The sequence below is a fragment of the Poecilia reticulata genome, chromosome 21, assembly GCF_904066995.2.
Source record: "Poecilia reticulata chromosome 21, P_reticulata-male-v2, whole genome shotgun sequence".
Taxonomy (NCBI): domain Eukaryota; kingdom Metazoa; phylum Chordata; class Actinopteri; order Cyprinodontiformes; family Poeciliidae; genus Poecilia; species Poecilia reticulata.
In genome coordinates this window covers 15,140,933-15,266,990 of record NC_088850.1, presented here as the reverse complement: position 1 = coordinate 15,266,990, position 126,058 = coordinate 15,140,933, and the positions used below count along the sequence as shown (strand labels likewise).

The 126,058-nt window shown below is 38.8% G+C and overlaps 5 protein-coding genes and 2 long non-coding RNA genes across 14 annotated transcripts; 1 reads left to right on the top strand and 6 right to left on the bottom strand.

Moving 5' to 3' along the window:
- Window positions 1-2,428: 2,428 nt before the first annotated feature.
- Window positions 2,429-18,845, bottom strand: ehd3 (EH-domain containing 3). The gene is made up of 9 exons (XM_008398115.3): window positions 18,419-18,845; window positions 17,628-17,890; window positions 13,871-14,047; window positions 13,128-13,225; window positions 8,591-8,732; window positions 7,772-7,871; window positions 6,851-7,021; window positions 5,033-5,197; window positions 2,429-4,956 (listed from the first exon to the last, which is right to left on the bottom strand). The coding sequence occupies exons 2-9, from the start codon at window positions 17,852-17,854 to the stop codon at window positions 4,429-4,431; spliced, it is 1,608 nt and encodes a 535-aa protein (XP_008396337.1). The 5' UTR covers window positions 17,855-17,890; window positions 18,419-18,845; the 3' UTR covers window positions 2,429-4,428.
- A 1,219-nt stretch (window positions 18,846-20,064) lies between these two features.
- il20ra (interleukin 20 receptor, alpha) lies at window positions 20,065-29,545 on the bottom strand. 2 transcript variants are annotated; one of them, XM_081602428.1, is made up of 8 exons: window positions 29,263-29,545; window positions 29,023-29,154; window positions 26,567-26,690; window positions 26,214-26,422; window positions 25,901-26,076; window positions 24,759-24,903; window positions 23,556-23,692; window positions 20,065-23,460 (listed from the first exon to the last, which is right to left on the bottom strand). In XM_081602428.1, exons 2-8 carry the CDS (start codon window positions 29,069-29,071, stop codon window positions 22,372-22,374), a joined length of 1,929 nt encoding a protein of 642 aa, XP_081458554.1. In that variant the 5' UTR covers window positions 29,072-29,154; window positions 29,263-29,545; the 3' UTR covers window positions 20,065-22,371. The 2 variants fall into 2 exon arrangements, with proteins under 2 accessions (XP_081458554.1, XP_008396332.1); XM_008398110.3 differs by having other exon boundaries at window positions 29,023-29,545.
- A 362-nt stretch (window positions 29,546-29,907) lies between these two features.
- Window positions 29,908-47,897, top strand: med23 (mediator complex subunit 23). Of its 3 annotated transcripts, none has more exons than XM_008398113.3 (31): window positions 29,908-30,490; window positions 30,884-30,915; window positions 31,334-31,421; window positions 31,514-31,638; window positions 31,725-31,836; window positions 32,008-32,106; window positions 32,221-32,322; window positions 32,703-32,772; window positions 34,325-34,437; window positions 34,754-34,849; window positions 35,443-35,460; window positions 38,787-38,993; window positions 40,345-40,488; window positions 40,605-40,750; window positions 40,840-41,085; window positions 41,171-41,313; window positions 41,462-41,636; window positions 42,094-42,257; window positions 42,367-42,491; window positions 42,587-42,792; window positions 42,887-43,067; window positions 43,148-43,318; window positions 43,779-43,995; window positions 44,074-44,183; window positions 44,258-44,384; window positions 44,716-44,881; window positions 45,831-45,885; window positions 45,987-46,201; window positions 46,293-46,413; window positions 46,508-46,639; window positions 47,348-47,897. In XM_008398113.3, the coding sequence occupies exons 1-31, from the start codon at window positions 30,440-30,442 to the stop codon at window positions 47,540-47,542; spliced, it is 4,152 nt and encodes a 1,383-aa protein (XP_008396335.1). In that variant the 5' UTR covers window positions 29,908-30,439; the 3' UTR covers window positions 47,543-47,897. The 3 variants fall into 3 exon arrangements, with proteins under 3 accessions (XP_008396335.1, XP_008396333.1, XP_008396334.1); XM_008398111.3 differs by having other exon boundaries at window positions 45,813-45,885; XM_008398112.3 differs by lacking the exon at window positions 35,443-35,460 and having other exon boundaries at window positions 29,909-30,490; window positions 45,813-45,885.
- Window positions 38,492-38,834, bottom strand: LOC145549729 (uncharacterized). The gene is made up of 2 exons (XR_014085573.1): window positions 38,745-38,834; window positions 38,492-38,613 (listed from the first exon to the last, which is right to left on the bottom strand). It is a non-coding gene; the product is annotated as an uncharacterized LOC145549729 (long non-coding RNA).
- LOC145549728 (uncharacterized) lies at window positions 39,294-55,516 on the bottom strand. Of its 2 annotated transcripts, none has more exons than XR_014085571.1 (3): window positions 55,197-55,516; window positions 53,731-53,846; window positions 39,294-39,386 (listed from the first exon to the last, which is right to left on the bottom strand). It is a non-coding gene; the product is annotated as an uncharacterized LOC145549728 (long non-coding RNA). The 2 variants fall into 2 exon arrangements; XR_014085572.1 differs by having other exon boundaries at window positions 55,193-55,266.
- Window positions 55,517-61,209: 5,693 nt separating this feature from the next.
- akap7 (A kinase (PRKA) anchor protein 7) lies at window positions 61,210-111,679 on the bottom strand. Of its 3 annotated transcripts, none has more exons than XM_008398105.3 (11): window positions 111,029-111,679; window positions 110,687-110,945; window positions 110,279-110,437; window positions 109,998-110,152; window positions 109,460-109,596; window positions 107,821-107,981; window positions 105,015-105,127; window positions 104,395-104,441; window positions 103,462-103,562; window positions 70,993-71,028; window positions 61,210-63,604 (listed from the first exon to the last, which is right to left on the bottom strand). In XM_008398105.3, exons 1-11 carry the CDS (start codon window positions 111,200-111,202, stop codon window positions 63,390-63,392), a joined length of 1,557 nt encoding a protein of 518 aa, XP_008396327.2. In that variant the 5' UTR covers window positions 111,203-111,679; the 3' UTR covers window positions 61,210-63,389. The 3 variants fall into 3 exon arrangements, with proteins under 3 accessions (XP_008396327.2, XP_008396328.2, XP_008396330.2); XM_008398106.3 differs by having other exon boundaries at window positions 110,279-110,431; XM_008398108.3 differs by lacking the exon at window positions 70,993-71,028 and having other exon boundaries at window positions 111,029-111,677.
- A 5,528-nt stretch (window positions 111,680-117,207) lies between these two features.
- Window positions 117,208-125,741, bottom strand: LOC103457734 (uncharacterized). 2 transcript variants are annotated; one of them, XM_081602427.1, is made up of 16 exons: window positions 125,602-125,741; window positions 125,299-125,367; window positions 124,331-124,452; window positions 124,168-124,228; window positions 123,932-124,084; window positions 123,131-123,220; window positions 122,316-122,507; window positions 120,438-121,718; window positions 120,134-120,275; window positions 119,850-119,971; window positions 119,698-119,758; window positions 119,467-119,616; window positions 118,821-118,898; window positions 118,484-118,558; window positions 118,171-118,371; window positions 117,208-117,828 (listed from the first exon to the last, which is right to left on the bottom strand). In XM_081602427.1, the coding sequence occupies exons 2-8, from the start codon at window positions 125,357-125,359 to the stop codon at window positions 121,348-121,350; spliced, it is 1,050 nt and encodes a 349-aa protein (XP_081458553.1). In that variant the 5' UTR covers window positions 125,360-125,367; window positions 125,602-125,741; the 3' UTR covers window positions 117,208-117,828; window positions 118,171-118,371; window positions 118,484-118,558; window positions 118,821-118,898; window positions 119,467-119,616; window positions 119,698-119,758; window positions 119,850-119,971; window positions 120,134-120,275; window positions 120,438-121,347. The 2 variants fall into 2 exon arrangements, with proteins under 2 accessions (XP_081458553.1, XP_008396325.2); XM_008398103.3 differs by lacking the exon at window positions 118,171-118,371.
- Window positions 125,742-126,058: the final 317 nt, after the last annotated feature.

The window sequence follows — 126,058 nt, the reverse complement described above, 5'->3', positions numbered from 1 at the left end:
ATAATGGCACCAATGAGAACATGAGGGTACCCACACCCTATATGACCCTCTGCGCTGTTTTAAAGAGGAATGTGATCACTATCAAACCAAGTTTCCCCACAAACAGATTATTTAGTGTGTACTGTTTGAGCCGATGAAGATCCACGCTGGATTGATTGGTTGACAATAAGTAATTCAGGGAGAGTCCAAGAAGTTTGCTAAATGCTGAATGAATCAGCCTCCATTTATGTTGTTTTAATTAAAGTTTAGAGATAACAGATGACAGACTGATTGTAAAACAATGGACAGCATGCTGCCTTTTCTACTTTTTTTTTTCTTTTTTCACAAAAATACATCAGTTTTTTGATGATAAAATACCCCCAAAATACAATGAAAGCTGCAGCTGCGAGGGTAGAAAATGTGGAAAATGTGTCAAAGCACAGCTCCACATATGACAACACAGCAGTGCCTGCAGCAGGAGAACATTTTTCCCATCCATCATGTATGAGGGTGAGATGTAAAGAATGAGAATCCTCTCCACCCAACTTTTTTTTTTAAATTCCTGACTCAAATTTGTTTTGATGTATGGCTTCTCCAAGTGTATTTCTTCACCAACCACTCACTCACATAACTCACACACATTTACTGCACCCACACACACACACACACACACACACACACACACACACACACACACACACACACACACACACACACACACACACACACACACACACACACATACAGACATGTTTAGACGTTTCTGTTGACTGATGTTCCTCATTTATTGCTGCTGACAAAACAGCACAAGATTTGTAGGTGTTTTTCCTTCTGAAAAGATTAAACTGATAAAATAAAAATCATTTTTCACTAAGTTGGGACACTTTGGCTCCTCGCTGTCCCTTGGTAATCTTTAAAAAAGTATCTTTATTATCTTACTGCGGAGTTCCAGGAAATATAAGCACAATCTACTGAAAAAAGTTGAAAATGTTTTTTCCTTTTTCCTTATTCCTAAATTAAATTTAGGTGCATTATCTAGAAACAGCTTTTTTATGTCGGCAGGTTAAGCAAAAAAAATAAAAAATAAAAATTTCTTGTTGATCTTATCAATCTCAAAAACAATAGTAGCACAAATATGTTGTATATGCATATTGTCTTTACTGTCTAGCACTAATGCACTAAAACTCTGTTTTGACGAAATTACTAAATGGAGGATGCATTTGTGGGAGAAGCCATGAGGGTCACAGCGGGATTGACAGGAAGTGGTGGACAAGTACAGCCCGTCCTGTGCGCGCAGTAGATTGCTGCGTTTCACTTCATGTGGCCAGTGTGCATGTGCGTGTTGATGTGTGTGTGTGTTGAAGGTTTACAGAGCCTGTAAGTCACAGTCCAATGGGATCCTCTGGCCTCCTGCCACATCAACATGCATACATTCAAAAGTCCCTGGATGATTCAGAAATGCTGGTGGTTCCAGGCTGGAATCACACGCTCTGTTTCCTGTCCTAAAAAGATGGCCGGAGCTGAAATCTCCTATTTCACCAACTCATTTCCACTGCAGCTTTGAGCAGAAGTAATGACTGACTTATCATGTGCGCCGCGTCACATACTGTAGAACGAGATCCTCCCCAAAATGACCCCAAGATATGGAGGGGGAAAAAAACAACCGGAAGGAATTTCAATTTCCATACCATACGGGATTTCACACCCTGTTCATCAAAGTCAGGGCTGAACAAGAACACAGTTAATTTAATAGATTATACCCTAAATGAGCTGAAAATGCATCTGAATCATATAGTAGCCATTTTCTTTCACTGGCTTTTCCTGGATTTACTCGAGACAAAAAAAACATACAATATTGAAATGCGGTAGGTCTACTTCCCTTTGTGCATCGTTTATTTAATTTCTTGTGAATTTTTTTTTTTTTATATCGGATGCTGATGTAAGACTGAACGCACAAGAACTCCAGAAATAACTTGTGTAAATATAACTATGTATTATTCCTTTTCCAGAAGCTTTTTTGTGTAAGGTGAACGATTTTGACTCCCCAGAGTCTAATCTCCAGAAACCTAATTTCTAATCAAGATTCTCATTCAAATCTTCTTCACTGAGGAGGTGCTGCGACTTTGCTGCTGTTGCTAAAAGAGGAGTTGCAAAGGAATGTCGAGCTTCCAACTTTACACCCAAACCTTAACTCTAAAAATTAGAGGTATACTCTTACCTTGAGTAAAATTAAAACTCAAGACTAGTAGGTACTCCATTGTAGTTTTGCCGTATGCAGGAGTACATTAAACGCAGCACAAGACTTAACCCTCCTGTTGTCCTCGGGTCAAAATGACAGAGATTTGTATGCGTTTTCCCTATACACAGAAAATGAGGACAACAGGAAGAGATAAAACCTCCTTTCAAAGCATGATTACTTTTGTATTTTATTTAAGAAAAAGCCACAGGCGAAGCAGTTGAAGATGATTTTTATTCCACGTTAAAACTTTTTCCGAAGACAGAAAAGCAGCGAGGTACACATCGAAGCAATGCATCATCATCCGACAAACAGAAAACACACTGGAAACGCCAGTGATGCCACTTATTTCATGTCGCAACCCATGAAAACCGCCGCAGGGTTTTGCAATCCACATTCAACAGACAGCTTTTCCGTATTCAAGTGAATGCGCTCATCTGACGACATACAGGGACGTAATGAGTAAAGCATGCTGCTGATGACTTTCCAGCCATCTGAAACTAGTGTAAATGGTGTGGTTAGAGTTTCTTCATAAAGCCAGTCACTAGTAGATTAATACGAGTATTTCTGTAGTTGCAGCACAAACTTCTCAGGAAGCAACATGCTGTTATGATTAAGAAACCAGGACTACAAAAAAAAAAAAAGGAAAACTGCGTAGCCAATAGGGTCCAAACCTTTCCAACAATAAACTAATGAAATGCTGCTATGCTTTGTTAAGCCGAAAATAGTTCTTAGTTCCTTTTCCTTGTAGATTAAGGGTTAGAGCCATCTTTTAATGTCAACTTGTTTCGTCTGAGCTGAAGTAATATAATAATGTTTTTACCTCAGCCAAAGTCCAGACTTGATTTGGATAAAGAAAACTGGAATGACAATAACTTTAGATTTAAAACTGCAAAGGGTATGAAGAACACTGAGAAGCAGAGAAGTGGAAATATTTACTTCGAGTTGTTATGTAACCCCTTTACTCTTCTGACAACTTTTAAGGATCTCTGGCTAAAATGGAATCGAGTCTAATGTGGTCGTTTCATTTCATTACTGACCAATTAGAAACTGAGAGGCTATAAACGTCGCCAACGCTACTGTTAGAAATACCGTAATGTGCATTTCTTTCAGCGAAACACACGATTCAGAAAGTAAAGTCTGCCGGCGTGAGATACTTTTTAAATGGTTCGAAATACACTTTGTACGAAATGATAAATACTAGCTCAATCAGGATGTTATTGGACCATTTTTGTAATAATTCACTGGAAAATTCCCAAGTCAGTAGCTTGTGAGATGTAAAATGAAAATACAAATATGTTAACACCGATACACGTTTTCAAACACACACACACACACACGCACACACACACACACCCCAACACACACACACACACACAATGGCCATGACAAATCTACGGAGAAATAACAAGCATCTGCACATTCAGTATTCAGTCTCTGTCAAAAACAAAACATATATTGTAGATTGTTATTAGTGTCACAGTATCAAAACATGTTAATGAGATTCGAAGCAGCTTACGAATCACAAAAAGAAAAGAAAAATATCTAAATTAAATTCATATTCTCCAAATTTTAATTATTCAACAACAAAAAAAAAGCTAATGCAGGCGCTACACCTAATTGTTGTGATAACCATCGTTTTGTTTTGGGCATTCTTCTGCCTTACAGGAAGCCTTGGTCATTTTTATGCCAGTCTTAAACATGGATCAGAAAATTAATTACATACCTGAAAAACTCAAATTCCCACAGTACCAGACAGAACAAGTGCTGTGAAATACTGTAATTCACTTTGATTTAATATTGCTAAGGAAAAAAGCAGTAAATGAGGCATTTTCCTCTATGTTACACTTTCTGTATCCCAATGCTTATGTTTCATTTTATTATCTATTGACTGTACTTACATATTTGACATCTACTTTTATCCTACTGTCTGTTTTAGCTGTTTTGTTAGGCTCTAATAAGAGTTTTCTGTGGCTGTTCAAATATTTGCAGGGTAAATTCAACAAAATTTTGTCAAATTGTACGAATGTTAAAAAAATCTGCCTATATTAAGTAGTTTCAATTTGATGGAAGTTGAAATGCTTTGAAGACGGAATGACAGAAACAACAGGACTGGACGACGGATATCTTGTTTGTTTTTTTTTTGTACATTTGTATGTTGAAGTCCTCCAGTTCCAGTTTTCTCTGGGCATGAATCTATTCTCCTTTTTCTTTTACTCGGGTATTTTCCTCTTGGAAGGAGGCACCAGGTGTGCGGGCAGCTCTGAGGGCAGCTCATGTCCCTCCAGTTTCACCTTGATCAGGTGATTAGCCAAAGCGAACTCCTCGTCATCCAGCATCCCATCCTTATCGATATCTGCCAGCTTCCAGATCTTCCCCAGCACAGTGTTGGGCAATTTTGACTTCACCATCTCCTTTTTTGCATTGGCTCCGGTCACCTTCCCGTTGACGGGGGAGAGGGTGTAGAAAATCTCGTCGTACACGGGTTTGTCGCGGGCGACCACCCACTCCGCCTCGTCGATGCCTTCGCCGGCTCCCTCCCCGTATCCATGCCCGAACGGACCGTCCAGAGTGCCGTCGAACGCGCCGCCCTTCACCACTGCGTTGGGCATTTGGGTTTCCTCTTGGCGAACCAGCACCATCAAGCCAGCGATGTCGTTGGCCAGCATGTCGTCGACTGCCTCCAGAAGTTTGGGTTTGAGAGGCTGAAACTTGGTGAGGTCCTGAGCTTGGAGCTGGTCCTGGAGAACAAAAGTCAACGTCAGATCATGACGTCATCTGTGACCCCCTGAAACATTCACTTCCTTCTCTGCTTACCTGCATCTTCTTCAGGTTTGGGAAATCTCCAGGCGAGATCTGATGTTCTCTCTCGATGCGCTTGTAAATGTCTCCCAGACTGGCAATCAGCTCTTTCTTCTTGTTCTCCTTCCCGAACACAGACGGCATCTCTTTCTTCAGAGAGCTGATGATGTAGGCGTGGACCTGCGAACGGAGGAGGAAGCGTCAGCATTTTCACGGGGATATTTCTCGACAGGTCAGTTTTTGCAATTGAGACACCGATTTTGAGTTCACGCAAGTTGAGATGGAAAACAAACAGAAATTATTCACAGATGGCTGGAAAGTCGATCCTGAATAATGAGGACCCAATATCACTCCCAGAACCTGAGCAGAAAGTTCTAAAAGAGGTTCAGGACCAGAACCAGAACCAGCAGATGACATGGCTCCCCAAATCATCACTGACTGACTGTAGAAACTTCACATTAAGCTTCTAGCAGCCTGGATTCACTCTTCCTCCAGACTCTGCCACATTGACTTCCAAATAGCATACAACATATAGTTTCATAAGAAAAAAAAGGATCATGATCCGAGTAACAATCCAAATTATTTCCTCCATTATCCCCGTTGCTTCATTTTTAACCACACTTTTTCCTTCTACTCAACTTTCCATTAAGTCAGTCAGCTTCTTTAGGTAGGGACTTTTTTCGCATAACCTTCATGATAGTGTGGACTATAAAAAACAACAACTTTTGGATAATTAAAGATATATATGTTTGATATAACATTCAGATTTCATGTGAATCTGAATATTTGGTCAATGTTACACACAAGAAAACGCTTTAAATAAATGTTTTTTTGACAATGTTCTAACCATCTGCAAGTTCAACGAAATAATATTTTAATCATTTTATTATTTACCTGCGATGTACTAGCATAAAAATAACCAGTTGCGACAAAAGCATTTCAGAAAGTTCAACAAGTTCAAAACATCTCATCTGTAGATATAAAGCCTCTGGCTCCACCTGACCATGAATAATAAAAATCTATGATTTTTGAACAAAAACCATCTTCATCCAACCACATTTAATCATAACAAGACATAAAAATAGACATTACCATAAAAGAATGAATAAAGTGTTTGCATGCATCTGCTTTTAATTGGTATGTTCTTACCTCCCATCTTTTACTTATGACTTCAAACCTTTGCAATGTATAATTTGTTATTTTGTTGGAAACACAGCTTGGTGTTGCACTCAACATTCCTGAAACTAGTTTAGTCATCCACTAAATCTTTCAGGTTTGTTTTAATCATTAGACAAACTATTGCATCAGAGATTTTGGAGGTTGAAATGGGGAAAAAAAAAAAAAATGTGGAAAATTAATCTAGCGAAAGAAAAATTCCGGAAAAAAATCCATAATATTTGTGGGGTTGCCGTGTTGATGCACGCGCGTTTTCCTGCGTCCGCCTCATGTCCTTGAAACACTCAAACACACCCATCAGCTGTGGAGCAGGAAAACTTCCATCAACTCTGATAAATCTGTGCGTCCGAGCGTACGCCCTTCCTCAAACTACGACGTGAGGTTCCTACCTGACTTCCTGCTCAGAGAGGAAATGGGAGATAATTCACTCAAGAGCTGAAAAACGATGTTTGTCCCACATGATCGGTTTTGCGACAGCGATAAGCGCTTTCCTGTCAAGGTTAACAGCCGTGGGAGGGGTGGGGGGGGGAACAAATAGGAAACACATGATGCTGACATTCGGCCACGTCATTAGAGGTCCTGTTAATCTGGCTCTGGGTCACAGGGTTTGGGAGAAAATGTTCCAGATCTCTGCTGTCTTTCCAGCCAGAGCCTCACCTTGGCAAGTCTTGCTCTCTTGATCAAATCATTGAGTTTTCTAAGTGCTGCATTTCGGGGTAAAGACTGGATGTCCTTAAATAAATCCTGCTCCTCCGCTTCAAAAAGCTTCCTGTTGTCAGGGATCAGCAGCGGGTGAGACCAAAACGAGCCGATGTAGACGCGGATCACCTGCAGATGAGAAAAGCGGAAGAAATCAACGGAGGTTTGTACTAAAAAAACGAAGCAAAAGCATTCACATTTTTTTCAAATATTGCCACAAACACAAACTCCAATATTTCCTGGTAGGATTTTATGTGACATATTGTCACAAATTAGCGTAAAAACATCAAGAGAAAAGAAGAGCGCTAACAATATTATAAACCACAAAACTCCAAAAACACTAAATATTACCAAGTATTTTTGATCTAGTTTCTACTGCAAATATCTTGGTATACTTAAAAAAAGATAAAACTAACTTACAAGTAACTTTTCAGCAAGATATAGAAGATTGCTTGAAGTTAGCAACACCTTAATGAAAAAGTTCTTGTTATAACTTAAATAATCTGCCAATGGAACAATACATTTTTCCTGTATTTTAAGACAGAATATCTTCCACTGGCAGATTATTTCACTTGTAACTAAGGAATTGTTGACTGAAAACAAACTCATGTATCTTGCTGAAAGGTTACTTGTAAATTAGTTTTGTTTTATTTCAAGAATATTAAGAAGCTAGACCAAATATACTTAGAATTTTGGGTTTTTGCGGTGAAGTGCAGCTGGTGTTGTCCCACACTGCTCTCCGTAATGAGGAGAATAATCTGAACCTGTGTCTTCATTTCAAATGATTTTCACTCCATACAGCATCAAACTTTATGTGTGTTTCACCACAATGCCAAAATGCCAAACAACTGCGTAGTGAATGAATGCCCATCTTTGTACCTCGGGTGTGTTGACTATTTTGCCCAGCGACCACATCAAGGCACCGTACACTCTCATCAGCTGCTGGGTCTCGATCTGGTCCGCCTTGTTCAGCACAACTCTGGAGAAAACAGAAAACAGAGCTAATGAGCTCCTTGTAAGAAGATGATAAAAAAAAAAGATGAAATAGTTTTGCACCACAACAAAAATATACATCAACTGGGTCCCAGATTCCAGACTAAACTCCGCGTTTGTTTCTTTATTTGAAACCTCCTTAAAAAGTATTTGGATCTTATGACTGGTAGATCATTGATTTTTAAAATGGAGCATCTTGATTCTGGATTAATTCACATGAGCTTTATTTCAAAATTTGTTACTTTTGGTCCTGTCAAGGAAATTAGGATCTTAGACTAAAAGCAATAGTTTGTCAATGTAGATACCATTAGAACTCCAAAAAAATAACAGTTTTAGTGCTACTTAGTCAACCTGAATTTGAAGTTTTCTAGAGACTAAACAGGTAGAAAAACTCGCTCTACTTTTTCCATTTGTATGGGTGTCATTGATTCAGTCAAAGATGGAAATGTTTGTAGGTAAAATGTTAAAATCAAGCTACGAGTTTGTAAATGAAAGACAAACCGAGGGAAGTTATTGTCAAGTACTTCATTTATTTGGCACCAGATTTGTTTAATTGAAAAAAAAAAAAAACTAAGATGAAAAAAGTCTGGAAAAAAAAACAGCCAGTTTTCTATACTTATCTGGACGTGGCTCTCTTTTCCAGAGAGCGATGGAAACTTTTATGAATTCAAAATTATGATCTGGTAGTTAGAAGCCTTACAGTACCTGATCTTGTCTTCATGGTTCTTTAAGGCCTTTATCACTTCCGAGAACTCGTCAGAAATGTCCAGTTTGTGGGCATCGAACAGCAATATGATCCTGTCCACACGCTCTGCAAACCACTCGAGGACAGCAGCAAAGTCATAGCCTAAAATGAGATGCCAAAAAAACCCAACAAAGAAACAAATTCAAACTACTGCTTGTCCTTCAAACAAGCACAGCAAGTCCAGTTCCCAACTCTGGACTTGCTGTGATATGAGGGAAAAAAAATGGAAACTTCAGGTGATGATGGATCAATACTCTCCAGAGAAACTACGGTGACTCCAGAATAAAGCAGAGCCAAAAGAAACAAGAACTTTATTAAAACACGTTGACAGAGAAGAATGTTGTTTCGTCTTTTGAAGGTCGAGCTCTCGACGTTACACACCAAAGCATCTTTTTTACATAAAAAAAAAAGTCCTGTTTTAGGTTTAAAAATTAAAATAAAAGGGAAAGATATAAATCCTCACTCGATGAAAACCACCACCACTGTCCTCTACTGTAAATTAATCAGTGTGAAAATCATCATCATTGACGTTTGGCCGTGCGTGCCACTGAAGGACAAACATGAGGCTTGTCTCAAGGAATCATACCAGAATAAAATAAAAGTACAAAGAACATTAGGATGAAATATTAGTGAGGTGAAATTTCCACTCAACACATAAGGACAATTAGTACATTACAGGTTAATGAGTTACACCATAAATTATAACAAGCCACAGCAACCAGCAAGGAGGCCAGCATATATTAACAGTTTAAAAGCTAATTTTTGAAATGCTTTCGCCAAGATAAAAACAATAACGTACGATCTATCTAGAAGTTTTATGTGCCTCTGATATTTACAAAACCAATTTTTTTCTTCTATTTTCAATTAGATTTTGGTGTAAAATCAACACTTGCCCTTTACCAAAGGGACATTTCTTTTTTAAATCTATAACAGCTTTGAATGATTAACTAACTAGTGTTGATAGAGCTAAGGTCTTCAACACATGACAACATTAAATCTGATATGGTTTTAACAGACTCGTTCTGTGGGAATTAGCAGAAGGTTAGCTGCAGTGTCACCAGGAACCTGCATGAATCGAGCTGCTGCTTGAGAAAACAAGATAGAGCAAAATAGAAGAATTTACTGTTGTTCACCCTGGAAACTTCTCACATATTGAGGGGGGAAATTGTTAAGACATTTTAAGGTCTGTTTTTAACCTCGAAAGGGTTCGACGTTCCTCAGCCTGCTAAACCACAAAAATGGAAAACGAGTTCATTTATACTGCTAACATTTTACCTGAAAAAGATGCATTTAAACTGTAAGATCAGGCTGTTAACAGGTCAGAATAGAACTGGAAAAAACTATTTGATTAATTTTTGAAATACATTGCATTGCTAAACGTAATTGCGCACCCATCAGGATCATTGAATTCAGGGGTTTCAATCAGCGTCTGGAAAAACGGTCCACATTTCAGGTAAACCTTGTAGAAAGCCTTGTAGCCGAAAAGTGTAGACCAGAACCACATTAAAACCTTTACATTAAATATAGGATATCATTAAATCTAATTTGTTCTTAAAAGTAAGTGATTTGATCATTTTGGCAACGGTGCGTCTTGTACAGAAAAACAATTACAAGATGGGGATTGTGTGGGGAGACAAAAACAAAATCTAGACAATCCGAACAGTAAAGAAATCTTACACAAATATAACTCAAAGACAATTTTTCCCCCAATATATGCGGCAAGACTGGTGAAGAACATGTATGAACTCAAACACTTTTCAAAAATCGAGCGATTTTTGCAGCTGGCCGACTCTGAGATTTATCTACTGTACCTCCGTAAGGACATCTACGCAGAGAGCTATATCCTGACAACTCCTCATCTAGACACACAAATAGATAAAGGTGAAATCTGATAACACAATGAATGAAAAGTGGAAAAAGAAAGGATGTGGACAAAAAAGAGCTTACAGTTGTATACAGATGTGAAATTACTAAACTCATACGCGATGAATAATAATTCGACTCAGATGGTGGGAAGGGACTACAAAATGGACACGAGAACAAAACACATCTGTGCTGATTCAGATGTATTTCCTGGGAAAAATGACCAAAGAAAGCCATAAAAATGAGCTGACACAGGGCTGTGTTAAATCCAACTACTGCCCCACCTAAATAAATGAATCTGTTCGTATTCAGTAATCACTCGGTCGAAGTCGTTTCCCAAGAGAAGAGCTGAAGATAATAACAGATGAAAAACTCCTTTCCACATTCATATTTTGAGAAAACTCCAAATCGAAGCATCTAACCCCACCCCAGCTATGAAGTAATCAGCCGTGACCTGCAGAACTCACTGCTTGGGAATTAACTGCGTAAGAAAATTTATGCATCTCATCTTTATGACGCGCTTCGAAAGGCAAGTGTGTGAAATGCATACATCACTAAGAAGGTTTGACGGAAACCAAAGCAGAACAAGAGCAGCTTAGGATGAATCCTGAAACTTAACAAAATTCAGCTTCTTGTAAGAGAGAAAAAAACAAAAAACAATCACCAAAGGGCAACAGTGGCAAGTTGCTGGTTGGCATGGCGAAGCCGTTACCGGGCTTAGGGAATGCCAACCATGCCTCACACAAACACACATTTCTGCCTGTAACGAAGCGCTTTGCTCCACAATATCCTCTCACTTTGCCGTCTGTTCACTTCCAAGTTCACTCGGATCAGAATGCAGAGGTTGAGTTCATTTGAAAATTTCTCAGATTTTCTTTTTGGTTTTCATTTAATAATGTTGATGTTAAAGGCAAAGGTTTTATGTTGCGCAGTTACGTACAGTAACATCGTCTGGTCTTTATAAGCCTTCCAGTTGCATCAATCTGCCAAATCCGCTCTGGCTCCACCAAGAATGCAGTGAACTGTTTTCTCTCAGTTGTGCAACTGCATCACAGATGGTATGTTCTTCTGCTTCCAGGTCTCACATGTGTTTGAAAATTATTCAGACAGACTGAATCAGCTGATTCGCCAGATCAGCTGCTGAGGCATCGATCCAGCGTTTGTCTGACTAGTCCGTCCACCATTCCGCGGATATCTTCACTTTTCCAAAAAGTTTAATACAAGTTCGACATGCTCTTACCAAGTCTTGGTGTCAAATCATGTAAAATAACCCAAAAGATTACAATTAATAATGAATATTAATTACTATTAGACAGCTTGGAGTTCAATGGTAAATTTAATTTCTTAAAAATTTGTGTCAGGCTCAACATTTCACAAACTTTTGTAATTATCTACTGCGTTGTGTTTAAGGATCGATTTTCTCTGTTCAGACAAGGAACTGTTTTTAATGTAAAATCATTCAAACTGTGAACAGTTCGATTGAAAAGCCAACATATTTTATTCACTTCTGATATAAACTGCAAAGTGTAATTTTTTTCTCTGATAATGCTGGAAAATACTGAAATAATTTTTGAGATTTTTTTTTCCATAAATAGCATCCTTCATATTTATTTATTTATTAAAAAAAATCTATCTACACATATTCATTTGTTCAATAAATACCAATAAAAAGTTTTATTTTACCTCAATATTGAGGAACTTCATTAGTAACCCAACTCTTTCAATTGCTCGGGGGAGAATATAAGCAATTGTAGTGAGAAGTGGGAGTGGGAATGTGGGAAAAAGAAAACAAGGCATTCAACTAAAGTAGAAGTGTGTCTTTATGAGCTGGGAAAAAATTATTCTCAACATAAAGTGGCATCTTGGTGTCACAAATTCCTCCTAAAAATGTAATTATTCATGGGTTTCTGTTCAAAGTTTTACCAGAAACGTGAAAGTCTTGTCATTTGAGACCTTTAATTTCCCTCCTCCTAAGCGGCACTAGAGTTCTTCTCAGCTTGTGCTTTCTGTTCACAATGACTTAAGATCTAAACCTAAACCTAAACCACATGTAACAGCTTGTTTTTATTGGTGATTAAAAGGCTCTCTGCCTGTGCTGGACAGTCAAGTGAAAAGGCGTTGACACACATGTGGCAATGAAGTTGTGTGTGATGAACAACGGGAATTATGGACGTTGCAGCTGTGGTTTACTATGTTTAAGCATCTAACCCAAGACAAACTCAGGATGTGTGATTGTGCTTTCATCTGCAGCTCTGTTTGCTATTTAGGAAGTACTTGGCGGGAAAGAAAAAGGGCATTAAATCACATCAATTTGTTACAGGCCTGCAGAGTAAAAAGTATGCATGTGCGTGTGCCAAGAGTGAATTCGAAGCTCATCTTTTTTGTCTCCGCTTCCTGCTCTTTGAAATGAATGAGGCATAATCCTCCTGAAAGCAACAGCTAAAACAAACATAGAGACAAGAGTGTCCAAAGGAAATGCTGACACTGGGTTTCAGAGATCAGTGGGACTGTGAGCCTGCAGCTGAGTGGGTCCAATGAACTAACACACACATGCCTGCACGCGCACGCGTGCGCACACAGCAACATAAACAGAGGAATATTTAAAAGAGCGAGAGTGACAAGTGTGTGTCTTACCTCGACTTATTCTCTGTTTTTCTCCAGACAGAATTCCTGGCGTGTCAATCACACTAATGCTTTCCAGCACAGGGTTGGGTAGCTGGGCGCACACAAACCTACACACGTACGCACGCACACACACACACACACACACACACACACACACACACACACACACACAGAGAGAAAGAGAGAGAGAGAGGAGAAGGCAGTGACATTAGACCAAATCAGGACAGAAGTGTAAAGTGTTCTTATAACAAACACTGTCCCACACTGGGACACCTCTACCTCTCCTTTCTCCTCTTACTCGTCTCATCTCTCTGTTTGCTCAGCTGAATAAATATGAACACGTTAGGGGTCATCCCCATGGCAACCCCCTCTAATTCTAACTCATTATGCTCTTTCTCAGCAGTAAAATAGCTGCGATAGCATATCTGCCAAAAAAAAAAAGAGTATAGAGTTTTTCAGAAGGATGGCAGTGCAGTGGCTTACACAGGCACCCATTTTAAAGAGTCTAAAAAAAAAAAAAAAAGTCTGAGCCATAAGAGGAGGGAAATTCAATCACACAGGAATGTGGAGTGCTGGTGTGGATTCTCACTTGTTCTCTCTTAACTGCTGCAGTCTTTCCCCTCTACCTTTACCTCTAAATAGCATTTTGCTTCCCCTGAACACTCCTCCTGAGACGTCCAGCGACACCTGCGCCTCGTTAATTGGCGACCTCGCCGAACGTGTGTGTGCGCTCGCTGAACCGCAGTGTCTACCTGTTCAGAAAAGCGTTTCCAAACGCGTTCAGCTTTCTGAAGGGCTTCTTGGGGTCGACCACCAAAGCGTTCCCGGGGATGACTCCTTCGGTGTCGCCGTGCATCACCGCGATGAAAGAATCCGTGGTGGGCTCCGGGCCAATCCGCATTCCGGGAAAATCCTGCTCCAGCAGGTAGCTGCAGGTGAAATTGAAGGTCACGGTGTTAAAACCAAACAAGATGAGGGACTTCTTCAAACAGTCCAGCAGTTTGTAAAACTAAACCAGCCGTATAGGAACAGGTTTTCCATTAAGTGGGACGAGGCTTCCAAGAAAATGCTACCAGAAAGAACAAAGAGCAGTTGTGTGGGACAAGGCAAGGCAAGTTTATTTCTCCTTCACGCACCACTGCATTTGGCATTTTGGTGTTTTGCCAAATGCATTTCAAATTTCACCTAGCCTATGGATATCACAAAGACTAAAGCCGAGGCCACACTGTTCCCATCTTTCTTTGTGCATCGACATATTTAAAAATGTGAGTTAAGTGTGTCCAAATGAAACATCAAATCCAATCACATCTTTGAAAAACTTCACAGTGTTCTACTGCAGCAGGACAGGGTTGATCAGTCTAGCTGTGACAACACGGTCTTGTTTTGACCTTTTATTTTGGTCCTTATTTAAAAATCAACTGGCAGTCTGCTAATGTAATTTTGTCAGATAGCTACTAGCGAAACTAACCAATAAGTAGGGCAGGCGAGGAGGTCAGCTTTCAGTTTCAGTGTCAAGCAAACCAAAGTGAACGAATCTTCGTCAATGCAGTGTGAAGAATAGAATTAAGTAATATTATGCCATTGCTATAACATGCGACTCATAGCTGCGTCGATTTTGTAGCAGTGGTGCTCATGTGTAGTCTACAGGGCACGAGAAAGCAGAGGCGCATCAACATAAAAAAAAGGACAAAAATAAAAATCAATGGAGACCGGATTATCTGGTAATCATATTTTTGCAGCATCATGTTCCCTTCCCACTGAATTAAAAGGCAATTCTAAAAGTGTTGCAGGGTACAAAAAGTTGTGACAGCCAAGGTTGAAAATTGCATAAAATACTTATTAGACATGCCATGTGTTTAAGATTGAATTCTGAATTGTATTTTTTGTTTTAAACGTCACCTTTTGAACTCATGGATAAATTTTATGGTACTTTTCACAATTATAATAGCATTAGCAGACCTTGAGGAAAGATTTTGCCAACTGGAAATTTTAGGGTCACATGTTTCAAATGTAAACTGGGATCTGTCTTCCATAAGATTATCTGACTAAACACACACCTTGCCAGAGGAGACAGTGGTGCCTGGTAGAGCCATCTCTATGTATACGCGCTTGAGTAGCGTGAACCCCGCTTTCTGTGAGAACGTTGTGCAACATACACACAGATCCGTGGCTCAGCTACAAGGATGATGCATGATATACAACCTCACTCGAGTACAGCGTGTGTGCGCAGTTATAACATTTGCGTCATTCCAGATCACCTCAGCTTGAATTCTGCACTTGGACTACAAATTTATTTGAAGACTCACAGCAGCATGTTTCATAAAATCTGCTAATAAATCATACACCGTGAGGTTTAAAGGAAAAAAAACAAAAAAGGTGCGTTTAATCACACAAACACGCAGGAGATTACTTGCTCTTTGACACCATGTGAGGTTAAATCAGTAAATTCAGCCTCACGATGAGGTTCACTGGGCTTATCTATGAGCTGCAGAACATGGAGGTGCAGCAATGCCTCGTTTTGCAAGAAATGTTGCTTTGCAAAGTATGCAATTTTTGCAGGAGCAAGAGCCAAGACCACACATTACTAAGCAGTTTGTACATTCTGCATTGTGTTGTTAAAATGCTGGTGGTGTGGGGTCAGGCAGCTGACCGGGGGAGCAGCCATCAGAGACCGAGGGGGTTAGAGAAAGAATTAGACCTTTATGAGGAAGATGAGAGAGCAGGGATGTCTCCATGTCTTGTAGCAGGAAGTCACTAACAGCATCATCTCTCTGGCTTTCAAAGCCTTAACTCGCTAATTACCCACAGCGCTCTCTGCAAGTGTGTCTCTGTGCAAGTGTGTGTGCAGACGCTCCTCGGCTTAAAAGAGGCTCAACGCCATGCTGCTAATATTGCTCAGCATTACACATTAATTCCAGGGGTAGTCCAGGTCATGTGCTTTGATAGGCCACAGAAAATGCAGTTGAAGCAAAAAACGAAAAGATATAACATGACCTAAGTTGAATTTTGGCTCTAAAATGTTCAGTCAAAATTGTTACATTTGAAAAAATACATCAAAAATATATCTCGAGTAAATCCAGAGAATGCATGTAGGTTCAAAACGAACCATTTACCATATTAAAAAATTTAAAGTTTGTTGAAATATTGCCTTAATTTCAGGGGGTTTTTTCGTCTTCAGTGGTTAAAAATTACGTATGATATTTTATTTATCTGAAAGTCTGTTACATCTTGAGCAATTTTTTGATGGTAAAATTACTCTAGAGCCTTGATCTGTCAACAATTTGACAAAGAAAAGTATATGCAAGCAAATAAAATCAGATTTTTAGGAAGCACTGGTGAAAAAAACAGTAACTAGTAGATTACTTGGTTGATTTAAAAAAGTTCTATGGTAATTGTGTAAAGTCTAATGCAGGTTTGTCAACAGGAATGTAAGAAGATTTATAAATCCCTCTAGGATTCTCAAAACTCCAACACAGTAAATAAAACACTGGTTTGGAGTGTAAGCCAGTTGCATAACCATCAATTAATCATCACTCATTAAGAATGGCATAGGATTAATAGCATAACATATTTGAAAAACCTTGATGAGGAAACTTCAACAAAAACAAGAACGGTTTAATATTTGGATTTAATATGTTAGTGTATCTCAAAAAATTATTTCTTTTTCTCAAAAGTAAAAAAAAAAAATTCTAAATCAATGGTTGAACAAGCAACACTTCCTGTTAAACAGCAGAAAAAACAATAGTTATGCACTGAAATTGTAAAAGTTGTTGGATGAAATATGTGTTGGTAATATACACTCAAATATACAAAGGAAAAAAAAAAACACAATACGGTCTGCATACATTTTCCTCCATAACACAAAGGACTGGATGAGGTGGTAAACATCACCCAACAGTTTCTGCATCTCCATGAAAACCAGGTCTACCTCTCATAGCCATGATGTCAAAGTTGTACCTTTAAAACCCAATGAGATCTCTGGATGCTGCAAGCCTCACTTTATCACTGACTGAAAACCTATCAAGCAGAGATTCTCCTTGTTGGATCTGATCTGTGATCAGCAGATCAGAAACGACAAATGAACTGAAAACCCTGATACAGCATGCGTGTCTGGCATTTTATCCCAAAACATTTGATCACAGTTGTTCTACGTAAGGAACTACATCTTTACCAGAAGCTATTTTCTGCACGGTACATTAGCATAAAGATAAGATGAAAGGAAAGAATGCTGATCCATGCAGTGATGCTTCCAGATGCAGCACATTTGTGTGTGTGTGTGTGTTAAATAAACTTTTTTATAGAGTACATATAGTCTGCAGAGGTTCACCACAGGCCCTTGGTGCCATTTTCTATGTTTCATTTGTGATTTTTACCAGTGTGGTTTGTGCATAAGAGTCTGCTTGGGCGTGTCAGCCTCTCCTTGTTTTTATCTTTCTGGTTTCTCCTGCCATGTGCATTTCATCTTTCAATCTAACAAAGTCTAACAAGAGTGCGGCTGCACAGTCTCACCGTATGAAGCTCGTCTTTCCAGTGGAGTACTGCCCCACCAGCAGGACCATCGGCTTGTTGTCAAAGTCAGCATCCTCCAGCGCCGGAGAGTGAAACTCGTGGAACTTGTAGCTCTCCTCCAGCGGCAGGAGTTTGGTCTTGTAGAGTTTTTTTAGTCCATCACTGACCGTCTGAAAGACTTCTGGCTCCTTCTTCCTCCGATCATCGGTTCCAAGCCAGCTGAACATTGCTGCAGTTTACCTACTGTTGGACTAATTCACCAACTTTTAGGGTTGGGGCGGGGGAGGAAAAAGCCAAAAATAAAAAAATAACTTGAAGATTAGCGGGACACAGGTCAGCTTGTTCGGCTTTTTCCTGACATGCAGGTTCAGAAATTAAGTGTAGGGAGATGCTTTTGCATATATGACAAAAAAAAAAGACAGATCTATTTTTTTTTGTATAGAAAAATATAAAAAATGGACAAAACCAATACTTACAAAAATTATGCAAAGTTAATTTATGTCACAAAGTGGTCAAGTAAATTAAATGTCAACGTTTAACCTGCTCTGAATAAAGTTGATGAAATAATCTGGTGGTTATTTAATTTTACCTACAACTAAAATCAACGAAACAGCATATTTATTTATTACAATTCAATCGGGCTCATCGGTCCTTCCAGCTCCAGGCCACCAATGCTACCCAGCACTGTTTTGAATGAGTTTTTTTTTGTTGTTTGTTTACTAATCTGCATCAGTAAACAAACTTCATTGAGAAAAACGTATTTATTCTGCTCAGGCACAGCGCACCGTTACCGCTATTAAGTATGATCCAATAGTTAGCAGAGGAGTCCCAGAAATGATGTGGCTGTCTGTCAGTGTGCATCCACCGTTATTGTTCAGCTTCTCCGGCTCTTCTGCTCCAAAACAACCCGAACCTCTTTCAGGGTGCGCGGGTAATTCTGCTGCTTTCGAGACAAAAAATGAAAAACTAAATGTTTCAGCTAGCGCTAGGCGTTATTTTTCCTGTCACGCAGCAAAGCTGAGTGAGGCAGCAGCTGATGTCCTGCAGCCCAATTTAAATGCCGAATGACGGAGAGAGGCGAAACCTGACCCCGGCGGAAGTGCTCAGCTGCTGGCAGGGCGAAGCTCGACCCACCGCGGTCCCGCCCAGTGATGATGATGCGGAGCAGCCGTCCCGGACGGCGCCATGTTGGATGAAGAGGAGACGGAGGGAGAGGGGAGCTGCTATGGGTAAAAGCACAGCGTCACCTAAAGGTTACATCTGAGTATGAAGATATTTTTCCTGTAAAGATAATTCAGTCAACTGCTTTCAGTGCTGCTATAAAACATAACGTCAAAAAGTGAATATATAAGTTGCTTTTTTTAATACTATCTTTTAAAAATGATTGTAGAAGTCGCCATTTTATGTCATTTTCTAATATGCAATTGCTTTACGTGTGCATAAATTGGTATTGGGTGATAATGAAAAATATGGGAGAGAAAAAAAGTGATAAAAACATATTTTACAGTTTTTTCCAACATCCCTACCAGAACCTACAATAGGTCAGAACATGAACATTTTCAAGCTTAACAATCTAACCAAAACGACTAAGCAAAAGGCACCAATTTATTGACATTCCTATCTGATGTATGGAGGCATGTACAATTTATCAGAAGTCACGATGTGGGCAGAACAACATGTTCTGTTCAAACTGTAGCTGATCCACCTGAAAGTAATTGGGATGGGTCTTGCATCCACATGAATTTCTCCAATCACACCTTAAATAGTTGTTAGATATTATGCTTTTGAAATGACTGTCAATTAGAATGATTCTTTCTGAAATGTTTTCATATTTCAAACGCCATTAATCCAAAGGCACATTAAGTCATATTTCCTTTTATTTTAAATAATGTCAGCAGGGGGCTCCCAAGAGTCCTTGAATGCACAGTATGAATCTAAGAATTTTTTTTTGTTGTTGTCTAGTTTATCAGAAAAAGGGCACGTTTTAAATTCACACAATAATCTTCAAATTTAGCTTATGTTATATGTTGTTAATTTACTAGTTAGATGCTCAATGTGGAAACAAATAGAAAGAGAAACTGTGATGCCTGGTTAGGCCAGCTTGGGGCGATCATAGGTATACAAATATTGTCTTTCATGAGATATGACAATATTTTTGATGTAACAAGTAACAGCAAGAATTTAACAATATTTTTAAAAACTAATTTGTATGTTCTTTGACATACAAATAAGCAACCAGATTGAGTCATCATATCATAAACAAACAAAACAATCATTTAAGAAAGTGAACTCTGCACAATGCTAGCAATCATACAGTTATATCAGATGTCTGTTTTAACATGCAAATAGTTATTTGACAATTTAAGTATGTTTATTAAAATATGAAGCAGGTTAGGAAAAAAAAGTCACCCTCACTTAACAGAAACTGACAAAAGTATGTAATACATTCAGTTTATTTTCTTTTTCATTCTGTCATTTCTCTCAATACAGATACAATTCATATCAATGTAAAATCATGATCACTTAATTCCCAGAGTTGGCACATAAAGCCTGTAATTTATCGTCCTTAACTCTGTAAATACAGAAAACAGAAACTATGAACCAACCGGGAATCAGAATTGACATAAGAGTTAAACATTATGGCGGAGCACTTGGATCCTCCATAATATCACATTCTCATGGTAGAACCAAGAAAAAAAAAAAAGCTCTGTATAAAGATTTTTAAAAGCTTCATTAAAAAATGCACAGAATCAGAAACAACAATAGTACAATTAAATAAAGATGTCCTTCATTTATATTTGAGTAAAAAATAACTAGTTTTAAGTTATATTCTCTATTACAGCCCAAAAAACGGAAACTGAAAGTATTTACAGGGTTGTATGTGATCATACTACTTTAGTTACGCCTACTTATGGTGATGGAACGAGGAAGTATCTGTGTCAAGTAAAGAAGTCTGGCAACTTGTAGTGACACAGGGAAAAAGAAAAACCCCTTCACACCCATATCTTACTTCTTAAAATCCAAACACGTTTTGGCCTAAACCGGAAAATCAAGATAGCAGAATGATTAAAAAGAACAAGTTGGCTTGGTAAGGAAAGGAAGTAAAAAAAAATTATATAGTGAGAAAAGAAAAGTTGACACATGGTGCCACACATTACTTCATGAGTAAACATAAGATATATTTAGTGATAAAGTGCTATATATTCCTCTAGAAATAATTAACATGCACAAAGTAACTCAAGTTTTCCTCTGATCATCAGCAATTAACTTAAAATCAAAATAAATACGTAAAGAATGAATTTCAGAGATATTCCACTAAATTTACCGACAGTAGACGAAAAAATAATGTATTCAGTAACCACATCAAGTGCTTTAACTGGAATCAAATGATTAAACTCTGCAACTAAACCAAAGTGATGTACAAGTAAATGGCATAAAGACATACACAGTCGTATAAAATGAGCTGGTACAGCTAAACAACCACAGAATTATCTGGGAAAATCCTTTAAGATGTTGCTGCACAAAAAATTATACGATAAAGTACCACATATTTGACACTACTCCTTCATAAAGTCAGCTTTCCGTAAAACGACAGAGCTTGTGAGAGATTTGATTTGTTCTGGATTGCTTGTTATTTTTGTAACTGTTGACAAAAGCAAAAGCAGCAGCAGCTGCTTTTGTTTCTTGTCTCCCACTGACAACTTATATTGTTTTATGTCTGCAAATGTGTAAGCCAATCGTCATCTGCGCTTTCTAAAATGGTTTCTCATAAATATGGCGTCATTTAAGAAATAAAAAAACAAGATCCTAAACATTAAAGTGGCACACCCTGGGCTTCATGCAACGTTGCAACAGAGTCACTCAAATACACCACAAACAGAAAAATGCACGAATCATACGCCTACAGCTTCCAGTCGCTACATCTGATGAACTTGGGGTGAAGGGTTAGGGTAGAGGTGCAGCTCTTTCCTCATTATTTTCAAATTGTTTGCTTGTTGACTATCTGCAGCTTCAGGTCAATTCACCTCTTTGCAATTGTGTACCTTAATGCTTTCATTTTATATCCAGAAATAAACCAATTTGTCACTTAGCCTATAGATTAGTTTATTTTTCTTTGTAGCTAGTCGTTTTCACGATTTATGGAGATAGTGACAAAACACTCAAACCTCACTTTATTTTCTGAATTCTTTGTGTTATATCCTATTGTCTTTTATTTTTGGCAGGGCTTTGGTTCTAAAACCAATTTAGGTTAATTCATTTTTAGGAAATACTAAGATGACACTTATCAAAACCAAAATTTATTGTGCCTGAGCCGGCAGATATGATTCATTGGACTCAATTAAAATAGTTATTTCCTTACAGTGCGCTACAGTAGAATAGAAATGAAGAAAACTACTCTACTCTAACTGTTGGTTGTAGTTGCAGGTGCAAAATTTCCCCCTGGCTACTACAAATGTAGTTCACAAGAAACATGTCAAAGTAAATGGCACCATTTTAGAGCCGCAACAGTGGAACATAAAAGAACCAAGAGTGCAAAGGTACGAAATGACGAAGAAGTGACGTCACCAGCACCTTTCATCTACACAAAAATCCAATAAATGTAAACACCTCATTGTGATTTGAGCTTCTAGTTATAAAAAAAGGATCTACATTAACTGGACTCAAAACCAAATGGAGTACATTACTGTAATATGATGACGCGAAGCTTGTAGATAAGTGTAAAACTGGCAGTCATTAATTTCTTCTAGTCATCATTTGAGATGACCAAATCCCATTTGCTAAGAATATTATCAATTTCTTCCTCCATCTGTGCGCAAGCCCCATCGTCACTTGCTTGTCTGAGAAGCACATTTTCCAACTTCAGGTGATTCCTTGTCATATACGTTCCCTCAAATGTTCCTCCTAAATTTTCCTCTTTGCCTCTGTCTGAAGGCTGCATGCCACCCAACCTTTCGCCGCAGTTGAAGGTCATCCCCGGCATGGGCAGCATTTCTTGCATGTTCTCAGGATTCCAGTTACTACACATCTCCATCTTAAAATCACCTGCCTCTGCTTTCTGTGCTGTGGCATGAATCAGAGCACCGTACTCATCTGACAAGCAGTCAGACTTTTGTGAGTGGGCAGCAGGCATGGTTGGGATGACCTGAGAGGCATACTCAGAGAGAAGAGGAACATTCTCACACTGATTTTGTTCCTGCTCACCTCCCTCTATCTCTTTCCTCTTTTTTTCCTCCTTCAATAATGGTAGGTTTAGATGGGCGTTAAGTGGATGGGTTTGAGCATTTTTGGTAAACCACAAAGCTGAGGACTCTGTATTGTTCTCTATAGTTTGCTTATCACTAAATGATCTCTGATTAGATTGCGTCGGTGCCTGAGTTTGTGATGGTAAAACAGGACCTAGGGAGCACGGCAAACTCTGCAATAAAGCACTACCCTCTGTCTGCGTAGGTGATTGCCCAAATGTTTTAGCTTGAGGCTTGTACCCACTAGAAGAATTACCATCTTTAATCTTAACGTCTTTCTTCTCGTAACAATCTGCATTTTTCTGGTGCTCATCCTTCAAGTTATTCACAGCAACTCCTTCCTCAGGCTCCCTCTGTCTTGTGTTCTCTTCACTAACTTTTTTAGGGACGACAGCGGCATAGTCATCTGACAAATTATTCATGGGTTCTTCTGGTTCTTGTGGTACACCAGCCCTCTGAGGTGCATATGGAGGGCATGGAATGAAGGGTTGGATCTCAGGAGGTGGCTTATTGGGAATGATACTGGTTAGCTGCAGGGCGGTGTTATCAGGAAGGAACACAATAGGACATGAGTGAAACGATGGTTGACTCTAGAGAGAGAAGAATAAGACATGGATTGACAAAATTGTACGAGCAAGTTAATTGTGTAAATGCCTTTGTGCACATGAATATGTATTCAAATTACCAATACAGGTGGGTTTGTCCGTCCTTTCCCACTCAGGTAGTTGTAGAGAAGGTAACTGATCAACACAATTATACAGATGCAAAGCGATGGGACAATAATCCCCACAACCACTCGCTGCAGCTGCACAATAACAGGGTCTGTGGGAAGAAATACATCAGAGTCCATAACATGTAAAGTAGACCCACAATTTTATACATTCATCCATCTTTTCTCTTCAACTAATCCAAGATTGGGTTTCAAGGGTTAACAGGTGCAGGAGGGAAACCCAGACATCCCTCTTTCCACCGAAAACCAACAAGTGATTTATAGGGATCCCAAGGCCTTCAAAGGTCAGAAGGGTATGTCATCTCTCCAAAATGATCTGGTTCTATTGGTCTCCTCCCAATAGAATGTCCCAGGAATACTCCCAAAGGGACAGATGCAGTAAGCATCCTGAACAAATGGCTGAACCACCTCAGCAGGTTACTGTCAAGAGGAGTAGTGACTTAACTTATCTAGGTGATGGAGAGCCTTATTCTGTATTTAAGGCAGAGACCCAGTGGAGTAGGCTCATTTCAAGCACTTGTGGCCAGGATTTCAATCTTTTGGTCATGAATCCTTATCTGATCACCACAGGCGCAAGTTAGACAGATTAAGCCCTACCTTTTCATTTTTATACCTTAATGGTGACTCTGAAGGTCAATAGTCATTGGCCTCCATCCTTCTGATTAGAACACATTCTCAGGATACTGTCTTCATTTCTCTGGTGCCTTTCTTTTAATGTGGCGAGGCTATGATACCAGTTCTTTTTTATTCTTTTCATTCAGTTTGTTCTTCAGAATCTGTTTGGTAGCCAATAAACTGTGTAACCTGACCCTGGTCTCCATGTTCTTGCAGGATTCCAAAGTATTAGCAGTTTCCGTAAACATAAAACTGCAAATACTTTGCAGTTTTTGCCAAAGGGCAAGAAATCTTTCTTTCTTGGTCTTGGCCTGTATTCATCCAGTCAAATGAGATTCCAGTTTTCATGCTCTATATCACCATAATGACTAAATTGATCTAGAAAGCATTTTCATTCAGCTGAATTAAACCGGATGTTCTGGCATGAAAAATAACATGAATGATTCTTCAGTTTTTATATCTAGTTCAGCAGCATTCTTCCCAATCGGCCTTTTCCAAATCAAAAGAATGTATTTCACAAACACGTTTGTCACAAGGTTGTACCTTGAGGTGTGGTTATGCAGTGCCAGACTGAGGACATGGACTGCAGTGGTATGGAGAGGAATCTTGATTTGGCAGAGAAGCAATATTCTGTATTGTAGTCCATCATGTGATATTTGAACAGGCTGTCCTCCACTGGAAAATGAAGCTGCAAAGCAAAGGATAGATAAGGATAGATAAGCTGGTGCTACAAAATATCAGTCAAAACTTCCCTGAAAATTTTGAATAAGACAAAGTAGTAACTCAGATGCTGCATCTTTGTTTCACCTACTGTACTAAAAAAAGTAATTGCTGCCATTTCTCATGTTTTACTTTGGTTGTCTGAATTTGATGTTTCAGATTACAAAAACATTGAATAAATGCAATCTGAGTAAGTACACAATGCTTTATTTAGATGATTCTTCCATTCATTCATGAGGGAAAAAAGCTATCCAATCCAGCAGAGCTCAATCAAAGTCAATAACTGGTAATATTCGCATCCTAGACAAAAACTACTGATGATCAAAAACAACAAAAAATATCTATCTTAAACCATTCCAAAAATTCCCAAGGATTTTGGGAAAATATTCAGTGCACTGAGAAGATTAGAGTGGAACTTTCTGTACAGTGTATGTCTAGTTACATCTGGTGTAAAACTAACAGTATTTCATAAAAGGAACATTATAATAACAGCTAAATATGACATGGTGATAGTGTTGTAATTTGGAGCTGCTCTGCTGCTGCTGCAGGACATGGACGACTTGTCATAGAGGAACAAAAATTGTGAGCTCTACCAGAAAATCTCAAAGGACAACATCAGGATTAGTTTCTGAACTTGAGGTCACTGGGGTAGATTCCCTAGGATATTTTATTCCCATCTTAAATGAATTAAAACACATCTGGAAGCAGGTTTTGTATTCACTATGTTTCTCCCCTGCTAAATTTAATTTGATCATCAGATACATTTAAAAGGAGTTAAAAACAAATGAAATCTATATTTATCATTTTCTCCAGTACTGTTTTGTGTATATGCTTGAGCACGAAAGAGTTTCGAATGTTGAGATAATCTTTCTATAAACTTGTAAGACATGACTGAACAGTTGTGCATAGAGCTGTGGTGCAGCCATCCTCACTTTCTTATCACCATATTTAATATTTTTACTCACCACTTGGTTGCGGTGGGTGTTGAAGATGGAGAGGTTATAGGACATGCGATGATAGATTGTTTTCATGGTGAGCGCTGGGGTGTGGTTGTTTGGCGAATACCTCACCGGCCCATTTAGAGTGACAACTGCACTGTTGTTCTCTATTTCCACAGAAATCAGTGGAGGGCCGAAAATTGCTAAACACACAGATGTTTTATTTTTTAATATAATCTAAAAATCATTAACTATTGCCTTGCAAATGTGCAAAGTTTGGTTAAAATGCCTGTTGCAAATGATACAACAAAAACTACTCAAGTCAGTATGTTTTACTCACTCTCTGACTTCGGATCAAATCTTTTGTTTGTCTCAGTCCATTTTGAAGATGATTTTCTTCCCAATGCGCGAACTCTGGCATAATATCTTTCTTCCTCATCCCACGTCTCAGCACTCAGATCGCACCAAGTCCGTACGATATTGGTGCACTGGTCCACTGCTCTCCAGTGCTCCCGTTTTCCTTTTCTGACCTCCCTGGGGTTTCCATAGCTGCGAAAGACACAGGTCCACGCAAGGGGCGAAACAAAAACTGAAACTCACATCTTTGAAACACTTGAGCAGAAAACAGGCTACTTTTCAGGGACACATTCATGCAAGGTTTATTGAGTGTACATTTACTCAGTATGAACTTACATGGCGTATTGCACAGTAAAGTGTGTGCCATCTGATGTGCCATTTCCTGGAAACCAGTGCAGAACATTCCTCAGGTTCACGGAAGAGAAGCTGACATTAATCGGTTTTGGAGGAGAGGAGGAGACTAAAAAGAAGCAGATTATAACATTCAGATTGCTAAAGACGCAGCGCACGGCTCCATATAAAGTCATGTAGCACATAATGCCTGAGGGTGTTTTTATATTATTTTACAGTGCTAATAACCTCCACACTTTTCCTGTGACACAAAGTGAAGCCTTCTGCTATAATCTGCTAAGACACTAAGGGATATTCTGTATTCAGTATTCCTACCTACCATTACAACGTTGAGACAAAAGAACACCCCAAGTAAATCAAAGAAAAGGATATTGGAAAGTATAAGTCAAGAGATGGATATTAGAAAAAAAATTCAAAGGCACTGAATATCTCCTGGAGGTCAGTTAAATCCATAATCAAGAAATGGAAGGAGCATGGCACATGTGTAAATCTGCCTGGATCAGGCCGTTCTCACAAACTGGTCTCCATGACACCTAACACTGAAATAGTCAAAAGCTTCAGCAGCTGAGGTGGGAGAGACTCTGCATACAACTGTTGTCCGGGTTCTTCACCAGTCAAAGTTTTATGGGAGAGTGGCAAAGAGAAAGCAACTGTTGGAGCAAACAGTTTGAGTAGAGTTTGCCAAAAGGCGTGTTGGAGGCTCCGCGGTCAAGTAGAAGAAAGTTCTTTGATCTGGTGAGAACAAAATGAAGCCATTTTGCTATCAGGCAAAGCATTATTTTATGACCCGAAGAATCCAACTAAAGATACAGCGAAATGGTTTGCAGCCAAGGTGGAGCAGCCAAGTCAAAACCCAGACATTAATCTGATAGATAATCTGTGACGGTACTTGAAAAGGGCTGAACATAGCCGATCCCCACGCAAACTGCCATAGCTGGAACAGTTTATCAGGAAGAATGGAGTAAAATTGCAGTGCCCAGATGTGAAAGCCTGACTGAGACCTCACGACACAGACTCAGTTGTTGCGACTGCAGGAAAAGGTGCATCTATTAGATACTGACTTGAAGGTGGTGAATAATTATGTAATAATTTATTTTATATAATTAATCTAAAGCAGGAAGAGTGATGATGTAATGAATTCTTCCATCCTCCGCAGAAAGTCATTGCATATGAATTTAATTTCTAATTTAATCTAGTAAAAAATTGAAAAGAAGTCTAATACAGTCAAAAGAAAAAAAAAGTGAGATGCCAGAGTAACACAAATAATCAAAAACAAAGCCAACCAGTGACACAAGGAGATAGCAGGGAAACCAAGGAGAAGTGACGAGACGAAACGGCTGGTAGTGACTGACGATGAAGTGCTTAAATACTGGAAGGTTGATAAAGGAACTGGGCTGATTGCAAAAGGGGTTGCAGATGTGGGTGACGGGATCAGGAGGCAGACTGAGTAGAGGGTGAGAGAAGGTGGTACAGAGGTAAAGGAGAAAACACATGGGACTTAGGAAATAAATCCAACATTAAAGAATAACTAAGGAAACATAAATAAACTATAGAGACAAAGAATAACTAGAAACAAGAAACAAGGTAGACTCGGTAAGGAAAAACTGAAGTGGAAATGGAATAAGGCAGAACTAATAGAAAAAACTAAGGAACACAAAAAAAAATCACAAAACCAATAACAAACAACCCCAAGTCCTAACACAATTCTCTTTTTGTTGTCCAATCAAAGCAGTTTGTTTCATCTGTGATGTTGAAAACCTCCAGATCTTCTGAGATATTATATAAAATGTTTGGTTGACTGACTTCAACTATTTCTCATGCCAACATTTCAAGATCTATTCATTTCATGAGAAAATCTGCTGCTCCTCCATAACATGTTTCTTGTTCTGAGTATTAAACATTTTCTTGGCATGCAAAAGCATGCAAGCCATCTGATTAGACAAATAATCAGCATTTAAAGTGCTGATTTATTACAAGTGGTAATAAAAAAAATATAAGAATAACTGTTTCTATTTAAAAAGAATACATGAGTAACTAAAACAAAGCAACTAGTAAAAGCACGATGAACTAATGAATGATCCGATCGTTTTATTTGCTCAAGTTGCATTAATAAAATCTGTTTACTTCTATTCTGATTTTTCGTTAACTGTAATAACCGTGCATATAGCATACTCTTATAAATGCCAGTTTAATTTAAGCAAGCATTAACACTATTTAAAAAAAACAACTGATACTTGGTAAATCAGTTCAACACCACGATAAGATTTATTTAGGGTTTTATTGAGTCTGCTTCTACAAACATTAGGGTGTGAAGTATGTCTAAAGTTTGTCCTTTCACTATAGTGATTGTTTATGGGAACGAAAAAGTCCAAACCAACAGACCCAACCTTATTAAAATAACAGTTCGTTAGTGTCTCCCGTTGTTATCCGTGCAGCCTTACCTGCGCAGCGCAGAAGAAAAAGGGCAACAAAAATGAGCTTAGTCCGCATCTTGGTCCGAAGAAGTCATGTTTTCCCGAGAAACCAGAGGGTCTTTCCCGGGTGGGGCACCTGTCCTTGGTCAAGTTTTTCCCCTGAGGATCGAAAGAAATCAGCAGAGACGAATAACCATTTCCAAAAAATAAAAAAATAAAGAGAGGTTTGTCCCGGAGAGATTAGCTCCCACTGTTTGTCCAGTCTACCTGTAAAAACTCAATGATTTAGGCTAACAGGTTTCCGTGTTCGGAAGAAGGAATGTGGCCTCACTCGTCTGTGCACATAACACCTGAGCAGGTGCAACCCTGAGCTATGAAACCTTTCCCTACTTAGCAATGCTGCGTTTTCTGAACTTCCGTCTTTAGAGGGTTTTACAGCCAACACATTTACTGCCCTTGTTATGAAACAGTACAGCAATAATTCACCAAGGATTATTCTTCCTTCTAAGGTCAACAAATCCGCGTGTGAACAGACACAAATAATAATCAAATATAACTAGATAAAACACTTAGAATGTCATTTTGTGTACTGTAAATCTTTCTGAATTGTAACTGGAAACTCTTATGTATTATAAATCCTAATATATGAATTTCACATTTTAATTAACTTTTAAGCTTAAACTTCTTTTCCGTTGTTATTCTATTTTATTGACTGCTAAATGACATTTGGCCGACAATTTTCAATTAATATTCCTAACTGTCCCCAGGGGTTCATATAGTCTCTGCAGAAATGAATAGATTTTAGTTAAGGCATATGTTTTCTGTCTTAAATGGAAAATGGACCGTGTGGGTGAAGGCACATTAGCCAAGACTGTTGGAATTTAAAAAAAGAAGAAAAAAGTAAAACAAACAAACAAAAAAAGTTTCTCTCATTTTCCTCGGGCCGAGCAGCTTCAAGCATGAAACAGAACTGGTGAGTGCAGACAAAAACTTCAGAGTTCAAACAACTTGAGCTACAAATTACATATGAATTGCTATGAAACAACACAACTTCGATCATAATAAAAAGCGAGCTAATGGCCTCTACTACAACATCTGTGGTCAATATTTTTAATTGCAACCTCCTTATTCGGCAAAAACAAAACAAAACAAAAAAAAAACCATTAAATAGTAAGGCCTGGAGTATTGCTTTTTATATTATAATTTTTTTGTAAATTATGTACTAAAGTCGTTATGTATTACTTAAGCGCATATTTTAGAAGTTTGAAGTTCATAAAAGGTAGCGGAACGTTTTGTCTTGTGCCTTAATAGCGTCTGGATTGTTTTAGTCGCGGCACCGCGGTTAGCATTTAGCTTGTTGATATCTGTGCGCTCCCTTGATGGAGTGACCAGCTTGGTTTTTGTGATGTTTTAATGAAAATAACCAACATTTAAAGCGGCAAACATGGCGCTTTCGATGGAGACGCAGCTTCAGAGCATCTTTGAAGATGTTGTGGTAACATGCATGTTTATAACTTGATTTATTAGTGAGCTAAGATTAGTTAGCATTTCACTTGTTAGCTTTTTTTCATTGAAATGCACACAGTGATCTCACTTTAGATTTCATCATATAAACATAAATACAGTTCAGATGGTTAATATTTGATGCATGATTACACATAAATATATTTGTGACTCAGTGGTTTTCACCCCACAAGCTACAGGATATATTTGTTTCGGAACATGCCAAGCATTTTGTTGTGTTTATTTTTATGCAAGTCAGAATTGCACTGGAAATACTGTTTTTGAAGACCATGTTAGAGCTAAAACCAAAACGTATAAGTTGTGATTTTACCATTATTTCTATCATTTCAAATAATTTTAAATCTTTTTTTTGTGTGTTTCTCAGAAAACCGAGATGATAGAAGAGGCATTTGCAGGGTAAGACTTTAATCTTTACACTTGCAGCACATTGCTTAATTTTTTATTCACCTTGAATTTTTTTTTTTAGATCTTACAAATCTAACTTTAGATCTCAGAAAATTTTGGGGGGATTTAGGGAGGAAAAAATCTTCAAAATGGAAGTTTGGGATTATAGAAAGAAAGTTGTAAGAGGTCCTCTTAGCATTTTTTTTTTCAAGCTGTGTATTGAAGGTAGATACGATCAGTGGTTTTATATGAAAGTATCAGTCAGTCTTCCAAAATTAAAAAAACTCGCGACTGATTTATCAATGCTCCCCTACTGTACAAGATTGAGTTACTCATTGTTTTACATCTGGAAAGACCAGCTACAAGTGATAAGTTAACTAAAAGGGTGTATTCACAAAGTCCTGAGCTTTTTTTCCCTTCTTTTTCTTAGGATGTTCATGGACACTCCTGAGAATGAGAGGACTAAACTGATAAGCTGTCTCGGGGCCTTCAGGCAGTACTGGGGAACTCTGCAACAGGTTTCTACACATGCAAATTCAGACACACACCAGCACTAAAAAAGATAACCTATATTAACTTCATTCCATCAACTGTCTCTGTGTTTCATCAGGACTCTCATGAGCAGTGTGTGCAGTGGATAGTGCGCTTCATCCACAGTCAGCACAGTCCCAAGAGGATCTCATTCCTGTACGACTGTCTGGCGATGGCTGTGGAGACCAGTTTGTTACCGCCCAGGTCAAGACACACTCCCTCCTTAAAGCCTGATTACAGAAATCCTCCATAATTCTTAAACATCTAATTAATCTGAAATGTATTTTCAGGATGGTGTGTGTTGCCCTGATCAGCTCCGAGAGCTTGGAGTGGGAAAGGACTCGACTGTGGGCCTTAACTTTCAAACTTATTCGCAAGATAATCGGAGGAGTGGACTACAAGGTCTCTCTGACACACAAAACAATGCATGATGAGGAACTGCTGCTGTATTCTTTAGTGTGACATGTTTGTTATCAAAGCTCTAAGTTGTTTCGTTCTCCATTTTAAGGCTTGTAGAGTAATGTTTACTTAAACTCAGATGGTTTAAAAACTATGTTTTGAATTTTAATCCAGGGCGTTCGCGATCTGCTGAAAGCTGTTCTGGATAAAATCCAGACCATCCCCATCACTGTCAGCTCGGCTATTGTGCAGCAACTGCTGGCGGCAAGAGAGGTACTCAGACACATTGAAAAATGTTTTTGCATTTTTCAGGCTTTTTTTGTTTTGTAAATCTCTGTCACATTTTCATTTTATTTATTTATTTATTTTTATCTGCTTCCATTGCAGGTAGTAGAATATATCCTGGACAGAAACGCCTGTCTGCTGCCTGCCTACTTTGCCGTCACAGAAATCAGAAAACTCTACCCAGAAGGACACCTTTCACATTGGGTAAAAGTGTTTCTAATACATAGGGCTGCACAATGTTAGAAAATAATTTGATGGCAACATTATTGGTAATTATTATTATAGTGATTGCAACTAATCCAAATTTATCTCACCACCTATTCTCATCTGTTACTCAAACACTTTTGAAGACCTTCAGCATCTTTGACGATGTCATTTATGCTAAGTGTCTGCATCCACTGCAACCAACAGGCTAAATATTGAATTTATGAGACTTGGAATACATTAATCACTCCTTTCCAAGCAGTCCTTTGTCATTAATGTTTTAAACACTCATATTGTGACAACTAATTTGTAAAACTGGTACTTTGTTTATTTTCTTTCCTTGTAATAATATGTTCATATGACTTTTTCCTCATCTGTAGCTTTTGGGCAGTTTGATATCAGACTTTGTGGACAGTTTCAGACCCACAGCCAGAATCAACTCGATATGTGGTAAGGCACTAATTATGTCAAAAAATATACAAGATTTCAGTTAAAAAACTTTTTTTTTCTTCATTCTTAAAAACATTTCCTTTCAGTTTGTGCTATTACAACGTGAGATCGCAGTCCTTTTTAATCACCTTCATATTGATTTTGTTTTTGTTCAGACATTGCATATTTTTATTTCCTATAACTTACTGAGAGTCTACTATAGTGAAATTATTAAGTTATTTTAGTTTGATCAAAAGGAGTTCGGTATCATGTAACATGAGCTCTTTAGAAATTTTACGACTCTGACAGTTAATACCTGCATTTGTTCCTGACCGGATATAAACTGTTTATTCCTTATTATCTTGTTGGCATGGTTTCCTCATCCAAAGTGTACATACACTATTTCATGGTATGTCATCATACTTGACAGTGTAAATATTAGGTTATGACAAAAGGGGAAAAAAAAGAACCTCTGTTTACCAACATTGTGAAGATATCTACCGATAAAGTACGAAATGTTTTAAAATATTGTAACAAAAATAAAATAAGGGTTCCTGTTCACCCAGTTGTATAAACACGTTTTTCTTCGACATTATTGTTCACTGCTACTGTGTTCCCAGCATATAAATCAAGATGCTTTCAGCACCTGTTTGAATTTTACCACAAAAATAATCTATTTGCTCTCGCTGTTTGCTTAGAAACAGCATCTGCTGCTTGTTTGAGAACGAGGCGGACAATCAGCAACTTACAAACTCTTAAGATAAAGCTATAAATCAGATAAGTAAGGTTTGTTTCATAATGCTTTCAACGTAAAGCTCAATGCCAGGAAGGAAAGTGCCATGCTGAGTAATTGTTTTGTCTTTGCGTTGGAGCCTGTCTGTAACCAGATCCAGAGCAGTGGGAAAACGTAACTATTTTGATCCAAGTATAAACAAGGTGTCCTTGAACATCCTTAGATTTTGTGCATCTAAAATTAACATCGCACAATGCCTGAAATTCATAAAAAAAAAAGTAAATAGGCCTTCCATATGTCAATCACGGGCCTTTAATTTTGTCATGTCAACACTATTTAATCTTGTATAGGGAGGTTGTTGTTTTTTTGGTCAGGCAATTGTTTGAGTCACTCTCAAAATTATCCATTACGTTCTGTGACTCCAAGCGGTTGTGGCTACCGCTAACGAGCTAAAACTAGCTAAAGTGTAAATTTATGACTTGTTGCCTGGACGACATTTGTCTTCGCCATTATCTCATTTTGTTGACAACACTTTTGTGGTGATACAAGTGTTTAAATTTGATTGCTAGTTATCTTAAGTCTTCAATTTGTTTGTGAAAACCTGATAACATTTTCAGCAGCTTATAATCTCTTTCCGAATGCTGCTGTATCACATTATACACTACATCTTTTCCTTTGCACCACTTACTAAATCTTCCAATCAGATGACATCAGAAAAATCTCCATGTGATTAAAAGGACACAACTGCTACTCGTTTCCTTAAATTGATTTTCGTTCAGTTTTTTTTTATTTTTATTTTTATTTGGTCTATCTAATCCATGTGCATTTATGTGTCTGCAGGACGGTGTAGTCTGCTGCCGGTGGTGAACAACAGCGGAGCCATCTGCAACTCCTGGAAATTAGACCCAACAACGCTTCGCTTCCCTCTGAGGGGCATGCTGCCTTATGACAAAGTAACATACCTGTACACAGCTAACACTTTGAATCGCAAAAGTATTCACAACCCTTTGAATGTGTTCACATTTTGTCACCTTACAGCCACAATCCCCAATGTATAACTGGTATTTTAAGATGTAGTACGTCATAAAATAATATGACTGTAATCTGAAAGTAAAAATCTGTGTAATGTTGCATTTTTTAATTCAACTTCCTCTTGCTCTGATGCAGTAAATTACCTTCCAAAGTGGTATTAATGCTGTCTATTTGGATCCACAGTTCGCGCTCATTTGCTCGTTCTGAAGTGGGATACATGTGTTTTACATTGTGTAGGACCTATTCGAGCCTCAGACCGGCTTGCTCCGCTATGTGCTCGAGCAGCCATATTCCAGAGAGATGGTGTGCAACATGTTAGGACTCAACAAACAGGTAAAACGGTCTCTCTGCTGTTTTCTTTGCCTAAACGCCATGCCATTTTTTTTGTTTTTATATACATCTGCCCATTTATTTCTACTTATTCCATTGGTTTGGACTTTTTAAAAAAATGTTCCCCATCATTTTTCTTAATCCCTCTCAGTCCTTTTTCACTGACCCTCCTCCCATTCTTCTTTTTGTCATACTTTCCATACAGCTGTACAGATCCATGTAATGCAATGCTGTGAGCTTGTCCCATAATGCACTTATGTCAGTATTCCCTGTTGGGTTCATCCAGTTTCAGCTCAAGTTCACCACTCAGAGTGTCGTAATGACAGCAAACCATAACTAAAGCAACACACGGGTCTCTGTTGACATTCAGCGAACCAGAGCCTGTTTTGTACACTTTAGACGGCTGAGTTGATGCTAAACTGTGGTGAACAAACAGTGAACATCCTACTTGTAGCTCCTTGGTCACCACTTTCTCTCTGTCTCCCCCTCCCACCCCCTTCCTGTCCTCTTTGTTTACTTTTTCTTTCCTGTTTCTCTCTCTTTTGTCCTCTGGTTGTCTCTGGTGTTTGTCCGTCTCTCTGCCATGCGCTCTCTAGACTCTGAACATTGCCCAGGTATGTCGTTGTTCCTCTTCTGGTTACACGACCTGCCAACTAACCAGCTCTCCGCTCGCTTAGACTTTGTTTGTAATACAAAAAAACCCCAAAGTGGACAAAGACAGAAAGTCGAATGGAAGCAAATCAGAATCGCAACTGTGCTTGAAATGGATGCAGAAGGGGTTCATAAGGATATATTTGTGTTTTGAAATGAGTGCTGTATCACTTTTGTGCTCACAGGAAGCAGCAGGTAGATGGTTTGACTTCTATGTAACAACGTAGAACATAAATGATGCAGTGTCTTGCCAAATTATTTACATGCCCTAAAATGTTTTAAATTAATTTTTTTTTTTTTTTATGCAACAACCAAAAACTTCAATTTATTTTCAGGGCTGGGGGAAGTAGGGCAAAATAATAAAATGCCAATGGGCAAAGGTATTCAACTCTCTAATTTATTAGTTTTTTCAGAACTATTACTCACCATAATTACAGCTGCAAGTCTTTTAGGAAAAAGTCCACGCCAGTTTTCCACATTGAGAGATTACAATTTTTGTCTATTCTTAAATTTTTAAGGTTAAAATGTGTTTTTTATTAAAGTTGCATTGTGCCATTTAGAAGCAGTAAATCTGCTCTGCTGATTCCACTTTATTCTAAGTCAGACTTTTTTTTTTTTTTTTCCCCCAAGCTAACAAGCTCGACATGAAATATTTTCAAGTTGAAACCCTGCTGTTGACATTTCAGGTGCTGTTGCACTGCATGTGTGGATGTAGTCTGGTGCTTGCCTGTTGTCAGCAAGGTGCTTGTTGTCATGCCAACCTGGGCAAAACTGTTTCCAGAAACTAACTCGCATTACTGAGGACACATCTTCTTCCCTATGCATTTGTTTGTCGACACATAACGGCTTACCATAACCTTGCAGGAACAGGGACTGCTATTTGTAGTTTGTGATCTTCAGACACCTGATTAAATAAGCAGTCAGAGAGAAAGCAGAGCTGGTTTTAAAACAACATCAGGTTGGCAGGAGGAGCAGGAAGTTGGTTCTCTGTTACAAATGTATAGAAAGGAAATGGATTCCCAGAGATTAATTTAATGTTGCATAATGGGTCATTTTTAGTTGTGACTGAGGAATTCAAACTAAACTGGATTTTAGATCTACAGAAACGATGTGATCTGAATGATTTGAGCCATTTGTGAATCTGGTAAGGGCTTTAAAGAGGTCTCAAGAACTTTAAATCAGCCATTCATTCCACTGAATGGAAAGTACTCTACAGGTGGGGGGATTTCAAAATAAAAGCGGTCTACGTTCACCCTGAGAGCAGATGGTAAGATTCTGAAAAAAGTCTCCATAAACACTTGTATGTCAAAGAATCACGGAGAAATGGCAAAATACCTTAACCGCTGCCCGACTGAAAAGCCACGGAATAGAGAAGTAGATGCAGAAGCCAAAGGAAAGCTTCATGTACAAACCCTGCTGTGATTGATTGTTTGACAGAGCATTGACCTGTGGCACAACAATTAAATGATGTGCTGTAAACGAAGGGCGTAGGTTGTTGGATTTCTTTTATTGAGCTGTAAGACCCAAAAGTTGGATGTAAGGGAGGCTTGAAGTCTTACTGTATGTGGAACAGGGAATCTTAACTTGAACTCAATTAGTTTTTCCACAATTGTCCGTGATGTATAATTGCAAAGCATTGACTAGCAGATTTATTCTCCTGAATCAATCCAAATTGAAGGACTTTTTGTTCTGATGTTTAGTGATTTCTAGTTCTCCAGTGATTGGGGTGATTTTGTTTTGGTTTCTTTGGAGTGATGTAGATAAACCATGTGGGTGATTTTCAGAAATTTCACAGAAGCTACGCCTCTCTTTTTCTCTGTCCCTTTGTTGCTTTCTATTCCCCTGTGTGAGCAGGGAAAAGAGGTTGTGCCAGTAGCTGGATTTAAAAAAAAAAACAAGAAAAAAATAACAAAATTAATAAATACAATTGAGTGAGAAAGTGAAGGACAGCCTCCTCTTCTTCCTCCTAATCTCCCCTTTTCCCCCTCTGACTGCCTCTCCAAACCTTGCAGTTCTGCATGCAGGAATGTGTTGCACCTTTTGTTTTGATTGGTTGCTGTGCCGTGCTGTGTTGCGTCGTGCTGTGTTGTTCAACCCAATCTGTGTCTGAGTTGCATAAGTCATGTGAAACCTCTCCAGAGGTTTCACATGACTTCCTAGTGAATGAGATCTCTACTTGCTTCGCTCTGACAAGAAGATGTGAATTTAATTATCTTATAAATAAAATATTTTGTGCTCTGAAACTAGACCTACACCACATCACTTGTGGTGTAGGTCAATGTTACAGTTGTATAGATTTTTAACAGCTCCTGTACTGCACCATTAATGTACCGTAATAAAGCCATAAGCTTTACACAGAGAAATAAAACCAGAAAACTCGGATAGAGTGAGGTCAACAAAGGACAGCAGGTCACCTGACGCTGACAGAGCTGCAGCAGCCATTACGATCTCTCTTTTACTGTGAGCATGATGTTGTTTGAAAACCGACAGATTCAGTAGATCAATAAATTAATACGATGAATTTGTGTTGCATTTTTGCGAGACGCACACACACACAAATGCCAGCAGCAGGGACTGAGTCTAAACAGAAACTCTGTTTTTTTGTGTGTTTTTTTTAATTGACTCGATTTAGCAACCCGATGCATACAATCAATCACAGTTTGGGGCTTTAATATCCCTTTATTCATCTTTCCTCCTGCCTGCCTCTCCCTCTTATTCTCTTGGTAATCCTCCTTCTTCCCTGTTTTTGTTTATTTCATTTTCCCCACTTTTTTACGCCCCACCCCCCTTTTTTTTTTTTTAAAGTCTCTTTCTACCCTAACAAATGTTATACTGATGTATTTCAGTTCTAATTCTAACTACCAAATATGATATTATGCTGTTTAAAAATTAAAACTGTGTGTTTTCATGTAGGTGAATTTCAGTTTTACTTGCATCAAGGTTCTTGTTTTATCACTAGGGATTTAAATAATTATGCAGTGTGTACAAAAATCATGCTGTGGTAACTGTACGTTATTTATTTTTTTTGTCGACTTTTGAATCTCGGTGAAATGAAAGGACGAGGGGAAGCTGTACGCCAGAATAGAGCTACAGTTGAACCTCGATAAGATGCCGTCCTGCATGAGAGAGACTGAAATATATTTTCCAAGTCTGTGTGTTTTAATAATGGCTGTGGCATGTGAAACTTTAGCGTAGTTGTAATAATATTTTTGTCTTTCTGTGCTAACCCTCTTGTCGTCACGCTTACTTTGTCCTTCGCCCTTTTAACGCTCCACTCCTCGCCTTGCAGCAAAAGCAGCGATGCCCGGTGCTGGAGGAGCAGCTGGTGGACCTGGTGGTGTACGCCATGGAGCGGTCGGAGACGGAGGAACATTTCGACGCCGACATCGGAGGAACGAGCCAGTTACTGTGGCAACACCTCTCCTCCCAGCTCATCTTCTTTGTGTTGTTTCAGTTCGCGAGCTTCCCTCACATGGTGCTCTCCTTACATCAGAAGGTAAGACGGCTTCCATGAGCAGAGCTGGTGCGTCTTTCTCTCAGAATTTAAGGACACAGGATTGCTACAGTTGAATAGGAGAGTCAGAAAAAGAAGGAAAAAGGGTAGTTCTGTGCTTTTTCTTATTTTTAAGCCTCATGGATCAGTGTGATTAATCTGAACCTGGGGTTTCTAAACTGTCTGGTGTAGATGCCAAATAAAACATTTGTCTGCAAGTCATTTAGCACCACGTTCTCCACGAACATGCTGTGCGCGATAGGAGAGGGGTGACCATCGTCCGGCCACGCCCCAGCCCAGTCTGTCTTTAGTGCTAGATGATCCAGTCTGACAAGTAAAAGAATTTGCAAAATGTTGAAATGGAGCGGCTCTCAGGTGGTCCAGTGGCCAAAAGTGCTGAAAGATAAACAAACTTAAAATTTTATTCTACATGATACAGTATAATCTGTTGGTTATGTCTTTATTCTAAAGTCTTATGAGCTCTCACCAAATGAACCTGTCTGGGCTGCACACCCCAGGTTAGATGTTGAGTCAGACTCTTTCCAGCGTTTAGGATTTTTATTTTTTTTTTTGTCTTCTGTCTAAAACCGTTATGTTGAATGCCTGTTGCCATCTCAGAGTCCACTTAAAATAATGCTCTATTTTATATTTGTTTAATATATATATTTTATTCCATATTATTTTGATTTGTAAAATTTCAGGGAAATAATTTTCTTCCAAAATCTGTAACATGTTGCTAAAAGAAAGCAGTACATTTAAAAAAACAACATGGTTTTGAATGGTAAAGTAGTTAGAAATGCTATAATAGAAATTGTATTGCATTCGATACAATAATTTTTCCCAGAAATTATGTGATGTCATTTTGAGATAGTCTTCAACTAAAAATAATTGCATATTAATACACACACACATACACACACACAAAGATTTAAAAAAAACTTCTAAGGGATTTTTAACACTGGAAACGGAGGACGTTTTAGATATCTGAAATTAGCAAAGCAAGTAAAGCAACAATAGTTCAAATGGATTATGAAGTCTCTGTAACCAAAATTGCATAAAAAAAAAAAAAGTCATTCAACTTGGACGGGAAAAACGGGCAAAAGTGGCAGATGGTGCAAACTAACTACTTAATACTGGATGTCAAATGTTTGCAGACTTTTTCAAAGTGCCGACGTAAATGGGAGCATCTCTTTAACGACGCACTCATTTTAATTTATGGGATTAATTGATTTATTGCTTATAGTGACAGGCTTAGTTGATGCACAACCAGCTTTCTGTTGCTAAATGACATGAATTGGGTGAAAAATCATATGCTTTATCATCCATCTTTTTCTCAACTTTTCTGTCTTTTTAGCTTGCAGGCAGAGGTCTTATAAAAGGCAGAGATCACCTGATGTGGGTCCTGCTGCAGTTCATATCAGGCAGCATTCAGAAAAATGCCCTGGGTGACTTCTTGCCAGTCATGAAGCTCTTTGACCTGCTTTACCCAGAAAAAGAGGTAAACTGAAGTGAACTGGTGCATTCAGTTTGGGCTTTTTTGCTGTGCATGTTACTTTATGCATTTGATCATAATAACTAAATGTAGCTTCTTTTTTTTTCTCTCCACATTTTCAGTGTATACCAGTTCCTGACATCAGCAAACCTCAGTCGACTCACTCCTTTGCCATGACCTGCATCTGGATCCACCTGAACCGCAAAGCTCACAACGACAACTCCAAACTACAGATTCTCATACCGCACTCCCTGAAACTCCACCATGAGTACGTACATTTAACTCATCTGGTCCCACAGTGGAAATGCCGCTCTTAGTTCATCAGTAGTTTACTCATTTTCATCGTCTTGGTCTCAGGTTTCTCCAGCAGTCGCTGCGTAACAAAAGCCTGGGCATGTCCGACTATAAGATCGCCTTGCTGTGCAACGCCTACAGCACCAACTCCGACTGCTTCTCTCTGCCGATGGGCATCCTGGTGGAGACCATCTACGGAAACGGATCCATGAGGATCAACCTGCCCGGCACCAGCTGCATGGCGTCAGGATCCGTCACGCCGCTGCCCATGAACCTGCTGGATTCTCTCACTGTGCACGCGAAAATGAGGTAGTAGAGAAAAGAAGGAGAGAGCAGTTCATTTGAACCGAAGCGGTTTATCTTTAACGCATGCGTCCGCCGGGTTTGTTTTCAGCCTGATCCACAGCATCGCCACGCGTGTGATCAAACTGGCTCACGCCAAGTCCAGCATCGCCCTGGCTCCGGCGCTAGTGGAAACGTACAGCAGGCTTTTGGTCTATATGGAGATCGAGTCACTGGGCATCAAGGGATTCATCAGTAAGTGTTCGCTTATGTTTTGACGAACCAGTACGCAAAACCTTGCGAACGTATCCATGCCGCTTACATTTCTGAACGTTTTTCACCTGTATTTTTGCGCTGAAATAAACGTCAGTATGCAGAAACATTGCAAAACTTCCCTGTTCAGGTCAGTTGCTGCCCAACGTGTTCAAGTCTCACGCGTGGGGGATCCTTCACACGCTGCTGGAGATGTTCAGCTACAGGATGCATCACATCCAGCCGCACTACAGAGTTCAGCTCCTCAGCCATCTACACAGCCTGGCTGCCGTGCCCCAGACCAACCAGAATCAGCTGCATCTCTGGTAACCTCAGTACTTTTAACACATGCATATATGTAAGTTATTTGATACAAGAAAGAAATAGTTGTTCTACGCCCTTGCAGGTTCAAATTCTTAAGTAAAAAGCTGGAACAATTAAGCAGGAAGACGGTGTTGTGAAAGAGCATGTAATAAAAACGAAAACAGCAAGAGGAGATGCAGTTAATTAGGTTCTAGGATAAAGAAAAAATATATTCAAATTAAAAATTAACATACAACGTTTCCCGATGTTTAATGCTAAGGATCCCTGGTTTTGTTTTGTTGTTTCTCTTTGTATAGTAATGATATTCGTAAAGTCTCCATATTACTGCCATTTGTTCTGTTTGGAAACGACACAACTGATATGGTGTGAAAAGGATTTGCTTCGTCCTTTATTTTCTTATTATGTATGGTGTAGTAGTAATAGTGAGAATGTGTATCTGATTTGTGTCTCTTTCCTCAGCGTTGAGAGCACCGCCCTGCGGCTCATCACGGCGTTGGGGAGTTCAGAGGTCCAACCTCAGTTCACCCGCTTCCTCAACGACCCGAAGACCGTCCTCTCTGCCGAGTCAGAGGAGCTGAACCGAGCTTTGATACTCACGCTGGCCAGGGCCACGCATGTGACTGGTACTTTCCAGTTGACTTCGTTTATAGATCCGTTTTGTTTTGGTTTCAGCGTCATTTATTCCGCCATGCTTTCTCAGCTGAAAAGCCGCCTGCTCTGTACCTTCTGCAGATTTTTTCACCGGCTCCGACTCCATTCATGGCACCTGGTGTAAAGACATCCTCCAGACCATCATGAGTTTTACGCCTCACAACTGGGCGTCGCACACTCTGTCCTGCTTCCCAGCTCCTCTGCAGGTGCCACGCGTTTACCTCTACAGGCACGACATGGTTTAAAAACGACAGATTTATTATTTTTTTTATATTAAACGATTTCTCTGTTTGCGACGCAGGCGTTCTTCAAGCAGAACAATGTTCCTCAGGAGTCTCGCTTCAACCTGAAGAAGAACGTGGAGGAGGAGTACAGGAAGTGGAAGTCGATGGCCAATGAGAATGACATCATCACCCACTTCTCAATGCAGGGCTCTCCTCCCTTGTTCCTGTGTCTGCTGTGGAAGATGCTTCTAGAGACGGATCGCATAAACCAGATAGGATTCAGGTCTGGAGACGCTGCTTTGTACTATGAGAGAGGATGATGTTATGAATTAAAACATTGTGATTTATTTATTAAATGTTTTTTAAACCTTCGCCAGGGTTTTGGAGCGAATCGGAGCTCGTGCGCTGGTGGCTCACGTCCGAACATTCGCCGACTTTCTTGTCTACGAGTTCTCGACTTCGGCTGGCGGACAGCAGCTCAACAAGTGCATCGAAATCCTGAACGACATGGTCTGGAAATACAACATCGTCACTCTGGACAGACTCATCCTGTGTCTGGTGAGAACATCTAGAGAAACTCTGCATCGCTGATGCTCCTCTTTGGTTCAGTGTTCTTCATTAGCGGTGTTTTCTTCCAGGCGATGCGAAGCCACGAGGGGAACGAGGCTCAAGTCTGTTACTTCATCATCCAGCTCCTTCTGTTGAAGCCGAGCGACTTCAGGAACCGAGTCAACGACTTTGTGAAGGAGAACGCTCCCGAGCACTGGCTGCAGAGCGACTGGCACAACAAACACATGAACTACCACAAGGTGTCTGTTTTTTATTTACTTTTTTCTTCTTCTTAAAAAGATTTTATGTCAAAAATATTGAGTGTTTTCTGGTTTTGATGGGTCTGGAAAAGGAAAAAGGACTGTGGAAAATGATTGATTCTATCATTTTTCTCAACCAATTCTCTAAATGGTGTCCTAAATGTTTGTGGCTTCATTTGTTTGTCCCTTTGTCTGTCCATCTCGTCCAATCTGTAAAGATCCTTTTTTGTTTAATCCAATTAAGCGATAATCAATTGAATCAATTTCTAAAATGATTGTTAGTTGCAGTCCTAGACATGGGGTTTGAAAAACATTTCCAAAAGTCTAAAATGTAACACACTAAAACCTGCAGATATCTTCCACTTTGCCACAGTTTGTTTCCTGTTAGGTCCTGACTGTCGACCAAAACCGAGTTTGAGAAAGTAATGCTGACATGGAAAAACCTTAATTTCATTTCCAGAAATACCCTGAGAAGCTGTACTTTGAGGGTCTTGCAGAACAAGTGAGCCCTCCCCTGCAGCTGCAGGCTCAGTACCTGCCGATCTACTTCGGCAACGTCTGCCTGCGCTTCCTGCCCGTCTTTGACATCGTCATCCACCGCTTCCTGGAGCTCCTCCCCGTCTCCAAGTCTCTGGAGACGCTGCTGGATCACCTGGGGGGACTGTACAAGTTCCACGGTGAGGAAGACCACCAGTCGGGGCAAATGATCAATAAGCACCAAAGTTTTTTAATCCGTGAATGTCTTCTGTTCGCAGACCGGCCCGTGACGTACCTGTACAACACCCTTCACTACTACGAACGGCATCTCAGAGACCGAACCAACCTGAAGAGGAAGCTGGTTCACGCCATCATGTCTTCACTGAAGGCAGGCAGAGAGAACGAGCAGAGCTGCCGTTGGATATGAGCAGCGGCGTTGACCCTGAAGCTTTTGTTCTGCAGGACAACCGAACCCCAGGATGGTGTCTGAGTGAGACCTATTTGAAGTTTGGCATGAACCCCAGGGAGGACAACGTCTGGATCCCCGACGACACCTACTACTGCAAGCTGATTGGCCGCCTTGTGGACAATATCCTTTTAATAATCTGAACAGATCCATCACCGTAACAAGATCAGACTCGTGCATGATAATGGAGGAAAGCACAGCCCTCTGAGGCGCCCGGCTAATACACTTGTTACTCCTAATGGCATGTCTCCCTCGATGGCTTTGCAAAGCAATTAAAAGTCAATTTTTTACTATTGTGCCCCAACGTGTTATTAGAATTATCTGTAAGCAAGATAAAAATCTGCCTCAGGGCTTTTCGTGGCTGCTGCTCATTTAAAACAAGGTCACCTTCGCTTTCATTGGAGTTATTTTTCCACCTACTCTCATCTCAGCCCGCCTTAACTCTCGCTCCCACCCATGGCGGGAAAGTCGCCCGGCCCCTTCCCGAACTGTGACTGGAGGTTCAACGAGTTCCCCAACCCCGCGGCTCACGCCCTGCATGTCACCTGCGTGGAGCTCATGGCTCTGGCCGTGCCGGGGAAGGACGTGGGCAATGCTTTGCTCAACGTGGTGTTAAAGAGGTGCAACAAACACATTAATGATTGTGAATTGCATGCAAATCTGTGGTTTATACTAAGTATTGGCATTTTCCTGTTTACTCTTTTTTTTATTTATTTTTTTTAAATTAATCAACCAACTCTGTCTCATTGAGATTCCAGATCTCGGTGGAGCAAACAAACTTTCAGAATTTTGACAAGGACTTCATAGCAAAAACACAATCTTGCCAAGTATTTTGGTCTAATTTCTCTTGGTTTTGTTTCATTTCTAGTGTGTTAACTTACAAGTAACTTTTCAGAAAGATAAAGGAGTTTGTTTTAAGTAAATACCTTAATATTGATGAAAAAGTACTAGTTTGGCAGATTATTTCACTTGAACCAAAACTTTCCCCCTCTTATTGTGAGGGAAATAATTTGCCAGTGGAACTAGTACTTTTTTTAATCAATATGAAGGTATTATTGACATAAAACAATCTCCCATATCATTGCTGAGAAGTTACTTGTAAGTTAGTGCACTTTAATTAAGACAAAACTAAGATATTTGCATTAGAAACTAGACCAAAAATACTTGGTAAGATTTTCTTTTTTTTATTGAGTTGTGTTCATTGAGGGATAAATGGTTTGGCAGTTGAAGTTCTCGGCATCAGGTGTCAAGCTAACGGCTTTCTTCCTGGTTTTAGTTCTTTCTCCTTTAACCCCAATTTTTGAGACGCGAAGCAAAGATTGTGATTTTCTTATTTCCAAATCAAAAGGCCTGATAAGTTGGAAGGAAAGTTGCTGAATGACTTTTTTTTAAATGCATAAACCGGCAGCCGAGGCAGTAAGCCCAGAGGAACGTCCACTGCTCATCAAAAGCTTCAGTTATTGATTGCTGACCTTCAAATCGTAGTGTGATGTGACTATAGGTCGCCTGCTGATTTGCGTGGTTGAGATTGAAATCTTTTTCACCTTTTAGTCAACCTCTGGTTCCCAGGGAGAACATCACAGCTTGGATGAACGCCATTGGACTGGTGATCACCGCCCTTCCTGTAAGAAAACTCGCAGAAAACGTGGCATCTTTTGAGCGTTTTCTAAAAAAGAAATTCTAAAAAAAACCTCAATTTCAAACATCTCTCCTCTCCTGTCGCAGGAACCCTACTGGATCGTCCTCCACGACCGCATCATCTCTGTGCTCAGCTCTCCGGCGCTGACGTCGGAGACCGAGTGGGCGGGGGATCCCTTCGCCTTGCTGGACTTCACCGCCTGCCACCAGAGCTACAGCGAGATGAACTGCAGCTACGTGCTGGCGTTGACGCACGCCGTGTGGCACCACTCCTCCATCGGACAGCTCTCCCTGATTCCCAAGTCAGCCGTCCCACCTTCTCTTTTACCGCCTGCCATTCTGTGCTTTTAAGGGTCCGGTGTGATGTAGCACTTTATCTTTTTTTGTGTGTAGATTCCTGTCCGAGACGCTGAAGCCCATCGTCCAGACAGAGTTGCAGTTGCTGTATGTTTATCACCTAGTGGGGCCGTTCCTGCAGCGCTTCCAGCAAGAAAGGACGCGATGCATGCTGGAGGTACAATCACAGCTCTAGTGTTGGGTGATGAATTTGTTTTTGTTTTTTTGTTTTTTTTTGTTTTTTAAAGCACTTGTTGATGTTTGTGTTAAAGATCGGGGTGGCCTTCTACGAGATGCTGCAGGCCGTTGACCAGCACTGCCAACATCTGAGCTACATGGACCCCATCTGTGATTTTCTCTATCACATCAAGTACATGTACACCGGAGACAGCGTGAAGGAGCAGGTGAGAACAAACGAGAACGATGACGGTTGTTCACCGATGAAGGAGGGAGTGAAAAAAGAGACTGAGACGATGTCATTTCATAGAATCAAAACACCTGACAGTGACGACGTAACTCTGCTGTTTACCAGAGTTCATCTAACCAGACAGCTGAGAATACAATTATCACTGGACTGTCGAAATGCTTTTCTATGTTTCCATCAGATTCATCCGATGACGAGAGGTCAGAGTGAGGATAGTTTTTTTTTTGTTTTTTGTGTCATTTTTCAATTTTGTGTGTCGGCTTCTTACGCAAAACTATTCAATCTGCACAAAATGGATCACATGACAATCTGCATAACAGAAAACAATGTCGAAGGATTCAGCGAAACCGATCTGCAGAGTTGTCGCACCAAAAAAAGTGTAGCTGGTTCTGAATCTGGCAAATTATTTACCCATTTGCATTATTTTGTTTCCGTGGAAACACACAAAATTTTGGTAATGTTCGCTTGGTCCTTAATATATCAATTCAAATGTTGCCCAACTCTTATTGTGACGTATATTCAGTACATTTTAACTGAAAACTGCACAATGTGTTTAGGGGGAAAAAATATTTTAAAATGATAATCACCAGCTGCCTAACCTGGGATCACCAGTTTCTTAAATACCCAGACAGACCAACCAGTCTACCACCAACTATGTTGAAATATCCCTAAATTCATCTCTGACCAGGTGGAGAAAATCATCATGACGCTTCGCCCTGCGATGAAGCTGCGTCTGCGCTTCATCACTCACAGCAGCATCATCGAGACCTCTTCATCAGCCGCCACAGCGTCGTCTGCCTCCGCCTCTTCCTCCTCCGCCGGCACTCCCCAGCCGCCTCCTTCCTCGACCAACGCCGCAGCCTCTCCCTCCTCTTCCTCATAGCACGCACACACGCCCATGTAAAGACGGAAGGTTAATACGACGCTGGTGAACTGAAACGCGAAATAATAGCCAGGTGTTTTGGCTGGGAGTTTTTGAAGCGTAAAGATGAATTTCAAAGTCGCCGTTCTGTTTTTTTTTATTTACGTCATCAGAGGAAAGAACACTTGCAAAGCGAATTGTGTTATTTGCATGATTGTAGTGAATAATCAGAACAGGCAAAGTGCAAAGATTTACTGTTGCAGAAGGATCACGTAACTATTTCTTACCACTGTGTTTTATTTTTGTAGTCTTTTTCTACGTTGAATATTACTTTTACTTCATTGAAAACTGCAATAAAAATGTTTTTTATACTAAATGTGCTGTGAACTTTTTACACCAGATTCTTTTGATGGTATCTTCTTGACTTCACTTAATATTTTTCCTTGGCTGTTGGTATTAATTTTTTGTTGTTGTTGCTCTACTTCTTAGCCTCCTGTTGGCCCAGATTTGAACTTGTCAGGTCATTTTATCCTCATTCTTCTCTCTGGAGAAACACCTTTTCTTTGACCGTCACTCTCAAGCAGGTCATCAAAGTGTCAAGCATGCAAGAGCAAACTGATGTGCTGTCATACACAATATATTGACTGTGTTGTGACTGTATGCCAGTAGGGGGAGTCCCAACATTTATTTTTACAAACCGTATTCTTTTCTTGTACATCATCAGCCATATTTTTGGCCCAAGAAGACAAAACACTTTTCTTTTACACCTGTGTATTTTTGCCAGAATAAAGTGCTAAAATATTTAGGTGAACACTATACAAAGCTTAGAGTTTGACTGCAATAAGTAGGCTAAAGAAATGAGTAGGATTTGATACGCAAACTCTAACGTTTTTGGTTAATAAAACCTTGCAGATGGCCAGCAGAGGTTTAAAATTTGATCCAACGTTTGACTTTGGATGTCTGGGTCAGGATATTAATCCATTGAGGCCCAGCACTAGCTTTTGTGAAAATCGGGGCCTTGAATACAGAACCCAATAGCTTTAAATAGCAGTAAAATAACCCTCTATAGTCCTCTAGTAGTAGATGATCTACTGTAGTAGTGCTACGTCTCTCCTAACTGACTCACCAATGCCGCTCGGCATGTTGCAGCATTCGTTTTATTTGGCGATGGCAAATGTTTCCCTAGCTAGCGGGAAATCTACTGGACAGCCTTGAATTAATGTTGCTGTTCAGTTCAGAAGGCTACTATAATATTCACCTGAAATGTGAAGGCCTGACCTCACACATACTGCTCCAGTCTTCAACAAACTCCGTTCTTGTTCCTGCTGACGGTGTTTTTTGTTTAGAGCAGTTTTGCTGCAGTGCTAGGCTAATGCTAGCATGTGCACTTCCTGTTGAACGTGACATATTGGTAATCTGGTTTGTGTCATATTTTAGAGCAGTCAGTCCAGAGCAGTTGTGGAGAGAAAGTTCTGATCCAAAACGTGTGTGGGTAAACCGTACACATCAGCAAAGGTCTGCCACTCCGTCCCTCTTCATTCTGGTCACCAGCGTGTGACCTAGTGACCTTTGTCACCAGGTCACACCAGGTGTGACAAAGGTCACCAGGTCTTTGCACTTTGCCTGTTCTGTTTCCTTCCCACCCTGCAGTGGGATAGAAATCTGATCCTACAGTGTTCGCTGTAGCCAGAGTCAGGACTGTAAGTAGGCCGTCCGGTTCTCTCCAACCTACCTCGATGTCTTTTGGCATGAAGATTGCAATCAACGGTGATGAGCGTTTGTTTTTCCCCAGTGAGTGAGACGCCTCCCCACACCATCACACTGCCTCCACAAAATCTGTTTGGCATTGGGAAAGCGAGTTTGGCAAAAAATTTTCATGAGCATAACCTGCACACCTAATTCAGCTGCTCAGTCATCAATCCTTGTCGCTTACAAATGTCCACAATTTCAGGGAAAATAAAGAGTCTGTGAAAGAATAGATTATTTTTGCCCTGGGCATTGTTGCTAACAAAAATGTAAATTTTTTTTCTTGATATATTTTGGTTTTCGCAGCTTTATCCAAACAGATGGCCTTCAGAGATTTTTTTTTCTCTCCCTGCTGTTTTCCAGTTTTTCTTTAGTTAAGGTTTTTGTTTTCTAGAATAAAAAGAGGCAAAAATAAACATTGACGACCACATTTTAATAATCCAAGCAATTCTTCAATTAAAAAGTGGTGCAGTGATTAAGACAAGTCTGTTAATATTTGCACAATTTTAATGTAACATCTCCTTGCTCAGATAGCACCTAAATTTGGAATAGTTTTCTTTAGCTTCGGTGTGATGATAAGAATGCTGCTAATCTGTGACCCTCTCCACCCACGTCCTCAATTCCATGCCCAGAATACACGGTAAAAAAAAAGAAGAATGCAAAGTAGCAAACCACCAGCTGAATTAAAGAGCAAATTTGTGGAATAATAAAAACATATTTGTAAGGCCAGAAAGAGGCACACTGTTTAACGACTTTTCACTGTATAACTTTTTAACCAACTACATTTAATACAGTAATTTAATCCATAATTATCACAAATATTCTCAATTTGACTACTAAAGCACTTGGATTGTGCACTTGGATTGTGGATTTCCTAACATTTAACATTGTGTAAGAGTTTCTTTACATTAATAATGTTCAGCTGGTGCTTATGTATCAGAATGAATTCTGGTGCTCTATGTAACATTTATTAATTCCGTCACTGTAATCTCCCGTGCTTTTAAACTAGATTGCCCTAATTTGGGCATAAAAACAGGCGTTACCTCTTTTGGAATGAAAATTGCACCCTGCTGTTCGTCCTTCCCAAATCCCAGAGTTGGTGATTGTAGTTTTTCGGGGTCAATATTGGTCACCAAAATAGTGATCGAAGCAGCACGTTGTCTTTTCTGATGATTACCCCATCTAAAGAGAGTCATTTTCTGCATATCTGTTTATTTTCTATATATAAGAGGGCAATGAAGACAAAACAAAATTCAGAGGCAAGTTTGAAAAGTTCATGTTAGATATACAAGACCTCAGGTATTAATCCTGGAGTTAAAAAAAAAAAAAAAAAAAACCCTGAAGATTCCTTATGGTGTCTAGTTACTTTTTACTATTGATTGTGAAGATGGAGGCTGCAGTAAAGAGCCCAGTGTGTCTCTGTTGCTCTGTTCCTGGCTTCTCTTCTGCCTTTGCTTGGACTGTAGCGTCACTCCACTCCTTCCATCCTGTCGATTCCTGCTGCACGGGCTTATAAAAACCTCATAAAAACCCTGGTGTTTATGTAGCAGGCCAACAATAAGGTCAGGAAAATATCAATTGTTCTCCCATTTCCACTCTAGATCACATTAGAGAGTCAGCTGTAAGTGAATTACACGAATGTTATGCAAGGTCTCTTCAAATTACATCAGAGACTCGAGGGTCTCTTGTGATGTTCATCGCGAGGACAGCGCCAATGCAATTCTTGTCCGCCCTCACTTGCAGCTTCACGTTGAGTGTCGGTAGGCTTGCATCCAGGCAGCTTCAGCATCGCAAAGTTTCACGCAGGCGTCGCTCTCGCCCGGTCCTAATCAGATCTCCACCGCTTCTCTTGCGCTTTAATCCCATTCTTTGCGCTGTGCGTGCGAGCTTGAGTCATCGCATTCTCTCCCCGTAAGGCAGAGATGTAGGTCAGAGAGTGCAGCACCCTTATGGCCTGTGGGCTCATCCATTTAACTCAAACCCCCTCCCAAATGTAACGTGGCAACGCGACGGCCGGCGGGACGTGGCGGCGCAAGCAGCCAAGTATCGCAGCGTTGGTTGGGCGAAGCTGTTGTTGGATTTGTGCGTCTTTGTTTTAGCGCTGCGACCGTCGTGTGGAAAGGCTGGGTTTAAATTTAGCCTGGCGATCCGTAGGGATTATGAGCTGAAAACGAACCGGCAGACAGGATTTACGTGTCCTTCCATATTGATTCTGGATCTATGAATTACTTTTACCGCAGCTTTCCACCCATTCTGGTACTAACTGACTTCCTCTTTACTCTTTGGAAACATTTTCACCTTTTTAACAATACATATTTTCAGGTCCTCTACTTGTGACATTCTCAAACCATGATATAAGAAGCACTGGAGGTACTTGAGTGGCCTGGTCTCATTATTTACGAGGTAAATACAAAATTAGGACTCGAGGTTCTAAAACTTATTGGCTGTGGAATCGCTTACGTTTGCATCCTCCCCCCCCTGTGGAGTCAATTCATGGGGGTTTCAAGGTCATGAGTTTCTCTCATCCCGTTCAGCTGTTCAAATATATTTCTGCTTTTGTGAAAAAAATATTATTTACTAAAATTTTCTGCTTTTGTGCCAGAGATGGTATGGTGCTTGTGCGCCCCATCGTCTCGTGTTGCCCTGGGAAACTTCCCTTGTGGTCCGCATCAAAAGCTGGCACTGATGGAAGAAATGATTTCTATCAAGGAGAGCTGAACATTTAGCTGTGCTAATTCTTCAAAGTAGCAACAAGCTAACCACTAAACATTACAAGACGATAACAGCGTATTTAGATCGATCTACTATCACTAAGTAAAAAAAAAAAACAAAAACAAAAGCCTTCAGGTGAAGGTTTTTGTTTATTTTTCCAACATGGGGCTTAGAAATATCAGCTAAAAAAAAATGCATAAAAATGTGTTAGAGTAGCAAGTTTTCCTCTTGTTGTATGAGGACAGTTCCACCAGAATCTTCCAGGTCCCGATTTTAAACAGTCTGTTGGTATAAATTTTGCTGATGAAAAGCGTTAGAATTTTTTAAACTTTGGCAGCAGATATTTTTATCTGTCTAATGTAGAATTTTTAGTTATTTTGATCTAATTTTGGGATATGTCCCAATAAGACTACATCCAAACAAACATGCCAGATGTGGCGCAAACAACATGGTCGGAAAAGTGAGCAAGGATTTTAATGTTGGTGCATCAGTTGCTTCAGCACTGCTGTCCCTGTGGAAATAACTTAATGCGTTGTGGATCATAACGGGGTCACTAAAGGATGAAACCAAATAGCTTTGTCAGACCACTTACCTTCCTTTTAACCTTTGACATTTCCATTATGTCTAAACTATCTTGGCATATATTCAATGGACCGTCATAGAAATGGCACAAATATGACTGTTTTCTTATATTAAAGCTCATGTTGAAGAAGTCTATATAGAGTGAAAGGCTCACAGTCTTTTAGCAATAATGCTTTGAGGTGAAACACACTTTGCAAAACTGAATATGTGAAGCCAAAGCTGACTAGAGTAAAAAAAAATTAAAATTAAAAATCTGAAGGAAATGTATGAGACTGAGAGAATCAGTAATAAGTGAAACTGCCACACAACTGTGTTTTCTGGAACTGATCTGTCTTTTACAGTTTACTCGAGCCAGAAGCAGAAAGTTTTTATACAATTGTGATTTGAGTTGTTTGAAGATGGCTGGAATTTGCTTGGGAGCTAGCCAAGTTAGCCCAAGCATGGTGTTTGGGTCTTACTGTCGGGTGTTGAGAGAGGTGCTCTGACTAGCTGTACGCTTGGCGATCTGGGGAGAACTAATGTTTTTTTTCCTAAATTAAACTGAGGTCGTTTACATTGACTCCTGTTGCAGGTAGGATACTGAATGCTCACGGTTTCTCCAGTGAACTTCAAATAAATCCACTTAGCCTTTCCAGTGAACATGTTAGCATGCACCTTATCATCATAGTCATGCACATACATGGATGTAAACTTGCAGAACCTGAGAATTAGGAAGCACCAAAACGCTTTAGATGCTGTGAACAATCAGAACACACTCAGTCGATTACAAAGAGCAGAATATAGTGAGAAATGTTTGGGTATTTTCGCTTGCCCACACTTTCTGATTATTTTAGACGTTTAACAATTTTCTTTATGGGAATTAGACGATGCAACCTGATCTAAGTGTTTGAAAACTCCCCCTGAGCTCTCCATTTGTCTCACGTTAAAGATTTCTATCTGCAAAGCGTTTGCATCGCTGGCTTTTTTGTTTACTCGCTGCTTTCCCCACACAGCAGTCATGAGTAATCCAACCCTTTCATTAATTTAGTCTCAAATGAGAAGCTCTGAGCTAAACACACCTGCACCATTCCAGTTCTCCTCAACTGAGGTTGCCTCAGTAACTGAATTTATTGGGGTCGATGTGTATGTGTGTGTGTGTGTGTGTGTATTGTGTCTTTCTGGCTCACTACCTTGAAGTATTTTTGCTGTGCTTGTAATTAACTCTTCACCTTTACGTTGGGTTCCTTCTCCAGCGATCGTATGTCTTCAACCAGCAGCAGATAGTCGAGGATAAAGAAGCGGGAGACTGATTGGGGAGGAACAGAGGAGAGAAGAGAGGAGATTAATGGATGGACCAAAGTGACCGCAGGCAGTGTTGACCTCTGAGATGTTTGTCGATCGATTTTTTTTTTCTTCTTCCTGGAACTTAATTGGAAATCACACCTGTGTTCCTGTCAGATCTGCGTAGAAAGGGTAAAAAGTAAATGCTATTTATCTCCTATTCAGTGACTGAAATGTATTATTTTTTTTATGAAAATATACTTTCAAACTGCGTGGATTTTAAAAAGAAAAGTTTCATTTTGCTGATTACTCTCAGTCTGTCACTGGTGATCAGAGCAGCTGTTTCAAACTATATTAACAAGCAGGACAGTGGATTTTAGTCATACATTGCAAGGAATTACTGCAGCCATCAGTGCAAAAATAACCCATTTTAAATTGGGATCCCAAATTTAAAAAAATAAGATGTTTGTGATTAAATCAGTGATTGTAGAAAACTTTAAATGGGTTTTTTGAGGCATGACTGCTTCTCAGTGTACACATGTGACCAAGATAATCCATCTAATGATTTTAAAAAACCACAACACAGTAATATTAACCTCATCCAATAAAAAAAATATAATTGCTCTCCATCTTCTGTTTGCAGGTCAGTGAGGACAACATAAATAAGTTGGAACCCTGAGGTATCGATTAAAAAAAAAGTTGAAGTTTGTCTCGTCTTTGCTGCTGAGCATCTGTCAGACCAAAACAACGCTTGAACATATTCAGCAGCCGGAGCTGTTTGTTTGTTCAGAAGAGGTTGGCGTGTGTTGGAGCCTATGAGTGCAGCTGGTGTGTGTGTGTGTGTGCGTGTGTGTGTGTGTGTGTGTCGAACAGACCGGATTCTGGTAAACACTTCATCATGAGGACACACTGCCCGTTTGCGTCTTTTCTCTGACCTTCTCAGCAGTTAGACGGTAGTTTGCCTGGATAATTTGTTTGGACGTTTGAGAGAGAGACCATTTATGTTTGGAGGCTTGGAAAAAGGCTTCGCATCCCTTTTAAACTTTTCACCGTTTTTTTTTTTCCTGTTCCAGTAGTTGGAGTCCACTTCTGTTTAATTTGATTTCTGCATTAATCCAACTGTTCTGTGAACAGGGCAAAGTTTGAGCATGAGATGTTTGAGACGACGAGCCTAAACGCACAGCCAGAGCTACAGTGGACTGGTAGAAAGAAAGAAAGAAAGAAAGAAAGAAAGAAAGAAAGAAAGAAAGAAAGAAAGAAAGAAAGAAAGAAAGAAAGAAAGAAAGAAAGAAAGAAAGAAAGAAAGAAAGAAAGAAAGAAAGAAAGAAAGAAAGAAAGAAAGAAAGCAAGCTGAAGAGTGTGAATACTTACGCACCGAGTTGTTTTTAGCTCAGTTGTTTTGCACTTGTAGGAGGGCTAAAGGATGGCAACAACAAAGCCCCCGGGGGTCTCGGTTGCCAAGCAGCCATCAGCAACAGTGGACGTGACATTGATTAGGTCCGACGCAGCTTGAAAAGGAGAATGTGGGGTGGCGGTGGGTTGAAGATATTAAAAGCTGTATTAAAATAGTCGATATGGACGTGGAGACTCGGACCAAACAAACACTCCGAGGCGACCGCAGGTAATTCGCTTATCGACGTGAATCAGAGATGCTTTCGCCGGAGAGTTTGAAGCAAAGATGTGGCTGGAAGTGAAACGTCAACAAATCCACAGTTTCTTATTGTCCGTTTGTCATCCGAGCGCGGCTCTTGAAGCCGCGTTGGCCACAAATACCGCACACGTCTTAAGAGGAATCTTTCACAGAGTGTAAACACTCATCTTTAACTGGCTGCGGACAACCACAACCAAACTAATGAAAAATTCATTACGTTTTACTACCGTCTTTCAGCACCCAGGGCAGCTTTCGGATAGATGATCTGCCTTACAGACAGCATCATCAAGAAGACCTTGCAAGCACTTCATACAACTGAACACGCTTCCTTATTTATGGGGATACTGAAGAAGAAATATTTTTCTGTTTCGTCTTCATTTTTGTCTGGAGGAGTCTGAAAAGTAAATGAATTTTAATGTTTGTAGTTGATGGGCAGAAGCAGTATGTTTATTATCGCGTGCTTGTATTTTTGTAGAACAAAAAGTCTGACCGAATAAATGTTACCAGTTCACACACAATGTATCTCTAACCATTTCATACTCAAACTTTTATGAAATTATGTCAATAAAAGGCACCGGCGTATTTGATCCATTCTGCTTTGTTGAATGGATCAAACATGAGGTTCACATTTGTCACCTCATGTTTTGCTGATTCACAAATAATCCTCTTAACGCAGCAAAAATGCATGGTGCAAAACTTGCTTTGATTCATTCATAGATTTTTAAAAAATTTGTTTTGGTGAGAAAGACAAATGCCCCAAATATAGGGAGAAACTGCAGCCACAATCGAGGTCATGCTGAGAGCACCGGGAGGCTGATGATGTTTTAATAAAATCCTAACTATGTTTGAGCAACATCTACTGAAAAAACAGAAATATCACTTCCATAAACTCATTTCAAGTTCCCCCCCCCCCCAGTAATAATCACCCTTATTCGGTTTAAAATTCACAAAAAAAAAAAAAAAAAATACTCACGAAAACAAGCTCTTTTAACGTTATTACCATCCAAAGGAAAGTAAACACGGCTAAGCGTGGATAGACGGTCTGATTCTGGAAGTGTTTCCATGAAGGAAGCCAAGATGAGGTCACAGAAACATGTGAAGAGTTTATTTGGCCTCCAGAATAAAAATCCGAGTTGCCCAGAGGAGAAACTGCAGCCTGCGCTCACACCAGGCTGAGATTTGGCTCGGCCATGATAAAAACCGGTCCAAAAATAGACCACAAAAAGCGCATTACATACTCCACTCTAAGCTCTTTTTTTCCTGAGCGGTTTATTCGTAATTAATAGGGGACGGTGAAAAAATAAAAAATAAAAAAAATGTTCTCATTACCCCGACTCCTCTTACCGTGTGCAGAAAAAAGCTGTAAAATGTGTCCATACCCACAGCAGAGTGTAAATTTAATTAACTAAAACGATTTCTGGATTTTAGTGCCCCACAGATATGCATTCTATAACCACTTTAGACTTTTTTATTTTCAGTTTTAAATCTCTTGTGAACTAACCAGCAAACACTGTGGGGCAAGATGACGTGGTTTTCTGAAAGAATGAACTCAGGATTCTTGACATTTAAAAAACAATAAGCTAAAAGTCACAGGTGGATAACAGTCTACATCTCATTTTAAGATAATTCAACAATATATATATCTTTATTTTGCTATAAAAAGTCATTTAAAGAAAGTACTAAAGCTTGTTTCTGTAATAATATTCACAGAATTTTTTTGACTAATGTAATCAGACATAGATTATCTTTGATACTTTAAAAAGTTTAAATCTCAACTTAAAGACAAACGCATCACAAAGTACATTAACCCATCTGACATCTCTTTAAACATTTCAATTGTTAAAGACACATGTCAAGAATGAAATATTTTTGTAAGAAGCTAAAAAAGGGCTAAAAACTCTTGCTAATTTATGTTTCATAAGGGAAAAATACCCATTTTAGTACTTAAAGGCATTAAGTAAAGGAGACAAAGGAATGAGTAACATCTTAACACGCTGATGTTGAGCAGCATTCTCCAAATCACTATCTGAAAAATTGGCAAATTGTTTTGTAGAGAACAAGATTACATGTTTCTCTGCTTAAAGACCAAAGGTCCTAGTCCATGAATCACTGTCCGAGTTTACCTGGGCTTCAAGAAGAGATCCTCAGGTGTCTGGTTTGTTTTTTACAGGAAGCAGGAATAAGCTAAGGACCGGGACTTCAGACTGAACCTATTGTCTTTGATGATCTGCTCTTGGCTCAGACACGTCTTTAGGTGATTTGCCTCGACTGCTGAAGGGATTTCTGTAATTTGTGCTTCCCTGGGTGTGTGCCACAGAGATGGCGTCATTATTTTGAGCAGGTTTTCTCTCCCTCTCTTTCTCTCTTTCTTGGTGACGGAAGCTTGTTCGTATTCTGATCATGTTTGTGTCGCCTCACAGCTGAGCTCTCCGCTGCCAAATAATTGCTCTTCTTTTCACTCTCCCTCACACCCTCCCGCTCCCCCTCATTTTCTTAAAATTAATATTGCAATAATTGCTCGTTTTCAGCTCTCAGCTTCGGCCGACACCGCTTCTGTTGTCATTTATCTTTTACAGTAGTGCGGATTTGCCACGTGCAGCTAACGACGGAGCTGCATACATATGAGAGATGCCAGAGAGATGGCCAGATGCATGAGCACTTAGTTGTTTTTTTTGTTGTTTTTTTTTACCCACACTCTCCCAGAGATACATTTGTTCTCTGAGGCAGAGATGGCGCACTAAAATAGAAATGAATAAAAGGAGATATTTTGTCAACCAGAGTAAAAAGCAGAGAACAAACCCTGTGGGCATCAGAGAGTGCACACACACACACAACATGCACAACATCATGTATACACACCGTACCGAACAAGCAAAAGAGATGCTTTACACTCACTCCATGGACAGGGGCCAGGTTTTGCAACTTTTTTTTTTTTTTTAGATTGCTCTGTAAGAATTAAAATGTCACAAGAAATAGCTGGAAAACACTTGTACAGATCTGGCAGTGATTAGGCCTGATTGTGGCTCGTAAAGCCTAATTAAAAGAAAGCAAAAAGTTGTAAATCATAGATTCATAGTTCAGAATGAGGTACAGTTTTACAGAAAGATGGCTGGTTTTCAGCCTTTTTTCCTTCAGTTAAATGAAAAAAAATATAGCTTGATACAAAAACTTGCTCGGGTTATCTTTGATGAAAAAAAAGCTGAACAATATGAAACACGAAGGTGTGACAAACAAGCAAACATAGAAGAAATCTGAAAGCATATATTTTGGAAATTAAACAGATTAGCAGTATTTTGATGGATGAATAGTTGATACACAGTGACAAGAGGAACAAAAGAGTGATGAAATGCTAAAGTTGAACAAGAACAGCTCATATTTTCAGCTTAATGTGCACTAAAGTATTCAAAGTCACAGTTGCGTCTGGGGAAGTAGCCCAGGTGGTCCTTAAACAGGCTTCATGAATATTCACCTTCAATAATTTAGGACAAAGGACAGTCAGCAGCGTGACATTCGGGTATTTTTTGAGTACGTATTTTACAACAACCACATTTCGGACATTCAAATGTATTTTGAGTGCCAGTAATACGTTTAAATGAACCCAGCTGCTTTGGGCTCCGCTTAACGGCGCATATGATTTCACGACACATTCCTATTCCTGAAACCTCATTTGAACATGAGGCTGCTACATTTACACCCAATTAGGGCTCGAAGGGGTCATTTTTAAGATCGTCTTTTACGACACCATCTGTCCTCAGACAAACTCGGTCACGTTGCCAAGGCAGCTCGCTAACCGCCCTCAGCCACATCGCCGCGATGGATCATGACGCCGCTGACAGGCCCATTTGGCAAGCTGCTGGTTTTCCCTCCGACCGCGGACAAGTCGCGCTGAGTGTGAAGCCTCCCGCCCGCCACCCCGAAATCACGGACTGATAGGTCAGCCAGCTAATAAATCACACCCCCACCAAGCCTGCTTTACTCAGCGTGATTCAACAGATACTCACATTATGAGGGAAGCTGTGAAATGTAGGAGCTTCTGAGTTTTTCGACGTCGGTCGGCGGCACCCGCCGTGACCCATTTCACAGACTTGGCACTTAGTTTTCATTTATTAAAATGTGTCCTTGATAATGCCGAGGAAAGCCACGGAACAGACACTGCTTTTTATTTATTTATTTTTCAAATGTCAGGAAAGAGAAGCCTGTAAAATGTCAGTATTATTACTTTATCTGCTCCAATGTTGCAAGACTCAGAAGCTAATGCTATCTTTGTTGTACGATGTTAAATGTATTGAATCTTAAATTGTTAACATCTTATGTTCTCACTCTCCTACATTGTTAAAAAAAAATTAGCATTTAGCTGCCAGTCTTTTCCAGGACAAAAGCTGATATCTAAAGCAAATTAATGGTAGTACAACGTCTTATTTCAAACCCAGATTTCACTGAGGTTTGAAGTAAAGATGGCTGAATCCGTGTGAAAATATTCTCTGTTTCCATTGCTGTCCTCCCTCCCCTTTGGTCTGCACGCGCAGGCCAAGCAGCGCTCGCGTGGGTGTATTCAAAGTGTAAACACTAGCTTAAAATTAGAATGCTTTAAAATGCAAAATGTGGCACTGGCCTTTTGGTTGTGATTCTTGAGAATTGGAAATATTTTTTTTCAAAATTTTCCAATTAAGATGCCAATGTTCTCTTATAAGAGTGAGAAAACCTAAACATGTTGATGGCATGAAACAGGAAAAAAAATCAGATGCGTCACTGAGGAAAAAGGAGTACAAGTGTCTTAAAAAAAAGATAATTTTTAAAAAAAACAATTTGTTCATAAATAGAAAATAGAGTGAGCACTCTTACATTTTCCCCACATAATTCTGAACTGGATATAACTCCCTTGAGTTAATCTCACAATCCTCAATTAAAATCTTTGAAAACAACATTTACTTTAATCTTCTGCTGCTGTCTTGTCAGCTGGTCTTGCTCCTACATTGTAAAGTAGAATTATTAAAATCAAAACCATCATTTTTGCTTTTAGGATACTCCAAATAAAACCCCTCAGCCTATAGTCATACAAAATATTATTTATTGACAGTACTCTACTGTGCTCCACATGAATCACATACATTTTTTATGAACGTATTTTCTGTTTTCACCGCAGTACCCTCTCGTTTTCGGTATACTGAGGCAACTCAATCAGCACTTGTGTGGGTGCACTCAAAGTGAAAATGCTGGCTTATAATTAGCATACTTTATCAAAAAAAAAAAAAAAGAGGCTTAAAACTGTAAATGAACCCATTAAATGTGCCAGGAGTGTTGAATTTTTACAGTTTGTAAAAGCCCCGATTAATAAACAGTGGATGTGCAAATTGCAAATTTTCACCTCTAAATTGCTTTGTTCCCAAAACCGATCGCCAACGATGGTTTGGGAGTACTTGAGGTCCCATCCAAAACATTTTGTGACAGCTTGAAAACGCTGAATATGTTTGCAGCTCTCAAAAAACAAAAAACAAATAAAAAAACATATCCAGGATAAAATTATTATTTTTGAGATTAAAAAAAATTGAACATCAATCCAAATCCAGATTTCAAATAAAAGTCGACTGCCCTGGTAAAAGGTGCGTGTACTCCTTTAAGAACTATGCTATTCATGAGAGTCGCTCCTCTAAAATGGTTTTACCTTCAGCATACAGAGGGTACAGACAATTACAGTGATGTTTTATGTATATCTACACCAAGGAGACAGAGATACATGTTGGTTTTAAATCGTATATCCCGTTTTATTGTTCAGACATGGCAGAACAAGATGTACAATACACGGTACAAAGAACACACACTCGTACACACACACACACATCGCCCAACATACACGTGGATACATGGAAAGACAAACAGAAAAGGCCCATTTGTCGTTGGCGCAGGACAAAATGGTGTCTTGATTGATACAGACAGGAGTTTCTAAGGGGATCCACTGATCAAACAACTCTTGTACACGATGTGAATGAGAACACACACACATACACACACGCAGGCTTTCAGAGACAGATGAACAGTCACAGAGGCCAACAGGAGAACTTTTGCATTTAAAGGGGATTTTTCATGGAGATTTAAGGATCTGGTGACAGCAAAAGATCAAAGCAAACAAACAAAAAGCCTCCAACGTCCACCAGAACGAGCTGCTGCCCACAGTGACCGTGGTTCACTGGATTTCACAGGGACTGAACTGTAATTTCAAGCTCCAAGCTGTTTGGCTTCTAAGAAACAAAACTGCGAATAGCTTGGATTCAACACAAAGGCTGTTTCCACGTTTGTTTGGTAGTTGTTTTTTTTAATTTCACTACAAAATTTTAAACCAAAGGTTGACATCTAGGAGATATTTTCACCCCATTTAGAAATGTTACCTACTTATTACGCCAAGTTACAACAAACTTATAATCACAAAAACTTGTTGTAATGCCACCACCAAAGCTGAAATAATAAAAAAAAGCAGTTAAAAAGAAAAATTTAAAATTCTGTGCTTTTAAGTTTTTCAAAAATTTTATTTTGCTTGTAGATGGCAGAAAAAAATAATTTCTTAAAAAACATGAAATTATATTTCACTTCCAGAAAACAGATTCCGCTTCTGCATGAAAGCAAATGAAACTTTAAAAGTCATGAAATGACTCTGTTCATCTTTGTTTTATACTTCACTGTCAAATATCTCCGGGAGCTTTCGCCGTGAATTCATTTAAAAATCTGCAGAGCCGCACGCGACGCAAAGACAATCAAATCAAAAACGAGAAACAAATGGAAGTTAGTAAACTTAAGAGCTTAAGAGTTTCCATCGGAATCGCTGCCCGCACCTTTTTCACCAAACGAAAGCTTCTCGGATTACGACTAAAAATGTCCAGAAGGAAAAAAAAACGCTGCTTGGGGTCGAGCCTCAAGCAGCCCCGACCCCAGCAAGTCTTCGACAATTCGGCGCAAAGAGTTTGCCTCAGATTTTAAAACGGCAGACGTAAAATAAATACTCCCGTTTCAACATCTCCACTCTTTCAGACAGAATAGACAGCAGATAGGAAAGCAATACAATGGTGTCAGTTTTGGCATTGATCAAGTACAGATGTGTTCTTGGCAACGAGTCGTCGTGTTGTTTTCTGGCGTTCGCTGCCTCCAGGCCTCCTGAACTGTGCGACGTTAGTGTTATTAATCTGTTATTTTAATGCACTGCGTGGAAGAAGCTGGACGCTGGAGTCCAGATCGGCTTCAAAACCCGCCATCAGCAGCCGCCGAGCTAAATGATTGTCACTTGGGTAATGCAGGACTCTCACACGACACATGAAGCTTGTGTTTCTGTGACCTGGTGGAGGCAGACGTCTGAACGGTTAAAATGCTGGAAGGTTCAAGAAAATCCATGTCCTGAAGACGGCAGCCAGACAAACAAAGGCGTGTGAGGACCAAAGTCGGAAAACTTTGGACCACGATTCAAGTTGGAAGAATCCGGCCTTGGTGAGTCAGTCCAGCTCGTGGCCACACAGTGATGAGCGATGAAACTGACCGTTAGGACGTCCTCCGAGCTCATTCGGAGCGCAGGTGAAGTCGAACCAACGTTTCCTAGAAAATTGAACTCTCTCTTCTCTGAATGGGCAGTTTGTTGTGGCAGCTCACAGGGAAGCCTGTGTTTAGAGGAGTGCTTCACATACGTCCATGTCTGGACAGCGGCAAATTAATTAACAAGGTGTCCTGCTAGGACAGTCGCCGCTGCTAGGACGTGAAGCTATATTATCTAATTATTGAGCACTTTTTGCCCAGCTAGCTCAGGTGGGAGGCGTGCTGTGATTGGTTCTGGCTTTGAGGGCGGGTCTTAGTGCCCCGCTCCCCCCTGCTTAGCCAGGCCTGGCTGATCTTTTCTGGGCCACTGGACGTTCAGAGTCTGTGCGCCTCCGCGCAAAGATGTCACTTCCTGTTGTCCGTGGAGGAGTTAGCTGTAGTGTCCGTCTTCGTCTCCTCTGTGCTCCCAGGCATCTGGAGCGCCGCGGCATTGGGCCCGCCCCCGTTTTGAAGCGTTTCCTGCTTGTACTGTTGCAAGGCGCGGCTGACGGCATCCTCCACCAACCTCCTGCTGACCCTAAGCAGCTCGGCCTCGTCGGGCTCTGAGCGGCGGCGTCCACCTGAGGGGAAGAAGTGGAGAAGAAAAAAAAGTTGATATAACAGCAGCATTCAGCTTCTATGCACCGCAAATCTTGAACAAACTTCCAGAAAACAGCAAAACTGCGTCGCCTTTGGAGCATAATCGATTAAGAATGTGACGATTGGCACTTGACTAATTGTAATGTTTCGATAGCTGACTCTCTGTTGCATGACTTTGTGTTTTTATGATGTAAAGCACTTTGAAATGCCTCGTTGCTGAAATGTGCTATACAAATACGATTTGATTGATTGATCGAACTGTGGGGTTTTTGATGCTGATGCAAACACTCCCAAATGTAGGAACAGGTTTTCAACATGTGCTGCCATCTCGTCACTTCAAACAAACCGCTTCAGACTCGTATTTAAATTGAAACCTCGATCCTTTAGAGCAGTGGTTCTTAACCTTTTTTGAGGTACCGAACTCATCAGATTCATATGCGCATTCACTGAACCCTTCTTTCGTCATAAATAAAATGATTTTTGTCCCCAAATTCAAGACATTTGACCCAACTAGAGTCTAGTTGGGTAACCCCATGATCACTAAGTCTTCTTAAAAGGGAGAGTCTCTGAGAACAATTCTTCAAAATATAGTCAGTGTTTTGAGCAAAGTTGAGCTGACTGTCCAGGAACGACCAAAGGTATTTAAAATTTTCCACAGTTTCAACAGGTTGGCCATCGAGAGAAACTGGAATCACTTTAAGGTCTTGTTTAGATTATTTAATTAGCTCTACATTCTTAAGATAATTAAAAATTAACAATAAATAATAAAGACTGCGGTATTCTGATTTAATAATGCAATTATATTTGTTGTGTTACCACCCCCACGCCACTAGAGGCAGTAGCCTCACCAAAAGTTCACCGAAAGCTACAGAATTTAGTAAAAACTGTGAGCTTTGCTTAAGTAATTAAAGACACAAGTTCAAATCCATGCTGACAGTGGAGCTCCTTCAATCAGGGCTCCTCCGCAGCACTGATTGGCTAAGCAATGTAACGTGATCCTCTGCAGCAAGTGACGTCAAAGTGGGGCGTCATCACGACTTTACACAAGTGTGTCTTTACCTCTGCGGCAGAGGCTCCGCCGAACCCCTGAGACCGACTCATCGAACCCCTGGGGTTTGATCGAACCCAGGTTAAGAACCACTGCTTTAGAGCTTTACTAAGAACAATAAAGTAACAACTTCTGCAGTTCAACAAGGTATCCATCACCATGTGTCGACTTCTCATTCCTCTTTGTCTCCGTCTCTCAATGGATTCACAATCTGACATGACATCAAACAAACACCAACCCACCTACCCACCTCCCTCTTTACTCAGACGGATCCTCGATATGATTTACAGCAGGTTTTAATGTCAGGAAAGACGTTTCCCTCCAAAGCTATCGAGAAAATAAAGTCCTCTTTGCTTTGTTCTGGTTATTGGGGCGACTGGAGAGACTCGTCTTATCAGACATGCCAGATACGGAGTCAGCAGACAGCTGACCTTTGTCATGCCTCCTCCTGTCACCATTTTTTTAAAAATCTGTGCTGCAGAAACAAATCCAGCTCTAAAAAAAGCCCTACAAAAGTACATTGTGAACTATCCATACACTCTCGCAGTTGTGCTTTCAGATTTGTTAAGATTAAAACAGTCATAATGCAACCAAAGAAACAACTTTTAAAAGCTGCAAATCAAGAATATGCATACAGCTTATTACGGTGACCTGGAAGGATTAACAAAATGCAAAAGAGAAAATGGAAGTGAAGCTAAAACACAGCAGCACTGTGGCTTTTGCTGTTTTATTGTGGTTTTTGCTTTTTGTTGACCCTTCTAGGCCACTGTAGAAGAGCTCTCTGATTAGGTGCAATTAACAACATCTACTTTTCTGGTTCAAATTATTGACAACCTTATATTACAGAATGAACAGCAGGGAGTAGGAGAAGATATGAAGCCATCATTTATGGACAAAGATAGGAATGCCAGTTTTACCTCTACCCTGCCTCCTGATGTGTTTATAGAGTCTTTCAACTTGATCAAACTTTATCATATAAAAACCACAAATATCAATGTATTTTACAGAGATTTTCTGTGGCAGGTCAGCACAAAGTAGTGCCTAACTGCGAGTATGTTGGAAAAATATTAGGTTTTACAAAGACAAGTCTGGAATACATTTTACGGCATATAAATGCTAGCATCTTGGACGTGTGTAGCTAACAGTCCAAATGTGTGTAACCTGTTCAGCTTCCAAAAAAAGGACTAATTGTTCGACGAAGTCTCGGGAACGAGAGTCTGCAGAGCTGCTGGAGGCTTTGAGAGGAAGTGCAGCGCGAGTCACGCTAGCAAACCTAAACGGAGAAGGATCCAACTCTGGGGAGTGTAACCCCAGATGAAAGACACAGCTCGACACCGGAGGATCCGGACTATTAAAAACAACGCTGCGATGAGAAATCGCAGAGCCGTGACTGCGGAGCTAAAGTGGGATCTTGTTAAGTCTGTTTTAAACAAAACAGTTTGTCAAGAGCACCCTGCAGCTGAACACCACCGCAGGGCCGCTACTGTAAACATTTCTGTTCTCCAGTTATTGTTGAAAAGAACATAAAACCGTAGGAGACATCACAAAACACTGCAGATAAAGAGAAGAATGTTTTTTTTTTTTGTCCGTAGGACAAGAAAAACAATATTTGTTTTCACTGAGTGTGATGTGAACGGGGTTTATAAAAGATATAGATGTTTTAAATATATTAACACGTCACCGTCTGAAGCAGAAAGTCATTTGCGGGTTATAAGATTTCAGTCAGAGAACAGAAGCAGTTGTTGTGAACGACGACGTTGATATTCTACGCTTTAACTCGAGATACAAGTCACCGTCAACCGAGTCGACTGCATGTCAAACACGACTGCTTCTTATTCCAACAGTAAACTCGGTGAGAGTCAAACACTAGCTTGTTTGCTAAAAGTGCAAACTTTCAAACCTGTAATCAAGTGACCGGTTTTTTGCTCCATCATTGGAAGAGTTGAAAAAATGTTTAATGATCCGCTTTGCAAACATTCTGCAGGGGGTTTCTCAGGGTTTCCCCCCCCCCCTCAAATACATTTAGATAAATGCAGAAAATAATCATTATTATTCTGAAGATAATATATGAGCATCCTCGCTAATCATAGCCTGAACCAAGCAGCTAAAAACTGGATGTCTCCACAGAAGAAAGGATGTTATGACAATCGTTATCTCTCAGCTCCTGTGAATTTTGCCATTTTTTTCCAGTAATGAGAAAAAACTATTTCTTTAGCCTGCTTAATTTCTTGATCATTCTGCGAAGGCTGCGGAGAAAATGAAAGGCAAAAAGGGGGATCCGGGAAGACGGACCGGCCAACCGGCAGCGAGGAGAAACTATAAGATGGACATAAAGTCAATAATTCATGTAGAAATACAGTTGGCAGGCAGGCAGCAAGCCAGGGCGGCGGGTATTAGAAAAACCAGGCAGCAATTCGGTTGGTCTGACACACAGACGCGCGCGCGCACGCACACACACACACACACACACACACACACCTCTGTTATAATCACGTCCTCATCTGATTACTAAAGACTGGAAGGAGATCCTCCAGCTAATCTTCACTGGCCTAAAATCCCACTGGGCCCGTATGTTTGTTTCATCATTGGGCAGAGTGGGGGCTTTTTTACGCTTTGCAGAAAATGAGTGAATGCAGGAAGAAGAGTGAGATAGCCTGAGAAGACGACGAGGTCCACAACGGTCAGAGTCAAATCCCAGGGAGAAGATTAAAAAGCCTGCTCGTTTCTCCTTAGCGTTTCGACCTCACATCTTTGTTGCTTTCTTTGTTCGTTTACAGATCAGACATTTCTTATTTACATGAAAACAAATCTTAAAGGCGCAGCTAGCTACAATAAACGGAGGATCAGAATCCTCAGCAGTAGAGAGGAGAACAGGGAACGACAGCTGAGGGTTTATTTTTGAAAACAGCAACATGCTGGACTGGTTTCTACATTATGTAACAAAGAAGCTTTGATTCAGTTCTGATTTGGGTGCGATATTCTTACCCAGGTTGTTCAAGAGAGACAGAAGATGTCAGCTAGAGGACTAGAATTAGACAATTTTACATTTACATACTGAAACTGCTGCTGGGCTCCACCAACAGCAACTCCTCAGGGTTTTTGAAGAAGACTCAGTGAGGCGTTTATAAAATCCAGTTTTGAAGTTGCTTGGTTTCAGCCTGTACATGAAAACGAGTTGTTTGTTGGCAATAAAGAGCTGAGGCAGCACTGCGAAGGAGAAGTGAATTTCTAGTGGCATTCACGTCCAACTTGTTACACGTCTGCCAATGACCGTGGCAGAAGATGTGTGACAGAGTCAGAGCGGTCAGTATAAATCATGGCCACCTTTATATGATTCAATCAAATTTCCTGAAAGTCTAATCTGTATTTACATGTTGATACATTCCGAATGTCTTGTAGGGAGAAGGCTATTTAGTAATGGTGTAAAACTCATTGGAATATAGATGTTTACATTGCAACTAGGGAGAAAAACTGCAAAAAAAACAAAAAAAAAAAAACTTAAATAAGTTACAGTGATGCTGTTTTCTACTTTGCTACACAAACTGGCATTTCTGAAAATACGCTGAGTCAAAATAAAGGTGCATTTTGCAAACTGCACTTTACATCTTTAGAAAAAGTTCATGGTTATCATTTATACCTCCCTAATTAAGGCAGCTATAAAAAACAAAACAACGTTCCCAGATCGCTGTGTAATCGTGTGGAGTCTGTTTTTAAAGTTAGGTCAGAAAACATAGTTTATTCCGTTGATCTGTACTTTAACGTCACACAGAAATGTGCAAAGATTTAAAATAAAACTTAACTCTGTAGATTGACTGTACAACAGCTGTCTTACGTTCTAATACTCTGATTAAGGACTGACTGATTGCTTCGCTGGTGACTGTAATCAGAGACAATCTGCTCGCCGGCGCCTCACAGAAATCAGAAATCAAAGCCTGCAACTTATGCATCTGAGCTTTATGACCTTAAAAAAGTATTAGTCACACCAGACTGTCACCACTAAGAGTTGTATTCTGTTGACGTGAGCATTGTGTGAGTTTAGGTTGTTCTTGGTGACAAAAGCCCAAACAGAAACCAGGAGGCACCAGGAAAAACCTCACTTACCTATATTTCAGAATAAACTCATGTGAGCTTCACTATTTGTTGTGTTTTTTCCTCCTCGCTTGTTTCCTACCTAACGAGATGTTCTGCTCCCTCCTGGTTACCCGTGCTCTATCGAGTTTCGAATCCAAGGAGCGTCGCCGCTGTTGTGCTGCGACGCAATTAGATTACCCGTGACCTCCCTCTCGGATAGACCGACTCACGCCTCCGACTCATCTCTGCGCGCATTTCTTCTCCCTCTGAACCTCGCCGTCTGAGTTTCTCCGAAAACAACCAACCAGAGCCACTTTTTGGGAGACCGCGTGCACCTTTATGCATAAATCAAACAGGTGCACTTAGCTCTAATGACCAACTCCTGCTCAGGGTCATTTGAATCACACGATGCAGACCTTGCTCGCCTTTTCCACGGCTCTTAACAATCACGGGGATAAACCTCGGCTCATTACCGATGATTTGGTTTGGGCGGCCAACAACCAGTAACCACTCAGAAATATGTTTTTCCATCCATTTACGGAGCCTTGCAGAAGTATTCAGTCCTGCTGAACTTTTTCAGCTTTTTGTCACATTAGAACAGCCAACCTAATGTTTTTTCTGATTTGCATTTAATGAGTTCGACCAACACACAAAGTAGTGCATGATTGCCAAGCGGGAGAGAAAGGATATGTAGTTTTTCCAAATTTTACAAATAAAACCTGAAATGTGTGGCCTGCTTTTACACCCAGTTGCCATGAATGAATAATGAATAGAACAACCACTTAGATCCATGATTTCTGCAATTTGTTTGTTCAATTATTGCTTCCCCAGCCACATGTTGTTGTGACCTGGGGCAAGTTGCCTATGGTTACGCGTTTTCAGTCCACTTACTTTATGACCTTTGGGGTAAGCCTTTACCAGCTTTGCTCATTTTTGCCCACTTTGCAACCTAGCTCAATTTCACTTACAAAGGAGTGTGAACACCAATTTTTAAGTCGTTCTACAGATAGCAGATTTAGGTTTGAACTGACTAAACAATTTAAACAAATGAATATGCATTAAATTTCTCAATAAGTTTACCCTGTTGACTGACTAAACAATTTATGAAGAAAACAGGATGTTTAAGATGTTTTCTAAAATAGTTTTCAACACAAAAGTGGAGCAAGAAACGCATATCAGACTACTCCGACAAGCAAATGCACACAAAAAGAAGAAAAAAATGCACAGTTTAAGAAACTGTATTGCAAATAAAACATAAATACTGCATTTCCTAGTATTTTGTAAGGATGAGTTAATCATTTGTATAAAAAATAACAAAATAAAAAAAAAACATGAATTTGCGATGCCATTTTTGAACACTGTAATGAAAATATCAATTATCTTTTTTTTTTTTTTAATCTTTTTCTTCATCACAAAGTTTCCACCTGTGTTTGTGAGATTTAGCATTGTACTTAATAAAAAAATCTACTTCCATTGAGGACAGTGAGGAAATCTAACTAACAAGTCAAATACAACAAGAATGCATAATCTGAACAAATGACACTTGAATGACCTTCCTTCAAAATATTCCATTTGCATAATAGCACACATTAATATTTAAAAAATTTATGTTATTAGATATATTAAGTTCTGGTAAGTCATGGTTGAAACCATGTGTTGTTTTTGTTCCTCTTCACAGCTACGTGCTACTTTGTGTTGGTCGATCACATGGAATCACAATAAAATAAACTACTGGTGTAATTTCAAAGAAAACATCAAGTATCTAGGTCTGCAAACATCAATTAATAGATATTGTTCGATAAAAAATAAATAAATCAGCTACATTTTAGAAAACTAAAGAGTAGTCTACAAAAGTCCTTTCCTCAAAGAAACAGGGCGATTCTTGATGTAACAAGGGCATAAACCCAGGCAGCACAGTTAATGGACAGTGTCCCTAATCACTTCCTGGCCAGCTGCTCTGACCGAGACAGAGGCCAGCGCTGCTCGGCTCATTTAGGCTCACTTTGCATTCGGCAAGTCAGCGTCGCATTTAATTCAGCGAACCAGAAGTCATGCATCCATTTGATTTTCAGTGCAAAACATTTTCAGTGATTGATGTTTTGTAATCAAGAATCATTAATCAGACTATTATTCATTTGGATTGTGTTGGGATTGAATCATATTAGGATCTTAACGTGCAATCAGAGATAATTTAGGTTATAATTTAACCTCAGTGCCTTAATTGCAGACGTGCGTTATGAGTACACATACTTGAGCGCTTGACATGGATCGGACTCTGAGTCAAATCTGCAAACACAAGAACAAACATGGACTGGTAAACAAGGACAAAATGAAGAATAAAAGCATGCACAAGTACAGTAAATACAATGTTATCCTAGAGAGCTGAGTCGTGGTGTTAAGCCTTACAGGTCTCTGAGGGGTAAAAAATAAGTTTGCATGTGTGCATTTTTCTGGGTTGTGGCGCAACGCTAGAAACCAGAAGTAGGTAAGAGCATCCATCATAAAAGGCTGTATGCTGTTTAAAATATGAGAGTACATACAATAAATCTTTGCTTTATATTAAGACTGGTAGAAAGGCGAAAATAAAACGGCACGTGAATTCCAGAAAGTTAAAGGTGGTGGATTGTTTTTATTATCATTTTTGTCAGCAGATCATCTTCTGTTTACACGAATCATCCAACTTTAGTCCTGATGTCAGTCGGCTTATCGCTGCTTGTCAAAGGTCTTTTCTGTGCGTCTCTCTGATAAGGGCACATATGTTTGAGTAAAAATCCTTTTATCTGAATGTTCGATCTCAACTTCTGATACAATGCAAGCCTTTATGACAGCAGTAAAGCTGCCCTTCGTACCCGTTTCGCAAATACATAGGGACCTTATGCTGTTTGACGAGCAGTCGGGATGACGGGTACCTGGAAAATCATTTACGCGACTTATCTCCAACGCCACATACCACACGTGTTCAAGCAGCGTCCTGAACACAAGATACGACGCTGCCTCTTTCGCCTCCAGCGTTGCATCCTTTTCTTTGCTTACTTCACCTTTTCCTCTCAGCTTCCTTCTCCAGCCTTCGTGCCTTAATAATCAACCTTTTCCCACTCTGTCACTCTACCTTTTTTTTTTTTTTGCTGGCAGTTGTCATGGCTACAGAGATGAGAACCAGACAGGCACTTCAACTCTGAACAACAGAAAGAGGTTGCACCGACTTCCATTCATGTTTCACTCGCTTCAGTCTCAAAGCCTCTTCTTCTTTCACACCACTTTAACTTCGTCTCCCCCCACACACACCGGAACTACTTGTATTTTCTCCCTCCCAGACTCTTTCAGGTCCCTTTCGTCATTTATTATGAAGGACGTTCCTTAAACTGTCAGCTCCTTGGGTTATTCAAGAAGTCTATCAAGCAGCTGGCGAGGATGCCGACAGTCAGTTCAATGTGACTGACATCCTGGTGGAGATGCTTGACATAGATTGCTCAACTGATGTGAACTTGCATAAACAATTTCAAGTGAAAAGTATATAAAAAAACTCCTCTAATGTTTAAAATATAGTGCTATTACACAGGGGCTCTAAATATTTTCTACGGTGAAACGCTGAACTCTTCCTGACTTGCGTTTGTTGAATTCTGAAGCTGCTTCTATAAAAGTTACTTTAACTATCTGTAAAGGTTTTATCTGTAGACAGACATGGGGTATATTCTTGGTCTCATTGTACATCAAGGTTTTATAGTTACACTTTTAAAACCAACAATGTTTTCTGTTAAACTGTTTGTATGATTTAAAAGTACTTTAAGTGAGATACCAAAGAAAAATTGAGTCAAGTCTACAGTCTTCTCTCACATACTGTATCTATTACAGTGAAACATTACAAGATATAAGCTCTACAGACAGAACAAACACTCGTTTGGATTATTTGTTGACCTTAAAAGAGCTTTTTGCACAATCAATACCCAAAAAATAATAATCAATAAACTTGGATTGTTTGGAATAGGAGGGGAGGCAGTGAATTTATTAAGACGTTTTTTCTGTGTGAAGCATCTTTTAAAGTTGGGAGGTTCTCCTCTGAATTAATTAATATTTCGTGGCATCCAGCAGGGATGGATGTTTGGCCCAAGTGGGCATCATGGAGACAATATAAGAATACTTATCTGTCCTTAAGCTACTGGTTACCTTGGAACAAAAATGTATTCTGGGCAGACATATAACTAACGTTTTAAGATTAAAACTCTGAAAGTGAAAAACTAACGGGTTAAAATATACAAGAAACTTAACCAGAAGCCTCCATTCTCTATGTACAAATAAAACCCAAACAGGTCATAAACTGTGACTCACCGCATATAAAAGTTCACAGTTTTATCATACTGAACATATTCCAAGTCTAGCATCATAACTACAAAACATTACATCAACTTTTCATTTCCCAAAAGGCGCAATATACATAATTCACTAGGTAGGATATAAAAATGGATCTTTTACACAATTCATTAACTCTGCAAAGCTAGCAGCAACATATTATCATCCGATATTCAAAGGTTATTCCTTTTTAAGAAGGAACTATACAACCAGAGGGGTTTTATAGATTTCAGACGGTTGAGTTTTCTATGCCGTATTTCTGCCTGTGATGTCCAAATCTGGATTGGTCTAACTTAGGTATTCAGGCAATGAAACAATTTAAAATCACATGCTGAACATCTAGATACTTCATTTCTTTCTCAGCATGTAAAAGCATCTAATATGGTAGATTTAAATGGAATACTTAAATAAAAATTCTTATAGCTTTTAAGATGTACTTTGACATTTATACACAACTGTTCTAGATGAACTAAAACTAGAAGTGAAAAAAAAATGCTGGTATTTAGTCAATCACTTCTGTGTAATAAATGTCATGTTTTACTGCCATCTCTTTTACAGACAGTAAACAAATGAGTGATAAAAACAGGTGAGTAGCAAAAATGATATACATAAATACAGATGTATTAATGCTCCTGCATAAACACAGTCATTTTGGCAGACATGAAAAGGTGAAGAACGTAATTACACTTTTACCTTCCTAAAAAAATTAGTACTGCTGTGACACCGTAATAACTCCCGATATGAGCCAGGAGCATAAAATGGAGAACACAAAGAGCAAAGGCTGAGATGTCGCAGGTATAAAGTTTGGAAATTTGGCTGCACATTTTCAGCGTGAGTAACGGGAAGTGGCAGCGCGCGCTGATTTACGTCGTTCTGTGTGCCGCAACCTTTAAACTGCATGAGCTCAAACTCCTGCATTTTCACTCATCTTGTCCTTTATCAGCTCCAGACATCCAGAGGAGTCCATTTTTGGTCAGATCAGTCTGCTGAATGTTAAAGCAGCTTTTTAAATACTTACCACGGTGGATGGAGGTTTTTTTTAATTTTTATAGCAGCTGGTTGTTCCTAAAGTTTATCGTTCCAGCCTATTTGCTACTGGTGACGCTAACCACACACTAAGGCTCGACATGCACAGTCCATGCAGCAGCAAAAGGACCCATAATAATCCAATTAAATACTTAATCATATTCACTGGATTCATGAGACTATCTATAATGTTTATATCCAGCCTCGTAATCTGCTGTGATGACTAATTCTTCCCATTTCAGCAGATTTCCTGAAAGCCTGAGCGGAGGTTTACACGGAACGCTAATAAAGCATATGTGGCACGACGAGATGGAAAAGTAGAAAGAGCAAGGGGCAGATGGAGAGGAGGGGAGGGAGAGGAGAAAGCCACAGAGGAGGAACAGCCAAAATGGAGGTTCGAAACTGAGATACGAGAAGGCTAAGCAGGAGAAAACCAAACTCGAGAAGGGGTGGGGGGTTAATTTGAGGATAGAGGAAGAGCGAGGGGGAGAAACTGGATCCTGAAGATGAGGAAAGAGAAGAGGACAGCAGAGGCAAAGCCGAGGCTCCAGAGCGGGGAGTTAGATTCGCTGATGGCGGAGCAGTTTCCTGAGGAAATACCACAGACTCCTCCAAACCCATGACACTGCCTGCAGCAGAGAATACAAACACTTATTTTTTTTATCGCCGAGCGTATTTGTCAAGCGTTTCAATGAACACGTGACAAAATAAAAACTAAAATATAGTTTCTGACAGGGAAAAAAAAAAAAAAAAAGGCAGCAGCCTTCTCACTCAGGAATAATCCACTTAATGAAACATTTGGCTACAGCTCTAAAGTCTGATCAATAAGCCTAAGAAGAGTTTATAGGCCTGTGGTCTCCAGCCTCAAATGTCACTTGACAAGGCGATGAAAAGCTTGGTAAACTTTCACAATGTCGTGTAGAAAATGACTCGGCAAAGGCAAAAGGAGAACTAAGTCTACAGCACACATCCACGGGGTTTGAAGCGGCCCAATTTCAATGTGTTTCAACTTTTGAAGTACAATAAAATAAAAAAAAGTTGTTTCTGGCAATATCTCCCGTCAAGCAGAACAATGGTACAGAGTGCACTGGGACACACACACACACACACACGTTCTTCTAATCCAACGTGCGAAGACAGTTTTATGAAAAATAAATCCTTCTGCTGACAGTGAACACAATAAAAGCTCCATTGTTCTGCTCACACCTGTAGAAAACAGGATAAAATGAAGCATTTTTTTTATTTTATTTATGCTTCAACTTCTGATGTTTATTGGATTGCCTAGGGAGTAAATGGAAATGCACATTTTTCTGGGGGAAAAAAAAGAAAGATGACACAGGTGGCCATTTCTCTTAAGCAATATTTTGTTTTCAGACGTCACCAGCTATAATGACTGTTGTTTTGCGTCACCAAGTAGTGGGTCATGCAAACCAACAAGTTGTTTGAGAGGTACACCAAAAAAACAGCATTTCTCATCTTATAACCACAGTTAAAGTAACTGTAACTATGCACCTTGGCTGGGCTCCAGTCCAACAATAAGCACGGTGGAGGATCTGTGTTCCTGTGGGCTTGTTGTCCTTCTAAAACCGTGGGAAACCTGATAGATTTCAGGGAATTACAAACTCTACTTCTGAAATGAAGACATAAAAATGTCTAGTCGGCTCTGCCAGGAAGCCACAGCTGGGCTGTCATTGGTCTTTCAGCAGATTAATCATCTAAAACATATGGCCAAATCAGTGCAGAAAAACTCGACTGGACGCACAATCAATATTCTTTCATAGGTAAGTCAATCCCCAGACCTAAATCAGATAAACCAAGGAGAGGAGGGCATAAGGGAGGACGATCTAGACTGATTGCTTGCTCCGACCTTGTGCATAAAGCCTTGATGAATCTGTTGTGCATGGTAGAATCTAAAAGAAGACGGTGCGCCATTGATGTGTGTAACATAAAGGCTTAGTATTGAAGAAAACAAGTTACTAACTCAAAAATACAATTTCATTAGCAAGAACACAAGTCAATCAGCTGTTGTCCACAAATTCACTACAATTCCTTTTAATAAATATTTAAGCTTTAATAGAAGATGGGAGAGATCAACAATTGACTCACTAAAAGGGAAAACTTAAAAAAAAAAAAAGATTAGAAAACAAAGATCAGCCTTTAAAAAGTAGAAAATAGGCAACTTTTTGTAATGATTTTCTTTCCTAGAAGACAAATATCTAAATCTGTCAGCTTGAAAACTGAAGCCGACATCTGAAGCTGTTGTGCATTTATCTTTGTGAACACGGACGAACCCAACGAAACACTCTTAATGCCCTAGTTTGATTTACAACAGCCCTAGACTGCTGCAATCCACCAATCGGCCTATAAGAGTCTATCACAACTCAACTCTAGAGTTTCCAGGACAGTGTTGAGTTTCAGCACTAAATTTTGCTATTGAACTTGAAAAGCCGCAGCTGTAATATATGGTGAAATTCTCTCCAAGAAGCAGGAACAGTCTGACCCGGGCTGCAAAGTATGCTTCATCTAAACAGTGTCTGGGTGAGTAGAAACACTGGCTGTGATCCAGTCAAACACAATCAAACATCAGCGACTCGGAGCACTAAAGAAGTGAACACCGCCTTAAAAAACACACATCCTGGTGTAGCCGTTCATCTTTATAGAAAAACCGCACGTGCGAATCCCACAACACAAATTTAAGGTTACATAAGCTGTAGCGTTTTATGACTCCCTCCCGTCTGTCAGGTTGTGACGAATAAAAGCAGCGAGATGTTTTCTGCTGAGTGGCCAGACTCGAGACTTTCATAAACTTTTTTTTTTTTTTTTTAAAAGAACATGAATAAATAATGTGAATATTTTCAGCCTCTCTGCTGTGACGACGGTGCATGACGGAGTTAACGCTGAGAGGCAAGAGAAAGAAAAGCGGAGACTGGGCATGGAGGATAAAACAGGATGAATTAAAACAGCGCCGCATGCAGCTCGTCCCCCTGCTGCGCTTCCCCCTGCTTCTGTGTTCTCAACTTTCTCTCCTTCCTGCTCACATGCGGTCTCTGCTGACTCCACCTGCACACCTCGAACACAAACAGGCCCGGATTCGACTCAACATTTTCATAACAATGCGGAGGTACAAAAAGCTTTCCTGTTAAAATGAAAAAGAGACGGCGTCCGTCCAAGGACGGATTTGAAGTGCTGTTACGGAGATGATGCAGGTGCACAGCTCACGCCGTGAAGAACCAGGTGAAGATTCCCCTCCCTTCTGCATGTTTCAGACCCGGCGGTGGACCTCTGCGAGGGGAGAGGGGAGCTGCCATCTTAGAGGGCGTTATTAAAATGGATAATTAAAAAAAAAAAAAAAAAGCAAATGTTATGTTTTGCAAGCTGAGCGGGGAAGAAAAGAGGCTTCGAACTCAATTGAAAGATCTTTAAATCATGTTCGACAAAGCAGCGGCATGGCACCTGCTGGGGCCAACGTGAAAGCGGAGAAAAAAAGAACAATATTAATTATTGTGTGAAAGCAGCACAACTCGACTTTAAAGGAAGTTTTATAATCAAAGGGATTAATTATCATATTTTCAGCCAGTTTGTTTGCAGCTTCAGACTTGGCAGGGAGCCTTAAGGGCTGCATTTTAGAAAAAGATGAAAATCTGTTCGGTTTTAATTAAGCTGAAGGGCAGAAACAAAGTTTTTAATATTCAATAAGGGCAGCTTCATCTTTCGGAGTTTTAAACGGAGCGTCGGCAGAGATTCTTGAGACGCGGCTTTAACTCGAACAGTGACCTTGGAAATGTCAGCCAGTTCAATCTGAAGTCCACGCAGGCTCCGCACGGGATGCAACACAATTCCCTCCAGGGAACGTTGATATGGGATGCCAACAAAATCTAATCGATTGCACCAGTAAATGTGCCATATAAGAGAATATATTCCCAGGAGGCAATAAACTAAAAACATGCTCCTGTTTCTTTGTGTTTGAAATCGTTCATTATTTCAAAGCAAAACGCTTTAGGTAAACTGTTTACCAAAACACGTTATTCCGAGAAGTTGCTTTAATTTGATTTATAAATATGATGATTCTAGTAAATAGATTTGATTTTAAAAAGAAAGACCCGGTAGAGCGTATGCACTGACTCTCTTTATTAAAAATATTTTAAATACAAAAAGTACAATTAACTATGACTTGTCTTCACAATACGACGAAGCTCTGTTTCAATTATTCTGTCCTAAACTTTCTTTTGTCATCTTGATGTACCCTTAGTTATCAAGCGTAGCAAAGCTTAAGAATGTATGCAGCACTGGCTTGCCATACTTTGAACTTTGCACTTCGATTAAAAGGAACAGGTGAGTCTTTTAGCACCATCACTGCTACCCAGTTGCTGTTATTGTGGCCAGATTAAGAAAGTATCCTCCTGTACTCATTATCTGTTGTGACTCACAACACACTGCACTAAAAGCACGTGTGCTGCTCTCCTGGAAGAGCATAGCCATCGCCTGCAGCAGATGTATTTGTTGTCTGACTGTGTGAGCATATGTACAGTTAATCCCATTTAAACAGAACTCTCGTCTCAAAAATATTTTAACTGTTCACATATCTACTCCCACCATTCTTTGAGCCCACTCAGGAGAACTGCTGCGATGTTTTTGCAATTAAAATTAAATTACGCAGAGATTTTCAATAGCTGGACAAAAAGGGGCTATAAAATATTAGAAATGTTTCCAAAAGATCCATATTGAAGACGTGGGAATGTTGGATTCGCCACAACGTGAGAATATGTTTATGTGTTTGTCACCTGCAGTGACCGCTAACACCACACTGTGACAGCTTGTCACATTGGTCATGGCTGAACTCGCGCGCAAACACGGTGGAAGCAAACGCACACCCACACGCATGCTTGTGTCTTGAAATGCTCACGAGGGAGGGTGTCGCCGAATCGCAGGGGGGTAGGGGTGAGCATCCGACCCGCAGAACACACACGGAAACACTGAAACACACACGTCTGCTTCCCCGAATGCGCCGGTGTCTTTGTTTCAAAAACACCGTTTCTCTTTAAGGCCGCTCTCTTCGTTTCCCCCTCATTAGTCTTCAGTCCCTGCCTCACCCTTTCCCCGTCGCTCTCTGCTCAGAACTAGGGCACAGTGGCTCCACTGTTTATAGCAATGCAGCTGCAAGCAGAGAATAAAAAAGGGACACAGAGGAGAGAAAACAGCAAGAGAGAGAGAGGGAAGCAGAAAAAAAAGACTCCTGCAAAAGAGCAAACGAGCACCTACACACTCCAAACCTATTTTCAGAATTGGCTTTTCAGCTCAGAGTCAAAGTCTGCATTTATGACTTGATGAGCAACAGGATCTCTCGTACAAGGTGCACGCACAAACATGCATTTTTACAACCACAGATCATTTACTCTTTTCAATACTTCTTGTTTAATCATTACTTCAGCCAGTAGCTCATCGATTTTCTTTAACTACAGAGACGTAGTGCTTTTTTTTTTTTTTTTGCTTCCAGTAGAAATAAAAATGTCAAGCATAAGCACTACGTGTGCAGTCTGGGTGGCTCAATAAAAAATCTATAAAACCCAAAAGCAAGTTGTTTTTTAACAGCCTAAAACCTAGACTAATGCTTTAATTGAATTGAATTTTGGCTTTGTAAACAAAATATATATTAAAAAAATGCTGTTCAAAGCAACGTGTACATAAGGCTTTAGGAAAAAAAATGTATAGGACATTTTTTTGATGTCTACTTAACACAGTCTGAGATGTTCAAGAGTAAACTGCAGAAACAAAACATAGATTTAGAGTTGCCCAGTAGGGACAGCGTAGAGGCAACTGTGACAGCACATCAGTGACACTTTATCTCTATATTTAGCAACTTTTAGACCCGTCTAGCAGCATTTCTTCAAAAAGCGATTAGCAACAAATCTAGTGACTGTTTTTTTCTGTTTTCTTATACTTTTTTTCTGTCATCTTGCCCAATTTAAGTCGTTGGATTCAATATGTAGTTATTACAAAGGCCCTTCATTTTTGTGGTGGTACGCGTGAAGCACAGTCTGCACCGTTAGCTCATTTGCGGATTTCTTTTTTGATATTTCGTTTTCCTTTTTGAATTTCACTGCAATTGTAAAAGCACTTATACAGACATTTAAAAAGAATATCTAAAAGTACAGATGAAAATGGCTTAATTGAATTTTGCTACATTGTTTTGACTGCTATTTTCTCAAAAACGTATAATCAGGTGAATGTGTGCTCCTGTGTACAAAAATCAAACGTGAGGAAAGATGGAGTAATAAATTTGTGCTTCCCATGAGCACATGTCTTGTACAGTACAATTGTCCACTAGAGGGTGCATTGACAATGTCGCTACGTCTTATCGTGAATACACAATTTTCTACTGATTATAATCTTCTAACGAAATTATGACAATTATCATTCACTAAGTAAATTGTAACATTGTCTAGGAAAAAGGTCATTTTACAGGAAGTGATATTTTCATTCATTCATAAATAAATATGTTTCACTTTGAAGATCTAAATGTTAATGATCCTGAAGCAATTCTTTTAGTGCCCGAGGAAATGAGCTAACGGTACGGATCGTGGATCTGGGACATGTGGTGTAATCACAGGCACCATTAAGTATCTTCTGGGTTGTTAGTTGTCCTTTCAACTATTTTTACAATCTGTGAACTAATAAAAATACAACAAAAAAAAAACAAATTTGACATGTGGGTTTGCTTAACTGGTCTCAAGTTGTTCAGTATCAAGTTACTTATAATTATTCTGACAATGAAGCTGAATATCTACGAGAAGACAATTGTATTCACATAATTTTGTACAAGAAGCAGATCAAGTTTCTTAGTCTGTTTCTGTGGGCAAACAACAAATAAGTAGAAACTAATTAAATGCTCCCAACGTGTACCAGTTAAACTCATCGACTGCAATATACGCTGGCACCACATTCACAAGTCACCGACAAAAAGCCTCACTTCATTTGTCTCCCCCCAAAAAAAACAGTAATGCAAAAATGTTTTAATCAAACCACAAGCTGCTCCACTAATTACCCCCTGGAGCTCATTTAAATTACGCCTAATAGACATTCCTCTTCATCATCGCTGTCATCTGGTGAGAAATTCAGATTTTTACTTTCACTTTACATCTAAACTTTCATTTAACCGCACTGATTTTGTATAAAACGAGTTACATACCTATTTTTGTGTTTTTATTTTTCTTAGAAGGTTGTGGTGGTCTAGATGTGGAGAAATCAGATCGAACTGTGCCCCATGACTGCACACAAAAGGATGATAAATATTTTCTACATCGCTCTGGGGTTAAGAGCGAGAGACTTGGAAATTGTTCCCTGTTTGCAGATAAAATCCATGTTCTCAGTCTTCTTCAGTCAGAGCTTAAGAGTTAAATGAAAAAAAAACAAAAAAAAAACGATTTTCTAAAATCAATTCAGAGCCAGTAATGTTCAATACGTAGTAACTCTAATCTTTAAGATGCGTACACACAGAATTTTTAATCCTGAAACTGTCAAAAACTGAGGTATATTTAGTCTACTTTTTAAGAATTTTAAAGTTACTGCTACACCAAAATAGATAGGAGACATAAAAAAGATAAGACAAAGAAGACCTCAACCATTTTCACTCATCAACACTGTGACTATGGTACGTGGCTTTTAAATTTGTAAATTTAATTTGTTGGTCACTTCGCAACAGTTTTATTGGACTGAAAAGAAAAATTAACCTACTGGACAAAATAAAAAATAAATCCATAAACCTGTCACTGTTAGAGTTGAGAATGCAGCATAAAGTTTAGTAATCTTAACAAACGATGCCAAACTCATGCTTTAAATGTCTCTGCAAAAACACAGTGTTGCTGCTGTTTCTCTGACTCATTTAAACAGTCATTAAATTTCACACTCTTACGATAAGAAGTGTAATGTAGTATTGTTATAAAATAAGTGAACAATGTGGCTTATGATAAAACAAAAATCACAGGTTTCTCACTCAAACCTCGTTTGGTTGAGCTGCTTGTGTGAAGGCATATATAAAAACTGCTAATAAGTTTCAACATGTGACTGAAAACAATGCACTCTTTATCACAGCAGCTGTGATTCGTATAGTAACTGGTGTAAAGCAGTAGATCTGAGAAAGGATTAGTTGAATTTTTAGAGAAATATTTATTTTGCTACGCTCTATCCTTGGTCAAAATAAGTGCTACTTTTTGTAATTGTTTATTTATGTATATATATGTATGTATGTGTCACATGGCACAATTTAGTCTATATGTCAGATTGGATCATCTTGTGTTTATAGGTATAATTTTTGCATATACATGTCCTGGTGTTAGTTCTATTATGACTGTCATTTCATCCTATTTTGTATTATGTAAAGCAGCACTGAAAAGCTTCTTTTAAAAAATAAAAAAAAAGTCTTCAGTGAGTAGATCTCTTCAGTCTGTCGGTGAGAAATGGATTGATTAAACACCAGAATATCACCTTGAGCTCATCAGAGACTTGAATGGCATCAACACACTCACACAGAGCTCAGATCACAGAGTTAATGTGCAGCATCCCCCTGTCAGCTCTCCACAGTTTGTTTTCTTCAAAAGAAAGATGCCGAACCGCCACAAAGGCTTTTTGATCATGAATGAATCTATTGAGCAAACAAGTGTTGATTTTATAAGTATATCCCTGCTCTGTTTGGCTCGTGTGAGCAAGGACACACATGCAATTATCAACCTGCTGCTGCTGCTCAACAGTTGGTAGAAATTGATAAAGAACGACATGAAACACATCCACAAAGAATGTGGGAGAAAAACGGAATGATTTTCTGTCTTTTGGGGAGCTTTTCTTTTAATATTTTGGGGATTTTACATTTAACGTCCAGGATAAACTATTTAATCAGGGAAACATCAATGCAGCCTAATGAATACAATGTCAAGCTCTAAATATGACCACGTTTGGGAAAAAGGGGGTTACTATGAGAATCAAAAATCCCATAAAAAGACAAGTATTTACTTAAAGCGGAGATGTGGTTAAATAAAGGTATTAATGGAAAAATGGTAAGGCTGAATAATGACCTTTTATTTACTACAATCTACAACCCGAGACTGCTAACAAATTCAATTACACGGCCCCCAGTCACTCTTTCACAGGCACTCCTCCTCCTTAGGTCACCGCACAAACATGCATGTTGCTGTGCACACACATGTGGAGCGCTGACATGACGAAACGCACATCTCTCCACGGTGCATGCACGCAGTCTATTCCCGCAGACAGCACCATTGAGAATATCAATCCAACTGTCTCCTCCAACAACACACGCCCACGCATGAAGACGGGGAGCCGGAGACACTTACTGATTTTCTCCTCCGCTTGGGAGAAAGGGAAGCAGCACAGCTGACCCATGGCGCCTCCTTTCCTCTTCTCCCGCTCCCCTCTCCCAGCTGCAGCCCCTGTTTTTCCTCAGCTCCTCGTTCTATGACAGACGGAGAGAGACGGCGTCCTGCTTCTTCCCGATTTTATTTGTTCTGTATAGCACTGATTTTTACACCCTCAGAAAGGGCAGACAGACCCGGTGAAGATGGAGGCAATAACAACAAACCCAAAAGAAACCAAAAAAAAAAAACAAAAACAAAAAGCCTCCCTTTCTCTTGTGCAGCCAAAAGAAGCCAGAGCAAGACAGCAGATGCTGGGAGGAAAAAAAAAAATGAACGAGTGGCTCCTTGCTCCTGCTCTACTTTGCGCTGACACGGGGAGGAGGGGTGTGTGCATCAGAAAGAGGGAGGAAGAGAGAAAGAGAGAATGGAAGAGCTGGAGTGTGAGGGCGTAGGAGACTAAAAGAATATTTTTATTTTTTTGCATTTGAAGTGGCGAACGCGGAGGAGGAGCATGTGTGAGTAAGATAAAAATTGCATGTGTGTTTAAGTAGACTAGGACAGAGGAGGTGGGATGTAGCATGGGAGTGTTTGTGCCGACAGCACGCTTCTCAGTGTGGCTGGCATGTGAGCGAGGGAAAGGGAGTGACAGCATATATGGGGAGACAGCAGACACTACTGTGGAAGAGTGTGTGTGTGCATGTGTGTGCGTGTGTGGAGGGGGAGGGGGACTTACAAGCTCCGCCTCCTAATCACAGCCGGCAGCTGCAGCTCTCCACTGCTTTCGACTGTCTTATTTATGAGACCTACATCTATATCTTTCTGCATTCAAATGCATCTTAAATAGATTCAGTAATGGTTAGAAACGGTCAGAAGACAAGGCTAATAATGTTTGGCAAAATTCAATATGAACTTAAATGCTAAAATAATAAAAAAAAATAAATAAAAATAAATGCCATAGAGAACCTAAACACCCGACTCAGAGGTTAAGACAAAGTTAAATGCATCAACATAACTTTGGACTCCTTGTCCGAAGTCTATCAAAAACGTACGGGTGAATCTGACTGCTTTACTTTCTAAATAATTCCTCCTAGAGTTGAGACACAGGGCATTGCTGTGGCAGCTACAAATCTTTGAGCTGTACTCACTGACACAAATCTAGCTGAAAATCGACCGCTGTGTCGACAACATGAGGCTCCTTTCAGGTTGGACGTCAACAGACATCCTGGCTGATTCAGAAGGAAATAGACTAAATAAAACACCACCATTTCTGCCCGGCATTCAATTCAGTCCTGAACAATCAGAACAAAAGTAATTTACTTCCAATGTACTTTATTGTCTAAAATCATATTTATTACATCCCATTTATCAGAGTTATGTCCAATTTTGTGAATATTCACACGAAATACCTACATTTATGTCCATCCTATGCCCTATATCCAACCCACGTTATTTATTCATACATTGGATCCCTGCTAATATTGTGATGGCCTCTAAAAATGCAAACAACCGCCAGTTTTAAGTGTTCAAACACAAAATGTACTTTAATACACTTTATACGTGCAGTGGAAACTGAGTGCTATCGCAGAAGCTAACATCTACAGTCTTTCTTATTTCCGCTCTTGGTGTACAGCCACGGAAAATGGATTGAACTCCTTAAATATTGCTCCTGTGTATTTCAGCTTCCCAAGTTGTATTTTCTTCTGAATATTTCAGATATGCTCTACAAAAAAAAGAAATAACATAAAATAAAAAAAAAATAGGCTCACTATACGCATGGGGAAATAACTGGAGTAAACAAGCCGGGTAGATTTTACTTGTCATTTAAGGAAGGTGTGTTGTCATAAATGCTGAACTTAACCAGTTCATGTTAGTCCGCTAATTTAAAAACTAATGTTTGAATCTGTGATAAACACTTGGATGTGCAAGCATTTCTTTACTTTTGGTCGTGAGACAGAAGAGTATAAAAATGACAAAAATAAACGGATGCTTTAGGTTTAATGGGTTTCTTTATTATGAGTGTCATTTCTCACAGTAGTAAGAAATAAAATAATCCAACGTTATTGATGTTGGTTTTTGGAATTGCACCTGTGTTTCAGCTGAAGAGAGAAAACTAGAGTTTCGGTTAAGGGGTTTGTAGAGCAGCCTAATAAATAATGACTGACATAGCGAGGGTAACGACATGAATTGCTGTTCATAATTTGTCGGCGTGTGAAATGTCTGCACTGGGACCTTTTAAGAGCCGTTAAAAAGACGAATAGAGCTTAAGAAACAACGAAAGCACATAGAAAGATGTATTTCTTTATCTTGCTGAATGGGACCATTTTTTGCTGCTACTCCCTTTTTGAGAGAGCAAAAATCAACGCAGTGGTAACACTGTGTTTTTATTGTTCTCATGATCTTTCCATTTGGCACCAATACGAAGCAGATTGCAAATCTAATGTGTTCATTAGATTCATAATAATTTTTATTAAAAATAATTTTAAAAAGTAAAATACTTAGAATGAAACCAGGCACTGTCAGATGAAAGCATGACAAAAAATTTATGTTTATAGCTAATGTTTACTTAGAGGCCTTTTTAATTACATTTAAAAGGGCTGTACAGTGGAATGACTCAGAGGTCATTCCACTATGCATCAGAATATGCAAGAAAAAAAAACTAGGTTTGCTTTATTTCATGAAGAATATGATGAAAAAGATAATTCATTCGGTAAAGTGTGAACTGAACAGCCAGACAGCCGGAGCTTAGAGGGCAATGCACATGCTTACAGAGTCAAGGCTGTGGTTGGCAGATTGAAGAGCCGAGTTGAAGAGCTCGCCCTGTGGGTGGCTGGAGAACATGCGCACAATCAAATAACCCAAGGCACTAGCCGTACAGCGAATACCATTTCAGAATCAACTTCATCACCCCGGTTTGCACACACCAACAAGGAGTAAAACTTCGGTTCCACTTCACCCTTAATACACAGACATTGAAGTTCAAATATAGGCAATTTGGTGACAAACAAAAAGCAATTGCATTCATGTGTACAGCATTATAAAAAAAAAAAAAGATAAGTCAAAGTTGAATTAGTGTAAATATTAATTGTACTGATCCAAGCACTCTGTTAAGTGTTTACCAGAAAGTGTCTGCGGTGGATAGTTTTAGTAAAAATCACCGTGTAGCGTCGACTCAAAGGTGAAAGTCTAAACTTTCGAATGTGTGATTTCTGAAAAGATGTTGGTTCCACATACAGCAAGCAAGATGCTCATTACAGCTGTTGGGGATTGGTTTGCTTTTCTATAACTCCACAGTTTTTACAGAGCCATGCAGAAACACTGGTGGTATCGACCATAGACATAATAATATGGCAGCCATCTTGGAGCGGTACTCCCTCCTACTTTGCTCAATCAAAACAGCAGAAGATGCCTCAGCACTGAGGGATATTGTTGTTCTGATCGATAGACTATTGATGTGAGGGCTCAACGAACAACATTTCACAAGTAAGATGGACATATTATTGTGTATATATTGTGATTGGAATATTACTTTACTGTATTCATGTCCACTGGCGAGATACCAGCTAATATTAGCTACAGTGCTTGGTGTAATACGGGTTCAGCCCCGCTATGAAGGCTAACTGAGATTCTGTAAATCTAAAAAAATTAATTATTCTCCAACATTGACTTAGATTATCTGACACAAGAGCATATATTAGAAATGAAACAATATAACACATATTATAAAACTTATATTATGTGTTATAACATTCACCAGCAAAGTTTACACAGGTGGTAAAGACTATTATTTATATGTAATTCTTTCACTAGTAAAATACATCCCAAATCTTCCGTTTTTGTTTTGAAAGTTTCATAAAGACACAATGTGAGGAAGAAGAGGGAGATAAAGAGAGACAGATTCAATGCATAAATCTCACATCGGATTTTGGACTCAATCTCAGCTGCTGAATCACTGAAGCTAGAACTCGACAACTGAAAAACACACACACACACATATATATATATATATATATATATATATATATATATATATATATATATACACTGCTCAAAAAAATAAAGGGAACACTTAAACAAGACAATATAACTCCAATTGAATCAAACTTCTGTGAAATCAAACTGTCCACTTAGGAAGCAACACTGATTGACAACGGGGACCCTCGTCAGGTCAATCAGTGTTCCTTCCTAAGTGGACAGTTTGCTTTCACAGAAGTTTGATTTACTTGGAGTTATATTGTGTTGTTTAAGTGTTCCCTTTATTTTTTTGAGCAGTATATATATATATATACAGGGATGAAAGTAGGGGGGGGGGGGGTACGGTCGCGGGGGTACGCAGTACCTGCAAGAGAGAGGAGCGGCTGTCTGCTGTAAAGAATCAATGGGTTCACTGTGCAGTCATAAGTGCAACCACTAATCAACCGTGACTGATTAGTTTTTCAAGAACAATCTAAAACACAACTTAATCAGTTAATAAATAGCTTTTTTGTTTCATTTCATACTGTTTCTGAGCTGTTCATGCTTTGCTAGAGCAGCGGTGCAATACGTGGATCTCGGAAGGTTTTGAGTCGATCTCGGCACGACAAACTGAACACCGCCAGGACGCTGAGACCAGCACGTCCTCCTTTGACTCCTTATCAAAACGTTCGTAACTTTATTAAAGAACGTGTTCAAATTAATGACCCAACAAAAATAATAATCTCAGTAATTGTTTCAACAAGGTGTTGTGCAATTCTGTGCGTTTCGGGTCCATTACCAAAATAACTAGCAGAGCAGGAGTTTAAAATTAACTAATCAACCACCGCTGTGTTCATGAGAGGCTTATTAATAATCGCAAAATAAATGTCAAGCCTGAAAAGCTAATATCATAACGGACTAAATGTTATGTTTTTAAAGAGATCTCCGCTGGGCTTGCGGAGCGCAGGCAGTTGCCATGACAACAGGTGAATTTAAATTACAAAGAGAGAGAGTAAAAAGGTGCGAGTGGTTTTGAGTTGATCACCTTTTTGGGTTATATGTTTTATTAAGTATTTACAAAACAAATGGCTTCTAACGCGATAATTCTGTGAAATTAAATTAATTGGTGATTCCTTTGAAACCTGTTGGAGGACAAATATCCCAACTTCAGAACATTTGCTTTCAACTTAACAGAGCTCTGTGGTTCCTCCTATCAGTATGAGAGTCAGGGCGAGGAGGCGCCAGACATGGAAAACTGGGATGCACTCCATGCCACGATGTCAAGAATTTAGGTCTCATGGCATCTCAAGGTGTCAGCATTGCAGCCAGTGGGCTGAAGGAAATATAGCTTTATTTTGTAAGAGCCACACAGCTTTTATTGCTTCGCAAAAAAATTCAGTATTAATCTTTATTTATTTGTGTTTGTATAGTTATATAAATATGTATTGATCTTACTAAATAAATTATTAAATTATGAACGGCTGTGTGCTTTGTAATATGCTCTTCATACATCGATATCAGAATATTCCATTCCTATCCTATCGTTATTGCCACTAAGCATATTTAAATATGCTAAACTCTGTATTAAAAACATACTTAAATAATACAATTGTTTATAAATGTAGCTTTGATAGATGTTTGAATATGGTTTCCGGTAACAAAAAAGCGTGTTATGATTGATTAAATGCGCTATGTCATTTTGCCTGCTAAACACATAATGCTGAGTGGAGCGGTGTACCGCTCCAAGATGGCTGCCCTAAATCTCATCAGCGACAATAGGCGAGAGCGGTCCATGAGGCGTCTATCCTTTTATTATGTCTACGGTATCGACCACCTTGATGTTATGTAAAACTTTTGCTCTTCTTACAAATAATAGTCCGGTGCATACGACTAGGAATTCAGCTCGAATCTGACCTTTTGCACTCCCCTCCTTACCTCTGGTGAAGCTGAGATAAACAAAATGGGCATCCAGTTATTTGGTAATAGCCAATTCAAAGAATGTTATGTTTGTTGTTACATTGTTAGTGAAGTTTTTGTCGCTTTTTTGCAGCATTGGTTTGATGTATGGGAGAAACAGAAAGCCTCCATTTTCCTGCTAACTAGCTAAGGAAATGTATTGTTCTTGCGAGGGCTTCCCAGCAGTTGTGATACACTTTCATCTGATCATATTTATATCAAGGGTTTTAATCCATCTGCTTGTCTGATGAATTGCCTGAGAGATTCCTTCTGGCCATCTTGATAGACGCATGCTTTTTGTTTTTTTTTAAAGCTTGTTTTGGTGTGTTTACCCACAATCCTCCCTTTGGTTTACTTGAGGCGGGCTGTTCTTAGGCAGCCCAGAATTCAACTACACATCCACAAACAAACCAGAGTTTCATTCAACAGGACTGCTGTGAATGCTCAGTAAGACTAAAATTTATATTGTTTTCTAAGCGGATTATGTGATTTTTTTTAAACACCAGTTCAGTTGAGCTTCTTTGACTTGTGCAGTTTTTTTTAAACAATAGTGAAAATGGGATTTAAAGATGCTCCATGCTCTATGCACCCTGCTCAGTAGAGCAGGGTTCATAACAGCCATCTGATTAAAGCATTGAAAGACATCCTAGTAACATGCATACATGTATCCTAGTACATGTATGCACAGGACTGGACAACGTTCACAAATGTCAACTGGTGGTATTAAAACCTGAAAAGGTCAGGACAATCAACTAAGATCAATCAGATTTGGCCTTGCAGTGTTCAAGCCTTAGTTTACTTCTTTCTCTCTTAAATGAGACCGGCATAATGCCTAACATAGTGGTCTTTAAGTAATCCACCGTTAGCACATCAAGTAAATTGTTCTGTGTGTGAGCAACTTCACAGCGTCAGAGACTTCAGACTGCAATCTGGTTCTCTGAACCTTTTTCACTCAACAATCAATTTGGATTTTACTCCCAGAGGATCAACTGGCAAGTCTTAAGATACTGAGAGACAGATTCATCTGTCTCAGCAGCAACTTTTCCCCACAAACTTTCACCCGACTAAACCGGGATCAATGAATGACTATCAGTAACTCAGGAAAGTGGCTGAAATGTTTCCAGTGGGCTGTATTCTGCAAGGCAAAACTCTCAGTGGACTGGAAAAATAAATGGGACTGTGCCTGTTGGACAGAGCAGAAACGTAATAACGGGAAAACAATCTGACCAGAACCATGCCCGTCTTTATCTGTCCATCTGGCTGGAGCCTTTCTTTGTTTTTAAGGGGTAGACAGAGGAAAGGAATAATAAATCAGGATCCTATCAAGGAGCAGAATGTTTGTCATTAAAGATGTTTGTTGAGAAAAAGTTTGATGCTAATGGGAGCGCATGCTTCCAGAAAAGACTTTAATAGGATGAAAAATTCACTAAATATTTATTCAAATATTTGGAGTAGAGAACTCCCCCAATCAGAATTTCAGTTCTAATTTTGAATGTTAGTAAAATTAGAGTTCTCATTTAGACTGTCTTTATAGCATCTTATGCTAACTTGAAGATTTCCAAAAGTCTGAAACAGTTCCAGATCATGTATGCTTACCAACAGATACTGATAGGTCACAATTGTAAAATGTTATCATTTAGCCGTCCTGTTTGCCGCTGAACGTCTTGCTCTCTCTCTTGCTCTCTCAAACCCTGAATGAACCACAGCCAAGTCTTGACATGCTGTTGAGAATATAGATTGTTTTTAAATTTCATGTTTCACCACATCACTGATACTCAAAGTAAATAACTTTTAAGTTTTCTCTCAGCAACAACTTCTGCACCAAAGAATGCAGCTATCAGAGTGAAATTGTAGGGTTTAGCATTAAGCTTAAGGCTTATGGTTAGGATAAAAAATATTTTCTAGTTTCAGAGGGGCCAGTCTGGTCACCAGCTGGTGTACATAGCAGCGCTGTGTGTTTGACAATCGACTTAAAGGTGTTACAAACACTAAAGATGTGGCTTAGTGGCTTTTCGGGATTTTATTCAAGCTCCCCTGGTGGCTCCCCTCAACAGAACTGATAATTGCCAGTAGATTAACATTCCACCAGTTGCAGGGATGCTTTTAGTAGCTGCGTGTGGACAATCAAGAACTGCTTCATTAACCCCCCGCCCCCACCCCAAGTAGCAGCGTTAATGGAGCGTCACAAACAAGAGGTGAGAGGAGGTAAGCAAACAGAGACACCAACACACAACATACATGGTGGAGAGTTTTCCACTGAGCTCAGCTGTGTCAGCTGACCGAGGGGTGCTGGCTCTGACTGCGGCGTTGAACTCACAGCTGCTACCTTAAAGACAATCGCCTTCTTTTCCCCAGATTTACACGCACACAGCTGCGATGATGATTGTTATTTGTAGCAGCTTGTAGGCTTGAGATCTGATCCTGACCGATTGATTCACAGTGAACTCGTACGTCTTCGTCAACAGACACGTTTTGCCGTCATACACGCAGACAGTCCCTATGATCTGACCAAATCAGTTTATGTGCATTTAAAAAAAACAACAAAAAACATTTTACCTGTAAATATTTCTTCCCGGTCTGAAAATTTGTGCTAAATGTTTTGATTTCCAATTAGGTGAGAAGTAGAGGGCACCTTTTAGTAGTGTGTTATTTTATATTTAGAAATGAAGACGGCCAGAGGAAACACTGCAACAGTATTGTCTTTGTTTAGCAAATACGAACCATCAGTGCCTCGGTATTTAGTCACAAGGCATAACAACCGCATCAGTCAGATAACAGTGGCTCCAGTATCCGGTGTAATGGTCAATACCGGAATAATTAAGGAAAGAAAATGAAATGTTCATACACACTAAGAAACATAACATGCATCAACCATAATGTGATTTCATGAAAAACCTGGAGCCTCCTGTGTGTATGCTATGGTCACAGAAATATCTAAATGTGACAGGCCAGGCATTTAGCATTCCCAAAGGAGTTCCTCCCCCATAACCTTGAGTGTCCAGAATAACAATGAAAAGCAGATCTGCTTCCATTGGAAAACACATCCAGCTATTCATACTCCATGTTGCCAAAAGATTTCCGTCACTTGCCTTTAAGCATTCATACATTTTTATGACACTGCATTTTGCTACCTAATATATTTATATATAATATATAATAGAATAAGATGTTAAACAAAATTCAAATATCGGGAACAAGAGTGTGCAATCGACATCTCAACACTTTCTCATGCTGTTCAGAGACGGTGCTTTGTGGTCAATAATACAGATTGCATCTTGATACGCTGCCAACAGTCTGATACATCAAAAATTGAGAACCATTAAATCACCAGCTCAACATAATTAAATTGCTCAAGCAATCCTTAGCATTGATATAACAGAACTGATTGAATTTGATGTGATATGATAAATTAGGATAAAACAACAGAATTCTTTCTGTAGGTATCTTACCTGCATCCCATACACACACTAAGGTATTTATTCAGTAAATAGTTGATTAATAATATGCTTATTGCAGGAAAAAATATATACACTGGACTGATTAGGTCCTCAAAACTCTTCCAGTGTTAAATTGCTAAATTTGCTATAGTTATTTTGCCATTGGTGAGACAAACAATTCTTCAGACTGGGAGAGGCAGCAGAAGAAAAATCTTACAGTAGTTTACTCACCATTTTTCCTCTGTTCATGCTAAATTTCAATGATGCAAGCATTAATAAACTCAACAGTTAAAGCTACGTCTAATTACGATTACTATAGAGATGTATAAATTGGTACAAATTGCTATGAAGAGAAAAATTGTCTGGAATTGTCTTGAATTTTTCAGCATGTAAAATGAACTCTCTTACATGCTGAAGAGTAAATATTGGGAATCGTTTGGAAATCTTAAAATTAAAATATATCTTCAATCTTGTCCTTTTAAGAGTTAGCAGAAATTCTTTCTTGCTGTGCAACACCAAGTGCTTTCACATTCAAGTTTTATGATGCCTTTAAAACAAATAAACAAGCAAATCTTTATTCTATCAAACGAAGAAAGGAAACAGCTGGTAGTAATTTTGATGGAATCTTGTTGAAAAGGGTAAATATTCTGCGTCACGGCAGCTTTCACTGTAATTTGCTGATTGGTGCATCTCCTGGATTCCTGACTGAATTTCTTGTAATTACGGGTTTTCTAAAATAAAAAAAAACTTGCAGAAACAGTTCAAAACAAATTCTGTAAATGTTTCTTTCTGAGAGGATGACCGTCTGTGGTTTAGGGAGAAAACGAAGCATTACCAGCTGAACTGAGAGTTATTTTCCCAACGTGCACCTTGCCAAACAATAGGTCGCCTTAAATCAGGTGAACCTAATGAAATGCATCGTTCTTCAACACAAACTTTCAGGCTTTACGGTGTTCATTCAGATTCTGTTGAACAAACCCACCACTGAGCTCTGAGCTGCTTCGCTCTATGAGTATTTCATGCTCCTCTGATTGTGCAGTTTTTACGCCTCAGGAATTTTCCTTCTGGTTCATGGCAACTGCAGTCTTTTCCAAGGAGTTTGAATTTTTTATTTTTTTTTACTTGGATCCGTTTTCTTTACGCTTTCTGACGCAAGTCTCATCTCATGATGAAGATAAAATAAAACTCTCCTATCAAACGCAGATTCAGTCTTGCTCAGTTTGCTGCGCTGATTCCTTTTTTTTTTTTATTTGTGTCTCCTTCCTTCACTGTCCTTTAAATATCAACCTTCAATTTGGTCATCTGTTTAATGTCACCTTCAATCAGACTCTCAATTTTCCCTCTCCGTAAACCTTGCCAGCCTGTTTGCCCCTTTACTCCGCAGAGTCTTTTCAGTTCTGTCTCCTTTGCTCCGTCTCTTCTTTCCCATTCCAGACTCATTTATCTGTACCGTTTATCACATTTCTTATTCCGCCCTTTTCAATCTTTCTAACTTGTCTTTCCATACCTCCCTTCTGCTTAGTTGGCGACATCTTTCTTTAATCCACGTCTTTCTCCCTGCATTTTTCCTCCCTAATCTCACCCTACGACGTCTCTTCTGCGCAGCACAAACCTCTGGTAAGGTGTCAGCCGCATACGGCTTACCTCATTTATCCGATTTTTTAAATAAAATAAAAAATCGCTGTGAGAACAAAAACAAATCCCCTGACAAAGACTATTCAGCACCATATATAAAATTACAAACAATAGGTTGGCTTTGGTTAAATGATTTGGCTTCTTTTCCTATTTCTCAATCACCCCAAAAACAGACACGGTTCCATTCATTACATCCTGGGAATTGAGATTACTCAACAGGACCCCAGACTCTGTTCTCTAGGTGCCCTTGTTGATGCGATTCTCAGGAGAGTCCCAAATGTCATCGGCTCTCACACACCAATGCTGCCAGAATTCCCTGGACAGTTACCTGCTATATTTACCACACATTAATTACAAATTAACCTCATTCCCCAAGCAGATTTCCTAGCTGCAATACACAGGAGAAAACACCTTCAGTAGAATACCAACCCAGAGACCGTGCGACATCTTCTGCTCCCCAATTACCAACAAATTTGTGTGTGTGAGGAAAAAAAATGTTGTGTAAATGGGTTAATTGGAATTTCTATAGAGGGTAACATTCCATAGTCTATTTATTTACCAATTACAGAAGCTTGTTTATTTCAAAGCCTCCATTGTTAATCGGATAATAAACCAAGGCTTGCATTCCAGATTAGACAAACCTTAGTGTTGATGACATAGGATCAAAAAGGCAAATAGACAAATAATAAATGATCACACAATATGGCTGAAATAATCAAGCCTGATTATGGCTGCAGAGAATAAGTCGAGTCACCCCACCTTACCCACAATGCATCTCAAGACTTTCCTTCAGCCACAGTGGAAATTTCAAACATAAAGCAGAGTTTACGTGAAAAACAGCAGCGTAATGTAGCAGTGAAGATACATCTCGTATACATTAAAATATTTAGAAGTGAGAAAGCTTATTTTTGCTCATTTTTCATTCATACCAATTTAATCTTAAGACCATTTCTAATTATTTTTTCACAACCTTTACCGATACAGTTGCGTGCCATGGAAACACGACATTCAGCTTTTACAAGAAACGTGCTTAAGCCATCATTCGATATAAAACAATAAAAAAATTCCAGCAAATAAAAAATAAATCATATAATTTTTTGTCCCTGACTGACTAATCAGATTTGAAACAATTGCTTAAATGTTATAGAATACAACCCAACAGATCAACGTGTCCAGCTGGGCAGATTAAATAATTAACAGCAGGGTACGATTTTTATCACTTGTTCTAAATGAAATAAAAACCTTTTTTAACAACTTGATTTGTTTTGTGTAGAAATATATTGTAAACTACAGAATACATCTAAATATTTTTCATTATATAATAATTATTTTATTTTTTCATTTTTGCTTGTTATTAACTGAAAACTATATAGTAAAATACATTTGGTACACAATTCCTAGTAATAATGAACATTCATGTGAAACACAATACATGAAGAGTACTGCAACTACTACTTCCATGTAATATGGTAGATGTTAAAGTGTTTATTGTGCAAATTTACACACTTTTAAAATAGTGTGCGCAAATTATAGCCCTTTGTTTCCAAGTGGCCCCATGAAAGGTTAGAAAGTTATCCACCTTTGCCTTTCTACTGGTCTGCAAAAACATTCAGAATCCCCCATTAGAAGCGTTAAGCTAGGCCTCATAATCTGAAACAGCTCATTATTTTCAGAAACATGGATAATTAAAAGAAAGCCCATCGACTGCCTATTACACATTCTGGCTCTTGAGCAAATTCAGTTTAACAAATGTTAATATGTTAATATGCTTTAACATATTAACACTTAAAACTTTCAATAGGGTAAAGGTTCAGTGGTAATTGTTTTGTTTCGCAGTCTGAACCTACCTCATTTTCCTTCCAGCTGATTAGAATCAGTCAAAAAACAAAACAAAAAACAACAATGCAAAAATCTATGTTTGTAACCAAAGTAGTGTCAATATGACTTAGAAATGTACACGGTTTTAGTTCTAGCCCTTCGCTTACAAAAGCAGTTAAACTATTTCACACCGTGGGCAATATTTAACTGTCTTTTGTCATCACTTTCCTGTGAGATTTCTTTCAGATTCTGTACGTCTCCAGAGGGATATTTGCTCTCTGATATGCAAATGATTATAGTGATTCATCTGGATTTTTGGCCAGTGAGCAGAAAATGACTGCTGGCAAAAGATTTTAACGGAGAAAAAAAAAATAAAAAAGAATACATCAAGCAGTACAGCCTTTGCAAGTGTAACCTCGTCTTGGTTAAATACTAAAATGCCACGGAGCACAGAAGCGGCTTCATTAACAGACCTTTGCAGCTGTGATGCCGCGCATCTAAGTGTGTGGGCTGCAGTTTGTAAGCATTAATGCTCAGATACAGTTTCTGTTGTTTCTGGATAAGCAGCTGCGAGTGTGACCGCTTCATACTGTAAATGCCAGCAGGCCGTGACAGCAGCCACACGTGTCGTTTTCCTGAAACCGTCTCACCCACACAGATCAGCTAAGGGTGTCGCATGGGCCATCTGGAAGAAAAAAAAAGCCTGTACCGTCAAGAAGACTACGATCTTTAAATATTCTGAAGTTCATCTCACTTAAAAAGCGCTCCTTCACAGAGAACGACGATCTGTCCGGCGAAGTGAAAATCAAACCGTTTAAACATTCCTTACATTTTATGTAACAAGCGTCGTTGCTGACACAATACTGATGGTTTCCTTGTCACACACACACACGCGGACACACACGCCTACACAATGAATTATCTACAGTTTCTTAGCTTACACGTCGCTGTCACATTCCTACAGAGCAGCGTGGAGAAAGAGAACAGAGAGAAACTTAAATATTCCTCCTCAGAGTGCTCTGGCTTTAAAACCTTTTATGTCCCGTTTGATGCTGACAAAGAAGGTCTGGAGGTAATTATGCCAAATCGCTGCATGTCAAACATAATGTTTATTACTATAAACAATTAATCTTGAGTTGTCGTTGTAGTATTTTCCTTATATTCTGGCGTCCCCCCTCTCATCATACAACCCTGAACTATTGGACAGTAAATAACAGACTCCGTTGTGGATTATGTTTTACAGGATTACAGGATTAACATGTCTATAAACACAATCGGACACTGTCCACTGAGATTCACCACTAAAAGCCTTAGTAAACCTCACTGGCTTCCTGCTATCTCAGTGTTTTTCCAACCACTGTGCCGCGGCACGCTAGTGTACCGTGAGTGATCGTCAGGTGTGCCATGGAAATGATCCAATTTCACCTACCGTATTTTCGAGATTACAAGGTGCTACTTTTTTCCTACACTTTGAACATGCAGCTTTTCTGTGTATTTTTCTTCAACCACCAGGGGGCTCTTTAGCAAGTAGTGAACCATTGGAAGTCAAAATTGGAAATCAAAGAAGAAAGTGCTAATTTTCATTTAGAACAAGCACATGCTAGCAGCCATGCTAGCAGAAGGCATGACGGAGAAATGTTTTCAAACTATGATGCAGCTTCTAAGTTGAAGAGTATCGATCTGGCAGTACAGGAGGGAAATAGAGCCGCTGCACGTAAACTCGGCGTGAACAAAACCGGATTTGGAGACGGAGAACCGCGTCCTTAATATATCCAGCAGTTATTAGGACGCAGCTCTTTGCTGCCCTCTGCTGGGTCCTTATGGGAAACCGAGAGTGGCAGAGATACCAGCGGCCTGTAGCCCGGTGCGGCTGATATATGCAAGTTCAAAAAATCTGAAGGTACGGTTGATAGTATGGTGCGCTCATAGTCCGGAAAATACGGTAATTGGTCATAAAATATTTTTTGAAAACGAATTGATTATCTGCAAATAATGCCATCTTTGAGTGTCTCTGCTGTAGTAGTGACTAGCAGCGTAATCATGTAATTTTATTATCACTAGATGGCAGTAGGTACAGAGCATTTTACATTAAAACAAGAACATTAGTGATGCATGAATGTTACTACATTCATGCATCACACACACGACAGTGTTGTGACACTGTTCAGGTGTATTTTTGAAGTGGACATGTTAAGTGCAATTTGAAATAAGAAATGTAACATATGATAAAAATAATTTTTTGTGTTTATTTGACTCCTATTCAAGACACTTTGATAAGAATGACTATATATGTAATATAGGCGGCTACAGAGTATCTTTGTTTACATTTTTGGTTGGTGGTGTGCCTCGTGCTTTTTTTCAATTAAAACAATGTACCTTGGCTCAAAAAAGGTTGAAAAACACTGATGGTCTCTTGATTGACATTCTAAATTTTACGTCTGCCTCAACCCCAGAAAAATGTGTGGTTGCAATTTGCTCTACCGATTTTATAAAAAGTTGTTTTTATATTGCTACCTCGCAAAATTGTGCTACAGGCCATCTGCAAAAGCTCCACAAGGAGCAGCCGAAACACTTGATGTTGAAATTTAAATTGTTCAAAGCGAAACTGTTAAGTTTACGAAGCAGAAGAACAACTTTTTCTGGAAGGTTTGCCCACACACAAAGAACTGGAAATGCCCTGACTGATGTAAAGGGCTTGAATTTAAATGAGTCACATCAAAACAGAGAGTAAAGCAGCTAATATTAGCCAAAACTTCTAGAGTAGCATATGTACAGTTTGAATTAAACACTCTTGAAAGTACATTTTGTAAGCTCTTCAACAATATCTAACACAGCAGACTGAAGATCAGTCATCAACATTGATCAGTCTAGCTTTGAGAGAAATAAAAGCTCCAAGTCTTTCTAATTGAGATTTTTCACTTAAAATAAAACAAAATTATGTTTTTTTTGTGATTTAAATGATTTAGCAAAGAAGAAACACATCAATCAAAAGTAAAATAAAAACATGATAACTTAGAAAGGCATTTCTTCATTTCCAGGCCTCGTGCCAGATTGACTTGAAACTGCCCTGTAGGAGAGACACTGCTTTAAACTATTTACAGTATGAGCAGTTTCTTGGGTAAATTAGTTGAACTGTGTATAAAAGAATCACTTTTTTTTTATTTTTTATGGTTGCCTCGTGATTATTTTTGTGTCAGCCGTGAAACTACAGAGTGTTGGCTGAACAAAGGCCCTCCCAAGGAGAGAGTGATGCCACATACTGCTCATCATGTGTTTTGGCCTCAGACTATGGATATTTAAAGCCCAACTGTGAATGCTGGCCTCTTTCAAACCAAGGGGACTTTCAGAATGCTGAATGCTTTCTTTTTCACTTCAATTCTCATGCTGCTTTTAATTAAAAGTGAAACGAATAATCCTAGTTTTTTTTTTTTAAGAAAGGTTTCAGCTTCCACCCAGAGCAGGGGTCTGCAACCTGCAAGTCTCGAGCTCCTTTACAGAAGCTCTGCAAAGCTCTGGTCAGCAGTAACGCTGAAGCAAATTATGGTTATCATCAGGTACATGTACAGCATTACTGTGACAGAACAGCTTGAAGAAAAGACCTCTATAAACACATGTGAGGAGCGATATATCAACAAAATAAAAAAGAGTCGTAGATTTTTGCAGGGAAAAACGGGTAAACAAGACTTTTAAATCAACGAGGGCGCATGCATTTTTTTTATTTGTTCTCTCTCTATGTGACTTCCACTATTATATTACCCAAGGGTATATTTAAAAAGTAGCAATAATATTCAGATGCATCATCAGTTGCTTCTTTTTTAATTGTTGGGAAGATTGCACACACCTAATTAACATTATTTCCACTGATTATCATTTGAGGAGGTTTTTGTTGTTTTCAAAAAAGATCTTCAGAGCGCAAAAGAACGTGGGAGCATTCGAAGTATGAATTCTGATGTTTTACATCTTACTAATTATTTTTAACATTAGGAACAAACGGGGAATACCCACTTCTGTCAAATTATTAGATTTTTTCAAATTACTCTTTATTTGTGTAGTTTTGCTACAAAATGTTTACTTTTTTCAAGTCACTATGCTTGTTGTTCTTTTGTTGGCTTATTTTCTACCTACTTTACTTTCTATCTACAAATAGAGTTCTTACTCTCGACTGTCGCCACATGCTTAATCAAAATGAGGTTTTTATTCGACTGGGCATCCTTAAATTGTTAATTTCATAACTTCTGGAACAATGATGGGAAGAGAAATGTACAAAAGTATGTTTATCTGAGCAATTCCCTTCACTTCTACCAGCAAGAATCACCACTCTGTTTGTAAACGCTCCAGTTTATCATCCTCTGCTGCGAAACAGCAGAAGTGCCAGATGATGTTCAGCTTTAAATATGCATGTCTTGTTTTGGGGAAGCTCTTCGCAAAACCACAAGCTTCCTTTTGATGAAGGGATGTGTGAGGTAAACATCCTTCTGCTCAGTTTCTCACTCCCCACGCACACACACACGTACACACACACACACTGCCGCTCTCCTGTGAAATCCAGTGATCCACGAAACACCGTGGCAGCCCACTTCTACTGAAACTGACAGATCTCCGTCACTCACACACCCCCACACCCACAGCTATTAGTAAACCTGACAGTGGAATAAAGGAAGCGCCGTTTTGCTACTCTTCGTCAACCTGTGATAGTCAGTGTGAATAACACGTTGATCCTGTTGGCTCGAATGAAAGTGACAATTTACATTTTCTACACTTTATTTTATTATTTAAAAGTCAGCTGTTTCTCTTACTTGAGGCTTAAATTGCATGTTAATGGTTTAACTAAATTATGATCTATTTTATTTTATTTTAAGCAGTAAAGCAATAGTTATTTATGCTGCTGCAAGAAATAAATAACACTTTGATTACCTTTACCTACTGGTAAGCATAATTAACAGAAGGTAAAGCTCTTGTTAAACTTATTAGTAATTTGCACTTGTTTATTGTGGAGAATATAATTTTTTATTTGTTTGTTTTATCCTTTTACTTTGGACCTTTTTTGTGTCTGGAATAAAGATATGATGATGATGATGTTGACACTAATGAGTTATGAAGCTGATATTAGTTGCTTAATTAGTCAGGCTAACTGCTGGGGTGGAGGCTGCAGTCAGATGCATAATGAAATTGACCTTCTTGCTTACTGTAGTTTCAAACCAGTTTTACTTTAATAAGAGTGATGGATGGCGCTCATCGAGTTCCCACACTGAAGCCGCCTTCAGGATTTGCGGTCAGAAATATTTCTACAGTCAAATTTGTATTTTTTGTACCAAAAAACAGGAGAAACACTGGAAGTGTGCAGAAACAGGTGGGGGAGGGACAGCATTGTGTAACTCTGTGTTAAAACAGCAGTGACAAATGACAGCTGTAATGATGCTGGTAAGTGACCTGGGACTATTATTTATTATTATTATTATTGGACATGTAATAACTGGTGAAATTAATCTAATTAGCACATCATGAAACTGTTCATTTATTTCTGTAATTCAGATTATAAGTAAAGCTTAATTTAAAAATTAGAATAATACAATTAAAAAAGAAAATAACATTTCAATAAAATTTTGAAAATGGTTTTATTGAAAATTTGACTGAAAATCACTTTCAAAATTCAGAGGACTGCTGGCTTTAGGATACCTCCACATTTTTCAGGTAAAAATGTAAAACCTTTTCATACTTTCAGTCATTTATAATGACAAAATATCAGCATTCATTATTAATTTAAGGCAAATGCAGGTACAGCATGAAGGCCCTACATATGGTACCAGAAAAAAATCTGAGACTGGATGGAAGGAGATGAAATCGCTAAAGAAGTTGCATCCAAGAATGTTACTAGAAAGATCTGTGGAAGGAAAAAGCGTTGTACCATGAGGGAAAACTGCATCCACGTATAAACCCATTACAGAAGCCACCACACATGGACGTATCCATGATAAGGACTACAACTGTTGCATTGCTTGTATTAAGCAACTCCAGAACCAAATACAAAGTGAGAAGCTTGTTATTCTCTTAGGGTAATGATGAGAATAATGAGAGCAGGACAGCTGCTCAGTGATCATTACTGTATACTACATGAACATATTTCAGAGGGCTGATACTCTCTGATTTCTGAGAGAGGATCAGTTGTGTAAATCTTAAAATTACACGAATTTTAAGATTTGTGTGATATTCAATTTTTCCCAAAGACTTATTTGCATCAAGCAGCAACAAGCTGACAGATTTTAATTGCTCAAATACATCAATCTGCTGTATTTAGTCTTTACCAAATCCCGCAATCACTTTCCGAGCGTTTTTGCAATATTCACTTTTAATAAGACTCACATTTATTGGGAAAAAAAGCATATGGTCCAACTGTGAATTATGACTGCATGTTTTAGCAACAAATTACACCCAATCAAACTTTAGGACCTACTTACAGGAACGCATATGGACGGACAAATGTTTTGTACCCATTATGTAATGAGTTGAAAAAACTGAAATTCATTAACAAGCTGCTCAGTGAGTCACTGAGCCTTCCGGCTACATCAACGACACACTGCTTCAAAATCTACATAAACACATGTTAAACCTACTAAAAAACGACTTTATTTCCTAAAGCACCACAGCTGTAACTCGCACACCTTCTGTACTACTTTCATTAGCCCTTGCGCTTGTATTTTACAGCATGACCGGGGTTTACTACACAGCGCTGGCAGGGCGGTAATGAGCAACTGGGAAGCAGAGTCTGAAATGGAAATGAGCTCCAGAGGAACCCCACCGCGCTCCATTATGCCAGTTTGTCTTACGTCGAACCTTTGATGCCCAGGTGAGCTTAAATGGTGTTTAAAAAACATGACTCTATGAAAACTCTCCCAATCAAACGGTCACCTGGCTACCGTGTTGAACAAAACAACCTCCAGGTTTACCGACCCTCTGCAACATAAATCAGTCCAAGCTTCACACGCTGTAATGAATAACAAATACGGACGACGGCTCAGCTTCAATGATGGAGACACAAATGAAGGCAATTAAATCCGAAAACAGGGTGCTGAGACGATTTTACCTGTTGATATTAAAACCTACATGGACGAGGAAATTCACAATCCTATACGCACAGTGACGGCGCCCTCTGGTGGATCTGTGAAGAACCGGAGACTCACACTTACCTAGTTGTAGTGAAGTCTCGGTGTGGTAATATCCGTCTTGCTGCTTCTTTTTTAACATGGAACACAAATCCAAACGCTCCACTCTCTGGTTTCCAAAAAATCTGAGCGTTAAAGAAAGATTGCACATCAGTTTTTACAACCGTCTTAAAGCAATCAGCACCAAAAAACAAATGATACACAGGTGATTAGATTTGGTTTGCGGCGTTAATACATTTGGTTAAGGGCCCCCCCTCACACCAGATTAAGATTTCACCATAACAACACAAATCATCCAAAAAGTGGATCCTCTGTAGGAATTTGGAGAAGTCCTCCAAAACACATCCAACTATAGTACCACGATCAGGCCTCTTGTACAAGGAGATCGGTGTGAGCTGATCTCCCTGTTGTTGTGACCCCCAGAAGCACAAACTACTCCAAATTGCGCATGTATACTGGCCACTGGTTGACAGAAAACAGGTTTCCTGTCTGCAGCTCAAAGGTATAATGTAACTGTCTAAATAAATCCCGGCATCCTCTTTAATAAAGCTGATGAATGAGAAGGAACATGTGCGATTGGCTGCTCATTGAATAAATAATACATTTACATAACTGCAAAGACAGCTTCAGACTGCGTACTGGATTAACTTCCTACTGGAATTTGTTTTTCTAGATTTGCCAAAATCCAACAGAGATTGCACGGACGTTAGAGTCGCGACCCTCTTAATCCGGCATGAAGTTGGGCCTTGATAATAATTTGTTGTTACACCAATGTATTATTCATACATTCATAAAAAGCAGCAAAACATATTTTACAAATGCTCTAAACCAGTCTCAAACAGCATAAATTACTGCCATCTAATGAGCCAGTGTTAATACCCACAAAATCCCATCAAACAAAATCTATGCATCCCACTGCTTTGGTACGGGCTGCTTGCAGACGAATGGAGTACTTACTTGTCTGTGTAGTCGGAGTAAAGGCCTGGCTCCACTCGTTTTATTCCCTGGTGGAGATAAGAAAATAAAAATAGTTCTTAGTGAATAAATCATCCGTTTTATGACACTTACATCCTCTTGGTAACACAACAGTGACATTGTCTGGTAGGCGCCAGACAGGAAGAGCTTCCATCAAATGTCAACAGGATAAATATATATATATATATAGATGCAGTTCTTCCTGTCTTGTGACACTTCTATTCTAACAGAGACATTTCTTTTTGCTTCTTCTATTTATGTCAGATTCCCATTACTGTGCATGGTATTTACATAACGTCACATATTGTGATGTTCTTCTTCTTCATTCCCTGCATTGATCTGAGATGAAAATGACGAAACAAATCCATATTCACATGAACTTATAACGGCTGGGGGTTAACAAGAGCAATAATTATGCAAGATAAACTTTTCAAAAACAACTGAAAGGAAGGTTGAAAGATTTATTTAAAAGTTTATTAGTGAGTCGTTATCTTTTTAGCAAATAATAAAAAAGAAGAAAAACTGGGCTTCATGGGAGAAAACTAAAATGAAAACAAATACAATTTTGTTGCATTTTCTGTACGTTTGTTGCAGGTTCATGCCTGAAATCGGAGTTTTGATGCTCTTGACAGCTTCATGACGGTGAGGTGGGGCTCGAAGTCACGGCAGTCTCCCTGCAGGAGACCTTGCTCCTCGAAACGCCTGCGCACCAACTCTGCAACACGCATGTAAGATATGCATTTTTATTTTCCCCCCAATTCAGACTTTGCTGCAAAATTAGAATAAAAACACAACAATAATTACAGCTGGAAAGTAAAGTAAAAACAATTAACACAATAGCTTCATTGCCAATATCAAAAGGGGAACAATGTTAGTTCACAGGTAATGGAAAACACTGCACTGTAGGCAAATCACATAAAAGATAAAAAAAAAAAACAAGCAAACTCGTAAACAAATAGGCTGCAAAGACAGATAAACACATGCAGAAAACAAACACCCACCAGCTGATGAGGGTTAGTGGAAAGCTAGAGAGGTATTTTTAGAAGAGAAACTCTGCAGGGAGAGAAAGGTTAGTATATAATCAATAGCAGCGGTGAAGAGAGCAGACAGGATGACAAGAGGCTCTAACTTGCCGTCTTATCCTTCGTTTGTTCCAGCTGCTACATGGAAATTCAGTTCGAGATTAAAAACAAAAATACCAGCCTCTCTTCTTCTATCAACCATGTTTTACCTTAGATACAAGATGCTAAGATCTAACTTGTGTAAAATGCTCCTGCATGCAGGACCTCACAAGGATACAAAGACTTCAGAACCTCAACTTTTGGTTGTAGTTAGCATAACGAATTGTATCAGACGAGGAATGTTTATGCTGCACTCAAAGCATTTGACAAAAAGTCATTTTAGTGATACGATGTCTTTGTAAAATTTTCAAAAAAAAAATGCAGGAAGAAGTTACATCTTATAACTAACCAAATGCATTTGGACAGATAGTCTAAAATAATTAGTACCTGATTTAGAAAGGTAACACGCCAGAGAGGAAAAATGCAGAAAGTGCTGATGTAGAGTAGATTTGTATGGAAGGCAGGCAGGCTCTCGTTACTGCTTTCAAACTATAATAACATTTTTAAAATTATGGTTTCAAAACCACGACGATTTGACATTTCCCGCTGTTTAACATATTTTTTCATTAAAAGGGCGGAGAAAAGAATGACTAATTTTCTCTGACTGTAATGAGGCTAAAGCAACACAGCACCACCTTAGCAAACCTGTTGCTGCTCAGCAGGATAAAAATAAGTAAATAAATAAATAAATAAATAAATAAATAAATAAATAAATAAATAAATAAAAATACTAAAAATGTTCAGCTGCTTCCAACAACAAGACAAATCTGGCGGTTTGGAACCCTTTCTGCTTGTCAAAAACACGGATGCGCATAGAGCTGGAAGTAAAGAAACATCCAGAATAGCTGCAAAAGAACCAGGTTTTAAAACTACAGCAGGAAAACACGACACAGCATGTCTGTTAAGCAGCAGAGTGCAGGGGAGCTAATAATCGCTTTATTATACTCGTCTTTATCCAATTAGAGGAGGATGGAAAAAAAGGGGGAAATATTCCTGAAAGCTACAACTTCAATTCAGTTTAGTTCAGTTTATTTATAGAGTACCAATTTCCAAAACATGCGGTCTCAAGCACTTTCCAGAAACAAAATTAATTTAATCCAATCATACAGTAATTTACATACATTACTACAGAATTGAGATTGTCTTTATGATCTGAATAATTTCTATTTGTTAGTAAATCTAAATCAAAAAAGTAAATCTTACAGAAAATGGTTAACTGCAGTAATCAATGTGTCGCACTATTTTAGCATCAGTAGGATGGTTACGCAAGTAATTAGTTCAAGCTGTACATTTTTTCTTTTAAATCAGGTAGATAAGCTAATCTATCTGATTTATACTGTATTAAATTTATGCTTTAATACAGTAAGACTGAATTTGTACTGCAGAGTATCATACAGTGAGACTCTCAAAGCGACCCGTTCATGGTGGATGGTGCAGATTAACTCTATCCATGGAAGTGGAATTTACCAGAATATTAGTAGCATTTGCCCAAATATGAGAAGTAAATATCATGGATGTGAAGCTGAAAAATACCTGGGCCACACTAAATAAAACCTTTTAAAATTAGACAAAAAAAGGAAAATGTATAATAATAATAATAATCTAATATCTCAACAATGGCAAACTTGTTAAGCTTCCTTATTGTGTGTCATACTTGTCCACGTTTCTACTGCTTGAAAACAATCCATATTTCTAAATAAACTGAAGAGTGTAGTTTTGAATTTAGAGATCATTCTTGTTTCAGCTGGTGAGAATAATCTTAGAAATGTTGGCTTAGCATTTCAACCACAGGCACACATCCAAATTATACATTCAAACAAATTATTCACATACATATGCACAGAGAGACACATACAGCTTTAAACACAGTGAAAAACCCACTGAATTGCTCATTCTATGACTAGATGTAATTAGTGAGGTGTGTTAAAGCTCTGACTTTGTTCCCAGGTGATAAAGTTCAGATGTTACTTTTTGAATCCCAAAATGCTAAATTTACTTCAAGCCACCTAGATATGTCTGTCACACAGTTAGCTTATTAGAAAGATCATCCAGCTGCAATAAAGTTAAAATTATTAACAAAGACAACAAACAGATGCAGAAGCAAGCCTGACTTCAAGCATCCCCCCAGAGAGCACCACAAACAAAACCTATCACACTAAAACTTAATGAAGCACGCTCAATAATAATAAAGACATAATTCCTAATTAATAATAAAGACATAATTCCTAATTAGCAACCTTCACACTTGTCTGACTGCTATGTAGAAGCGCTGATAACAGACTCTGACCTGCGAGGCTGTCCAGTGTGGGTCTGTGTTCTCCGCCGTCCAGCCCAACAAACATCACCTCCTTCCTGAAATGACGGATTCCCGAGAAGGGCAGCACCAGGTCCCGCCCCCCCAGCAGCTCGGCCACTGACGGCTCGGCCTGTGCCAGCACGGCAGCCGCACTGAGAAATAAATAATAATAATAATAATAATAACACCCACGTCAGTACACACAGAGCAGGTCGAAGCCTAATCCCCCCCCCACCTCTCCCTGCCGTGTTACGTAATAACATAAGTTATTAAAGACAGAGTCTTCCTCATGCAGATTTTGAATATGTATCTCTGCATGACATGCTGTGGAAACATACTGAGATGGATCAGCTTCAATCTGAGCTGCTGGTTTTTTAGAATAACAGGGCAGCTTTTACTTCCCACATCAGTACAAAACTGGGAGCATTGTGGCTGCATACAAGTTTATGCAGTTTATTGAATATTTCTAATTTAAATATTTTGATAATACATGTGCCAAAGAATGTGCATAGAAAGTAAATACTGAACAGATGATTATTGTGTAACAGTAGCATGACTGTTATCAATATGTTTACATTTCATTTGGTTAAAACAGTTCAAAGGTATCATGTAGAGTTCTATTTAATAAATTGGAATATGTTTCAATAATGCTTGTTTGACAGATTAAAAATAGCTACCTTTAATTAGATATTAAACGTAATTTTCATTTAACCCAAATTTTTGTATGTTATCAAGTACATAAATATGAACTGTTTATGTTGCCTCAAAAAGTTCCTAAAACCAAAGGGTTTGGCTGGTAGTTTACACCTCATTTAAGAACCACTTGATCCAGTTGAACCTGAATTTAAAGTGATGACCCAATTTGAATTTTTTGAGTATTCAATTAGTTAGTGCAAAATACGGGAGGGTAAAATGTCAAAATCAAGGTGTGATTTGGCAAATCAAAGACAAACTGAGTCCGATTACCATAAATCAATGTCAAAACACACATTTTTTAGAAACTATTTTAAATATTAAAGATGGAAAAATGTAAGAAAGTCAAATATTTATCCATCCTCTATTCTCTCTCTTTTTTTTTTTTTACTCATCTATACCTAGATAATCATAAAACTAAATTCCAGACTTTTTTTGATATTACATTTTGCCAATAACTACTGGAATGCTTAAATGGCCGACTTGCATTGAGAATGAAAAAAACGGCAAAACAACTCAGCTAAAAAGAACCTCAGCACAATACTGCACGTACTACACGAATATACATGTTGGCTTAAATTAATCTGATGGGTCTCTGTTTGATTCAATTTCAGAATAGAATATGTTATTAGACGTGCGTGTGTTCTTTTAGATAAAAAAAGGACAGCTGTAGTCACAATCCCTTCATTTAGTTAATATTTCCCCTGGTCTCTGCCGTTGCTTCACATAATCCCTGGGTATTAAATCATCTCTAAACATCATCTGAATTTCTCTTTCATTAGGTAAGCAGCCCTGCTGCACTGGAGGAAACTGAGAGAGAAAAATCAACAAGAGTGAATATTCCTGATGTCAGAAAAGCTTGTTTTTGTTTCTAATTGATCAACATAACAATTTTCTCAATGTTTTGCGTTCAAATTTCTAATCATTTCTTACTCACAGCTCTACTTGCTCCTCACTGGCCAGATGAGTGACCAGTAGTGTGATGTGAAGGGTCGGGACTGGGATCATGGCTTTGGCGAGTCGGGGCTCCTGCCGAAGCACGGCCTCTTGCACCTCTTTCACAAGTGACTTTATCTGCCGTTGGAAACATTTGCTTTCAGTTACTGGCAACAGAAAGACGTTTATTTACTCTGACAAACACAAAATTTACTCCTGGAAATTAAATATCCACTTTATTATGAACAATAAGAGAGAGGATGCTGTGGAAAACAAATGAGAGAGCTGCGAAATGTAACATTTTAATTCAAACAAAATACACAATTATTTCAATTGAGCTCTCGTTTGTGGTCACAATATAGGTACGTTTCAGTTCAAATACTAGATACAAATTAGTCAGGAAAAGAAAATAACCTTTATAGGCATAAAAAGACAGGGTGGACTTTTCCTCTTTAGCAGGGTGTTTTAAGTGTACACCTAAGCGTTGCAGACAAACACAAAAATATATGGAGACTAGCGCCGACTTCAGGTTTTCCTACCTCAGCGTTGGTAATGGGTATGGACACAAAGTAGTTTGGTCTTTGGCTCTCTTTCTTTTTTTTCTTCTGGTCACCATCCTCCTCGCTGTCCACTCTGCCCTCTATGTCTCCTCTTTTTCTCTTCCTCTTCTTCTCTGATGTCTCTGGTGTGGGAACTTATACACATATGAGGAGATAAGTTACATGAAACTGAAAGCAGACAGCGGGCCAGCAGGTTTTAATTCAGCCAGGTCAACGTTAGTCAAACTGACACAGTTGGAGAAAAGCTAAGGTGCACATACAGCCAAGCTCTTTCCATGTGGTGGGACTGGTCAGAGCAAACGGAAGCTCCGACATTAAACTGGCAGACGCTTCAGCTGATTTCAGCTTCCTCCTCATCAGCTTTATCCTCTCTCTCCTCATCTTCCTCTTTGATTTTTTTTCACTTGACGCAGCTGGAGCTGCAGATAATAAACACATAAAAGGCGTTATAAAAATGTGTAGCCTTTAACAACGATTGTTGCAATTTTTTTTGCTTGACCACACAAGAGGAAGCACAAAAAAGAACACTGGTACTAAATTGAAAACAAAATGGAAAAATACATAATTTCATACAATGATCCTATGTCATCCCCAAATTTGAATGAGTTAAACCACCCAACCAGACAGCTCAGCCACAACACGATAACAAACCACGTTGTTTCACTTACTTAACCCTGTAGAGGTTTCAGCGTCTGCGATGCTTCCATGGACCTCCAAGCTGATCGCATCAACCTGACTGGTTAAACTAATTTTATCTTGTTGCATTCTCCTCTCCACTTCAACCAAGGTTTCAGTCCCACCTGTACAACCCTCCTCCTCGTCATCTTCACCACCAGAGGCCACAGCGTTGGCCTCTCCTTCATACGAGATGCTGGCTGGCTGCATAACACTCACTGCTGCTAAACAGACACAGGACTGGACTGTAATCTGAAACAGAGACAAATGGTGTAATTATTCATACATACATTTTTATTTACGAATCTGATGGCGGATGAAGCTTGTTTTCTTACCTGAGGTCTGAATCTGTGTACCGGTGTTTTAAGAGCTTCTAATTTACTACAGCTGTTGGTAAAATTTGAATGCAGCTTCCAAACTCGGAGCTCCTTTACGATATTCAGTCTTTGTGAGCAAACACTTTTCGACCTGTGCAAACTGAGGCTCAACAACACACGGCCGAATATCATGACAGGCTAACAGTTTTCTTTTTCCCCCCCCCCAACAAGTAAGAGTGTGGCATTTAACTCTTGCTAAGTTTACACATCGTAGCCAGATACGTCAAACCAATGATATTTAGACTAATATAAACGGGTTACAGGCGGAAAATATTCAGGATACTTACAAAAAGAAAATTCACCCCACTAATGTTGCTTTCTTAAAGCTAACACCTGTTGACATAAATCAATGCTGCAGAACATCTATTGTTACTACACAGCTACGAGCTAACAGTGGAAAGGGCTCCGCTTCTAACTACTGCAAATAAAGTCACATTTTAATTAGCTCAACATCATGCTGATGTCACAGAAGCCATGTTGATGTTGCACCTAGGAAGAAAATGGTCCGGACTAGGGAGAAAATAACAGAACTTTAGCAGGTGTGCTAGCTGATAGCACAAACCGGATGAAACATTTTGTAAACACTGCCAACTTCCGATTCATCTCTTCAAAGTAAGAGTGTGTTCTTTCTTCTTCTTCTAGTTGAAATTTAATGGCGGTTGGCAAGAAACTTTAGGTAAGCATTACCGCCACCAACTGGTAAGGAGTGTGGACCACATGACAAAAAAAAAAACAAAAACTATATCCTATTAAACAACTTACACTGTTTAAGAAAATAAAATAAGGCCTCATATCCTCTACTTCCTGAATCTTTTTGTAATAAATCTACAATATCAAATTTCATTTTCATACTACTAAGGTTTCTAATTAATTTATTTCTTTGCATCAAATAATTCCTACAGCTCAAAATAGCATGTTCCACTGTCTCATCTTCCCCGCAGTCACATTTCCCTGTCTGATGTTTCCCTATCAAAAATAATGACCTATTTAGTCCAGTATGTCCGATTCTAAACCGTGAAATAATTATCTCTTCTCTCCTTATTCTTTCTGTTCTTCTCATTTGACCAATATTCTTTTGAATTTTATATAACCACCTTCCTTTCTTTTCTTCTTCCCATAACTTTTGCCACCTCTCTCTTGTTTTTTGTTTAATTATACTCTTTATTTCTGTTATATTAAAACTAACATTAATATCTATCCTCACCCGATTAGTACTCTCTTTAGCCATTCTGTCTGCCATTTCATTCCCCTTAACCCCATGATGAGCTGGAACCCAAACAAAATTTACCGTTAGCCCCATCATATTGATTCTATAAAGTGTTTGTCGTATTTCAATTAATATATCTGGTCTACTATCTGATTTATTATTTTGCAAACTGAATAACGAAGAACTAGAATCTGAGCAAATAATTGATTTTACTGGTCTTACCTCTTCCACCCATTGAACTGCTAATAGCAAGGCAAGCATTTCTCCTGTATACACCGAGACTCCATCACTAATCCTTTTTCCTACTTTAATTTGAAACTGTGGCACAATAAATGCTATCCCTACCTTATTAGCTGTATTTTTTGATGCATCTGTGTAGATTTGTATATAGTTATAATATTCATTTAAGTGTTCTTGTATTATATATCTATTCATATTGTTAAATTTATCTTTGTTCTTTTCTAAAAAAGAAAAATCAACCTCAGCATCAGGAAGTATCCAAGGTGGAACCGCAGATAATGGAACTGCCTGACATGTATCTAACTGATTTAAATTAATTTCATTAACTTTAGAGTTTATTATCCATCCAAAGCTCTTTAATTGTTTCTTTTCCTTTTCCCAGCCATGTTTAAGTACTTCTAATGTTGGATGATCATTTCTTTGTCCCTGTAGATTTGACCAATAATTTAAGGATAATTGATCCCTTCTAAGTTTAAGAGGCATTTCTCCCATTTCAACCTGTAAAGCTGCTGTTGAAGATGTTTTAAAAGCACCGGTACATAATCTTAAAGCCTGATGTTGAATAATATTCAACTTATGGAGGTTTGAATCTGCTGTTGAATTATAAACTATACATCCATAATCCAAGACTGACCTAATTAACCCAGTGTAAATTGCTTTTAATGATTTTCTATCAGCTCCCCACTCCGTTCCAACTAAACACCTCATTATATTTAATACTTTCCTACATTTATCAATTATTTTCTTAATATGCACTCCCCATGTCATTCTTTCATCAAACCACATTCCAAGAAATTTAAATTGTTTAACTCTTTCTAAATCCTGTCCATATAATTTTAATTTAGTTTTTCCATAAACTCTTTTCCTTGTAAAAACCATTATTTTAGTTTTCTCTACAGAAAGTTTAAAACCCCATTTATACGACCATTTTTCTACAGCTAAAATTGCTCCCTGAAGCTTTTTAACAATAAATTCTAAATTTCTTCCTCTTTTCCACATTGCTCCATCATCAGCAAAAAGTGAAAATCCCATTCCACCCTCTACTTCTTTAAACATATCATTAACTACCACTGAAAACAATAACGGACTTACTATACTACCCTGTGGTGTCCCATTTTCTATATTCATACTCTCAGAATAATCCTTCCCTATCCTCACTTGTATTTGTCTTCCTTCTAGGAAATTTTTGATCCATCTAAACATATGACCATTTATACCCATTATTCTAATTTTAATTAATAATCCTTCCCTCCACATCATATCATATGCTCGCTCAATATCAAAAAATATTGCCACAACACTCTCTTTGTTCACTTGAGCCTTTCTAATTTCATGCTCTAAACATAAAACTGGATCCATTGTACTCCTCCCTCTCCTGAAACCACTCTGATAAGACGATATAAGTCCCTTCTTTTCTATATAATATGTTAATCTTTCATTTATCATTCTCTCCATTATCTTACATAAGTTGGATGTTAACGCTATCGGCCGATAATTTTCTGGTTTGGATTCATCTTTCCCTGGTTTTCGGATTGGAATAATCACTGCTTCCTTCCAACTTTTTGGTAGTTCCCCGTCCTCCCATATCCTGTTATACATTTCTAATAAAATATTTTTAGAAGACTCACTTAAATTACTAACCATAACATAACAAATTTGATCTTTTCCTGGAGCTGATAGCTTAAATTTTTTGAGTGCCCTATTTAGCTCATTTATTGTAAAAGACATATTCAATGGATCATTTGTATCTTCCATTTGTTGCAATAAATTCTTGTTCTCCAATATTGTCTTTTGCCTTCCTTTTTTTCCTTCTTCACTAATATTTTCAGAACTATGGATTTTAACAAAAGTATTTACTAACATTTTTGCCTTTTCTCTGTCAGTAACTGCTGTTATGTCTCCATCATTTAGTATTGGATATCCACTCACTCTCTTAATCCCATTCATCCTTTTAATTGTTGCCCAGACCTTAGAAATATCTGTCTCTTTCCCTATTGAATTACAAAAACTCCTCCAATAATCTCTTTTTGCATTTTTAATAAATTGCATTTGCTTGCAATTTCTTGTATTCATTCAGATTCTGAAAATTATGATTTCTTTTTAATAATTTGAATGCTTTATTTCGTTTCTTTATAACTTTAGTACATTCTGATGTCCACCAGGGCACCAACCTTCTGTCTCTTCCCCCGCCTTCCTTCCTTATAGCCTGATCAGCTGATTCAAAGATAGCATTACATATAGAAGAATTTAAATCATCAATGCTACTGTTCATGTCTACTTTTAACATTTTTATTTCACTACTTTTCCTAAATTTTCCCCAGTCTGCGGACCTAAAAGACCACTTCTTTATCCCTTTTATACAATACCTCTCTATATTTAACTTTACTTCAGTCCTAATAGGATAATGATCACTTCCTATAGTTGTTTTATTTAAAACTTGCCACAAACAAACACTTGCTAACGAATTTGAAACTAATGTTAAATCAATTGCTGACTCTGTGTTATCTCTAAAATTAATTCTGGTCCCACTTCCATCATTTAAACATACCAAATTTTTAACATCCATCATTTCTTCTATTATATCCCCATTTTGATCATTATGATGACTCCACAAGGAGCTGTGCCCATTAAAGTCCCCACACCAAATAACTTTACCCTCTAGAAATACCCCAATTTCCTCCATTAAATCTAATGATAGTCTTTTACATGGATTATAAAAGTTGATTATTTTAAATCGTCCATTTACTGTCCAAATTTCAATAACTATATATTCTAACTCTCTTCCTTTAGCTAATAATCTAAACTGAATTCCTTGTTTAATAAATGTTATACACCCTCCTCCAGATCCTCCCTCTCTGTCTCTTCTAATGCTTTCATATCCTTTTATAACAAAATCAAGATTTGGTTTAAGCCATGTTTCTTGAATACATATAATATCTAGATCATCTTTACAATCTCTAATAAATCCTTTAAACTCCTGTCCATTTGCAATAAGGCTTCTAGCGTTCCATTGTAAGATGATCAGTTTTTATCTTCCTGACCTCCTACCTTTCCTTCTGCCCCTAACCTCGTATTTATGTGTTCCCAAGATATGTCCTTAATACCAAAAAACCTCTCTGCCCCTTTCACAATTATTTTGATTTTTTCTGTTTTGTGCTTAACTTGATCTGTACAATTAATTACATATGCAATGAACAACAGAATCTTTTCAACTGTTAAACTAGTTTCAGTTCCACTCTGTCTCTGATCTGTTGTTGGATTCGGTTGAACTTTCCTTATAACTTCCTTAGGTTTCACTTTTTTAACAGCTTCAGCATAACTTATATTATTAGTAGCTTTGACTTGTTCGATTTCCATTGCTTTCCTTCTGACTTCACATCCTCCATAAGTCACCCTATGTTGCCCTCCACAATTACAACACTTATCCTTCCCATTTTTACATTCATCATAATTATGCTCTCCTCCACACTTTGGACATCTTTGTTTTCCCCTACATGCCGCTGCAATGTGTCCATATCTCTGACATTTATAACACCTGAGAGGAGGAGGGATATATGGCCTAATGGGAAAGCACATACAGCCTACTCTTACCCTTTCAGGAAGAACTTGTGTTTGAAACTCCAACATTACTGAGAGACTTTCCACTCTTTCACCTTCAACTGTTCTCATCAATCTTTTGATTTTACTTACTTCACCTCCATTCATACTGTGTCTGAGTTTTTCTAGATCTTCTCCCACTGGGATACCTGTGATCACCCCTCTTACTACTTTATTTTCTCCCAAAATCTTTACCTCAGTAATCAGTTTTTTACAAATACTGTGGGCGCTCATCACCTTGTTTTTCTGTTCTTCGTTCCTCACTGTGATCAACAGATTCCCATCTCTCAGAGTCTTAGCAAGTGTCAGTTCTCCAAACTTCTTTTTTAATTCTCTTGATAGAGCTAGCGGACTAAGATGTATTCCTTCATCCTCCTTCCTAAACTTTATGATCAATTTAGTTTCCTGCCCAACAGTCCTCTTGCAAACTGCATTATTTTCATCTGAACTATTTTCTTCTAGACTCCGTTTGCCATTTTGTGTCTCCAACAACCTTTCTTCTTTTCTACTTCGTTCTCTTCCTGATCCTCTACTACCCCGTACTGGAGTCCAGTCACCAAAATCCATTTCATCATCTCCCTCATCCTCAACTTGAGTCGCCATAGCAGTCCAGTCACAAACCAGTTTATGCCAACCGCCGAGTGTGTTCCTTCGAAATAATATCCAGTATTTTAACTAATTTCAACCAGACGCTGTCAGGTACAGTGTAAGCTCTTGGACTTTTTATCACTAAATCAAGGTTAGTGAGTGGAATTCAAGCATAAACAAAGACATTGGAAAAAGCTTCTACATGAATGTTAGTGTAATGTTTGTCAAAAGTACAAACATTACACTAACATTCAGGGTGTTACTTGCACTTTGAATTTATCTTAATGTTAATTTGACTAAATTGTAAAGTAAAAGACTTTGGTCAAATGTTGTTTTTGAACTTGTTACATTGCAACACCAACATATATTTGCAATAAACGTGTTTACACAGTGGACCAGATTATTCAAACACAAACCTCAAGATCACATGTAAAAGGACTTTGTTATCAAATGTTTTCTTAATTTGATAAAGTCTTGATTATGATAAAAATAATCATGACACAACCATTTTGAAACGTGGTTTATTTGTTGAATTACAATCACTGTTTAAAGCCACAGGTATGTCAGAAAGCATTTACACAAAACAGTAAAGATAAACATGCAGTTTTCTTTCCTCTCACCAATGCAGTCTTAACAATTTCTTCTATTATTTTAGGCTAAAAGTATGTAAAAATTAACTGTAAGTATTAACACTGATTTAACTTTAAATCACTTAACCACCCACAATTACCATGTAGGACAGGCAGATCTGAATCATTAAACTTTTTCTTGCCTAACTATTTTACACTGTTGGTTGTTATAATTGTCACAGCACAACCATCGCAAGCTATGAGTTGTTATCTTGAAAAAAAGCCAAGAATACCTCCGCCTCGTTTCTCACTAGCTGAATATGGAGTATATACAGAATAAGGGGGCTCTGTACGTACTCCATGTTTTAATAATTCCTGCTGTATTCCAGAGATGGCGTCATTATTTTCTTTGCAGTTTATTAATCCATTTACTCTCTCGTGATAGAAAACACTGAAGTGCTGCACAATCTTAGGGTTGTAGTCCCAGGTTCCCATTGTGGCAACATGTTTTGGTTCATGAGAATGATGCATCAAGACCAGAATGGCAGGTTTAGCACCTGTGAAGAACAAAAGAGACAATAAATAGAACAAAAAACATAATAGGTGGAAGATTAAGTCTTTGTCCCTGGGACACAAAAATCTTTGTAATTTTTATCTCACCTTGAAGGGCAAAAGGTTATTAGCAAAAACGCAAAATGATTGGCTTTGAAAAACCTTTGCACAGTTACTTTAAGTAACCTTAACACATGATAATTTGTTAATTTATACTGATAAATTCATCTTAAGAAGCCAAAAATGCCTCATATTTGAAAATGTACATGCCAAGAAAGGTCTGATTGGAAACAAATGGATGGAAGTTTACTGTCAATACAGCAATCTGGAAAAACTCATTGTCTCACCTGTAACGTTTCTCATGGCTGCTTCCACATCTGTCCCTGTACGTGAAACAATTGGACAGAAGACCAACACGACATGGCAATCCTCACTGCTCTGGCTCTCCACCAAGTCCAGCTGCTGGGCTGAGCTCTTAACTTGGCTCAGAATCTGATGATGGGCTTCAAATGTCTGACCACTGATCACCATGTTGTACTTCACCGTCACTAAGAGGGCAGGTTACAGCCACAGAGTTAAACTATTTAAAGATACGGATAACTTCACCATCACATAAAAACATTTCTCAAGAGAAATGAAGATCATAAAGACAATTGCTACCTTTTTCAATCTGGGAACGACCGTAAGAGTGATAACTTGGTGACCTGGAGACCCCGGCACTTTGGTTTACATGCACTGAAAAAGAGTATCGAATGGATTAGCAAAAATAGTTACTTAGGGGTTCTATCTATCTATCTATCTATCTATCTATCTATCTATCTATCTATCTATCTATCTATCTATCTATCTATCTATCTATCTATCTATCTATCTATCTATCTATCTATCTATCTATCTATCTATCTATCTAGCGTTTCAAAATTATTAATACAACTAATATATTACAAAAGAGGTTAAATGTCAGTAATGCAAAAACCAGAGAGAGAGTGAAACTTGCCTGGAGATTTTTGTGAAGTGGTTTCATTTGGTCCAAAACAGGAACTTGTTGGACCAGCCAGCATCTTAGCAGCAGAACCTATGAAACAGCGTCATTGTAAACCTCAGTTCATATGCTGCATTTTATTTATTGATCAACATTAAAAAGTATTCACTATCAAAGGAGAAATTGTAACTTAAACATAACTATGACACATAACTAAAAAAACAAAAAAAACAAAAACAATCAAATCATTAGGGAATTTGTTAAATTGAAACATCAGCTTTTGTCTTTCAGTTTTAAATCCCCTGTGTGCAAAAACAAGCATCTGACTACTTTTGTCTATACAGAGTATTAGGCAATAGATTAAAGTTCACACATGAATAGAAAGCTTTTTGTGGACTGGAAACAGCATTAGCCGTGAATAACATGTGGGAAAATGTGTTATGATAAAGGTACTAATTTTGGTATTTATCAAAAAGAAATCTAAACGGAGTAAAATAGATGCAGCTTTTTTTCTCTTAGCCATGTGTTAAAAAAACTTTTAGTAAAAATAACAAGCTGTTAGAAACAACATTAACATTTGAAAAGACAAACTGTGATAAATGAAGCTACAATACAATGAAGCATGCTTGTAAGATTTACTAAAATGAAGAGAAAACTCAACCTGTATCACGTTTCTGCTGTGGCTGAGCTTTCATGTCCTCCAATAAACTAATGTGTGCTTCAAGGAAACTCTGCACATTGTTCAGCTGAGCTTTCATGTCCTTCAGGAGACGGAGGTAGTCAACCAAGACCCCGTTGTTGGTCAGGGCATCTGAACAGAGTAAAAGGTTGATACAATCATGTTTTTCTGAAGATATCCCCATTTTAAAATACATTTTCAAAGAAAACATACCCTTTATAGAATCCTCTGGAATGAAACCTCTAAGATCTTTCAGGAGCTTCTCAACGGGTTTCTGATTAAAATACAACAAAACGCAAATTAATCTAAAGGTAAGTTTGCACTGCATCAGTCTAGGTTTGTGTGAATGCATAGGGGACACACACATGTTTGTTTATTATTTCAAAGATCTTCCTCCTCAACTTTAGCTTGTCAGATCCAGGGAAAAGCTCATGCAGGTCTTCTCTTGTTAGAGTCTGGAGCTCTGAGTCTGTGCAGAAATCTGCTTCTGAAAAATGGTTTTAAGGGTTACAAGTTAAAACGTAACGCAACAGTGATGATACAACAACTGAATTAAGAGTATGAATCATATGTCCCTGTGATGAGCCCGTAGAAATAAAGTGCAGAGGCCTGTCTAGTTGCAGATCCGATAAATGAATTAATTACTTACTTTCAAGCGTCTTCGCTGCGATTGAATTGAGGTTTTGTATTTCCCTTAGCAAACCGTTCATTTTATCGGAGGGGAATAAAAACAGAAGTTTATTTTTGTTCCGTGTGTCTTCTCGGTTACCCTTTAGCGCGATAAAATGAGCCTGTAAAAACGAAAGTGGAAAGGAGAAACAAATAGACGTCAGAAATCACTGAATCACACCTCATCCTGAGTAATATGGCGTCTATTTGTAAAGCTTAGATCACAACACAAATAACATAATGTCGTTACGTCTGTGCTCATTTTAGTCTCTCCTGATACTCACCCTTTTCCAGTCAAGAGAAAGTGAAACTGAAGTGGGCCGGAGCCGTTTTTCTCACGTCAGAGCATAGAGGGCGCTCTAACCTCCCTGGAGCCTCTTTCCAATACTCAATACTTTTCTTTCTGTTTGCAGGTGCATATCATATCTATGGAAGCCCATTTGCGCCACTATAGCCAACTAATTACCTCAGCATCTCCACAAAGATTTTCATCAGAGAGAAGAATGAAGTGTTGTTGCACTTATTTCACCACCTAAATGTGCTTGAAAAAAAGAAAAAACATTTCATGGACATTCTGTTTTTTCTCTTTTTTTTTTTTTTTTTTTTTTTTTTTTTTTACCAATGACCTTTTGTGGTTTCCTCCACTTGTGAAGGGTGTTTCTGACTACTGGGCTACTATCAAGTCAGAAATGATCCCTATAATTGTGTAGGCCATAACACATCTGTATTAAAACCCCTTTACATTTGTTCTCGTGTAGCATTCTAATTTTTAAATAAACGTGCAAATGTGATTCATTTTAAACAATTAATGCAACTATAAATAATAATAAAAAAGTATTTAAAAAGCATTATGTATACCGGTACATGCAGTTGTTCAATCTAGTTTCTGTTTTATTTTTGTCCTCTTCACCTAGCAACACATGCTCCCCATCCCAGGCAGTAGAAACATTTATCTTAATACAATATGAATATGAAAATAATTATAAAATAGAGACTGAATAGTTTAATTTATTGGATTTTTAGGTTACATTTGCAAGTGGTAAAACAGAGTATATATAACAAAATATAAAAATCAACATATACTACAGCACAACATCCCAAGACAGCTACAGTGTATATTGAAATTTACAATGAATACGTTTATAAGTTCACATCACTGTAAACTGACAAAAAAAGAGAAAAATATATAAACCTCTACTCTACAGGCCCCCAAACACTTTTAGTATCACTGTTGCTGCTGCTGGTGCTGCTGCTGCTACTGTCACTGTCGAACAACCTAAAGCCAAACTCACCGTCCAAATGGGAGCAGCTGTCAATGTCAGGGCTATTATATCCACCAGTCACGGCCCATTTACTTCTTGGAGTACAGTATTCAAGTAATTTGTTTTGTATCTGGATCACGGCAGCATTATTTTCTTTACACTTCAGCAATCCACGCGCTTTCTTGTGGTAGAAAATATTGACATGCAGCACGATGCTTGAGTAATCCGACCACATCCTCCTTGTTGCTGTATGCCTGATGCTAAGTGTGTGGTGCATCAACACCAGGATAACTGGTTCCCCTCCTGTGAAAACAAGAATTTAGTTTGAGGTAGAATAGAAAACTTGGGAAACTTGGGAAAACTTAAACCCACCAAGGTGGGTGGGGGCTATACTTAAAGGTCAAGCGTGGGAGAAATAGCGACACCTAGTGGAATAAAAGCTACAACATTTTACAGTCATGTTCATTACATTACAATATGTGTTTCAGAATAGCCTTTAGAAAATAACAAACATAATCAGGTATAAAACAAACTTTTTATTAAGCCAACATTTCTGTACTTTTTTTTAGGCTTGTATAATATTCTAATCACAAATGTCATGTTTTCATTAGTTGTAAGTGGAAATAATAGAAAATTGTATAATAAAGGCCACTAAACAACACATATAAAATGAGTAAAATCATAGAGATAGATATTTCATAGATTTTCTTCCAGTAGAATGTGCTCACTGTTAAACCTGAAGGTGAGCTCTAAGTCAAACACATATCTAACTAAATGTTTACTAACACAATTTCTGCTCAACAATCACTGAATCTTCAGCTCGCAGAAAAATAACTACAAGTTGAAACAAAATTATAAATGAATCTCATTTTAAGTTGTCTGTTCTGGTATTTTGTTTACCTGTTACATTACGCATGGCTTCATCAACATCTGCCCCGGTTCGGGAAGTGACTGGGCAGAACACTAGGAGGACTTGGCCGTCCTGACTGCATGAAATGAGCTGAACCCGGCCCCGCACTTGGGCTTGGACCTCGGCCATGAGCTGAAGATGGGCATCAAAGGTTTTACCAGCGACAACCATCTGGTACATCACTGTGGGAAATAAATGAACATTTGTGAATCGATTGACTAAATAAAATTTTACATGGAAATTACTTTAAAAATAAAAATGAAAGTCGTAATATTGGTGACAGATTCAAGCCATCAGATCCAGTTTTGCTTGAGAGAAGTTGTAAAAATGGTTGGAGACATTTTGCATTCAAATCTAACGGTGTATCTTTTTTTTCTATTATTGAAAAAAGCCAATCCAAATAATTCTATTTCATAAAGCAAATGTCACACTAATTGAATCACGGGCTACAACGTAGCTTACCACCATCACCATGAGATTATTTAACATTATTAGAAGGTAATTGTTACAATATTTATATGCCACTTTTGCAAATTGTGTAGCCAGTGTTGCTAAGTAGCAACAACCATAACAAAGATTTTTATTTTTTTTGCCATGTCCTACAAATCTGTGACATCATGACTTATCACAAAAATAAAATGTCTATGCTACGGTGTTGGATGAATAGGAAGGCAATGCTGGATAGTTATTAGATTAAAACATTATTCTATGCCAGAGAAATACATGGCAGACAAACAAAAATATGACAGGGGTAAGTCATCAGAAAATGTGTAATATATATAAAAGAAAGTAACCTGAGATTTACCTTGAGCTGCATATGAATGTCCGTTCTCTGGTGTAATGATAGGCTCTGGTGAAAGACTGGGAGCCTTTGTGCCAGGGCTGGATAAAACATCTGTCAGGTATAAAAAAGAAAAAAAAAATCTGATTATGGTTTTCAACAGTAATTTTTACTTTACTCTTATTTATTTGATTCTACATTCCCATTTAAAGTAATCACTTTTCCATAGCTTTTTATTGGTTTAATTAAATTGCTACTTAAATCATAGAACTTAATCTGTTTTAACCTCAAAGCGAGTGAGCTGTTAGATACAAAACGTCAAGTCTTCTTGTGTTATGTTAGCTGCATTTACAGGGCTTTGTAAGGCGCTGCTTTTGTATGGACTGACAACATAATGGAAAGGCAGCGTGAGGGAATCCTGTTGCGGCTTCTTTTCGAGGATCTTTGAATTTTAACAAGAAAATAACTTGAACAAAAGAACATCAGATTTGAGGGAAAAGTAAATATAATTGAAAGACAATTATAGACGATTTGAGTCGGAGCTCTTTGTGAGATTTCACACGGCTGCGAAATGATCATTTCCAACTAATTTCCAAGGTTTTTACCACCGGAAGCAGAGACTGGAAATATTAAGGCTCTAAAAGCTTTTTCTGTCCAAACACAGGTTAGATGAAAACCACTGAATCACAACTAGGGTTAAAGGTAAAGTTAATGAATTACCATAATAGAAAAGAAACACAGATTAAAACGTGAGTCTACAGACTTTTAGAAAACCACCGGAAATATTTACCAAATCCACACATCACAATAACGATTCATAACAACCTGAGTCTTGTTCCTGGTGTGGCTGAGCTTTACTCATGTCCTCCAGTAAATGAATGTGAGCTTCAATGACACTCTGCACATTGTTCAGCTGATCTTTCATGTCCTTCAGGGTATGAAGGTAGTCAACCAAGACCCCACTGCAAGATAGAGAATCTGAAAAAGAAAGCATAATGTATGTTAGAAGGGAAAAATACTGTAGTGGGATTTTTAGTAGTGCTACTGGAAAACTATTTTACCCCTGAGGGAGTACGGTAGCATGAAACCTTCGAGTTCTTTCAGGAGAACATTTATCGGTTTCTGCATGAATAAAACAAGCCAACTGGTGAGAATTTATGCACACTGTGCAGTTCTATGAACAGCAAAGAGGCAGCACACAAAGTGCAGGAAAAAAAACCTCACATGCTTCTTTATAATTTCGAAGATGATCCGTCTTAGCTTCAGCTTCTCCGGTCCGGGAAACAGCTCGTGTAGGTCTGCTCGAGTCAGAGACCGGATCTCTGAATCTGTGCGGAAATCTGCTTCTGAAAATGAATATTGAAATTTTATTGCGATTGTATGTGATTTTATGCGACACAGTGGTACAAGTCATTCAAAAAAAAAATAAAAAATCCAAATAGAGTGGCTTGATTTGTTTTCATTCTGCTTTACCTTTAAAAAAAATATATATCTAGTGCTAGTCTTTCACTGAATCACCTCATATGTAAACAACAACTTAAACACAGAGCCAGAACTACAATGGAACTGAGTAGATGAAAGTAGATGCATGTTTTAGAAGGGTCTAGTCAAAGTCCAGAGCTAAATCAATTTGAGGACCTTTGGCAAAAGAGGTTCTTCATCCAGTAATACTGAGCTTTGTGCAATCTTATAAAGAGATAAGAGCAAAAGTTTGGAAACTTACCCTAAACAACTTGTTGTAATTGCATCAAAAGCTAGTTGCATAAAGTATTAATTCAGTAGAACTGAACACATTTGCATGCCACACTTTTCAGATTCGTAATTCTAAAAGATGTTGAAAGCGAGACGATTTACCATTTTTAATCACAAAAATGCATTTGTCCATCTTTAACATAAAACTACAATGAGACACGTTGAAATTAGAGTTTGCAAAGTGAAAAAAAAGTTTGCAAAAATAGTAGTTTAGCAACGCACTTTAGTTATCAGAGAGAGAACAGCACACCAATCACACTGCTGGTGTGCTACACTCATTTGTTTATTTTTACTTAACAAGGAAGAAGTGTTTTTGAGATCGACAACAGATTTGCCCGTGCTTGCCAATGTGGGACCGAGTGTGTGTAACCGGATCTGCAGTTTGTCCAGTCTGGTCTTATGGGTCAGCCCAGCTGCCTCCTCTGAAGACAGTCACTTACGTTCCAGCACAGAAGCAGCTGCTGCGTTGGTGCGTCTCACTTTCCTCAGCAAAACAGCCATAACTTATCCTGAAGAGCAAACAGACTTTTGTTCATAATTAGTATGGCAAGGCATGCGTCTCGTCTTTAATTTACTACAAACTTTAAATGCAGAACGACTGTGGAAAACACGAGTTTGGTATAATAATAAAAATTACAGTACAATATTTATTGTGCAATAAATAAACGTCAAGTGTTGCGTTTAAATCATCCGTACATGTTTTATTGAGTAGAGATTGGACGAGAACTTGTTTTATTACTCACCGTTAACCGTTATCACAAAGTCAAAGTGACTTCGCCGCTGCTATTTCTACTCACGTCATTACGTAAAGGCTTCAAACGGAACGGCGGCCGTCAGAGGAGATGACGCGGCTGTAAATCCGCCCATCAGTACATCGCAAGCTAGAAAACAAACAAACAAAAAAAAGAATAGAGAACATATGGTTTCTGCTATAAAAGAAGCTTGCCATGTTTCTCTTTTGATTTTTGTCTGAAAAGAAGAGATGAAAGTGTGAAGAAATGGAGCAGAAAAACCCCAACAAGGTTTGTATCATTGGGTTAAATGAGGCCCTTTAATAGACACTTCTAAAAAACAAAAAGTTCTTCTCTGGAATAATGTTTGTCTTGAGAATGGGCTGGTTGAAAATTATTTTAAATACATTTTTAAATAATTTATTTTAATGGAGCTATACATTCTAGACCAGTGAGGAAAAACACACAA

Excerpts from the sequence above, each read along its gene's own strand:
- LOC103457734 (XM_081602427.1), bottom strand. The coding sequence starts at position 125,359 with ATGGCTGTTTTGCTGAGGAAAGTGAGACGCACCAACGCAGCAGCTGCT. Across the intron at positions 124,453-125,298 it reads AGCTGCTTCTGTGCTGGAAC|AAGCAGATTTCCGCACAGAT; the intron begins GTAAGTGACTGT and ends ATTCATTTTCAG. Across the intron at positions 121,719-122,315 it reads AGCCATGCGTAATGTAACAG|GAGGGGAACCAGTTATCCTG; the intron begins GTAAACAAAATA and ends TTGTTTTCACAG.
- akap7 (XM_008398105.3), bottom strand. The coding sequence starts at position 111,202 with ATGATATTCGGCCGTGTGTTGTTGAGCCTCAGTTTGCACAGGTCGAAA. Across the intron at positions 103,563-104,394 it reads TACTCCGACTACACAGACAA|ATTTTTTGGAAACCAGAGAG; the intron begins GTAAGTACTCCA and ends TTTAACGCTCAG. Across the intron at positions 71,029-103,461 it reads CGAGACTTCACTACAACTAG|ATTTGACTCAGAGTCCGATC; the intron begins GTAAGTGTGAGT and ends TTGTGTTTGCAG.
- il20ra (XM_008398110.3), bottom strand. The coding sequence starts at position 29,071 with ATGCGGACTAAGCTCATTTTTGTTGCCCTTTTTCTTCTGCGCTGCGCA. Across the intron at positions 26,691-29,022 it reads TTTTCTTCTGCGCTGCGCAG|TCTCCTCCTCTCCTCCAAAA; the intron begins GTAAGGCTGCAC and ends GCTTCTTTTTAG. Across the intron at positions 24,904-25,900 it reads ACACCCACCGCAACCAAGTG|CTTCATTTTCCAGTGGAGGA; the intron begins GTGAGTAAAAAT and ends TTTGCTTTGCAG.
- med23 (XM_008398111.3), top strand. The coding sequence starts at position 30,440 with ATGGCGCTTTCGATGGAGACGCAGCTTCAGAGCATCTTTGAAGATGTT. Across the intron at positions 31,422-31,513 it reads ACTGGGGAACTCTGCAACAG|GACTCTCATGAGCAGTGTGT; the intron begins GTTTCTACACAT and ends GTGTTTCATCAG. Across the intron at positions 40,751-40,839 it reads TCCCTGAAACTCCACCATGA|GTTTCTCCAGCAGTCGCTGC; the intron begins GTACGTACATTT and ends TCTTGGTCTCAG.
- ehd3 (XM_008398115.3), bottom strand. The coding sequence starts at position 17,854 with ATGTTCAGCTGGCTTGGAACCGATGATCGGAGGAAGAAGGAGCCAGAA. Across the intron at positions 14,048-17,627 it reads GGAAAGACGAGCTTCATACG|CTACCTGCTGGAGCAGGATT; the intron begins GTGAGACTGTGC and ends TTTCACCTGCAG. Across the intron at positions 13,226-13,870 it reads GGAAACGCTTTTCTGAACAG|GTTTGTGTGCGCCCAGCTAC; the intron begins GTAGACACTGCG and ends GTACGTGTGTAG.